This window comes from Peromyscus maniculatus, chromosome 2 (genome assembly GCF_049852395.1).
Source record: "Peromyscus maniculatus bairdii isolate BWxNUB_F1_BW_parent chromosome 2, HU_Pman_BW_mat_3.1, whole genome shotgun sequence".
In the NCBI taxonomy this organism is placed as follows: domain Eukaryota; kingdom Metazoa; phylum Chordata; class Mammalia; order Rodentia; family Cricetidae; genus Peromyscus; species Peromyscus maniculatus.
In genome coordinates this window covers 48,282,700-48,426,878 of record NC_134853.1, presented here as the reverse complement: position 1 = coordinate 48,426,878, position 144,179 = coordinate 48,282,700, and the positions used below count along the sequence as shown (strand labels likewise).

Below are 144,179 nucleotides of genomic sequence, written 5' to 3'. Positions count from 1 at the left end.
AGTTAAAAGATCTCAAAACTTTACTTTTTTATTGTTGGAAACGTCAAGAAGAGAGAGAATTGAGGTATCCCAGGCAGCAACTCAGTCTCAGCTAAGGGCACCAGCATACAGCCACATGAGCAAGAACAGAAGATCTCCCTAAATCCATGAACCCATGATAAGAGTAAGTCATCACTACTTTAAGGTGCACATTTGAGATAGATCCAGGAAGCAGTAAGTGTCTGAAAGTAATGTGTGAGTGAGTCTGTCTTGTAGATTTTGCATACCTGCACCACAGGCAAAGTCATAAGAAAGTGTTTCACATAAAGGAAGTTTTTACCAAAACTATGTCATAGTAAAGCTCATCATGTAAAAGTTCCTTTACCAACTCAGATCACAACAGTACATCAAATGTGATTGAATGACTTTGCATTAAAGTAACTTTTCAAACAGGAAATAACAGATTGACATCTATTGACAAATGTCTGGTAGACCCTGAACTACGGTCATTACCAAAAATTATTTGTAATTCCAAGAAGAACTTATTTATGTGTTTATTTATTTATTTTTTTCGAGATAGGGTTTCTCTGTGTAGTTTTGGTGCCTGCCCTGGATCTTGCTCTGTAGACCAGGCTGGCCTTGAACTCATAGAGATCTACCTGGCTCTGCTTCCTGAGTGCTGGGATTAAAGGCGTGTGCCGCTGCCGCCACTGCTGCTGCCGCCACTGCCACCACCACCACCACCCGGCAAAATTTATAATCCATGAACACAGATACTTGTCCATTTCCAGAAAAACCTAGGTAGATGGAGGTAAGTGTTAGTTAATTTGATTCACTTTCTTAGTTGTACGAGAATTTGAATCAAGCAAGAGGAATTTATGAAAATGATCTAGCAGTATGTGATAAAATAATAAAGGCAGAAGGAAGTGGGACAGCACTTTATACAAGGAACGGTTAGAAAAGACAACAGAACATACGCATCATAAGAAACAAGGTTGGGAAGAGTGGAAGTAGTAATATAGGAACCCTGCAAAAATCAGCACTTAGGAAGCAGAGGCAAGAGAATCTAGATTTTAAAACCAGCTTGACCTATATAAAAAGGACTTGTCTCAAATACATAGCATATGACTATTAGAATGCTTTTATGTGCAAACAACTATAACCAAAGCCAACTGGCTTGTAATTCACTGGATTGTAAAATAAATAAATTTTGTTTTGTGTGTATGCACTGTGTGTGGAACTCAGAACCCTATGTGTGCAAAGTGAACACTCTGCTACCTGAGCTGTATCCTCAGTCTAGAGGACAATGAGAGCATCAGGACTGATTCTGGTGCTCTTCACCTCCCAGCAGGGGACCTTCCTGTGGTGACCACAATGGTCAGTGTTTTGGAGGATTATATTCTGTACTACCAGCAGCCGCAAGATGAAGAGGTCTCTTTGGGACCCACGATTAATTTTTTTTTTTTAAATTAAGAAATGGTCTATTCATTTTACATACCAACCATGGATCCCCTTCTCCTCCCTCCTCCCACCCCCCCCCAGCCTTTTCCCCCAACCCACCCCCCATTCCCACTTCCTTCAAGGCAAGGTCTCCCATGGGGAGTCAGCAGATTCTGGTACATTCAGTTGAGGCAGGTCCAAGCCCCTCCTCCCTGCACCAAGGTTGCAAAAGGTGTCCCACCATAGGCACTGGGCTCTAAAAAGCTGGCTCTTGTACTAGGGATGGGTCCCAATCGCACTGCCTGCCTGGGGGTCCCTTATGTAGTTCAAGCTAAACAACTGTCTGGCCTATCCAGAGGGCCTAGTCCAGTACCATGGGGGCTCCACAGCTATTGGTCCACAGTTCATGCATTTCCACTAGTTTGGCTGGCTGTCTCTGTACGTTTTCCCATCATGATTTCAATGTCCCTTGCTTATAGAATCCCTCCTCTCTCTCATCGATTGGACTCCTGGAGCTTGGTCTGGCACCTGGCTGTGGATCTCTGCATCTGCTTCCATAGTTACTGGATGAAGGCTCTATTGATGACAGGGTATTCACCCATCTGATTACTGGGGTAAGCCAGTTCAGGCACCCTCTCGACTATGGCCAGTAGTCTAAGGTGGGGTCATTCTTGTGGATTTCTGGGAACTTCCCTAGCACTCTGTTTCTCCACATTCCCATGGTGTCTTCATTTATCATGGTGTCTCTTTCCTTGCTCTCTCACTCTGTCCTTGTGCCAACTAGAACCTCCCCTTCCCCTGTGTTCTCATGCCCCATCCCTTGCTCTCCATTACCCCCTTCACCTCTAGTTTGCTCATGTGGATCTTATCTGTTTCTCCTTCACTGGACAATCCATGTTTTCCTCCTAGGGTCCTCCCTGATAGCTAGCCTCCTTGGAGCTGTGGGTTGCAGTCTGGTTATCCTTCGCTTTACATCCAGTATCCACTTACGAGAAAGTACATACCATGTTTGCCCTTCTGAGTCTGTGTTACCTCACTCAGGATGATGTTTTCTAGTTCCATCAATTTGCCTGCAAATTTCATGATCCCATTGTTTTTACTGCTGAGTAGTACTCCATTGATTATATGTGCCACATTTTCTTTATCCATTCTTTGGTTGAAGGACATCTAGGTTGTTCTGGCTATTAAAAATAATGCTGCTATGAACATAGTTGAGCGTGTGTTCTTGTGGTATGATTGAGCATTCCTTGGGTATATGCCCAAGAGTGGTATAGCTGGGTCTTGAGGTAGATTGAATCCCAATTTTATGAGAAACCACCATACTGATTTCCAAAGTGGCTGTACAAGTTTGCACTCCTACCAACAGTGGAAGAGTGTTCCCCTTGCTTTGCATCCTCTTCAACATAAGCTGTCATCTGTGTTTTTGATCATAGCCATTCTGACAGGTGTAAGTTGGTATCTAAGAGTTGTTTTGATTTGCATTTCCCTGATGACCAAGGATATTGAGCAATTCCTTAAATGTCTTTCGGTCATTTGAGATTCTTCTGTTGAGAATTCTCTGTTTAGCTCTATAGCCCATTTTTTAATTGGATTATTCGATATTTTGATGTCTATAGTTTCTTGAATTCTTTATACACTTTGGAGATCAGACCTCTGTCAGATGTGGGGTTGGTGAAGATCTTTTCCCATTATGTAGGCTGTCATTTTGTCTTGTTGACCATGTCCTTTGCCCTACAAAAGCTTCTCAGTTTTAGAAGGGACCCACAATTAATCTTATTGCTACAATTTAAATCATTATATGTGGATTCAGAGAGATGCTGTGTAAATGCTCTGACAAGCCAGTCAATTCACAGGGAAATCCCTAAAGCCCAGAGTTCAACAAGCCATATATCCCGAGAGTCTGAGAGGAGTGCTTTCCTGGAGAAAGTCTGACTGATGAGTCAGAAAGTATTAAAATGTGGCTAAAGGGGAAAACATAAAAATTTAAAAGAAAAAACTCACTATAACTAATGAACTTTTATGCATAGTAATGCATATACCTGGAAGTGAAGGGACTTCTCTCTTGCCTTAGCAACTTAACGAAAGAAGTTGTACCTGTATGAACTATAGAAGCCAAAATTATTAGTATTGTCCCAATCTATAAGTTTCTGTTTCTTATTACAGAGGCAACAGACCTTCCTATCAAACTACTATTAGAACATTAAAAGATTTTATATAAAAGTGTACTTATTGGAAATTCCACAACATTCTTAATGAAAAAATATTATCTGCATAATTACATTAAATGACTTCTGGAACACATTACCACTAACGATGCTAATAGAGTTAGTCCAGATGCAAACTATAAAAACATCCATTATTTTTTGTCCTTGAAGGAACTTCAAAAATTGCTTTGTTTCTTGTAAGAAGCCAACTAATAATTCCTTTCATTTTGTAAACTGCTCTATAGAGCTTCAATAGCTCACAAAAGTTTCAGAAATGTCTCTGAAAATACATCTTATCATCCTGTACTTTTTCTTTGTGGCATAGTTTCAAATATGGTTGATTTAATGAATTATGATAGCTAAGACAGTTCCATGTGATCTTTAGTTTTCTTCCTAGCTAATAGCCAACCACAGATATCAGGAAGCACCCTGAATAACAAAACTATTTTTGAAAAGAAATAATATCTTCATTGTATTAGATAAAAATGAAAATAGGTCTTATTGCATGCCAGTGACATGTACCATATGGAATTAAAACAGCTCCAGTGATAAAATATTTATTTTAAGAATTCTGGGTCTCAGGTTAATAATAAAAATCCCTACAAAAGGGATGTTTATTGAAAAATAATTGTATGACAGAGAGGGGCAAGTTCATAGAAAACTATTAAATGAGATTAACATTCAAATCAAGTCCTACATGGTGACTCATGCCTGTAGTACCAGCTATTCAGGAGATGGGGATGGTTCCATCTCCATGATAAGAATATGAAATGTACACTCATTTGCCTGGTTGTAATATATATATATATATATATATATATATATATATATATATTAAAGACTTTGAATCCTGTTAGTTTCCTGTGTGTAATTTGTAGTCACCGGCTTTTTGTGGATTTGCTAGGATTTTCTACAGAAAGAGCCAGAGCCAGCAAGATATATGGCTGCATGAGTAAAAACACTTGTCCTACAAGCCTGATGGCCTGAGTTTGCTCCCCAGATCCCACAGTGGAAGAAGAGAACTAGTTTCCAAAAGTAATTTCCCTGACCACCCCCCACAATCACATAGGTGGTAATAAATTTGTAAAAATGTGAAAAGGGAGCCTGAATAGGTGTCCATAAAAGAAAGATCTGTTACGAAGTACTGACTCTCATGATTTCGGAGGCTGTCAGGTCCAAAATTTGCAGAGTGGGCTGTTAGGCTTAGATCCAGTAGAACCAGTGCTGTGTAGCCATAGAAAGCCTGTAGGCTACAGAGCCAGTGTTCCAAGCTGGGTTCTGAAGCTGTCTGCTGTAGAAGTAGGGAAAGGCAAGGCTAGAAATGAAGTTCAAAGGCAGTCTGTTGGAGAAGCGCATTGTTGCCAGTCCTTTATCCTCTAAGGGCTTTCAAATGATTGGATGAGGCCAAATCACATCGTGCAAAGCAATGCTTTATTTAAACAAAAACCAAGTCTGAGTCTTGCCATGTTGCTTAGGCTGGTAGACAATTTCTGGCTGATGTGATCCTCCATTGCCCACCTCCAGAGTAAGTGAGATTCCATCATGCAATACTTAGATTTAAATGTTGACCTCAATTAAACATATCCCACAGAAGCATCCAGAATAGTATTTATCCAAACATCTTCACCACATGGACAAATAAAATTCACCATCACAGAGTCCACCCACTGTCAAGCTCCCTGAACAGAAAGTAAAAGTTTTGTAGGATTGCTAAGGATAATTATTAATATAATGCTACTCTCATTGCTACCTGTGAATCCTGGCTATAATTTCCTATATTGGATGCTGATTCACATAATGCATAGCCTCCTAAGGAATTGTGCCCCCAGCCATACATAGGCATACATAGCATTGTTATCCTGCTGGACTGGAGCCTTCAAAGGACCATTCTATGTTTTGAAGGGCCTCACTTGGTCTGACGTTCACTATGTAAACCAGACTGACCTTGAGATTACAAAGATTTGCCTGCCTCTGCCTCCTCAATGTTGGGAATAAAGGGGTGCACTACCATGCCTAGCCCATTCTATCATGGCACCCATGACCAGAAAATTCCATGACTCTGACTCCATTTTCTATAGTTAGGTACTCAAGGTACAAAACACAATAGTAGTAGACAAGATTTTCTATAACTACAGATATTTGTTTGCAAGAACTATGAAAACTAAGTCTTTACATGATAAACTAAGTTATGCCCGCTTGCTATAAAATGTTGAGGTAATTAGATAAGGAAAGGGCTACTTTTCTATCTGCTACAATTAGGAGACTCTGTAAGATGGCCTAATTCAATTTTCAATAAGTTGTGTCTCCTCAGAATCTTTGGGGCCTGGTAGTGCTTGGTGTTGATCTTAAGTTCTCAGGACAGGTGTTAATCCAAACAGATCTGCTGGCCATCAGTGCTGGCACTCAGGGCACATTTAGGCAGAGAAGGCAGTAAGTAATTAGCAGAGAAGTACAGGTCAGCCAGGGGGAATGCCTAAGTAAATGAACTCCTTTAAAGTGGCTTAAATCTCTTGTCACTGAAGGAAATTTGCACATTTAAAGACCTACTTTTCTCAGTTTTAAAAAAAATGCTTTGGATACTGTCAACCCTCAGTTGTGTTCCAGGCAGGCAGATTTATAAGGCATAAAAGTCTCTGCCGCTACAAAGGGTTTCAGAGGGTGCGGAGAAGGAAATTGCACTCTTAGTTACTTAATCAAGAAGATTCCTGGTTTTCAGAGGAAATCCAGAGTGAGTGCCCATTTGTGTATCTAGCTCAGATGTATGGCCCAGGAGGGTAAGTACCAGTTTAATGGGAATGTAAATCTGGTGTCTTACACTAGCAGAGCATTCATAGCAGGAGTTTCATGTCTCAATTAGGTAATTAAAACTTGTTGAAATGAAATATCAACTTTCAATTGCCGTAATTCAAAATAAAGTAGCATGTGTAATTAAAAAAATTGACTAGGGAAAGATGGAAAGAATAAAGTTTGTAAACAGGATGATAAATCTAAAAGTAATAAAATGAATTTCAAAATGGATGGGAAATTAAGAGGAAATAAAGCTACCTTTGAAAACATTGCTCAATCTATAAAACTTGGATCTTAAGCATGGCACACTATTCTGGAGATAGGCCAAGCTCTAGATAATTTCCAATATTTGTTCATCAAATATTTATTGAGTATCTACTGTGTGCCAGGTAGCTATTTCAAGCCCTGGCAATATAGCAATGTACAAAATAATCGTTGTGCTTACACAGCCTAAAAATATAGAGTGGAGACAGTGAATATATGATGTGTCAAATATTGTAAGTACTACAAATAAAATGGAGCAGCTTCTAACTATTAAATACTAGTGATTGATAAAATAGACTAATCTGTTATTGCATTGTGCATGGTCAATATGGTATAGGATTATCTGCATCACTAATATATATAAAATTTTAAACTTTTGTTATTTTATATGAGGGGTGTTTTGCTGGCATATATGTAAGTGCATCAACGATGTCAGATCTCCTGTACTGGAGTCATAGACAGTTGTATGAGCTTCCATTTGGGTGCTGAGAATTGAACCCAGGTCCTGTGGAAGAAGGACTGGTACTCTTAACTGCTGGGCCATCTTTCAGGCCCAGGGTCTTTGTTAGGATTTTTATTACTGTGGTAAAACACCATGACCAAAAGCAACTTGAGGAAGAAGGAGTCTACTTCATCTTACAGCTTGTGGTCTATCATCCAGGGAAGTTGGGACAGGAATTCAAGGCAGGAACATGGAGGCGGGAACTAATGCAGAGACCATAGAATGAGCTGACTTGCTTGACCTGCTCTCATTTAGCACCCAGGACTACCTGCCCAGGGATGGCATTGTTCACAGTGACCTGGGTCACTCCCACATCAATCATCAGTCGAGGACATGCAGCACAGGCTTGCCCACAGACCAGTCTGGTTTGGGCATTTTCTCAGTTAAGGTTCCTTCTTCCCGAATGACTCCAGCTTGTGTTAGATTGATATAAAACTAGCCAGGATAATGGAGTTTCCTTAGTTCAGTCTTAAAAATTCACCAAGAGACCTGCCTGGACTGAGTCTACCAGGTTGATCTCAGTCCTTGGGGGAGGCTTTGCCCTGGAGGAGGTGGGAATGGGGGGTGGGCTGGGGAGAAGGGGAGGGGGGCGGGAGGGGGGAGAACAAGGGAATCTGTGGCTGATATGTAGAACTGAATTGTACTGTAAAATAAAATAAATTCTCCAAGAACAGATATTGAGATCTCTTTTCAGTTTAGTGACCATTGGACTTCAATTTAGAAAACTGTATTTATTTGTGTGTGTGTGTGTGTGTGTGTGTGTGCGTGCACGCGCGCATGCACGCGTGTGGGTATACAGATATGTGTGCACAGGCATGTAGGGACCAGAGGTTTATGTAGGGCTTCTTATTTAGTCACCCTCCATCTTAGGTCTTGAGGGAGGGTCTCTCCTCCTCAACCTAGAGCTCCCCAATTTTGCTAGACCACATGGGCAGCAAGCTCCAGGGATCCTTCTGTCTCTACCTCTCCCAAACTGGAATTTCAGGTGTGTGTTACTGTACTCCACTCAGATCCTCATGTGTGCGTAGCAAACTCTTTACTTGCTGAGCCTCCCCCCGCCCCCATGCCCCGCAGCTTCTAGTTCAGAGAAACATATCAAAAAATGAATAGCCCAGGTTAATGTAGTCCCTTGCTGTAGCGTGTCCTTTTGTGGGCTACGTTAGCTTAACAGCAATGGCTCTTTGAGCCGGGCTGACAAGGTATATTACATAACAGCAAGAGCTGCAACAAAGAGGAACACATTTAAGCAACAATATAGCTTGAATGTGTTTAAGCACTTGACCTCCTGCTTAGTGAGGCTGAACCTTTAAGAGATTAAGTCTAGCTAGAAGCTAGTCACCGGTGCCTGGCCCTGAAGGTGACAGCCTTCACTGCTTCCTGCTCCATCTTTGTTGACTGAATAGCTTTAGAGATATGGCCCCACTGCCTTTCCCTCAGGGTGGACTGTGTCTTTTAAACTGTGAACCAAAATAAACTCTTCCACTCTTGTCTTAGTAACTTTTATATTGCTGTGATAAAACGCCACGACTAAGGAACCCAGTAATATATATTTAAATATTTATTTTATCTTTAAGTGTGTTGTGTATGTGTCTACATTAGTGTATGCTACATGAATGCAGGTACCCATGAAGGCCAGAAAAATGGTGTTGAATCCCCTGGAAATGGAGTTACAGGTGCTTGTAAGCCACCTCCAATGGGTTCTGGGAACTGAACTGGGCTTCCTGGAAGAGTAGAAGGAATTCTTAACCATAAAATCAGCTCTCCAGCTCCAAAGATCTAATTTATTTTTAGCTTAGTGTATGAGTGGAAGGAATGTTCAAAATTGAGCACTTCAGCAGGTATCATGGGACAAAGCTAGAGTGTGTGTAGGGAGGATGAGTTAAAATGATAAGATTTTATAGGTAGTCAGAAGTAAAGATGTTAGCTTTTTTGTTTGTTTGTTTGTTTGTTTGTTTTTCAAGACAGGGTTTCTCAGTGTAGTTTTGATGCCTGTCTTGGATCTCTCTCTGTAGACCAGGCTGGTCTCGATCTCACAGAGATCCACCTGCAGATGTTAGCTTTTATTCTGAAATATTTTAAACACAAAAAGGTATGATTTGACTACATCTTAAGGGAGAGTTATGGTTTTGAAGATTAAGTTGTAAAGAAACTGAAGGAGAAGCAGAGAGATTGAATATATTAATTCAACAGTAGTTTTTTTTTAAAGATTTATTTATTTATTATATATACAGTATGTTTTACTGCATGCCAGAAGAAGGCACCAGATCTCATTATGGATGGTTGTGAACCACCATGTGGTTGCTGGGAATTGAACTCAGGACCTTTGGAAGAACAGCCATTGCTCTTAATCTCTGAGCCATCTCTCTAGCCCTCAACAGTAGTTCTTATTTTGTTGCATTTCATTCTGAGATGGATCTACTGTGAGACAATTAGAATAATGTTAATACTAATCACATGTTCTTTCTCATTTTTTTTCTGATTTTCCAATTTGAGTATATATCTTGAAGCAACTGTAGAAACCAGAACAGTGAAAAATGGACCATTGCTGGTGTGGGGGGTGGGAAAGCAGCAGAGAAGGGAATATCAGGGTACAGTGATCTGATGAGATAGTGGAAGGCTCTAATCATGTACAGGGAAGATAAATACAAAAGAAGGAGAGAGGAGGGCAAAATAACAGTAAAGATCTCTGAGAAAAGTCATGATGAAGCATACTATTAGCTATTTACCTACCTCCCTACAAATACCAATAAAATATGTGTATATATGTATATGTATATGTATATATATATGAAATTTAAAAATCAATATATGAAATAACTTAAATGAAAATTTCCTACCGAGGATGACAGTGTTCACTCCCTTCAAGAAGGTACCATGTGAGCTTCCGAATGAGGGAAGCAACCACCGTCCTCCCCAGCTATGACACCTGGGAAATGCAATGATTACCATGGCATGATAACCCTAAGGGAGCAGCAGTGGCATACATACCTTGGTGGTAACCAACAGCTCTCTAATTGGACTTAAGGCTTGCTCAACAAAAGGGAAATCATGCCTAGTGGTGGAAACCTAACCAACTATCCAGGGCTAATGATGTCATGGATCTTGGAGGAGAACCTACAACTACCACTTTACTAAACAAACTATATTCTAAATATTTGTTCTTATAAGCACAGATAAGTGTAGTCCTCATCCCTCATCAAGAAAGCCCCTCTTTGGAACAGAGTGAGACCATTACAGAAAAACCACAACCAATCAAAATGAAGAGTTGTGAAGCCCAGTCTAAATGAATCTACAACACAGTTCTTTCACCTAAGGCTCAGGGATCACTGAAGAAGAGGGAAGAGAAGGAGACTGTAGCCAGAGGAACAGGGAATTTGTTGTGGGGTTGTGTCTCTTAGAAATATCAGAAGCTACACCCATAACGTCTCACCAATATTATTTACTGTCTAAACATGAGCTGAACAAGGACAACATGCCTCAACCCTACATAAAGAACTACAGGCAACTAATGAATACAGAGAGAGAGGGAAAAATAGTCTTACCAAGAGAAGAGAACATTAGTTAGTTATCCAATACCAAATGATCATCCCTGAAAACATACATACAAGTAGCATGATACAGACTGAACTGGCTATACTTAGCAATAGGTATACATATATGTATGTAATAATAGTTAATGAAAAAACAGACCATGAATTTGAAAGAGAGCAAGGGGGATATATGGGAAGGTTTGGAAGGAGGAAAAGGAAAGAAGAAGTTATGATTAATATTATAATTTCAAAAATTAAGAGAAGTGATTTTTAAAATATAATGTTTTAATTCTTAGACTGAGCAATAGACAAAAAAGAAATGAAATGGATACAAACATTTAAGCAAGAAGACAAGTAGTCCTATTTGCAAACTATTTTAAATATAGGATATTTATATAAGACCCTAAAGACTCCATCAGAAATCCCTTAGAATGAATGAGCAACTTCAGCAAAGTTGTAGGACACCAAATCAACATATGATTTCAAGAGCTTTCTAAAAAATATATTTTATTTTATTTTATTTTATTTTATTTTATTTTATGTGTATGGGTATCTTGCCTGTATGCATATATATATATATATATATATATATATATATATATATATATATATATATATATACATACATATATGTACACCCACATGCTTGGTGCCATGGATCCCCTGTAACTGGAGTCACAGACAGTTGTGAGCAGCCATATGGGTGCTGGGAATTGAACCCTGTCCTCTACAGGAGCACCCAGTGCTCCTAACCACTGAGTCATTTCTACAGCCCCTCAAGAGCTTTTTTTTTTTAATGCACTAGTAACAAACATGCTGAGAAAGAAATCAGAAAGATAATGTTGCTCACAATAGCTCCAGAAACTAATAAAGTATCTAGAAATAAACTGAACCAAGGAAGCAAAGCACCTCCACCATGAAAACTTTAAAATACAGAAAAAAAAGAGAAACCAACAAAGACACTAGTCAATGGAAAGACTTCCCATACTCATGGTTTGGGGGAATTAATATCATAAAAATGATAATATCACCAAAATACAGGTATAGATTCAATTAAGCTAGCTTAAAATGCCAGGAATACCCCTTATAGAAACAGAAAGAGCAGTTCAAAAATCCATATGGATTCTCAAAGACCCCAAATTTCCAAAATGATTCTCAGTAAAAAGAGCAATGCCAGAGGTATTTCAGTAGCTGATTCAGATTGCATACAGAGTTGTATTACCAAGGCCAGCAGGGTACTGGCACAGAAAGAGAAGTACAGACCAACAGAATACAAGACCCAGTAATAATAAGCCATATGACTTCTGACCATGGTGCCAAAAACATATGTTGGAGGAAAGACAGCCTCTTCCAACAAGGGTGCTGGGGAAGTTTGAGAGCCATTTGTCAACAAAGGAAACTACATTCCTGTCTCTTACTATGTACAGAAAAGCTCAAAATGGATCACATTTTTTTGAATGAGTAAATATATTTTATTGAGGTGTACACCTCAACAATTTCAATTATTTCAAAATGTGTCAACAAAATAAATTACCAAAAAAAGTGACATAGCCCATAAAGTTACAATAGGAAAACCGATGGAATGTAGCAAACATTTCTAAAAATAAACCAACTAAAAACCTAGTAGGGTAGTAGGGTGTGCTGATGCACACTGTAATCCCTGTGTTTTGGGTGCTGAGTGAAGAGGATTACAAGTTTGAGGCTAGCTTGGACTACACAGCAGCACTCCTTGTTTAAAAAAAAAAAAAGGCAACAAAACAAAGATAAGCTGTAGCTTGATTTTTTCGCCTTGCCCACAGTCAGGACAAATCTTTGTCACCCGCCAGTCCCACAGCCGCTCAGACCCAACCAAATAAACACAGACACTTATATTGCTTGCAAACTGTATGGCCGTGGCAGGCCTCTTTCCAACTGTCCTTATCTTGCTAACTGTGCTTTTATCTTAAATTGATCCATTTCCATACATCTATACCTTGCCATGTGGCTGGTGGTTTACTGGCGTCTTCACATGCTGCTGGTCATGGCAGCGGCTGCAGTGTCTCTGGTCATGGCGGCGGCTGCAGCCTCTCTGGTCATTGCGGCGGCTGCAGCGTCTCCTTCTGCCTTTCTGTCCTTTTATATCTCCTCTCTGTTAGTCCCACCTACCTTTCCTGCCTAGCCACGGCTGATCAGGTTTTATTTATTAACCAATCAGAGCAACTTGACATACAGACCATCCCCCAGCACAGCCAAGTGCAGACCATCTCAAACACCTGCACTCAGGCCCATGGTCCTAATCATCCTCTATACGGACCTGCTGGGTAACGCCATAAGGAACCTGAGAATGGGCTCCCACAGGACATACAGAACATCCCACAGCACTTCCCCTTTCTTTTTTTTTTTAAAGGAAGGTTTTAACTTTTACACATCTCCAAAGTCAGCTTGGTATATTTGGGAATTTGGGCGTAGCTTCTCTTAACTACTTCCTGCTGGAGGGGGGCGCTGTATCTTATGGGGACGCAAAGAAAATTTTAGGATCATGGAGTAGTCCGTGAGACCGTATCGTCTGAGCCAGTTGCCTTGAAACGATTCTGGATGTTGGATCATCTGGGCCATGGTGTCATCGGAGACCTTTCAGGTGGTCTTGGCTGGTCAAACCTGATGTATCTTAATCTGGAACAAATCCATAGCCTCTGGCTTTCTGTAGAGACAAAAGCAGAGTCTCCTTTCCAAAGTAACACATCCTTATATCCAAATTTTAAAGTCAAGATATCTTTAATATATACATATTGGTTTAACTCAACATCTTTTACGATCAAATGTTTTTCTGCAGTTAAAAATCCCAAAGACAATATAATCCAAACTCTCTGTGTGATATCCATCTTTACATGGCTTATTTTTATATTACTTTTACTTTCTCTTTAATACCAACGTCACCGTTCCTGGAGAACTTACCGACGTCACCGCTCCGTGTGTTGAGTTCTGAATCCTCTTTACCACCACGCGAGGATTCTTCTCAGATCACACTTTATTGGAGCGCCTCTTGGTTAAGGGACTTTGTCTTTAGTATTTATTTTTTTTTTTTCATAACACCGGCCTTTATCCCTGTTCATTTGTCCTTTTTCTTTAGTCCCTTTTTTTTTTCTTCCCTTTTTTTTCTTTAGCCCTTTTTTTCTTTAGCCCCACGTTGGGCGCCAATAAGCCTTAATAATTCCTAACCTGTATACTGTATATATAGCATTGTTTTAAGTGCCTCATACTTATTAAACTATTTGCTCTTCACCCTGTTTCACAGACATGAAGAAGCTGCAGATTTGTCCAAGGTTAGGGACCTGAAATAACAGAACAGGGACTTTACCTTAGCATGCTAGGCACAGAATCTGTATGTCAAAGATCTTAATTCAGGACCTGACACTTGCTCGAGGGAAGCAGAGGTGACACTACAAGATACAGGCAGCTTAATACCTCCCTGAGAAGTGCTCCAGCAGCTCAGGAAACAATGGCAAAGTTGACAAATGGGATTGCATGAAATTATAAAGCTTCTTCAGGAGCTGGAGAGATGGCTCAGCAGTTAGGAGTGCTTGTTCTTGCAGAGGTCCTGGGTGCTGTTCCCAGCACCCATCTGGTAGCTTATGATGGCTGATAACTCTGTTTACAGGGGCTCCACCATCCTCGTCCTCTACCTGAATGAGGCACATGGGTGATGAACATATATACATGCAGGCAAAACACTCACACACATATAGCAAAATAAATGAATAAACAAACTATGATTAACTAAAAAGCTTCTTTACGGCAAAGGAAACAATCACCAGAGTAAAAAGTCAGAAGAGGAGAAAAAGTTACTAGCTGCATATTGGACTGGGGGCTTATAGCTGAGGCTGTTTTTTCATGCCTGTATTACTAGCATTTGTGAGGCTGAGAGAATTGCAATAAGTTTGAGGCCATCCTGGACAATATTGTGAAACCACATCTAAATTGAAAGAAAAAAATGGGAAGATGGAAGATTAAAGATAAACAGCACTGACCTCTGCCCCATTTCTCTGAAAGAAGTGAGACATGTAGACAGTGGATGGAGGAGAGCACTCATCAGCAGATTGTGAAATTAGATGCAATGCAGAAACACTAAATGCTAGGTTCATTAGAGGAGCGGCAGACTCTAACCCAAAGCACAGACCAGAACAGAAGCAAAGGGGGAGAGTTCCCCTCCCTCACTTTTGGCTAACAAAGAAAAGACAATGAAAATACTTAGAAACAAAATATTTCAAAACAGTCCCACAAGCTGCAAGAGGTAGCTAGCAAATTCCCAGGAAGGGTAATAAGTCGGCTCAACTGAGTCTAAAAAAAAAAAAGCCCCAAACTTCACTTCCACCTATAGGCAACACAAAATATGGAGAAGCACAAAATCACGTGCATACTGAGCACCAGTTGACCTGAACTGAAACCTAGTGGCTCAAATTCAAACTAAGTCTGCAGATGCTGACAAGTAACTAATCAGAGCCCTGATAAAACTGGCAGTTAAAACAAAAGATCCAAGAATGGGTGTGGCCACAAATTTGAAACCCATCAAAAAAAAAAGTGTGACTACCAGTCCATGTAGAAACAAAGACTGCACTCCACCCTAAGAACCAAGAACTCCTGAGGAGGAGAGGCTAACCCTGGCTGACACCTGGGCAGACATTTAACAGGCAGTATCTGTTGTTGGTTGCTTTTGCTCTTTGTCCTTTGGCTCTTTGGGGGACCTGCCACCCAGCTCCCAAATAAATCACACATGAAGCTTATTCTTAATTATAAATGATCAGCCTTAGCTTGGCTTGTTTCTTGCCAGCTTTTCTTACCTTTATATTTTCTTTTGCCTCTGGACTTATACCTTTCTCTTATGTGATTTTTTTTGTGCACCCCAATAAAGCTTATCTGAGGATCAGAGGAAAAAGCCAGACACTTAGTAAATATAGAAGTCAGGCAATGGTAGCACACACCTTTAATCTTAGTATTCCAGGGGCAGAGATCCATCCGTATCTCTGTGAGTTCAAAACCATATTGGGAACAGAGCCAGGCATGGTGGCACATGCCTTTATTCCCAGCACTAGTTAACCATAAAGGTCTGGAGGTCTCTACAGACAGACAGGAAGTGACAGAACTTGGCAGAAAGAGGAAGTGATGTAGCTGGATGGGAGGAAGTGAGATGGCATAAACAGAAAGTCATAAAGGCGTGAGTATACAGGAAGTAGGTCTCTTTGGAAAGCTGAGGAGTTGGTGAGGTGAGGTTGGCTGTGGCTTGTCCTATTCCTGATCTCTCGGCTTTCATCCCAATATCTGGCTTCAGGTTTTTACTAATAAGACTGTTTAGCAATTCATCTTATATTCTTACTTCTGTATTTCTTATTTTCATTTTTACTCATGGCTAGCATGTGGATGGCCCCTAGCATCCTCCTCTCCTTGTTCTCTTCTTCCTTCTTCCTTTCCTCCCAGATTTCTCTCCTTATTTATTCTCTCTGCCTGCTGGCCCCTCCTATCCCTTCTCCTGCCTTTCTATTGGCCAATCAGCTCTTTATTAGACGAATCAGGTTTTTTAGACAGGCAAAGTACCACAGCTTCACAGAGTTAAACAAATGTAACATAAAAGAATGCAACAGGGGCTGGAGAGATGGCTCAGAGGTTAAGAGCACTGGCTGTTCTTCCAGAGGTCCTGAGTTCAATTCCCAGCAACCACATGGTGGCTCACAACCATCTGTAATGAGATCTGGCGCCCTCTTCTGGTCTGCATGTATACATGCAGGCAGATCACTGTATACATAATGAATAAATAAATCTTAAAAAAAAAAAGAATGCAACACATCTTTGCATCATTAAAGCAAATGTTCCACAGTATAAACAAATGTAACACATCTTAAAATAATATTCTACAAGTATCCTGGACCAATCTGTTCTGAATACACAAACAGCACACTTCTTACAGTACAATTTGCTGCCTAAGACATTTCAGGGGGAGGAATGACCTGATACCTGTTCTTTAAGGAACACATATTGGTTAATGCTAAAGTTCTTTAAATTTTGCTTCTCTGTCCCTTTGGCTTTATGTTTATAAATCTTATCATTTCTCAATTGTTTTTGTTTTCACTTTTATATGCTCAATTACATTTTATGATCAGTCCATGTGTTTCTACATCTATTTCCCTATTTCTCTTTCTACAATACATATACTTTTCTTCTCATTCCCACCTCCATTTTATTTTGTTTTATCCATCATACTTCTTCTTTTTGCTTCTAAGCCATACATTTTTAAAATAACATTAATAATCTTTAAATCTCACTTATCCCAACATCTCAACTCTCTTTCCCTACTTTGACCTCCTCTGCCATTTCTCTGTGGCTCTAACACTAATTGCTAGTTTCACTAAGCTTAATTTTTCCCATTCCTACCTTTAACAATGAATATTATACTTCACACCAATGGCCTTTCTCTCTTCATTCCCCCAAATTTCTTGGAGTTGGTGGAATGATTATCTTTACTTGACTACTATGAACCTACTCATCAGTTGCAGTTGCTGCTGTGGTCTGTACTGTACTCTCACGGTGATGCTGGAGATTGTAATTGGGGCTTTGAGCACATAGGCTATGTTTTGAGTTACTGAGCTACACACCTAGGCCAGTGGGAAAGAATTACACCTCAACCCTATTACAACTTAGTCTCACTTGAATATTATAAAAGCTTCAACTGGAAACAAAATGAGATTTAAAAGAGTCTAGGACTGACCTAGCCTCAAATTCATAAGTCCTAATTCAGAAACATAAGAAGCCAAAGCATCATGATTCCTCCAAAAATTAACAGTTCTACAGTAATTAATCCAATAAGAGTGAGTTAATTGAAATTCTAGAAAAATGATTTTAAAGTTGTGTAAGAACATAGTACTAATCTTAAAAGGTCTTATTAAATAATAAAAAAAACATGGAAGCCAGATATTGTGGTGAATGCTGAAAGATCAGAACAAGCCACAGATAACCTCACCTTGCCAACTTCTCAGCTGATCCTGTTTCCATGAATCCTCAGACTGGAAGCCTCTGAGTCCTCTCCTCACCCAGATGGATTTCAGCTGAACGGCTGCTAAAAGCCTAAAAGCTTAAAAAGCTTCTAGTTCCTAGTCCTCACACCTTGTTTACCTTTCTATTTCCTGCTATCACTTCCTGGGCTTAAGGGCATGTGTCTTTCCCATGAGAGACATGAGATCTCAAGTGCTGGGATTAAAGGTGTGCATCACCATGCCTGGCTGTTTCCAGTGTGACCTTAAACTCACAGAGATCTGGATGGATCTCTGCCTGTGGAATGCTAGAATTAAAGGAGTGTGCTACCATTGCTTAACCTCTATGTTTAATATAGTGACTGTTCTGTTCTCTAACTCCCAGACAAGTTTATTGGGGTGCACAATATACCAACCACATAAGAACAATAAGAAAATCAAAGAGAGCATAAGCTCCTGAAGTAATTCATAGAAAATAAACAGCTGAATGAAATAGGGACACCAATATAGGAAATGAAAAAACAATTCAATGAGGAGAAAAAATACTGAAAAAGTTATGTTGAAATATTAGGACTGAAAAGCTCAAAAAAGTCAGATAAAATGCTCAGTGAAAAGCTAATACTAACAGAATAGATGAAATGAGACAGAATGTCAGGATTTGAAAACAAGGTAGATGAATTAGAACATTCAGATATTAGGAAAGATAAAGTAATAATAAAGTTTGAGCAGAACATATGAGATGCTACAAACACCAAAAGACCAGTGTTATGAATCATGAGTATAAAAGAAGAACTACAATGTAAAATAACAAAAACATAGCAGAAAAAACAAATGGAGAGATAGCCATTGGGAAAAAGAAGGCATTGTAATGTCAGACAGACAAAAAAAGTCAGCTCCAACTAATATAGTTAAAATACTAACTAAACAGAGCAAAAAGAATGAAGCTTCAAGAAAGGCACCAAGTCACATAGAAAGGCAAACCCATTCCAGGAGAATTCTCAATAGAAGTATCAATTCCAGGATACCATAAAGTGGTATATTCTGAGATCTCAAAGACAATGATTGCCAACCCAAATCACAGGACAGAGAAAGCTATCCTTCAAAAGTGACAAAGAAAGAACCTTTCCAAGATAAATGCAAACTGGAATAATTCATGACCACAGGAAAGAACAAACTGCATAAGAAGAGCAAGGAAGCAATAAGGATTAGGAAAATGCTACGTATTAACACACACACACACACACACACACACACACACACACACACACACACACACACACTAGCAAAATGGCAGAAACTAATACATACCTTTCAACAACTACTCAATGTTAATGTTCTTAATTTTCCAATTAAAAAAAAAAAACCATAAATGGGCAGGCTAGATTGGAAAACAGAAACGATCTATTTGTTTTCTGTAAGCGGCGCGCAGAGCAAATGGAATGAAGAAGCAAGCAGGGATTCTTACTTGAATATCGGAGAAAGCAAGGGGCGGAGCTGCACCTCCTGGGTAGAGGGCTAGTCTAGCATACATAGAACCCTTGGTCCAGTCTATAACACTGCCAAAAAAAAAAAAAAAAAAAAAAAAAGATAGGGGGAGGATGACTGGAGAGATGTCTCGGGGGATAAGACTACTTGATGCATAAGCATGAGCACCTGAGTTTGGATCTCAACATCCACATAAAAAGCTTGGCATGGCCACGTGAAAACCTGTAACCCCAGTCCTATGAGGCACAAGACACAGGAGGATTGTTTGGCTACCAGCCTAGCACCAGATACAGTGAAAGACTGTGTCTCAAAGAAATAGTGGAGACTGAAGGGTAAGATACCCAGTCTCCTTCTTTGACTTCAGTGAACATGTATAGGCATTCCCCCACGTGTCTCTACAACACACACACACACACACACACACACACACACACACACACACACACACACACACACATGCTTATGGTTACACATGCTTTTAATCTCAATACTGGAAAGGGAGAATTAGGTGGATGTTTGGGGGTCATTGGCCAGCCAAACTAGCTTAATCATTGAGTTCCAAGTTACATGAGAGATTGTCTCAAAATATTAGATGAACAGAACCTTACAAGCAACTCTCAAGATTGACCTTTAGCCTTCACATGCATGTGTCACACATGTGAAAGTGCACATTCAAACACACACACACATAAATAAACCTATTACTATGTACAACAAATAAACAATAATATAAATATATGAAAATGAATTATTGTAAATAATTTTAAAAATGAATTAATGTAAAAACATCAACATATATTATATATCCAAAATATATAACTCACAAGTTATATACCAAACAACGACATAATCCAAGCAATAAATAAGCAAATTAACTGAATACATATTTCTCAAAAGAAATATAAATGTCTAATAAGTACACAGAAAAAATTTCAATGTCCCAACCATCAAGAAAATGTACATCAAACCTATAAGATTCCAGCCCCCAATCAGAATGGCTATCATCAAGAAAATTAAGAAGTAAAAACAACAAATGCTTGCCTGCATGTGGGTGGGAAAAATAATTCTTACTCATTATTGATGCACCCAGACTAGCCATTTAACTGTTGTTTAGGTTCCCTATAGAGTTAAATACCATATGATCCAGGTATGCCATCCCTGGACATGGACCAGAAAGTCTCTCCATCAGCATGTAAAGTATTTACCCACATATACAATCCATATTTATTCCTGTACCATTCATAGTAGCCAAGTCTAGAGAATCAGTCTAGGTGCCCATTAATGGATGAATGCATTAAGAAAATGGCAGAACATATATACAATAGTGTATTTAGTCATTAAGAGGAATAAGACCAGATTATTTGGGGAAATGGGTGAAACTGCAGAAGTATCATGCTAAACCAAAGACAGATTCAGAAAGACAAATCTTGTCTGTCTACTTTCTCTCACATATGGAATCCTGATAGAAGGAAGACATGAGAGCCAAAGGCAGCTGTGAGGGAAGAGGAAGACACTAGAGGTTCCAGAGAGTGGGACCAAAAAATGTCTTGACTGTGAAAGGGAGGGAAGTACATTGTGTGCCTATATTACAGAGTCACAATGAAACACTGTTTTGAACAGTTAATGTATGCTAGGAAGGAAATTACCATCCCCCAGATCAGCTAGAGTCACGTGGTCTCTATCTGCCACCAGATTCTCAAAGTATTTGTGGACTAGAAATTTACCTTTTAGATACTCTTTCAGGTTTTTTTCCCCATAAATAATGATGTAAACAAACCTCCCAGTAACAACAGTATTTTAGTAATTTGCATATTTTAGAGCTAGTTAGGTTGAATTGAATATTAAAATCGAAAACAAGAGGAATATCACATTCTACTACTTAATCTCCCATCCATTTTAATAAGGTGGCATATGAATAAAGAAACGTTAAAATTCCATGGATCTGCCACAATTCTAAAAAAAAAAATAATGAGTCAAAACTCAATAAAAATGGGAGAACAATGTGCCTTGTTAACAAAACATCAATAAATCAGCCTTAGAATGAGGACTTTACAGTGACAGTGGCTTTCGTAAGCTTGGGGGCAACTTCCTTATGTAACAGATGAAGAGACTGTGACTCCAAGTTAAATGAAGGCCAAAAATCAATAGAGCACTGTCTGTACCACCATTTCTCCTGCTGCTTTACTGCTACATCATAATGACCCAGCAACATGTCTAGTGGTTTATCTGATTTATTATGTCCCTCAGAATTCAGTGACAACCGTATTTGGGAAAATGCTTTTAATTTTTTTTACAGCATGTAAGTAACAAAGGTCCTTCTAAACATTTTGAGCTTAAACCAATGTAATTAGTGGTACATTTCTTGGAAGAGCACATCAATTGGTTATTCAGTACCAAATGGTCATCCCTAAAAAGATACATACAAGTATCATTATACAGACTGAGCAAGTTGCAGCTATGGGTTCAGGAATACACACACACACACACACACACACACACACACACACACACACACATACACACACACATACACACACACACCACCACCACCACTAACAACAACAACAACAATTAATAAAAAACAGGGCCATGAATTTGAAAGAGAGAAAAGCAAAACAGAGTATATGGAAAGATTTGAAGGGATGAAAAGAAGGGAGGAAATAATATAATTATATTAATCTCAAACAATTTAAGACATTTTTAAAAATCAAAATATTATTTCCTTTCCTGTTGACATATTTTGAGTACTTGGAGTGAGATGCAGTATTCACAGTGCACCGTGCTGTGTGAATATGTGTCACTGTGATTGAGTTAAAAAAGAAGCTGACTGGCCAATAGCTGGACAGGGAGAGGTTAAGCAGGACTTGCAGAAAAAAAGAGTGCGAGGAAGAAGAGCAGGAGTCTGGGAGAATTGCAAGGAGAGGTGAGGAGAAGGTGATAATCTGCCGTACTGAGAAAAGGTATTGAGCCACATGGCAGAGCACAGATAAGAAATAAGGGTTAATTTAAAATCTGTTAGCTAGTAACAAGCCTGGGATATTGGCCAAGCATTTAGAATTAATAAGTCTCTGAATGGTTGAGAGTGGCTGCCAAGGTGCAGAGAAACTCCACCTACATTGTGTTACCTGCTTGTTCTTGTTCAGAAGTACAGGCTCCAAAAGGTTTTGAATGCCATTTATACTGATTCCCTACAGAAAGAGGAACTTACTATCTAATGACTGGTTTGACCACATTATCTTGGGCCAATAGAATGCAAAGAGACTTGATAACCAGTGTATCCATTTAGAGGCTTTTCTGATTCATTCCTGTTGTCCCCAGTGCTCTGCCACCTCAGGGCCAAATTTTCGGTAGAATCTTTGATTCAGGCTAGGTCCCAGGTGATATGAATGTGAACTTGGAGTCCTGTCTGCACAGTAGCTCCAGCAACACAGGACAGGCATGGTACACCCATGAAAAAGACATTCTGGTTAAGACCACTGGGATTTTAGATTTGCTACTCAATGTAGCAAATGTCTAATGAAACCTATGTGTAAATGGGCCTAAGTCTAACTCTGAACCAAAGACCTAGTGTCATTGTGGAAAGCTATCAAAGTAAAAACAATAAAATCCAAGACAAGGAATCTTTCTTATAAAAACGTGTAAATATCAATGTGCCTACAAATGCAGTAGTGATAGAATGTTTTTTTTTATGTAGCGTAGAACATGATACATATTTGAATTATCGTCATTTGTGTTTAGAAATAGGAGTAATGAATCTATATGACAATCCATAATGTAAAATTATACCAACATTTAGAAAGGAAATGTCACAATTTATCTCGGGATATAATTTTCAAAGTCAATGAAAATTTTCAAACAATGGAAATATGGGGGCTTTTACAAAAAGTTACAAGCCCACAAACATACACTGCTTTGCCAATTTACATGATTCATGTTAGGTTTACATCAGCAAAAATAATTTGCCTTTCCTTACAGTTTTCAAAGCATCTCTTCGAGAGTCTGCATTTGCTTCAGATAATTACTGAACATGTTTAAGAAAGTTTTCTTTTTCTTTTTTCTTCAATATATCCAATGGCAAAGGATTCCATAGGTTTTGAAGGGCCACTTGACTACCAATCATTCCACCACTTGAGCAAAGCTGTCTGTCTTATTATGACTTTTCCCAGAAATTATGAGATGAATGTTTAAGAACTTCATCAGCTGTGGTGACCTGGAGCCAGTTAACATCAGCTCAGGAGAGCAAAGGCTGTGATCTCATCATGCCTCAGCATTAAGTGACTTCATCAAAGACGGCTTCCAATCAGCCATGAGAGTGTTTGCATAACAAAAATTGGCAAGCCTACATGTCCGGGCTTCTTTTCTACTGTAAAGTGTTGGTTAACATTCATTGGTGAGAATCCTGGCTTGAGAAATTCGCTGTCTGTATTAGCTACTTTTCCTGTTGCTGTGATGAAATACACTGACAAAAGCAGTTAAAGAAAAGAGTTTCTTTTGGCTCAGATTTTGAAGGTACAGTTCATCATAATGGGGGTGTCATAGTGACAGGAATGGGAGGAAGATGGTCACAATACTTCTAGTCAGGAAGCAGAGGGGGATAGATGCTTGCAATCAGTCCACTTTCACTTTATCCGTCTCTTTCATTTGTTTGTTTGTTTAAGATATTGTCACACTATGTGGTCCAGGCTTGCCTCAAACTCACAAAGACCCATGTGCCTCTGCTTTCTAGATCCTGGGATTAAAAAACTGCACCACCAGAACCACTTTGCTTCCCCCTTTCTATGGAGCCTAGGTCCCCTGGATGTTGTACCTCTCCCATTCAGAATGAGTTTTCTCACTTCAATTAACCTAGTGACAAGCATGCCCAGAAGTATCCTGGGTGAGTTTAGAGTCCACCAAGCTAATTCTAATAACCACCACAACTCTAGCCTAGTTCTTCAATGAGCTCTGCTCACTTCTGAAACCTTATGAGCTGAGTCTTCGTGGTCCATCTTTCTCTAAGCACTCCTATCCTCCAAGCTCCCACCATGATGGTCCATTAAGCTCTGCTTGCAAGTCTCTAGTGCTTTTGTAGTTCACAGCTGTCCCACAAGCCAAAGGCCTAAAATCCACATAGTAAGACTTATTATGGCACTGGTCCCATGTCCAGAAGCACAATCTGTATTAGTCATGGTTCTCTAGAAGAACAGAACGAATAGAATTGCTGCAAAGGGAATATTAAACAGAGGATTTGTTAGGTTAGTTACAAGTTGTGGGCTGGGTATTCCAATAATAGCCATCTGCATGCTTGAGAGACAGAGAACCTGCTATCTGCTCAGCTCACAAGGCTGGATGCCTCAGTAGTTCCAATATGATGATGAAGGTTGTCCCTGCAAACATCAGCTTGCAGCAAAATTATCAGTGAAGAGACAAAAAGGAAAAATCAGTTCAGCCCAACTTAGTCAGCTAGGCTGGATCAAATGTCTGGAGTCTGATGCCAGGAAGCTTATTGTAAGCATAAGCACAGTACAATTTGAAGAATAGTTTCCTGGTGTAATACAATCAATCCCCTGTGTGCAAGAATGCATAATTACATTGAAATTCAACTCAAAGTGCATGTCATTTCTTCCAAGAAGATGGGTTTTAGAGACAGACTACACATATAAGTTTAAACACCTAGAGAAAGATCTGGCATGGTCTTGGTCATATAGATAGCATGGAGGTCATTTGGGCTATTAGCCACCTCTAGTTTTTGTGTGAGAGCTTGGGACAGCCCCTGGCTATACAAATAATGTAAAGGTCATCTAGATAATCGAGTATCTCTGGTTATGGTTGTGGGATCTTGATATAGCCTGGCCCTTTAGGTAATGTAGATGACCAGGCTCTTAATTACCTCCGATTCCTAGCTTTCTGGGTTATACATCTTTTCTATGTAAAGATAACTCCCCAGATCCTTAATATCTCTGGACTTCTGGTCCAGATAAGAGCTTCCATCCTGCCCCGGAGTTCCCATTTGGACAAGAGAGAGAGACTTCCTGAATCTGTCAGCTCTTTCTGAACAAAGTACACTGATAAGACCAAGAAGGAACCACAAGGAGATGGGCAGACGTCAAGGCAGAAGTACATAGAACAAAATAAAAAGCAACACAGCATCACCAGAACCTAGCCCACCTCCAACATCTAGACCTGAAAATCAAAAATTGGAAGAAGTAGAAGAAAATAGCCTTATGAGTAACATCATGAAGAAGGTAGAGGCTTGTGTAGAGGAAAAGACAAAAAAAAAATGGGAAGAACACTGTAAACAACTAGAGGAAAGGGCAAACAAATTAGAAGAAAACAATAAAGTCCTGCAAGGAAACAATAAAGTCCTGGAAAAAAAAACATTAAAGTCCTGGAAGAAAACAATAAAGTACTGGAAGAAAATCATGAAAAAGCAATGAAACAAATAAAGGAAACAGTCCAAGACCTGAAAAGGGAAATTGAAAAAATAAAGAAGACACAAACAGAGGGAATGCTGGAAATAGAAAACCTGAGTAAAACATCGGGAACTTCAGATGCAAGTATAACCAACAGAATGCAAGAGATGGAAGAGAGGATCTCTGGCATTGAAGATACAGTAGAAGAAATAGTTTCATCAGTCGAAGGAAACACTAAAGCCAACAAAGTCATGAACCAAAATGTCCAAGAAATTTGGGACACCATGAAAAGACCAAACCTATGAATTATAGGGATAGAAGAAGGTGAAGAATACCAACTCAAAGGCACAGAAAATATATTCAACAAAATTATAGAAGAAAACTTTCCCAACTTAAAGAAGGAAATGCCTATGAAGATACAAGAAGCTTATAGAACACCAAACAGATTAGACCCCCCCAAAAATTCCCCTCGACATATAATAATTAAACAACTAAATGTACAGAATAAAGAAAGAATATTAAGAGCAGCAAAGGAAAAAGGCCAAGTGACCTATAAAGGTAAACCCATCAGAATAACACCTGATTTCTCAATGGAGACTTTGAAAGCCAAAAGGAACTGGACAGATGTAATGCAGACACTAAGAGACCATGGATGTCAGCCCAGACTAACATACCCAGCAAAACTTTCAATCATCATAGATGGAAGGAACAAGACATTCAAATACAAAGCCAGATTTAAACAATACCTATCCACAAACCCAGCCCTACAGAAAGCACTAGAAGGAAAATTCCAACCGAAGGAAGTCACATACACACTTGAAAACAAGGGCAGTAGATAAAGCCACAACAGTAAACTCCAAAGAAGAGAAGTACACACACACTACCACCAAAAATAACAGGGATGAACAATCACTGGTCATTAATATCCCTTAATATCAACAGACTTAATTCACCTATAAAAAGTCATAGGCTTACAGAATGTATATGAAAGCAAGACCCATCTTTCTGCTGCATACAAGAAACACATCTCAAATTCAAAGACAGACACTACCTAAAAATAAAAGGCTGGAAAAAGACTTTCCAATCAAATGGTCTTAGAGAAACAAGCAGGTGTAGCCATCCTGATATCCAACAAAAAAACTTCAAACTAAAATCAATCAAAAGAGATCAAGAAGGGTATTACATCCTCATCACAGGAAAGATCCACCAAGATGAAGTTTCAATTCTGAACATTTATGCCCCAAACACAAGGGCACCCACATATGTAAAAGAAACATTACTAAAACTTAAACCACATATAAACCCCCACACATTAATAGTGGGAGATCTCAACATCCCACTTTCACCACTGGACAGATCCCCCAAATCGAAACTTAACAAAGAAATAAAGGACTTAACTGATGTCAGGACCCAATTGAACCTAATAGATATCTACAGAACATTCCATCCAAACAAGAAAGAATATACCTTCTTCTCAGCACCTCATGGAACTTTCTCTAAAATCTACCACATACTTGGCCACAAAGCAAATCTCAACAGATACAAAACAATTGGAATAACCTCCTGTGTTCTATCAGACCACCATGGTATAAAGTTAGATTTCAACAACAACAAAAAATACAGAAAACCTACAATCTCATGGAAACTGAATAATGCTCAACTGAATCACCAATGGGTTAAGGAAGAAATAAAGAAAGAAATTAAAGACTTCCTAGAGATCAACGAAAATGAAGACACCACATACCCAAACTTATGGGACACTATGAAAGTAGTGCAAAGAGGGAAATTCATAGCACTAAATGCCCACATAAAGAAGTTGGAGAAATCCCACACTAGTGACTTAACAGCACACCTGAAAGCTCTAGAACAAGAAGAAGCAAAGTCTCCCACGAAGAATAGACGCCAGGAAATTATCAAAGTAAGAGGTGAAATTAATAAATTAGAAACTAAGAGAATAATACAAAAAATTAATGAAACAAAGAGTTGGTTCTTTGAGAAAATCAACAAGATAGACAAGCCCTTATCCAAACTAACCAAAAGACAGAAAGAGAGAAACCAAATCAACAAAATCAGAACTGAAAAGGGGGATATAACAACAGACATTGAGGAAATCCAGAGAATTATAAGGTCATATTTCAAAAACATCTACTCCACAAAACTGGAAAACCTAAAACAAATGGACATTTTTCTGGATAGGTACCACATACCTAAGTTAAATCAAGACCAGATAAACTATTTAAACAGTCCAATAACCCCTAAGGAAATAGAAACAGTCATTAAAAGTCTCCCAACCAAAAAAAGCCCAGGACCAGATGGTTTCAGCGCAGAATTCTACCAGATCTTCAAAGAAGAGTTAATACCAATACTCTCTAAATTGTTCCACATAATAGAAACAGAAGGAACATTACCAAACTCCTTCCATGAGGCTACAATTACCCTGATTCCTAAACTGAACAAGGATGCAACAAAGAAAGAGAACTACAGACCGATCTCCCTCATGAACATTGATGAAAAAATACTCAATAAAATACTGGCAAACAGACTCCAAGAACACATCAGAACAATTATCCACCATGATCAAGTAGGCTTCATCCCAGGGATGCAAGGGTGGTTCAACATACAAAAGTCAGTCAATGTAATACACCATATAAACAAACTCAAAGAAAAAAACCACATGATCATCTCACTAGATGAGGAAAAGGCATTTGACAAAATCCAACATCCCTTCATGATAAAAGTCTTGGAGCGATCAGGAATACAGGGAACATACCTAAACATAATAAAGGCAATTTACAGCATGCCAACAGCCAACATCAAATTAAATGGAGAGAAACTCAAAGCAATTCCACTAAAATCAGGAACGAGGCAAGGCTGTCCACTCTCCCCATACTTATTCAATATAGTACGTGAAGTTCTAGCCAGAGCAATAAGACAACATAAGGAGATTAAGGGGATACAAATTGGAAAGGAAAAAGTCAAGCTTTCCCTATTTGCAGATGACATGATAGTATACTTGAGTGACCCCCAAAGATTCCACCCAGGAACTGATAAAGCTCATAAACACCTTCAGCAACATAGCAGGATACAAGATCAACTCAAAAAAATCAGTAGCCCTCCTATATACAATGGACAAAGAAGCTGAGAAGGCAATTAGAGATACATCACCCTTTACAATAGCCACAAATGACATAAAATACCTTGGGGTAACACAAACCAAGCAAGTGAAGGACCTATATGACAAGAACTTTAAGTCCCTGAAAAAAGAAATTGAAGAAGATGTCACAAAATGGAAAGATCTCCCATGCTCATGGATAGGCAGGGTTAACATAGTAAAAATGGCAATCTTACCAAAAGCAATCTACAGATTCAATGCAATCCCCATCAAAATACCAACACAATTCTTCACAGACCTGGAAAGAATAATACTCAACTTCATATGGAAAAACAAAAAACCCAGGATAGCCAAAAGAATCCTGTACAATAAAACAACCTCTGGAAGCATCACAACCCCTGACTTCAAGCTCTACTATAGAGCTACAGTCAAAAACAGCTTGGTATTGGCATAAAAACTGACATGTGGACCAATGGAATCGAATTGAAGACCCTGACATTAACCCACACACCTATGAACATATAATTTTTGACAAAGAAGCCAAAAGGGTACAATGGAAAAAAGAAAGCATCTTCAACAAATGGTGCTGGCATAACTGGATATCAACATGTAGAAGGCTGCAAATAGATCCATATCTGTCACCGTGCACAAAACCTAAGTCCAAGTGGATCAAGGACCTCAACATAAATCCAGCCACTCTGAACCTGCTAATAGAGAAAGTAGGAAGGAATCTTGAATGTATTGGCATAGGAGATCACTTCCTAAAAATAACACCAGTAGCACAGACACTGAGAGAAACAATCAATCAATGGGACCTCTTGAAACTGAGAAGCTTTTGTAGAGCAAAGGATACGGTCAACAAGGCAAAGCAACAGCCTACAGAATGGGAAAAGGTCTTCACCAACCCCACATCTGACAGAGGACTGATATCCAGAATATATAAGGAACTCAAGAAATTAGACATCAAAACGACCAACAGTCCAATTGAGAAATGGGCTTTAGAACTAAACAGAGAATTCTCAACAGAGGAAACTCAAATGGCTGAAAGACATTTAAGGAATTGCTCAACATCCCTAATCATCAGGGAAATGCAAATCAAAACAACTCTGAGATACCACTTTACGCCTGTCAGAGTGGCTAAGATCAAAAACACTGAAGACACCTTATGCTGGAGAGGATGTGGAGCTAGGGGAACTCTCTTCCACTGCTGGTGGGAATGCAAGCTTGTACAACCACTTTGGAAATCAATATGGCGCTTTCTTAGAAAATTGGGAATCAATCTCCCCCAAGATCCAGCTATACCACTCCTGGGCATATACCCAAGAAATGCTCAATCATACCACAAGAGCACTTGCTCAGCTATGTTCATATCAGCATTGTTTGTAATAGCCAAAACCTGGAAACAACCTAGATGCCCTTCAACTGAAGAATGGATAAATAAATTGTGGCACATATACACAATGGAATACTACTCAGCAGAGAAAAACAATGACATCATGAGGTTTGCAGGCAAATGGATGGATCTAGAAAAAATCATCCTGAGTGAGGTAACCCAGACTCAGAAAGACAAATATGGTATGTACTCACTCATAGGAGGATGCTAGATGTGGAACAAGGATGACTGGACTGCTACTCACATCACCAGTGAGGCTACCTGGAAAATGGGACCCCAAGAAAGACACAGAGAAATGGATGAGATCTACATGAACAGCCTGGACATGAGTGGAAGCAATGAAGGGCGAGGGTCAAGGGAAAGAGAGTGGAAGATCCTAGCTGGATCAAGAAAAGAGATGGAGAGCAAAGAATAGGAGACCATGGTAAATGAAGACCACATGAGAAAAGGGAGAAACAAAGAGCTAAAGAGGCCCACAGAAATCCACAAAGATACCCCCACAAAAGACTGCTGGCAATGGTCGAGAGACAGTCGGGACTGACCTACTCTGGTGATGGGATGGCCCAACACCCTAATAGTTGTGCCATAAACCCCATTCAAGGACTGAGGAATCTGGGTGCAGACATCTATGGCTAGACCCTGGGTGGAGCGCTGGGAGTCTAATTAGTGCGAAAGAGGAGGGTTTATATGAGCAAGAATTCTTGAAACCAATGTTGGATAAAGCACAGGGACAAATAACCAAATGAATGGAAACACATGAACTATGAACCAAAGGCTGAGGGGCCCCCAACTGGATCAGGCCCTCTGAATAGGTGAGGCAGTCGATTGGCTTGATCTGTTTGGAAGGCATCTAAGCAGTGGTACCAGGTCCTGGGCTCATTGCATGAGTTAGCTGTTTGAAACCTGGGACTTATACAGGGACGCTTGGCTCAATCTGGGAGGAGGGGACTGGACCTGCCTGGACTGAGTCTATCAGGTCGGTCTCAGTCCTCGGGGGAGACCTTGATCTGGAGGAGGTGAGAATGGGGGAGTGGGCTGGGGGGAAGGGGAGGGGGGCAGGAAGGGAGAGAACAAGGGAATCTGTGGCTATTATGTAGAACTGAATAGTATTGTAAAATAAAAATAAATAAATAAATAAATAAAATTTAAAAAAAAAGAATATTATGCCAGTTCTTGGGCCTGTGTTGCATGTAATTGGATCTGGGACTTGTAAGTATTCTAGAGAAAATGCCGCAGAAACAACCTCCCAGGCAAAAAGATCTAACAAAACAAACACTCGTTTACTAGAGAGACTTGAACTAGTTGCATACGCATAAACATTTGTGACTACACATAAATGTGTCTGTCTGAGAAGAAACTATTGACAGATAATACAGAAGTCCCTTTAGACATTCCCAACTATCATTTGGTCTAAGATATCAAAAGTAAAATCTAATACATGGATAAAAATTAAATTTAGTTATTGAGTCAAAGTAGAAAGCATCATACTGACTGGGCTGTTTTGTTTGTTTTTGCTGTAGACCCTGGAACCCACAGCCTAGAGATACATTGCAAGAATAATGTCACTATGGTTTTAATCTACTTTTAGGTCTTAAGTGATATGTAAAATATTTTCATTGGTGATAACAAAGCATAGTCTTTGGTAGATTTGTTTAAAAGTTACTGTAGTAAATACTTATTACTATTTAGTACTACTCAGTGACATTTTCCAAATTATGTTCTGAAACACTAAAGTCTCCAGATATTAGCAGATAGTCTACGGGATCCTGGGAAACATTAGAAACTTTACAGCAGCTCACCACCAGAGTCTCCACTGGCTTCTCAAGGCCCTGAAGCTCAGTTATCAAGACACCAACTTAACTTCAACCAATACTTATTTCCCTAGATCTTTGCCTTGGCACACACTGATTCTGAAAAATTCTCAGTGGACTGTTATCTATACCATGTTCTGCTCCCCCAAGCTGTGCCTGGCACAAAACCATCAATATGCAGACCAAACAGATGTACAATTGGTTTAGTTCATGACATTCATTTCATCCCAGCTCACCATAGTTTGCACATGAATAAGAATTTTGGAATAACAACATAACTAATTATGAGATTTGTTTCTACAAAAACCAAATTCATGATACTTAAAAAAATATTATTTTTTATTTTACGTGCGTAAATGTTCACCTACATGTATGTATGTTCACCACTGCTTGGTGCCCATGGAGGCCAAAAGAAGGCATCACATTCTCTGGAATTGGAGTTACAAATGTTTTTGAGCTGTTGTGTGAGTGCTGGGAACTGAACTCAATTCCTCTGTAGAAGCAGCAAGTACTCTTAACAGCTGCGCCATCTCTCCAAGCCCCATCATGATACATTTTTTAAAGGAAAAGAGGACAATATTGTATCAAACTTTAGTTAAGGTTAACAAACCACACAAAATTTTAGTCACAAAGAAGGTGCAAAGAAGTGCCCTGAAAACTAGTTTAAAGTTTACTTAATGGCAAACACAGATAATGAGAGTTTAAATTGCATCCATGCAAATGACGCCACTTCATGGTCTGAGGTTATCCTCTTCGAGATGAGCATTTCTAAAAAAATTTCCACCACTGACTCCTTTGTACCTCATAAATGTCCACATCAGGAGTTCCCAAACTGTGGGACACAACCCTTTTGCCAAACGTTTATCTCCAAAATATTTACATCATGATTCAAAACAGAAGCAAAATTACAGTTATGAAGTTGCAACAAAAATAATTTTATGTTTGGGGGTCACCACAGCACGAGGAACTGTATTAAGGATAACAGCATTAGGAAGGTTGAGAACCACTGTGCTACATGAATCTCAGTATATACTGGCATATAAAGTAGGTATACCAGTCAAGTGCTTATTGATAATATGTCATAAATAAACTTATTTTAAAATTATTCTGTAAACAAAAATTTTACTATTAAGATGGAAACAAATTCTGGGTATCAATAAGATGGGTATGACTTATTTTTCCACTAAGAATTAAAATTTATCTGAATATTTGATTCTGCAGCATCTTCCACATTTCTAAGAGATGATCGATGTTTTACTTTATAATTGTCAATACTGAGAACACTGCTTCATGTAAATGTGTAGTACAAAATAGCAGGGATATGTTTCAGGTCATTTCAGACATAGTTAGAAATTCTTTTCTACTCCCAGGCTAAAATTTGTTTAATGATTTTGAATGAAACTGGTCAGCAACTCAAACAACAACTGTTAAAGTCAAACACTCATTCTGACACAATACAATTCAAAGATTACTAGTTTGGTACTTATATACTAAGAAATGACAGGACAATATTGAAGATCCTTATTCTCCATAATTACATCATTGTTTCTTTAAAGGAAGAGAATACCTATGCACAGTAAAAACACTGTTGTTCACAATATACAAGAGTCTGGAATCTGAACCAAGGTGTTCCAGGCAGTTGTTGTTCACTATGGTTAATGGACGGCACCCACAGTGCAAAGTGCACATGTGTGTTCAGAAGTAAATCTTCAGAGAGCACACACTGCAGCATCATTAAGTATTGCTAGAAACACTGCAGATTCAAAGTACATTTGATTTTGAATGAATATTTGCCATTTGCACATTCGGAAATTTTTGACAGTAGCCTAATTATGCTACCTCCCATTCAGTTTCATCTCATGACCCATGGTTGAAGAAGCTGAGGTCTTGATTATAAGGGCTGTGATACAAATCAATTAGCCCAAATCTTCCATTATATTCTGCAGTGTCCTGAATTGATCAGTTTCAAAAGTGAGCCAGGGAGACATTGATACACATTATTCCAAAACACACCTCACAATTGGAGCCACCAGACATGAACATCTTATGCAAACAAAATCCAAGACGTCTTTTAGTTACCTGCACAGAGCCTTCCCTGCATCAGAAGAAATGGGTTTTGTATATTCTACAGTCTATCACATCATAAGATGATAATGCTGTAATAATTCTCATTGTTTTCATAGTGACGTCGTCAGTCTTTACATCACTTTACAGAACACTTTGAAAAACTCCCCTTGAAAGTGTCATTTCTGACAGAAACACCATTTTTGTTTAAAAAACCGTCAAATGCAAAAACCTTATGTCCAAAATTCACATTTATAAGCAAGTGTCTTGGATATACTCTCTACTGTTCCAAGGGAAAAACCTGGCCCTTCCAATTTTTATAAGATATATAGCCATTATGATTTGTGATTAAAATAATGACCTTTGCCAGAAGGCTAGCTCTCCCAACTGTGTCATATTTGAAGCCTAGGAATATAGCAATATATAGTCAGTATGCAAATAAGGCAGTGATTGGCATTTAAGGATCACTGACAAGATTTTCAGAGCAGTTACCAAGTTATGACATATCACATCAAATGTGCCAAAAGAAAAGAAACTAAATATAATGCTGATAAATGGCTTAACAGTTTTAAAAAGTCTGCTAGCAGTAACACTCTATAATTTCAAGTAAACTAAAAGACAAACATTCATTACTAATAGATTCAGCAGCCACATGTAATTTTTACTGACTCCACTTACTTTGTTTCATTATCTCACAAATACAAGACTTTAAAAAAAATTTGTTTGTTTTCCATACATCCTGACTTCAGCTTCTGCTCTCTTCCACCCCCCCTCCCTATTGCCCAGACCCAGTCCTCCTCCATTTCCCTTCAGAAAAGAGCAGACCTCAAGGGATATCCACCAAGTAGATGTAACAAGCTAGAACAAGACTAGGCACAAACCCTCATATTAAGGCTGGACAAGGCAACCCAGTAGGAAGAAAAGGGTCCCAGGTGTAGGCAAATAGAGACACTCCCACTCCCACTGTTAAGGTTCCCACAAAAACACCAAGCTAACAAACTTAACAAATTCAGAGGACCAAGCACAGACTCATGCAGGCTCCATGACTGTCATTTCAGTTTCTGCGAGCCCCTATGAGCACTGCTTAGTTGAAGTCTGTGCGCTGTGTTCTCCTGGTATCCTCAACCTCTCTGGCTCCTATATTTTTTCCTCCTCTCTTCCAGTATGTTCTCCAAGCTCCAAGGTGAGGGTCCCAATAGAGAGCCTCCAAATTGGGCTCTCTCTTTGCATAATATTTGGCTGTGGGTCTCTGCATCTGCTCCCATCAACTGCTGGTAGTAGCCTCTTTGGTGACAGTTGACTAGGCTCTGATATATGAGTATATAAGGATATCATCAGGAATCATTTTATTGATTTTTGTTTTCTATCATATATCTATGAGCTATCCAGCCTCCAATTCCTGGTCATCTAGGCAGTGTAGGGCATGGGCTCCCTCTCATGGTGTGGGCCTTAATTATACTGGTCATTGGTTGTCCATTTCCATAAATTATGCTTCTCCATTTTCCCCGTACACCTTGCAAGTGGGATAGATTATAGGTTGCAGGTTTTGTGACTGGGTTGGTGTTCCAGTCCTACCTCTGGAAGTCTTGCTTGGTTACAGAAGATGGCCGGTTCTCCATTAGTAGGAGTCCTTGTTAGACTCATCTTCATAGAATCCTGAGAGTTTCTACTGAACCAGGTCATCCCTGACCTGCCCAAATACCCTCCAATTCCAGTTGTTTCTCAGTATTCTCTCCTTCCATCCCCCTCAGCCCACCTGATCCCATCTGCTCCCATTCCCAACCACTCCAAGTCCACCCCCAAAATCTATTCTATTTCCACTTCCCAGGGAGATCCTTGTGTCCACCTTAGAGCCCTCCTTGTTACATAGTCTTTCTGGGTCTGTGGATTATAGCATAATTATCAATCTAACAACTAATGTCCACTTATAAGTGAATACATATCATGTTTGTTTTTCTGGGTCTGGGTTACATCACTCAGGATGATTTTTCCCAGTTTCATCCATTTGTCTGCAAATTTCATAATGTCATTTTTTAAACAGCTGAGTAACACTGTATTGTGTTACCACATCTTCTTTATCTATTCTTCAGTTGAGGGACATCAAGGTAGTTTCCAGTTTCTGGCTATTATGAATAAAGCTGCTATGACTAACATAGTTGAACAAGTATTTTTGTGGTAGTATGAAGTGTCCTTTGAGGTCCCAGTTATCTGAGGAACCACAATATTGATTTCCGTAGTGGTTGTACTAGTTTGCACTCCCATTAGCAATGAAGGTGTATTCCCTTTGCTCTACATCATTGCAAGCATGAGCTGTCATTTGTGTTATTGATCTTAGCCATTCTGACAGGTGTAAGATGGAATCTCAAAAAGTTTTGATTTGCATTTCCCTGGTGCCTAAGAATGTTGAACATAAGTGTTTCTCAACCATTTTGTTTTTCTGTATTGAGAACTTTCTTTTATGATCTGTACTTCAGTTTTAAAATTGGATTATTTGTTTCCTCAATATCTAGTTTCCTGAGCTCTTTATATATTTTGGATATTAGCCCTCTATCTGATGTGAAGCTGGTGAAGATCTTTTCCCATTCTGTAGTCTCTCTTTTTGTCCTATTGATGGTGCCCTTTGTCTTTCATAAGCTTTTCAGTTTCATGAGGTCCCATTTAATAATTGTTAATCTTAGTCTCTGTACTATTGGTGTTCCATTCAGGAAGTGTCTCTTGTGCCAGTGCATTCAAGGCCATTCCCCACTTTCTCTTCTATTGGGTTAAGTGTATCTGGTTTTATGTTAAAGTCTTTGATCCGCTTGGACTTGAGTGAAGTACAGGGTGGATCTGTTTTCTTCTACATTCTGATATCCAATTAAACCATCACCATTTTTTTGAAGACGTTTTCTTTCTCTATTTTGTATTTCTGGCTCCTTTATCAAAAATCAGGTGTACACAAGTGTGTGGATTTATGTTTGGGTATTCAATTTTATTTCATTGATCGATGTGTCTGTTTTAAGTCAATACCATTCAGTTTTTATTACTATATCTCTATAGCACAGCTTGAAACCAAGGATGATAATACCACTGGAAGTGCTTTTATTCTTTTAGCTATCCTGGGTTTTTTTGTTTTTCTATATGAAGTTGAGTGTTGTTCTTCCAAGATCTGTAAAGAACTGTGTTGGAATTTTTATGTGAATTGCATGCTTTTGTTAGGATAGTCATTTTTACTATATTAATTCTACCAATCAATGAGCATGGGAGATCTTTCCATTCTCTGATATCTTCTTCAATTTTTTTTTCTTCAAAGAACTTGAAGTTTTCATAATACAAGTCTTTAACTTGCTTGGTTAGAGCTACCTCAAGACATTTTATGTTATTTGTGGCTATTGTGAAGGGTGCTGTTTCCCTGATTTCTTTCTCAGTCTGTTTGTCATTTGTATATAGGAGTGCTACTGATTTTTTTTAGTTAATCTTATATCAAGCCACTTCACTGGTGTGTATAAGCTGTAGAAATTTCCTATTAGAATTTTTGGAGTCACTTATGTATACTATCATATCATTGGCAAATAACAATACTTTGACATTCTTTTCCAATTTTAACCTTTTGATCTCCTTCAGTTGTCTTATTGTTCTAGCTAGAACTTCAAGTACTATATTGAATAGATATGGGGAGAGTGGGCAGCCTTGTCTTGTTCCTGATTTTAGATGATTTGCTTTGAGTTTCTCTCCATTTAATTTGATGTTGTCATTAGGCTTGCTGCAAATTGCCTTTATTATGCCTAGGTATGCCCTTTGTGTCTCTGATCTCTTCAAGACTTTTATTTTTATTTTTTAACTTTCTTTTTATTTATTCATTGTATCTTTTATATCATGCATCTCAATCTCATTTATCTCCCCATCCCTTCATATCTACCCTCTGCCCTTGAATGCTCCCAACAAAATACAATGAAATAAAATTTAAGAGAAGAAAAAAGAGAAAAGAAAAAAAAAGAAAGAAAAATCTCATTATGGAAGCTGTAGTGTGACACAATGAGTCACACAGTAAATCCTTTTGTCCATACATCTTCACTTGCAAGTGTTCACTGCAAAGCATCATTGGTCTGGATCCAGGCCTCTGGTTTCTGCTACACTATTGATCCTGGGCCCTCACTGGGACTCCTCTTGGATATCCTATTGTTGCCCTGCGTCACAGAGATCCTGCAGCTCTGCATCTCATAAACCTTCTTCTGGGTCTGAGTAGTTGCAGGGTTAGTCAGCTCATCAGCTCTCCCCTATCCTCACCACCAGGTTGAGCTCTCTGGAATTGCCTGGCTTGTTCACCCCTTGCAGTGATGAGCAGAGAACAGGATTGGTTCTCCTGCTTTCCTGTAGAGGGGCAGGAACAGTTTTTCTGTTCTTATGACCTCAGGGCCAGCTCTCCTAACTGCTAAAGGCAAGGGGTAGGGGACTCCCTCACCTACATCACCATCTGGCAGATGAGGGGTGAGGCTAGATCTTCCAAGTTCATGTTCTCAGTGCCAGTTCACTCCCATCCTAGTCAACAGGGTCAGCTCTACTCTGCTGCTTGTGCGAGGTGCTGGGCCCCCTTTCCCGAATGCTGAAGCTGGTAAGGGGAAGGGCCAGCTCTCCCACCTGTCACAGGAAGCAGTGGGGGGTGGGATGAGGGGGAGGAGGGCATCTTTTCCTCACCCATGCCACTTCATGGCAGAAGCGGGGGAGGGGCAGGACCTGCTCTCCCATTCTCATGCCCTCAGGGCCAGCTCACCCATCCCTCTGCAAATAGGATCAGCTCTATTGTACTGCCCAGTTGAGGTGCAGAACCCGTTTTCCAGAGTACTGCATTTGGTGAGAGGCAGAACAGTTCACAGTTCTCTCCAGTGTTGAAGCCAGTGAGGGGCAGGACCAATTCTGTTCAGCACTTTCCTCTTGCCTTTGGCAGTATCAGGAGCAACAGACATCAACACAGATCATGGCTGCAACAGGGCCATGAGCCTAGTCATGGTCTCTGGTATCAGACTAGGCACAGACATCACCATGGCCCTGGGTGTCAATCAGTCCACCTCTACTCCTCACTGCTTCTACCTCTTCACATGTGCCTCTGTCCACTGAACATGAACCATTATGTCTCTCTCTTTCCCTCCCTTCCTTCCTCCCTCCCCCCTCCCTTTCCCATAACACATCATATATTTGTGTATCATCATAGTACCCGACTGCCTAGAGTTTCCTCCTTGGTGTCTGGGTGGAGTTCCCCAGATCTGCATGTGGATCTCCTTGTTCCACTCAGTGGAAGGTCTCTGCCTGTGGGTCTGCTTGAGACACTCAGTCTTTAATCTCCAAGGCTTTTATAATGAAAGGGAGGTGCGGCGAGCTCCTTGGCCAGCAAGGAAGAACAACCACTACTCGAGGATTCTTCTCAGATCACACTTTATTGGAGCGCCTCTTGATTAAGGGAGAGCTGGAGGTGAGGGGCCCTGAGGATTAAAGTGCAGCTGCTTATATGGGGATTCAAGCAAATGGGTCAGTCTGTGATTGGATCCCGCCAGAATGCAAGCACGAGGAGCCACGGGATAGGCTGAGGACATAAAGTCAATTACCATACTCACGCATGTGCGGACCTCAGGACACGTAGTCCTAAGAACATAGCCAAATATGGAGTTGTTTACAGCTAGGCTACCAGGAAGTTGGCGCCATCTTAGAATGGCGGCTCCCTACAGGGAGGATTGGATTTTGTCAAAGGCTTTTTCAGCATCTAATGAGAGGACCGTGTGTTGTGTGTGTGTGTGTGTGTGTGTGTGTGTGTGTGTGTGTGTGTGTGTGTGTGTGTTTTCTTTCAGTTTGTTTATATGGTGGATTACCTTGATTGACTTCCTGTTGGACCATCCCTGCATCTTTGGGATGAAGCCTACTTGGTCATGGTAGATAATCTTTTTGATGTATTCTTGGACTAGGTTTCCAAGTATTTTGTTGAGTATTTTTGCATCTATGTTCATAAGGGAAATTTGTCTGTAATTTCTTTCTTTGCTGAATCTCTGTGTGGTTTGGTTATCAGCATGACTATGGCTTGATAAAATGAATTTGGCAATGTTCCTATTGTTTCTATTTTGTGGAATTACTTGAGAATTAGTATTGGAATTAGTTCTTCTTTGAAATCGGTAGAATTCTGCACTACAGCCATCTGGCCCTGGGTTTTTTTTGGTTGGGAGACTTTTATTTATTTATTTATTTTTCTTTGTAAGCATGTATTTTATATTAACAAAGGTAAGCTATTATGTTACAAAGTAGATGTCTGTATAATGCTTATTTTTCATATAATGCAAAATTTTGAAATAGTATTTTGAAAGAATTTTTGTTTACATTTTGCTATAAACACTAAAAACTTTTTATTGATTATTTGTGGATTTCATATTATGTATCCTGATCCCACCCATCACCCTGTCTCTTCACATCCTTCATCTGCCCTTGCAACCTCCTCCACAAAACAAAACAAAATTTAAAAGAACAACCAAAACCCCACCAACCACACACACATGCACCAAAAAATGTCTTGATGTGGAAGCTGTAGTGTGGCCCAGCAAGTCACAGAGTACACCTTTCAGTCCATATATTTTTACTTGTAAGTGTTCATTACAATAAGTCATTGCTCTGGCTCAAGGCCTCTGGCTTCTGCTGCTCTAATGATAATGAGCTCTCACTGGGACTCCTTTTGGATATCCTTTTGTCATCCTGTGTCATAAAAATCCCGAGGTTTTGGATCTACAGGTCCAGCCCCTTCACATGCTCCTGCAGTTTATAGATGAGGTGGATGTTGGGTGGGCCAACTCATAGCTCTGGTTCTGGCCTGGGTAATAGCTGGATTGGTCAGCATCCCACCCAGATGAGCTCTCCAGTACTGCCCTGGCTAGCTCACACAATGCAGCAGGCAGTAAGGAGTGGGCCAGTTTTCCTGCTCTCATGCCTTTGGGTCTGGCTCACCCACATTCATCCCACCAGGCAAGGTGCAGGGCCCACTCCCCTAATTGTTGTAGGGGGACTGAAAGGGGTGGGGAAAAGGGTTAGCTCTCCTGTTCTCACACCTTCCAGGCAGGATCCCCTGCACTCCTGCCAACAAGGTCAGCTCTATTGTGCTGCCCAGGTGAGGTGCAGGGCCACTCTGCCATTTGCTGCAGCTGCTGAGGGACAGTGCCATCTCTCCCACTCTCATGATCTCAGGGCCCGCTCTCCCACCTGTCACAGGTACCAAGGGGCAAGGGAGGGAGGGAAGCCTTTTCTCCCTTGCCAAGGGCACTATGTGGCAGATGAGGGGTCCGGCCAAGTCTCCCACCCAGGTTCACAAGGCCAGTCCTCCCCTCCCCCCCCCCAAATCAACAGAGTCAGCTCTAATATGATGCCCGTGCAGGTGCAGGGCCTGCTCTGGTTGAGAGACTCCTATGCAGTACTTCTATTTCCTTAGGGGTTATAAATATATTTAAATTGTTTACCTAATCTTGATTTAACTTTGGTAAATTGTATCTACTGAGAAAATTAACCATTTCTTTTAAATTTTCCAATTTTTTGGAGTACAGGTTTTTAAAGCATGACCTAATAATTCTTTGAATTTCCTTGGTGTCTATTGTTTTATCCTTTTCATTTCTCATTTTGTTAATTTGGATATCTTTTCCTATGTATTGTAGTTAGTTTGGATAAGTGTTTGTCTTGATTGTCTCAAAGGGCGAACCCTGTTTCATTGACTCTTCGTATTGCTCTGTTTATTTCTATTTTATTGACTTCAGCCCTCAGTTTTATTATTTCCTGCCATCTACTCCTCTTGGATGTGTTTGTCTCATTTTGTTATAAAGCTTTCAGATGTGCTAAGTTGCTAGTATGAGATTTCTCCATTTTCTTTATGTAGGCACTTAGTGATATGAACTTTCCTCTTAGGCTGCTTTCATTGTATCCCATGAGTTTGGGTATGTTATGCATTTATTTTCATTGAATTCTAGGAAGTCTAATATTTTTTTTTTTATTTCTTCCTTGACCCGATAATCATTCAGTCAATAGTTGTTCAGTTTCCATGAGTTTGTAGGCTTTATGTTGTTTCTGTTGTTGAAATCCAGCTTTAATCTGTGGTGGCCTGATAAGATACGGGGGTTCATTTCAATTTTCTTGTACCTGTTGAGACTTGTTTTGTGATCAAGTATATGATCAATTTGGAGAATGTTCCATGAGGTACTAAGAAGAAGATATATTCTTTTGTGTTGGGTGAAATGATCTGTAGATATCTGTTAGGTCCATTTGTTTTATAATGTCTGTTAGCTCTAATATTTCTCTGTTAGTTTTTGCCTGGATGACCTGTTGGTGAGAATGTGATATTGAAGTTTCCCACTATCAATGTGTGATTTAAACTTTAGCAATATTTCTTTTACAATTGTGGGCACCCTTGCATTTGGGGCATAGACCTTAAGAACTGAAATATCATCTTGGTGGATTTTTCCTTTGATGAGTATATAGTATCCTTACCTCTCATTTGATTGCTTTTGGATTGAAGTCTATTTTGTTAAATATTAAAATGGTTATACCAGCTTGCTTCTTAGTTCCATTTACTTGAAAAAACTTTTTCTAGCCCTTTATTCTGAGGTAATATTTATCTTTAATATTGAGATTTTTTTTTTTGTAAGCAGCAGAACGGTAGATGTTTTCACATCCATTCTGTTGGTCTCTGTCTTTTTATTGGGGAATTGAGTTCATTGACATTGAGAGGTATCAATGACCAATGTTTGTTGATACGTGTTATTTTGTCGTTGTTGTTAGTGGTGGTAGTAATGGTGGAATGTGTATCTCTGTGTGTGAATATTTGTGTGTTCTTTCTTTCTTTTGGTTTTGCTGGTGTGAGATTATGTATTTATTATGACTTCTTGGGTGAAGTTAATCTCCTTTGATCTCCTTGGGTTGGAGTTTTCCTTAGGTAGCACTGACTTTTTAGGTAGATATTGTTTAAATTTGACTTTATCATAGACTATTTTGTTTTTTCTTCTATGCTGATTGAAAGTTTTGCTGGGTATAGTAGTCTGTGCTGGCATCTGGGGGTCTCTTGGAGTCTGCAAGACATCTATTCAGACCCTTTTGGCTTTTAGAGTCTCCATCAAGACATCAGGTGTAATCTAATAAGTCTGCCTTTATATGTTACTTGCTCTTTTTCTCTTGCAGCTTTTATATATGCTTTCTTTATTCTCTATGGTTAGTGTTTTGAATATTATGTGGTGAGAGGAATTTCTTTTATGGTCCAATCTATTTGGTGTTCTGTACACTTCTTGTACCTTTATAGGCACCTCCTTCTTTAGGTTAGGAAAATTTTCTTCTATAATTTTGTTGAAATATTTTCTGGATCTTTGAACTGGTAATGTTTTTCTATTCTTATTATTCTTAGGTTTGATCTTTTCGTAGTGTTCCAGATTTCCTAGATATTTTGTGTCAGGAATTTTTTAGATTTAATGTCTTCTTTGACCAATGAATCTATTTCTCCTATTATATCTTCAATGCCCGAGATTATCTCTTCCATTTCTTGTATTCTGCTGGTGATATTTGCATCTGTAGCTCCCGTTTGCTTACCCAGATTTTTCATTTCCAGAATCCCCTCTGTTTGTGTGTGTGTGTTTTTTTAATGGTTTCAATTTTCATTTTCAGATCTTGAACAGTTTTATTCATTTCCTCCAATTGTTTGTGTCTTCCTGGATTTCTTTAAGAGATTTATTTATTTCTTCTTTAAGCACCTCAACCATCTTCATAACTTGGTTTTAAGATCACTTCCTTGTGCTTCAGCTGTGTTGGAATTTTCAGGGCTTGCTGTAGTAGGATAGCTGGTTCTGGTGGTGACATATATTGCCCTGGCTATTGTTGATTGTGCTCTTATGCTGGCATCTAGGCTTCTGGGCTTGGGGTGATTTCAGGTCTAGATGCTTATTTCTATGTTTGTCTTTGTTAGGTGAGTGTTTTATTCCTTTGTTTCCGTTTCCTCTCTGGTCTTCTTGGTTGGTGTGTCTTGTGGTTGAGCAGGTGGACCGCACTTGAGTTGGAGGCTGGACTTCAAGTAGCCAGTGTGGTCTCTAGTAGAGTTTGAGGCTGGGATATGACAATTGGGAGGGTGCAGGAGTGAGTATAGCATGGTCAGGCACTGAGAGTATGAGAGATAGGAGAGTTCAGTGGGCCAGCAGCCTACCTGGACTTCTGGTAGTCAATGTGGTCTCTGGTAAAGCAGAGAGTCTCTGCCTTAGTTGGCAACTGGGGTATGGTGATTAGGAGGGCATGGGACTGGGCATAGGCTGGGCAGATATTGAAATAGTGATAAGAGTGGGGGGGTTGACATGAGGGAAACTTACGTGGACTTTTGACAGCCTGTAGGGTTTCTCAAAATTTTTATTTCTGAGATTATATAATTACATTTCTCCTTTGCCTGTCTCCCTTCATTGCTCTTTCAAACTCATGACCTCTTTCTTTTTCATTAATTTTTACATGTATATTTGAATACACACACACACACACATACACATACACACACACACACACACACACACACACACACACACACACACACACACACACAATGTATTCCTAAATACAACCTGCTCAGTCTGTATACTGTTAACTTTTATGTATGTTCTAAGGGCTTACTTTTTGGTATTGGACAGCTAGTTGGCATCCTCTTCCTTTTGGAAGACAATTTCTCCTGCTCTCAGCATTTCTTAGTTGTTCGTAATTCTTTGTGTAGGGTTGTGACCTTATGGGCTTTTCCCTATCCACTTTGGCATGTGTACTGGTGTCATCCTTATTCAGCTCGTGTTTAGAGTATCATTCAGTATCATAGTGAATGGCTTTTGATTTTAGCCTTTGCTGCAGACCTGATAGTGTTTTGTAATAAATTCAATCAAAAACTCTAGGGCAAATATATATGAAACACATTTAAACATCTAGTTTTCTTCATAGCTTCATGTACTATCAACAGGTAGACAAGACCTGTACTCTCACATAAAGCTGTAGTTCAAACTAGTTTGAGCAACATGTTAGGAGCCTTAATACAAATGCAAAGGCAAATTCCAATTTCCAAATCTACTCAAGTATGTGATAGAGGGGCTTCTATCCAACCTTCAATTGGAAGTGATTAAGCTATCACATACTAACCAAAAATTCCATCAATGCCTTCCTTCCAGGTGATGAATATGCTTCATAAAAACCATTTTTCACTTACCTGTGTAAATATTTGGCAATATCTATGTGTAAAAATTCTCTCTCTCCCCCTCTCTCTCTAGACATAATATATATATATATATATGTTTATATACACACATCTATATATACATAGATATATATACATATATATGCAAATTCTTATTTTAGACCAGTGTCAGCAGATAAACACGTAAGGGGTTTGTATGTGTGCTGGGGATTGAATATAGGAACTCACACTGCTAGGCAAGCTCTTTACCACTAACTACCATCCTTAGTTCCTGTAATTAATTTTGATGTTAGGAACATTTCAATTAAGTGAAATCTTCCTATAATGTATTTAATTCTTCTCATTAGTAAAGTCATGTGGCAAAAAGGTTTTCAATTTTGCCTCTTAGCTACCAAAGCCCCACAGTCACTGCGTAGCTCTGCAACAGGTTTCCTGGCCTCTGCTCTAGAACAGAAGCCACACTGAACACTTTCAAAGCACAGGTTAAATGCCCTGGGTTTCCATGCTGCCTTTGTCAGCCGCTGATCATCAGCACTCATCAAGCCCTTTCTACAGTGATTTCCTCATCTGTAGACATAGGTAAGCGATGGCAGCAATTTTACAGGTTAGTGAAAGGGTGACGTGAGTTAGCAAATACAAACCCAGTAACAGTGCTTGGCATGAAGTAAGTAAGTATTCAGGGAAGGTAAACTGCTAGCTCAAGACACAAGCTTGTAATCAATTCTACATTTCCTACTCATTGGGCAAAACATCAGAAATGTTTATGTCCATTCAGAGACGAAAATAAAGCCCCAGTGCATGAAGATGGGAGCTAAGCAGGACTTCCCACCATTCTTGTTTCCATCAAATAGGGGACCAGGCAAGGCACACTGCAGTCTCATCAGGATGGTAATTCTCATACCCCTCTTTTCAGAGTAGAGAGCATGAAGAGATCTCTTACTACTTTAAATTTCATATTACATTCTTTATAGTCTAAAAAAGAATAAACACAGTAATAATAATGTATGATATTCACATTTTTAAAACGTGACAACTCAAAACACATACATTACTCGTTAAATAAATATATGCTGAATGCCTGCCATTTGCTTATGTATAAGTTTACTAGCTTAACACCTTTGAAAGAAAAAGTGCCCTTATATATGTACTAGTGAGAGTTTTAAATGAATTACACTATGAGAAAATTTCGGCTATTGCTATCCAAAAGCTTTCTGCAATGATGAGACTGTTCTACACCCCCATGTCCAACATGGTAGCTATGAGCTGGTCACATTCACCTAATGAGCAACTGAGATGTAGGCCGTGCAAACTGAGAGACAGCATCTTAAGTTAACATACAATTAAACAGATCATGAGACAGCACAGACCTACAGGATTACTGCAGCACACATGCATGTTGGCATATCACGTTTTTTGCCTTGAGTAAAAAACTCTGTTATACTCTAGAGTTAATAGGGCTCCACTTCTGAATGCCACAAACGAAGCATTTTTGTCTACTTTCTAAAGAGGAAAATTCAACCAATTCATTATGTAACAAAGTTTTCCTCTCCTCCTGACCCTGAATGACAGCTATTACTAATTCTAATTACTAAGTTTTGAATCATAGAAAAAGTATAAATGAGATCCACACATATGTTGTTATACATGTAACTGAGCAGCCTTAAGTAAAGTCCATATATATGCTGTTATACATGTAACTGAGCAGCCTTAAGTGAAATCCACATATATGATATCATACATGTAACTGAGTAGCCTTAAGTGAAATCCATATATATGATGTCATAAATGTAACTAAGCAGCCTTACATAAAGTCACATATATGTTGTCATATATGTAACTGAGAAGCCTTAAGTGAAGTCACATATATGACGTCATACATGTAACTGAGCAGCCTTAAGTGAAGTCACACATATGCTGTTATACATGTAACTGAGCAGCCTTAAGTCTCCGAGGTAAGTCTGTAGGGCATCTCATCTGCTCGGCAGCTGGGGAATGACTTCAGTCAGCAGTTTACCACTTGTATTTGGATATACCTATGTTTGTATATATCTAGCAGTCAAAGAAAGATGCAGAGAGAAGTGGGAAAAGCAGTAATTTTCCAGCTGAACAATTAATATATCAGCTTAAAAAGATCTCATTTTGGGAGCTGAAGAAACCTGATGATGTTGGATTTGAGGCTAGCCTGGCTTACACAGCAAGCCTTGTCTCAAAATAAATAGCCAAACAACCAAAAAAAAAAAAAAAAAACAACCCAATTATATCTAAAAGCAATAGTCCTGGACAAAAAACAAGTCTCTCCAATTGAATTTTTTCACTTACTTTTTTGGTGCTTTGGTACTGGGTGAGCACTGTGGCTCTGAGCTATATTCTCGGTGCCTCTCCTTTCAGCTGGCTCTCCCAATTTTGTATACAGCAAACAAAATACTTGCCAGGTAAAAAAGCTTAATAAAGATTCTTTACAAAGAGGAGATGTGCAAAATCAACTTTATTTTTCATAAATATTATGATTATTTTATTGTCCAAAGTATTTCTTTAAAATAAATTAGAGCATTTCCATATTATTCCTTTAACATACAATTATTGATTAAAGCATATCACTGACCGACATAATGGGAAATAACATCAGCAATTCACACATTCCTAAAGAAAAGTGCCTGCAATATTTTAAAGAACATTCTTTTTTTCACTTGATTTAATGAGTAATTGTACATTTCCTTTAAATTCTACAAATGTCTTAATTCTCAATATTAAAAAATTAAGCAAAACAAAACCAAAGCCATCTCCCAAATCAAATCCCAGCAAAGCATGTTGATCTTAATGACAGAACAGGTGTGAAGTCACTGAGTAAAGCTCCTTTTTATGAATACTTTTGGAAAGCTGGCATTGAGTTCTAACACAGCCCTGTTATCAATCTGGGAACAGAAGGATACGTCAAGGAGGGAAAGATCTTTGCAAGATTCCAGGAGCTTTCTCAAGGATGCTGGACTTACCATTCTTGTTCCTGTTTAAGAAAACAAAGCACCTATAAAAATGTGCTAATAAGAAGTTCCTTTATTTTTAATTTTAAGCTTATATAAAGTAAGTAAACTTTTAAAGCCAAGCATTTTTAAAACAAAATACTTTATATTAAATGGTTTTGCTTAAAAAAAGAAAAGTTGAATATTCTCTAACAATTTGGCAATGGGAAGCTGAACCTTGTCAATTCTCTACCATCTGCCGCGTCCATTCCTACTTTAACGCCTTCTGATTGTCCCTCACCTCCCTCCATCATCACCCCAGTGCAAGGGGTTATTCCCACCTCACCTTACTTAACCCACGGGCTACCCATATGCTGCCCATTAGGCAGCAAAGCTGAAAATTCACCCTCCTTTACAGTTAAGCAACTATCCTAACAGTCTTGAGCATCTATTTTAGGCCTGGGAATGAAAAGATGAGTGTGCCACATCAGCCTTAGGGAGCTACTGACCAAGACCTACAATAAACAACACTACAAAACTCACTGTCTTAGAGTGGGGGGCTGGAGACAGATGAAGGATGACAACTGATTTCTGCCTGTGTTAAATTTGAAGTGATTATAGTATATCCAGTTGGAAGCTAAATTTTAATAAATTATGAAAAGCATCTAATACATGATAGGCACTTAATAAATATCAAATATTACATGAGTCTTAGAGATGCTCTTCTAAAACACACCCTGTTTTAATTACAGCTTTTCTGGGAGAAACAATCACTATCATAATACATATGCACATTTACTGACAGAAGTATTAGGATCTGGGTTATTTATTTGTTTGTTTGTTTTCAGTAATGCTGGTGATCAAACCCAGAGCCTTGTGTACACTAAGCAAGTGCTCTATACTAATCTGCAGTCCAGACCAGGATAACATAAACCTCATTCCATGTAACTCCTTTCCACACCCCTTACTCTCCTGGGCTCCCAAGATGTAATTATAAGGTACTTCCTGCCACCTGTTTGTACTTGGTCCCAAGCTAAACCTGCACAGATTCCTCCTGGAATTGGGATTCAGCAAAGCCTTTACTGTCCATAAATACCAATTCCCAAGGACACAGAAAGCTGGGCTGGCACTGTGATGTTTGGTTGTGTGCACAGAGAAGCAGGGATGGCTTTTATGAGACGAGAACAAGCACAACCAGGAGGGAAGCATACTGAAGCCTTTGTGGATACACACAGGTCTAGGGCAGTGCAGGGTCAGGGGTGGGAGGAGCATGGAGGGCAGGAATGGGAAAGACTGTGGCAGCACACACAAGACCTTCACAAGTTCAAGCTAGATGGGGTCTAGTGCTGAGAGGAAGAAGAGGACACAGGCTCCCACCCTCAACCATGAACTGATACCTACTGGCAAAGGGAAAACAGTTTTCTCTAATGCAGTGTCCATTGGGTATATCAACCACAGTCCAGAGCAGGCCCCATGCCCAGAAGCAGTTGGACAACACAAAACAGACTCCATGTTGTTTTTGTGGACTTTTTGTTTCATTTTATGTTTGTTTGTTTGTTTGTTTGTCTTATTGGTGTTTTGCTTATTTGTTTTGCTTTTTTTGTGGGGATTTTTTGTTTTGTTCTTTGGCTTTTGAAAGAGAAAGACAGACAGAGAGACAGAGAGAGACAGACAGTCCCAGGAAGCTAGGTCAGAAGGAAAGGGAACAAGAAAATGAGTGGGCATGAGCCTCCTGCACTGAAGCACAGAGTACTGAGTACAGAACCAACATCCCAGCCCGAGGCTTTGTTCTATGTCTTAGTTAAATGCTGGGCTTCAGCTATGGAAGACAATGACACAACTCCTGTAGCATTTTGTCCAAATAATGTATGACTCCCTGCTTAATACTTAGAATCAGTCATATCCAACAATATAAGCATCATCTATGAATGGACCATAAACATGGCCATGGAGAAATTTTAACCAAAACCAAATCCAGATGCTGAAAATCTTCAGGTTTTTTTCTTTTGAGGAATGTTAAGAAAAAGGAAAGAATACACAAGTACTTTTTATCAGTACTGACATATTGCCGACAGTTCAAGTGCTATGAGTTCATATAATCTGTGATGATGTATGGCCAATAATGGTGGAACTGCTGGCACCTCTGGCATGGGTTCCTTGCCAATGAATGCAGTGAAGACACTTGGAATTCCAGGATTCTGAAGAATTATCAACAGATCTATCTTGTGGTAGAATAATTCCTAAAAACTAGAATTGCCAGGGGCTGAGGTTTCAGACCCTTTTTTTTTTTCATTTTTCTTTAGTAAGAAATTTTCTACTCACTCCTCATGCTATCTACAGACCCCCCACTCCCCCCTCCTCCCACCCTCCCAGCCCTCTTTCCCAAGCCACCCTGCAACCCCACATCCCCCAAATCAAGATCTCCCATAGGGAGTCAGCAGAGCCCAGCACACTGAGCCTAGGCAGGTCCAAGCCCCTTCCCACTGCACCAAGGCTGTGCAAGGTGTCACACCACAGGCACAGGATTCCAGAAGCCTACCCATAGACCAGAGACAGATCTCGATCCCCCTGCCTGGGTGCCCCCAAAACAGTTCGAGCCAAACAACTGTCTTCTGTATCCAGAGGGCCTAGTCCAGTCCCATGGGGGCTCCACAGCCACCAGTCCACAGTCCATGGGCTTCCACTAGTGTGGCCGGTCAGACCCTTTTTTAAATTGAGAGTTTAACATTAAAAACTTTAAAAATCTAACCTGAATTCATTTTACAAATGGATTCATTTTCTGTCTTTAGTAAAAATGGAGAATATAACTCATGTAAATCTTACACTTCTGACTAGACCCAAACTTGCTAATAATTATTTAGAGCATGTAAAGCTTTTGGAAAGTTCAACTATAAGATTATGTTGCTCTACTCACCATATGATTCTCTCTTCATCTCTAGGCTAAAGTATCCATCTACCTTACACTTTCTACCAAGCAGTCTTATCAGGACAAATGTTTACTGCAAGTTGATTTGGCTTCCTTGCAAAAGGTCAACAATTAGGTTTTAGGTCAAAGAGGCAGGCTTTATAACAAATTTATGGAAGGAATTCAAGTCCAATAACAATAAAAATCTCTAATACTAATAGAGGAGAAAGAAAAGAACAGATAATAACCCAATCAACCAGAAGACAACCAATCAAATGACAGGAATTAGTAAGCACCTTCTGCTAATAACCTTAGAGGTAACTAGTCTTATCTCACCAATGAAGTGACACAGACTACTGGCTGACTAGACTAAAACACTAGATCTAACTATCTGTTGTGTTCAAGAAACACACCTCACTGGTAAAGATATCCACAGACTGAGAGTCCAAAGGACAGAAGTCAATCCATCAAGCAAACAAAAGCCAAGATCAAGCTGGTATAACTTCTGATATCTAATAAAGTAGACTTTAAACCAAAACTAGCCAGAGTAGATAAAGGCCACTGTATATTAATAACTACAAAAATATATCAATAATATATATATGCAAAAATATTTGCACCAAATGTTAGAATTCATGATTTCATAAAATAAGCACTAATGGGCATAAAAATATGGCAGGTACTCATATAATAATACTGTATGACTTCAATATCCCTCTCTCATCTTTAGTTAGGCCAAATTAAAAATCAACAAAGGAATTCCAGAGTTAAACTATCTAGCAGATTAATTAGATTTAGCAAATGTCTACAGACTCTTCCAACCAGAAACAATGGAATACACAGTCTTCTCATTAGTCCATGGAACCATCTAGAGGAAGTCACATTCTAGGCCACAAAGCAAGTGTCAACTAATACCCATGACTTGAAATAACTTCCCACCTCATCATAGTGGAATAAAACTGAAGTCAAAAGCAAGAGAAAGTAGAGAAATTCTTGGGGATTGTAAGTGATGAACAGAGTCACCAAAGAACTCAAGGAATATTTTTTTAAAAATTCCTATAACCAAACAAGAATTAAAGCACAACATACCAGAACGTTGGAAAACAGCTCAGGCAATTCTAAGAGGAAAGTTTAAATATTCCCCCTTTTTTTAACATTAAAAAAAAATAACCTATTGATACTTCAATGCCTTAGAAGAACAAGAATATGCTACACTCAAAAGCACAAGGTAGCAATAAATAGTAGAGATCAAGATAGAAATTAATGGAAACTAAAATAACAGTACATAGAATCAAGGACAGAAAGAGAGGTTAGAATAGATTCCAGTGAAAACCAGGAACACCAGAGAATGTTTAGAAAATGTATAAAAAAAGGAAGATCTAGAAGAAACTGACAAATTCCTAGACATGCATGATGAACCAAAATTAAATCAAGAACACATAAGCAACTTAAATCCATAACAAGAAGACTGAAACATTAATAAGAAAAAAGTCTTCCCCACAAAGGCAGGCCAAAGACCAGATGGATTCACACCAAATTCTACCAAACCTGAGGGAAGAGCTAAAGATGAACACTCCTTCAATCATTCTACAGCATGGAAAAGAAAGGAAAGCTACCAGATTCACTATATAGAGCCACTATTACCCTGCTATTAAAACTGGATAAGCCCACAACAACAAAACACTATAGAACCATTTTTTTCCTGATGAACATAGATGCAATAATTGCCAATAAGATACCTTCAAATCATGGGGCCAAAGAGATGGCTCAGTCAGTAAAGAGATTTCCACACAAGCATGAAGATCTAAATTTGGACTTCTCATAACCACAGAAAGCAGGCACAACAGTACCCATCTGTCACTCCAACACCAGGGAAGGGAGTGGATTGTGGTTACTGATAGTGATAGTAGTTGAGCTTGGGGTGCAGATAGGCAGATCCCTAGAGCTCACTGGCCAGCCAGTCTAACCAAATCAATTATCTCTGGGTTTAGACATCCTATCTCAAAAAGTAAGATGGAGAAGTGATTAAGGAAATTATTCAACAATGGCCTCTGGTCTCCACATGCAAGGGTGTGCAACTCTAAAACAAACCCTCCTTACATATACATTTATATGTATACTTTAAAATTACATTTAAAGGTATATGTAAAAGATCATACACCATACTTGTTGGTTTTATGTCAGGGATTCAAGGATAGTCCAAAATACAACAATCAACAAATATAAAAGATAAATGACTAAAGGAAAGGAATAACATGATCACCACAATAGACATAAAAAAATCTTTGATAAAGTTCAATATCCCTTCATGATCAGAGTCTTAAAGAAACTAGAAACAGAGAAACATGTCAACATAATAAAGGCTATATATAACAAACCAAAGGCCAAAACACAGTAAACAAGGAAAAACTCAACAACATAAATGAGGTAATGGTATTCACTCTCACTACTCTTATTCAATACAACATTTGAAGTCTCAGTAGAGCTAAGATAAGAAACCAAAGGAATACAAATAGGAAAGACATCAAAGTACCCTTATTTACAGAAGACAGTGTCCTAGACTTAAAAGACTCAATGATTCCACAAAAATTCTCTTAGATATGTCTGACAAACACATTCCAGAAAGTAGCAAGTTACATAGTCATATAAGGAAATCATAAGCCTTCAATATTGCAAAAATGGCTATACAATGCAATGCAATTCCCATCCAAATCCCAATCACATTCTTGAAAGAAATAGAAAAAAGTATCCTAAAGTTAATACAGAATTTAAAAAATGTGGGAGGCCAGGTCCTACCTTTGAAAAGATTTCCTATGAGGATGAGAGAGGGATAAAAAAACTTTTATTTTAGATAGAAAGATAGAGAAGAGGAGAAAGACAGAAACACAGGATAGCTTCGGGAGGACATGGATCAAAATGCAACAGCCCCTTCTGTCTTTTCAAAAGGACTTTTTACAACAAAGACCTCCCGCTTGCTAGATCAAAGCACACCACACAGCCAAGTGTAGACCCTTCCAAACACATGGTAACCACATCCGTGGTCAAATCATTCCCTTATGCAGCCCTGCTGGGTAAAGCAAGTTCAGATTCTCGGACCCTGAGTAAGTACTCACTGAGAAACCTCTGTGGGTCTCTACAAAAAAAGACCAAAAAACAATCCTAAGGAGAAGAGCAATGTTTTGGGTATCATAATACCTAATGTAAACTGTATACTACAGAACCACAGAAACCAACTGGCATGACACTACTACAAAAACAGATACCCAGACTGTTGTTGTTGGGTCTTGGCAATGTGACACAAACCTAGACATATCTGGAAGGCAGAAATGTCAACTAAGGGACTGCCTCCATCTGACTGACTTATAGGAAAGCCTCTGGGGGCACTTTCTGTATTAAAAGATAACTGATGTGGAAGGGCCCAGCCCACTGTGGGCAGTGCCACTTTCTGGGAAGGTGGTCTTTGGTTTTATAAGAAAACCACAAGGAAAGGGCAAGTAAGCATCGTGACTCAATAGTCTCTGCTCCAGTGTGGGCCTCCATGTTCCTGCTTGAATTCCTGTCCTGACTTCCCTCAGCAATGGACTGTGAACTAAGAGCCGTAAGATGAAATACACCCTTTCCTCCCAAGTTGCTTCTGGTTGTAGTGTTTATCACAGCAATAGAAAGCAATCGAAGACAATGACCAATGTGGTAGAATACTTATTAAATAAATCCCCATATTTTTAGCCACAGATGTCAAAAGCATACATTAGAAAGAACACTCTTCAATAAATAGTTCTGGGAAATCTAGCTCCCCACTTGTAGAAGAATGAAACTAGATCCCTATCTTTTATCCTCTGCAAAAATCAATTTAGAATGGCTCAAGAAAGACCTCTGAAAGTGCTAAGGGAAAATACAGAGAAAACACTCCAATATACAGGGATAGGCAAGGACTTTTGGAAAAAGATTTCAAACATAGAAAATTATTCCAAGATTGACAGGATTACATGAAATTTAAAACCTTCAGCACAACAGAGGAAATAATCACTAAGAGACTGCTTACAGAATGGGAACAAAATCCTTGTCCATGGTACACTGGAAAGGAGATTGGAACCTATATAAAGAAACACCCAAAGAACACCAAAAAAGGAAGCCATCTAATCAGTCAGTGTGCTAATGAAATGAGCAGCCAGTCTCAAAAGAAGAAATACAGTTATCCACTACATACCTGAAAAAGTGCTCAACATCTTCAACCATCAAGAAAATGCAGAGGAAACTTTGAGAGTCTATCCACCCCCATCCCCAACTCCTAAGAATGGCTAACATCAAGCAAACAAATGACAACACGTGACAGTAACTGTTAATGAAGATGTGGGGAAAGAGTAGTCCTTAGAGTCTGGGGGTGAGAATGTAACTGGTATAGCCACTATGGAAGTCAGTGCTGAGGTTCCTGAAAAAGCTAAAAACAGAACTAACATATGATCCAACTGTACTACTCCTATGTATATATCTGAAGGACTCAAGTCAACATACCACAGAGAAATACCTTCATAGCTATGTTTATTGCTGCACTGTTCACAGCAGTGACTCCAACCAGCCTAGATGTCCATCAGTGGATAAAGGAATGAAGAAATAATGGTAAATATAGGTAATATGAAGATAATAAAATCATGACATTTGCATGAAATGGAAGCCTTGGAAGATAATTATGTTAAGCAAAATAATAGATAAGTACCCCAGGTTCTCTCTCATATGTGTACACTGGATTACATTCATACATACTTGTCTATGTTTAAGTAGGAATTCTTATGACAGTAGAAAGGAGACTGCGAAAGGAGAATAAGAAATGTTAAGGGAGACAGGAAGGAAAATAAGAGTAGTGGAATACATTTGCTCTGAGGGCAAAAGCAGGTACTCCCTGGGGGAAGATGGGGACCAGGAAGGGGAGGGACTATGGTGTAATGAAGGGTTTGAGGGAGAGGGAAATGAGTAAGAATAAAGTAAACTAGTGTATAGGTATGAAAATTCCAGAACAAACCCCATCATTTTGTATGCAAACTTAAAAATATTTCTATATTGCATGTACCCTTACCTAATATGTCCAGTTGCTGTAGTCTGGTACAATTAGATGCCAGCTCTTCTATGTCTGCGTCACACACAGACCTATTAGCTGTAAGAAAGAGTTTCTGCAAGTTTGGGAGCTGGCGTGCCAGTCTGGCGAAGCACCCAGTGCTGCTTTGAAGGGTGGGGCACCAGCCGAGGTCCAGCTCCTCAAGAAGCACACACCCAGAAGCCAACTCCGCTATCCCATTCTCTGTAATATTCTTGCATCTCCACAGATCCAGGGTCCGGAGGTTTTTACACTTGGCTCCTATCATGCTGGCTATCACATCATAATCTTCAATCTGGAAGTCAAACAATTCCAATCTTTTACACATCATATGCAGGAATACAAACAGCTCACAACATTTTTCTTTTCTTCTGGTTTTTCCAGACAGAGTTTCTTGGTGTAGCCTTGACTGTCCTGGAACTTACTCTGTAGATCAGGCTGGCCTTGAACTCACAGAGATTTGCCTGCCTCGGCCTCAAAAGTCCTGAGATTAGAGGCATATGCCACCACTGCCCAGCTGTTTAGAACATTCTTAATCATCTCTTATTGTTGTTTTCAAGTAAACACACCCATGTCCTTGTTAATCCCCATTTGTTTACTCATCCCGCATCTCCCAGTGCATCAAAAAGTATGAGTAATGAGCTGGGCAGATGGCTCATTTGATAAAGTGCTTGTCATGTGAACATGAGGAATTGACTGTGATCTCTAGCACCCATGCAAAACCTAGGTGTGGTAGTATACACCTATAATCACAACACTGGAAAAAGAAGAAATAGGGGATACCTGGGGCTTGGTGGCCAGATAATTTAGCCAAATAGGTGAGCTCTAGGTTCAGTGAGAGACTGAGTCTCAAAAATAAAGTGGAGTGCTATTGAGTAAGATGCCCACATTAACCTGGTTAACAATGGCCTCTGATCTATACATACATGTATGTGCATGCACATCTTCACAGACACGTGTACACTCACATACACAAAGCAAAAATAATCACTTAAAAATCCATTTACCAGAACTAGATAGAATATTAATGAATTAAATTCCAAGGCAGTCCTCAGTCTCTCATAACCAATCCGAAGAGTATGTGGTATTCTTTGTGTCTACAATTTTAACACTGCCACAGCTTTCTGTTGACAGGGCCCAGTTTCTTCTACTCTATACATGATTAATGTACATAGGTACTTCATCTCTCCCTGACAAAAGTGCACACTTTGGTAGTCTCTAAACAGCGTGGAAACGCTGAAAGTACTAATTAGGATAACAGTTTGGGGTTAAGTAAGGATTTATAGACTGAGCATGCAATAGAAAAGAACTTCAGACTATAATATGCTAATCACTGTCAGGGACTAGAAGTCTCCAGTAGTTAACTCATGATTAAAGGATAAGCATCTACTATCCAAGGGTTAAACATTCCTACCCTTGTGATTTCTATGCTCTAATGTTTCTTTAAGGAGGTTCTCTTTAGGAGGTCATGTGATTTCATTACAATCAGGTATCAAAGTTACTACCAGAAGTCAGAAGGAAACAAACAGTATTTATAATGACTTTTTTCTTTTTGTTAATTTCTTTATTCATTTTAAAGAAATATATATGCAATCACTATCTAACAGACCACCCCAGATGCTAGGAACAAGAGTAACTACCCTGATCCCCAAGACATTTTGCTTAGTTTTAGGAAGACACAGAGACAAATAAATGAGGGAAAACAGTTCAGTGACAACAAGTGTGAAACAAGAAAGCAGAGTGATGTAGGAACCCTCAGAGTCGGCAGCTGGGGGTGTGAGGGTGGGGATGGGTCTCCAGGTATGGGTAGGTGCATTCAAGGACCAGCGACGAGATTGGTGCAGCTGAGAACAGTGGGAGAGATGTCAGGCTCTGAAACAGAGTTAAGCAGGGCCTGGGGATTTAGCTACGAAGGAGCTGAATTTTTATTTCACACACTGAGGAAGAAAAGGAGTATTTCAAGTAACAGAATGGCTATAAGTGACACTCAAGCAAATCCCTTTCTGGCCTTTGTTTGGAGGATGGATGGCCTGTGGTAGGTGGGAATGGAGGAGGAAAGGTACCTGAGTGGACTAAGAATGTTCAGGTGAGACTACAGGGTCCTCAATAAGGAAGACACTGACTAGATCTGGGGCTATTTCTGAGTAGGAACTAAAGCTTGACACAGCAGGTGACTTCTAAGTTCTGCGATAACAAAGCAAGTGTATCCAGTGAACTCATGCAAAGCCCACAACAAACAGGTCGGGGGAACAGAACCACCTCTACAAGAGAGTTCCCCTGGGTAACACACAGCTGGGAATTAGTACATCCAATCAGTATCTCTAAAAGGAGCAGCCGATCTTTCTGACAGCCACGGTTATGGGAGTACTGATTCTGCCTTTGGGAAACTCACTCACATGCAGAATGAGTCTCTGCCAGCACACCACAAACCTGAAATTCCTCCAACAGCCCTGGTGCTAAGTTTTTCACAGCATCATGAAACAAACAAGGACAACAAAATTCAAAGCTGAAAACTAATCTAACTGCCCATTTTTGCTAAATTGAAAGCAACCTATTTTTTCTTAATAATTACAGCTTATTCTAAATTACAGAAATAACTGAGAAGTGTTTAGCCACACCTATTTTTTTATTTAGTTATTTATTGAGATAGAGGGGCTCACTGTCTACCCCAGGCTGGCTTTGAACTCCCCATCATCTTATCTCAGTCTCTCAAGTGCTGGGATTATAAGCATGGATCACCATACCTGGCTTTCATTATCTAATTTTAAAAAATATGACTGATGTCTCCAAGGAACTACCAGAACGAAGACAGCTAACTTGACTAGGGGCAAACAATTAACAGGAAAGCTAAGGGAATGCAAGCCAGTTCCAGGCAATTTTAAATTACTTCAAGAAATACCAAATAATGCAAAGAGTACATAGACCGTTTTTAATCAATCTTTACATAGCAAAAAAATCAAAATTAATTTCAACAATACATTTTCTCTAGTCATAACATTACCATTTCAACATGTTATCAACATTAAGATATTGCAATGTTTTACATTTTTTTGATACTAAGCCTTCAAAATTTGGCATGTATCTTACATTTGCATCATACAAAAATCGAAACTAGTGTATTTACAACTGGCCATCAGCTACCAGCCTGGACAGCAGAGCAGCAGAAGCTACGGATGAATGTAGAGTACTCGCGGTATTACATGTGTTCTCTTCCTACACATTTGTTCCTCTTCCTAGGACCTACTGAGTAGAAAGTAGAGACAGAAACGCATCCACTGAAGTTTTTACTTTTCTTCTGAATTTTGCCTGCTCTCATGACTACTCAGGACACAGATTATATTTCTTAGCTTCTCCTGCTACAAAGTGTGCCATATGACTGAGTTCTGGATAGTATGAAGTTATCTCAAAAGGCAGGAAACTTCTAGAAAGACTCCTTACAGGAGAGTACTGTGCCTTTGTCCCTTCCTCACAGTTTGACATCGGAACGAGATGGACAGAGCTCCAGTCCCGACCTGGAGGTCAAATGTGTGAGCATATAGTCTTCAAGAGCAGAGTCTAGATCTCTCAGAGGAATGAGAAGTCAAGCTGGCAAATCAGCCTGGGTTGTTCACTTCCTACACTCCATTTATAGGTCAGAGAAATAACAGTCTTGTAGAAGCAGTCATTGATAGGTTTTACCCAATTTTAATCAGTATGCTTGCAAACTTGCCAAAAGATTTTGAAGATGAAAGACTGAAATGAATTATTAAAGCAAGCTTCAGATTACTATGAGGCTTTATTACCTCCATGGCCATTATTTTTTATTACGATAGATAATAAAAAGTTGGCTGTATATGGATGGTGTCCCAGAGCCTCTGGAGGTATGCTGGGAATGTGGCTTCTATGTTGTGCTGGCTATGAGTGCATTTCCAGAGGGAAAGGAGGCAGACAACTATTCCTACAGCTGATGCTGTTTATGCTTGAAATAGAGCTGAGCTTTCCTTGGGAATGAGTTGTGCTTGGACATATCAGACCAAAACAGCAGAAAAGCCTGGTGCCATCCAGAAAAATCAGAGTAATGTGGAAACAGAGGTACAGTCCTGCTAAACACGGAAACAACCTTCCTGACAAAGCTGCTGGACACAAGTTCATGTGATACTGTGCTCCCTGGGAATTTAACTAATGGAAAAGAAATAAAAAACTAGATTTGTACTCTAAAAATAAAACAAACCCCAAAACTTTAAAGAGCCAATTGTCTATTCAACATAATAGTTTTGCTCTCTTCACAAATTACAGGAAAACCTAGAGTTTCCAAAGAGTGCTAGCAACTAGAAGAGGATCTAGGCATGTTAGTAGATGGATCAGTATAGCAGCATCTCAGTGGTAACCACATACTTCATTTTAAAAACAGCCTGTTTACCAACAGGCTCCGTTTCCTACAGTGTGCTACATTTTAATATTTGTAATATGGGCAAGTGAGTTCAGTATTGAGGAAGGTTGGAAAGCAAGGGTTAAGCAAAGGCAAACTGTTTCTTTGTAGGGAATAATACTATGGTAATACCCCAAAGGAAAACACACCAGTGTCATTTCCTAATTTTGATTAGGAATCCCTGATCTGCTCTCACTTACATGTAAACTCTTTTATAATTGAATATTCTTCAGGGCTAATTTTCCACAGATCAATTCTGGGAAACACTGAATTAAAATACATGTAATTTTAACTATAAATATTTATGTACATACACACGCAAAAAAAAAAAAAATCTGACTCAAGCTGTGGCCAGAGGCCTGCTTTCCCAGAGAATGGTGCTCCAATTTAAGAAAGGGGTGAAAATAGCAAACAGAACAGAATACTTGGAATAAAATGAAATAGAGCCCTTACCAATATTAGTGGGGCAGGCTAGCAATATGTAGAGAGCAAAGAAGGTGATCTCTTGTCACAGAAACTGCCATCAAGGGCCACTGGGTTCCTCTGGATTAGCTACTACAGAGATCCAAAGAAGTCTATGAAATGGCTTACAAAAGTAAGAATTTGACTTGAAGTACGAAAATCCAGTGGGTTCTCAAGACTGTTTCCAGGAACTAAGACTGTTTGAGTCCACACTTGCACTTTAATAAGACCTAGGTACTGAGGTTACAGAATATGATATGTGAAATACATCATTATAAAAAGTTTGTTTAGACTACACTGTCAAATTTTTGGACATCTTTGAAGCAATTGCTAAACTACAAAGATGTCCAATTAGTATCCAAACCTAGGATACCAGATTTCCCTGACTGTCAGCTTAGTTAGGGCCTGCAACTAAGTGTATGCAGTGCTGGACAAGTCTGGGAATCCACGTCTGCTTTGGACAGGTACTGGAGCATATAGTAATGGGCTGCTACACAGGAAGACTCACCTCTTTGCATATGTAGGTGTGCACACACAGATCCCAATAGTTCAACTGTCCCTTAAGTCTCAGAATAACTTATAAGCCAGTTAACTATATAGTTTAGATTAATAAATTTTAAGTTTTCTCATTACCTCTTCCAGGACACACAAACGCTGAAGGCCTTTAGAAGTTTTCTACTCTAAGAATCAGGAATCTGAATTTCAGACTAGTAAAATTAAAAAACAAAACAAAACACAACTGAATCTTAATACAGGGCTTCAATCTTTTTATTGTGCTTGGTAAAGAAGAAAAAAAACCCACAGAAACAACACACTTATCTTCTATTATATTTCTAAGAACTTTAATCTCAGGATTCAAATTGAATTTTGTGAAAATCTAACTAAACCACTGACGTCTGGGTGTGATACCTGCCCAACACTTTTTGAAAAGGATCCAGACAGGTCAACAGCCTGAGACAGCACTCTTTCCACACACTGTACTCCTCTCTTTTTGTGGTAAAAGAAAGTGCTTCAAAGACATACCCTCCAATGTAAGGGGGAAAAATGTTTGAATGTGGGGTACACAGTATGTGGATATGTACACGGTGGGGCAGGTCAAGTAAACCCCACCCATGGGAACAAAACGAGAACAAGCCATCGAGTATAAGGCTTTTCAAGCACTTACCATCACACAGCTGCCCAGGTTGAGGTGCTGAAGCTCTGCACAGAAGTTCAAAATGCTCAGCAGTGCTGTTTGCTGCCATTGGGGACCACATCAGAGGCAAAGGCAGAAAGTGAATGAACGGGAAACAAAGAGAAGAGGTCAATTAGACATTAAAGGCTGTCACTGCTTTTCTTGAAACATAGCTGAAAACCTAGGTTACAGAGTCCACAGATGCCATTTAATGAGTCCCCAGGTGCTCCCACCATTGACTGGCCTGGTTTCGAGGTAATCATTAGCAGTCTCCATGTAAGTCATCACTTAGTATGGTTTTACATACTCTAAAGACATCTATATTCCCCGTGGCCTATCAGTTTATTTCTCAGGTAAGCATTTGGAGTCTGCTTAAGAACAATGAGAGACAGCTAGAGGCAGAGTGAGAAAGCAATAGAGCAAAGGCAAGAGAGTGACAGAGGTAGAGAGGGAGATGGGGAAGGAGGGAGGGAGAAAGGGAGGGAGGGAGGAAAGGAAGGAGGAAGAGAGGGAGGAGAAGGAGAGGAAGCAACCCCACAGGGGGCTGGTGACACTCATGAAGAGCAGCTGCAGCTCTGACATTCACTGATCAGCTGCAGTCTGATGGAACTGCCAATAGAGTCACCCCAAATCAAGACGGAGCTGGTGACGTTAATGTCAAAGGATTCTCTTTGCTGACAAGGATACCAACAACCATTGAGCACCTGTCAGTAGCAGATGCTGACGGAAACATATCTAACATGCACTTTCTAGTCATGTTTCTGCCATTTAATCCCATCTATCCTCTGCAATGAAAATGTCTGACCATTAAACCTCCACAGGTATGCTAGACTGCTGTACAGTCGTAAGTCAAATGTATTTTCAATTTTTAGTGAGTGTGTGTGTGTTGTGTGTCCTTGTGCCCACAAACGTACATTCTGTGGCCAGAGAAGGATGTCTGCTTTCTTCTTCTATCCCTGCTCTCTGCCTTATTCCTTTGAGACAGGATCTGTCACTGAATGGAAGCTCACCGTTTCAGCTAGACTGGCTGGCCAGGAGCTTTCATCTGCCTGGCTCTCCTTTCTCTACCCCATTGCTGGGTTCCAGGCACATACACTCATGCTGTACATTTCACATGGGTACAGAGGTTTGAACTTAAGTCCTCACACTTGCACGCCAAGTACTCTTACCCACTTAGCCATACTGCCAGTCCTAAAAATATATTTAAGGTGCCAACTCAATTCATAACACCTCTACCATGAAAAATTATAAAAAACAATAACAACAAAAGGCAAAAGACATTCTAGTTTCTCTTTTATTAGAAGAAAACTATTCAAATGTGCATGGCAAACTTTCTTTCTAAACATTTAAACTAAATTGTTTTGTGTGGCAAATTTAAGATATTAACAAATTGATGGGCGATATCATTCTGTATGCTGTGAAAATGTGGTCTGAATGGTTAAAAAAATGGTTAAAAGCTGTTTGGCCAATGGTGAGGCAGAATAAGGTTAGGTGGGACATTCTAAAGAGAGAGGAAGAAGACAGAGCAGGGGAGATCCTGCTAGGCGCTGCCAGAAAAAGCAAAATGTAAAGGTACCAGTAAGCCACAAGTCATGTGGCAAAGTATTAATTTATAGAAATGGGTTAATTTAAGATGTAAGAACTAGATAACAAGAAGCCTGCCATGGCCATAGTTTAAAAATAATATTAGCCTGTGTGTGTTTATTTGGATCTGAGCAGCTGTGGAACTGGCAGGTGAGAGAGATTTGTCCTGACTGTGGGCCAGACGGGACACAGGGAAAACTTCAGTTAGAAATGGTGTCCAACATGTGGCAAGAGAGCTTAAAAAGAGAGTATAAATGTAGCTAAGAGCACCTTCCTAGTTCATGCCACTCATGGCGGGCCTAGGTACGATGATGTGTCCCCTGGCTGTGACAGGTTCATGGCATTTGGGCTGGAACTACAGCATGGAGGATTCCCGCTGAGTTACATGGAGGTTTCTACAAGGCGCTCAATATGGTGTGTGATGGATACACCTTATGCTACTAAAAAAAAAAAAGTTTTTTCGGCTATACACTGCTAGATGGAAACATAGACCCACTGCTTCCCAGAGAAACTGTTCTTGCCTGGACTGCTTGACAAAATGTTCTATCAACTGGACATGAAGGACCCACAGGAAGTTGACCACTGAACTTTGCAAGGCAAAAATGGTCTTCAGGTTCCTGCTTTGCAGAAGAAACTGCCAGACATTCTACATGGCCATAATTTACAGTACTCTACTAGTGTTTGCAGTAGTTTACACATATGTCCACATGTTATCCAGACTCCTACCTTTCAGGTACAGGGCAAGCCTCCTCTCTTCAGAGGGACTCCCTTTTAACACATAGTGTGCAGCAGATATGACTGGTGACTGGACATGACTGCATAGAGTTCACAGATCTTTGATCAAATATGATGCTGGGTGTTTCTATGAGGGGCTTTTGGACAAGATTAACATTTAAACCAGTGGGCTGAGTAAAGCAGACTGTCCTCCCTAACATATCATCTAATCAATTTAAGCCTTAAACAGAACAAAAGAGCTAACCCTTCCACCAAACAGAGGAGAGAGCCAAGGTCTGAAGAAGGGTTCTGCCAGTTCCCAGGGAGTGAACCCAGAAGCCATAATCAGCTTTGAGATGTACAGAACCCCAGCAGGTAACCTAGCTGCAATCTCCCTTCCTTGAGTTTCCTTAGAGCCAAAACTACCAGCAGTGGGAACACTCCAGGTTCCCCAGTAATAGAACTGCATGAGATGATAAATGTAGGTTGTTTTGGAATAACTGATATATAATGAGGTAAATAATACAGTGATTGATACAGGGTGAGTATAACTTTTATTAAATGAATGAACAGGGTTCCCTTTGAGGATTAAAAATACATAAATTTATAGCAGTGCCTAATGTTCACTGTGTCTCTAAATGAACAGATTCCTCAAACTGTGCTAATTCAGCAATTTATTCTTTGCATCCAGTTTGGAATTCATCTCCTTTATTGACTTTAAAATTCCAATAAGCATCATTTATCTCCTTGACTTCAAATCAGTTCCTTCTTACAAATACATGTTTAGTCTACTTATATTCTGTTAATTTCTAGGTTTTGTTTGAGACAGGATCTCATTTCATAGCACTGGTTCTTCCTGCTATGCAGACCTGGCTGGCTTCAAAGAGAGATCTGCCTGCCTCTGCCTCCTGAGTGCTAGGACTGTGCACCACTACACACAGCTTTAGCTTGTTTTGAAGAACTATTTTCATTTACTTCTTGGAAACTCACTCCCAATCCCCACTTGGTATTTTTTAGTGCACCTTGATAACGCCTTTCTAGGACCAGGACTTCCTTCTAATGAGGTCCCACTCTGCAGGACACATGGGGACACTGCAGAACCAGCAAGAAGCTTAGCTCAGTTCTGACCATAACACATGATCAAGATGCAAGGTCCTTCTTGGTATATCTGCACAGGGGCAAATCCTTCCTTTCTCTAAGATTCTCAATCAACAGCCTAGCCCAGAGTAGCCTGGAAAGCCACATCACTCAGATCTGCTCTCCAGCCCCAGGCTGGAACAGTAATGTTCTCTTGGAATAGTTTGAGATAAAGCATTTTAACTTGTCTAGGCTATGCCTTAGAGGAAGCATATCCATCACTGGGTATCTACCTTAAAGACTATAATTTTTTTAAAGTATGGTTTTATTCTATGAAAACATGTATACAATATATCTCGATCATTCCTACCCCTTCTCCCCTTCCCTACTTCTCCCAGACCTCCCCCACTTCATCTTCCACTCCCAACCTTAGGTCATTTTTAATCTATTAAATCAAATTAGCTGCCTATATGATGTGCATGTGTGCAGGGACATCCACTGGACCATGGGCCATATATCAGGGCCAAATCCTCCAAGAAAACTGACCCTCTCACAGCAGCTATCAATTGCCAATAGCACCTCAGTTAGGGGTAAGACTTGGTGAATCCCTTCCCTGTCTACAATGATTAAGTGTTTTCTTGCTCTGTACATGTTTTGTGCAGGAACCATAATGACTGAGGTCATGAATACAAAGGTTCTGTCCTGACCAGGAGACACTGTTTCACAGCAGTCTTCCACAACTTCTGGCTCTTACCATCTTTCCACCCTCTGTTTAGTGGTCATGTTCCATGAAAAGACTGTAACTTCAAGGCATAGACCCAACAGTACATCTTCCCAACTCATTTAAAGAACAATTTAGCATTTGTTTTTATTTTATGTATGTGACATACTTGCATGTATTTATATTCATTACATGTGTGCCTTGTGTTTATGCAAGCCAGAAGAGGGCATTGGATCTCCTGGAACTGGCTTTATAGAGGATTGTAAGTCATCACATCTCAGGCCCTCTGCAGAGTAGCAAGTGCTCTTCTATCTCTTCTTCCTGCCCAACTCACTTTTGAACTAAGAGTCTAGTCTAGAAAACATCTTGATGCATTCTTTCCTCTGAACAAACTTTTTTCCTTTTTAATTGTATTTTTATTATTTAAAACAATTTTTAAATCTATATTTGATCATATTCTTTCCCTCCCCAAGTCCTTCTCTATTGTCTTCTACTTCTTACTCATACAATTTTAAGTTCTTTCTCAAAAAACAACAAAATATACAAACCACAACCCCTCAAAACAAAAACCAAAATAAAACCACACACCAAAACAAAACAAAATAAAAAACACCAAACTGTAACCAAATGAAAGCACACACACAAAAATCTGTGGAGTCCACTTTATGTTGGCCAACTACTCCTGAACATGAGGCCTACCCTGGAGTAACTGATATCCCCAGTGTCATTCTATTGAAGAAACCTAACTTTCCCTTTTCCAGCAGGTATAAATGACAGTTCAGCTGTTAACCTTTACCCCAGCAGCGAGGTTTTCATTCACTGATTCATTTAAAAAAATATAACAAAATATAAGAAAAAACAAAACAAAACAAAAAACTACCACATCGAAGATGGACAAGACAAAGCAACAGAAGGAAAAGAGCTCAAGAGAAGGCACACGAATTAGAGACATCCACACACTCAGGGATCCCCAAAACACACTAAACTGGAAGCCATAATACAGAGGACCTGAGGCAGACCCGTGCAGGCCCTGTGCATGCTGCCTCAGTCTCTGTGAGTTCATACGAGCTTTGCTCATGTTGATTTAGAGGGTCTTGTTTTCTTGGTGTCTTCCATTCCCTCTGGCCTTTACACTCTTTCCACCTCCTCTTTCTAGAGATTCCCTGAGCTCTGAGGGGAGGGATTTGATGGAGACATCCTATTTAGGCTGAGTGTCTGCACTAACTTTAACATACAGAAAAGGAAGTTTAGTCTGAATATTTTGGCAAATATTTTACACAAATTTAGTCAGTCTTCACATTAAATTGGAAATCACAAAAGTTATGAATAGTAAAGAAAACTATCATTTTTATTCTCACTTTACAAAGGAACTATCATAGAACAAAAGAAGTTTCCTGTTTAAGGATCTCATTCATCTTTGCTGAAAAAGAGATCAAAGGAAGACTGCAATGCAGAAGGATAAGAATAATGACAAAGGAAGGGCTGCTGTGAGAGACTTAAGAAGCTAAAGAAAGAGAATCTGAAGGCTGGGATGTAAGAGTGAAGTGGGCAAATATAAATGACCCTCCTTTCAAGGTTCTCTCCAGCAGGACTAAGGAGTGGTAAGCCAGGCCCAGGTTAAGAGACTATCTGTGGCATCAATTTGCAATCTCTCTCCATCTAGTAAACCTGCCTCCTCACAAAACAGTTACACAACAGTCTTTGTCTACGCATTCAGATTTAGAATTAAGGAAATGCTACTCATGTCAAAGCAAAGAGAAGAAACTAACTCTTCTGATAGAAGACGGTCAGATTCGGGAGTCTCAACTGTTTAGGGTAAGAGCCGGCAAGCTACAACTCAAAGGGGAAATACACTTTGCTACTTGTTCTCATAAATAAAGTTCTATAGGAATCATTTCAGCATTGTCTATAGCTGTTATCTCATTTAGCAATATAGTTTCTGTGATGAAAAACATAAGACCTACAGAATCTAAAATATCTACTCATTCAAAACAATTCTACCATAGTATTTGCAACATTTCTATACATCTACAGCATACCAACAGGTGAATCAAAACTGTATAAAGTGTACTATTAAAAAAAGACATTCGCCAGGTGATGGTGGTACACTCCTTTAATCCCACTACTTGGGAGGCAAAGGTAGGTAGATCTCTGTGAGTTTGAGGCCAGCCTGGTCTACAGAGTATGATCTAGGACAGTCAGAGCTATAGAGTGAAACCCTGTCTTCAAAAAACCAAACCAAAACAAAAACAAAAGATGTTCAACAGTTGAAGTAAAAAGTTTTAAAAGACTCTTTTTAAAGCTCTAAGTACCCTTTTAAGACTCTAAGTCCACAAATCCTACTGGCTACTTCTGCAAAAGTTACTCAATAGAAGCACATATAACTTTAAATAATTTAAATAGCAGCTTTAAGAATGCAAGGCAGCATATTCACTTTTAAACGAGTTTATAATTTTCAAGCTTTAGTCAAATTGCTACGAGAAGGAATATACTAAGGAGTGATTAGAACCATGTTTTCTGCATAATGATCAAACCATACTCTAGGAAAAGGATGTCATCTAGTAGAATATATGTTCAGAAAAGAAAGAATTCTTCTCCTCTAGAAAAAAAGTCTACATAACCTATTCAGCAGCTTTAGAATTCAATGGACCAGTATTTGTAATAAATCAAGTTTGTCGATAAAGCTTCATAACCCAGTACCATATTATAAGAATAAATATGTAATCAAAAAAGAATAAATATGTAATCAAATATTCAGGTAGATCACATAACTATTAGTAAGATACAAAGTAAAGGAGTAAATGACAATGTACTGTAAAAGGTTGTGAATAGAGAGAAAAGCAAAAAGCAATCAAGCAAAAAACAGAATGCATGCTCATAGGACTGAGGTGCCCGACCACATTCCAGTTATCACAATATGCTGAAGCCTCCTTCTCCGGCCTCTGTTCCCAGCTGCCCCTCTGTTTCTTTAGCAGTGTTACTAACAGTGTTCTCAGTGAGGCCTCCAAATAGTCAGATGCTGTAACAGACACTTATGAAACAGAACTTCACAGCTATTGGTCCACAGTTCATGAGTTCCCCATGGGACCAAACTAGGCCCTCTGCATAGGTGAGACAGTTGTTTAGCTTGAACTGTTTTTATTTTTTTATTTTTATTATTAAGAAATTTTCTATTCATACCAACCACAGATCGCCCCTCCCTCCCTCCTCCCGCTCCAGGCTTCCCCTCCAACCCATCCTCCATTCCCACCTCCTCCAAGGCAAGGTCTCCAATGGGGAGTCAGCAGAGCCTGGTACATTCAGTTGAGGCAGGTCCAAGCCCCTCCCCCCTGCACCAAGGCTGCTCAAGGTGTCCCACCATAGGCACTGGGCTCCAAAAAGACCGATCTCAAAGCAATTTCACTAAAATCAGGAATAAGACAAGACTGTCTACTCTCCACATATTTATTCAATACAGTACTTAGAGTTCTAGCTAGAGCAATAAGATAGCAAGAGGAGATCAAGGGAATAAAACTTGGAAAGGAAGAAGTCAAACTTTCACTATTTGCAGACAATATGATAGTATACATAAGTGACCTCAAAATTCTACCAGGGAACTCCTACAGCTGATAAACTTCTTGAGTAATGTGGCAGGATACAAGATTAACTAAAAAAAAAAAAATGTCAGTAGCCCTCATATATATGATAGTAACAAAAACAGCTTGGTACTGGTGTAAAAACTGACATGTGGACCAGTGGAATGGAATTGAAGACCCTGACATTAATCCCCAAACCTATGAACACCTTAGTTTTGACAAAGACACCAAAACTGTACAATGGAAAAAAAAGAAGGCATCTTCAACAAATGGTGCTGGCTTAACTGGATATCAACATGTAGAAGGCTGCAAATAGATCCATATCTGTAGCTATGAACAAAACTCAAGTCCAAGTAGCTTGAACTGTTTAGGGGGGCCTCTGGCAGTAGGATGGGGATCCATTCCTGGTGCATGAGAGGGCTTTTTGCAGCCCAGTGTCTATAGTGGGACACCTTGTGCAGCTTTGGTGCAGGGGGAGGGGCTTGGATCTGCCTCAACTGAGTGTACCAGGTTCTGCTGACTCCCCATGGGAGGCTTTGCCTTGGAGGAGGTGGGAATGGGGAGTAGATTAGGGGGAAGGCTAGGAGGTGGAAGGAAGGAGGAGTGGGGTATCTGTAGTTGGTATGTAAAATGAATAGAAAATTTCTATTTCTTAATAATAAACAAAACCCATACAACTTCAAGGAAAGCATTGACAAAGAACGGTTAATAGACAAGAAATTTTGGTTTAAGCTGATATGAAGTCTCATGTGGTTATACAGAGTTATTACTAATGCCTTTCTGTTACAAGGAAATTTATTAATAGGTAAAAGAAGGCATAAATTCAAATCTTCACTGACAGTTTTTTAGGAAATGCAACCTATAAGCTTCATCACTTCTCATCTTCTAGACTTCAAAAGTGCTAAGCAAAAACACTTAAAATGATGACATTTATACTTACATAACTTTTAGAAAGTCTAGATTTATGGCTTAGTAGAGTCACCTAAGACTATCATGCACATGTTTGGAAGACTTTGTTTCTTATTGTATGGTAATACAGGCTTATAATTGTCACAACTAGATGGTACCTTTTTTTAGCTTGGTGTTAAAAATTGTTACTTATTTATAATAAAAGAACGCAACCTCCAATTACACATTCAATATTGAAAGACAGGATTCTAAATCAGTATTCTCTACTCTAAAACATGATTCCTAGAAAGCATATTGATAAAGGGGCATTAACAAGTTTATATATTACAGACAGAGAACCTAAAATATGGACTAATGACATTCATGATCACAAAATAATGTCATTTCACCAATGATAATATCTTCCAAACACTTCAGGGCAATATCTCCAAGTAATAAATTTGGATTTTATTAAAGTATATTCACCAAATGAAAATTCATAAATGTACATGTAGATAACTTTGACGAAATTCAAAAAACACAGTCACTCAGCTTAAAATACATGCACACATGTGAATTTCTCTGAACATTTTTTATCTCTTGAGTGCCAAACTCAGTAAATTTGAAGAAGGGAAAACTTGAAGTCTCTTAAGAACTATTTTGAGTATTTCAAACTATCTATACACAGAAGGAATCATTATTCTAGATTATTTAAATTGAACAGATTTCCTATAAGCTATCTACTATAAATTATTCTCTTTATAGACTTCAAATATGTAACATAATTACAACTTGAAAATATTGAATTTTAAGATCACTAACACTGTGGTGGCAAAGTTAGACTTCTGCTTAAAAAGGTCAAAGATCATAAATGATATAACTAAATCTTACCCAGACATTTGATGGGGAAAAGGAATATTCTCTAAACCTAACTACAGACCAACACAGCTACTCAAAAGCAGAGCCTCAGAACTTTAGCTTTAAGTTCCAAGTTCAGTACAAAGTTCAGACACTTGCCACATTCCAATAATCTGCTTGTATAAAGGTATGCAATCTAGGACTACATATTTACACCTCAGTCTTGCATCAGAACTTCTTCTACCATGGTATCTTTATACCATATACACACCATAAATACTTGAGTTTATCTTTCCTTATAGATGAGTTAATTGATCAATTTCTTTTACAACTCACATGGATGAAATCAGAAAAGTTGCATTAAAAAAAGACATGGTCATTTACACAATGGATTTGTCAATATCCTTATTGAAAATGTAAGTCATGTTTCTATCAAAGGGCAAGGGGTTAAGCTGGCACAGGAGCTTAAAAGGAACACATGTTGTTGACACTATCCATCTAAATGATGCCCAGCTAAGACAGTTTTATGCACCTTATCTTCTTCCAAAAGTACTTCTTTCCTCTTTGTTAAGGTGTCACAAAATGGTATTGTGAACCTAGCCAACTACCTGTGGCTGGTGAGGTCATGGACTCTGGAGAAGAACCCAGTATTGCTACCTTCTTAAACCAGTATACCTTCTCACTACACTTAAAATACTTATCCTTATACTCACACAAAAAGGAACTCTCATCTCTCATCAAAGAAGTTTCTTTTTTGCAGCAGATGGAGACTATTACAGAAATCAACAACTGGTCAAAATTCAGAGAAAGACTGACTGTGGGTACCCAACTCCAACTAATACATCTATAACACAACTCCTACAATTAAGGCTTAGTGAATATCATGAAAGGGGGACAGAAAGATTGTAGAGCCAGAGACCCACAATGTCTGCTCTGACATAGTGCCTTCGATATATGGTAAGAAAGTTTCATCCATTAAATCTCAACAATGTGGTCACCTAAATAAGACCTACATAATGACACTACTCATTGACATGCCAACCAGGTTGGGGAGGAGTCTCATAAGGCCTCCACGTAGATGGAGAGCTCAAGTAAGGCAATTATTGGGTGCCAAGAGACAGATAATATGCCACAAGAGCCAGGTTATGAAATCAGCCAGGATAACCATCATAAGTGAAAGGAAAAAGGCAATGTGGTATATACTTAAAATACAGTATTATTCAGCCGTAAAGAAGAGTGGGATTAAGTCATTTGCAGGTAAATGGATGGAACTGGAAATCATGGTTATAAATTAGACCGACTCAGAAAGACCTGTTCTCTCATATCCACAAATCCAGATTTTTAAAAGTACACATTAAAGTAGAAGAAGAACTATGAGAAAGGGGACCAGTGGGGAGAGGGTAATGGAGCAATGGTGTTTATCAAAGTACATATCATGTAAGTATAAAAATGTTATAATCCACTGTTTTATACAACCAATATGCACCAATAAAAAAAGACACTAACCTCTTTAATGTTGATGTCTTAAGAACTTTAATTCACATAACTCTTAGTGTCCTTCCATCCTCATCAAACAAGTCTTATCATGCCCTTAAGATATACCAATGAGAGAATGGGTACCTTAATTCCTTTTTCTGTTACTGTGATAAAAGCAACTTAAGGGGAAAAGGGTTTATTTTTACTCTCAGTTCAAGGATGTAGTCTTTCATGGCAGGCATCCTGGTTAATTTTTTGTTAACTTGACACAAGTCAGAGTCATTTGAGAAGAGGGAATCACCATTGAGAAAATGCCCCCACTAGACTGGACTGTGAACAAAGTTGTGGGGCATTTTCTTGATTAATGATTGATGCAGGAGGGACCAGATCACTGGGGGTTGTGCCACCCCTGGGAAGGTGGTCCTGAGCTATATAAGAAAGCAGGCTTAGCAGCCACAAAGGGTAAGGCAGCAAGCAGAGTTCCTCTATGGTTTCTGCTGCAGTTCTTGTTTCCAGATGCCTGCCCTGCTTGAATTCAGGTCCTGACTTCCCTCAGTGATGGATTGTTACCTGAAAGTGTAAGCAGAAATAAACTCCTTCTCCCCAAGTGCTCTTGGTCATTGTGTTTTATCACAGCAGCAGAAACCCCAAGACAGCAGGTAGTCAAGGCAGCAGGAAGTGGAAACAGCTAGTCAAGAACAACAACAACAAATCCATAATCAGAAAGCAGAGAAGGATGAATGCTGCTCTGCTCAGTTATTTTTCTCTACTTATTTAGTGCAGGATCCCAGCCAGGGAATGGCACCACCCACAGTGGGTAGGTCTTCCCACCTCAATTAATGCCACCAAGATAATCCCCCACACCCTTGTCCAGAGTGCCATCTTCCAGTTCAATCTAGATTCTGCCAAGTTCACAATCAACCACCACAATGAGCTAATAAGTAGTGCCCTTTCTTGGCCAAACTTTTGGAAATTTCTTATACTTGGCTTTGGTCACTGTCATGACTATGGTCAATGAGTTTGTACTGGAGGGATAACCTCCTTTTTCACTGTAGTGACTAATCAGGTCCTGTTACCCTGACCACAACAACCTACTCCCTTAAGTAACACAAAAGTAATGCCACCAAAAGCCTCAGTGTTTCCTTCAAGACTTCTATATGGCCAATCAGGAGAGTAGAGCACAGATAGATTCTAGCCTGCAGACATGTATCAAGGACTACAAGAATGGCCATTAGCTTTATTATGCATTCATTAGGTTTTTGTCAATTTGACACCAACTAGAGTCACCTGGGAACAGGGACCTCAGTTGAGGAATTGCTCCTAAAAGACTGGCCTGTGGACAAGTCTCTGGGACATTTTCTTGACTGATGATTGATGTGGGAGGGCCAAGTCCAGTGTGTGTGGTCATGGGTTGTAAGAAAGCAAGCTGAGTGAGCTGGGGCAGTAAACCAGTAAGCAACTTTATTCCATGGCTTCTGTGTCAGCTCCTGCTTCTGGGTTTCTGATTGAGTTCCTGCCCTGACTCCTCTCAATGATGGGCTTGAATGGGATGTGTTTGCCAAACAAACCCTTTCCTACCCAAGTTGCTTTTGGTCATGGTGTTTTATCACAGCAACAGAGAGTAAACTAGAAGAGGGATGAGGATTTAAGTTCTCACATCCCACCCCTAATCTCCCCCAAAGAATGCCACCAAATGGGGTCAAATGTTTAAATACTGGAGCCTCATTTAAACTGTTACAATAATGTTATAGTTAATAAACTTGATTCTTTTAAAAACACATTACTAATATCCCGTTGTCTCATGTTCACTAGCTAAATCAACCTGTCTGAAATAGAATTTTAGATGAGAGCTAATGGCAGCCTGCATTAGATACCATGGGCAGCCAAAGTTGTTTCTTCCTACCAATTTCAACTCTTGATCTTAGCATCAGCATTGGCTCTGCTAAGCGAGAAGCCATTCCCTTACTGTGTCTGTTTGCTAGCTGCACTGTGCCTATCAGCATACAACATGTTTTTAAATCAGGTTTAAAAAAAAAAGCAGTAAAGAAACTATGGTATCTGCATGTCAGAAAGTGAATTCATGGTACCAAATCACATCATACTGCTTTTGATAGACAATTCATGCCTTTTGTGAAAAAAATCAAGGCACTTTCACCAATAGGTTGGTATGAGGCTTTACTTCGCAGATTAAAGTGGCATATGAGAAAGAAAAGAGGTACGTTGTTCCCCAATAGAAGTGAAGATCAACTACTTTTGTCGCACGCCGGTTCATCAAGATGTAAGCAAAGGGATCCTTGAAACTGTTGACACAGCCTACAAGGCCGGTAAACAGCTGCTGAACTATACTTGTGGATTAGTGACATATACCAGTCCCCCACAAAACCTATAATCAGTTTTTTCACTTCCTCAGATTCTTTCAATTTATGCTCTATCATTCTTGAAGTGAGGCAATCAAAACTGGATGCAGGTGTTCCATTTATAACTCCAACTTTTAAAAACACTCTTGGTTTTCTTGCCTGCTGCTAAGCAACAGGATGGCATCCTTACTGAGATATCTGTCATTCCATTCTCATTTCCCACTCCACATATTTTTTTTCCTCAAAAAAAAAAAAAAAGTGTAAACAGGTTCAAACTGTTAACAATAACCCAGACAGTTCTAGGAAATGCACAGGACTAATCTGCAAGACACAAATTGTAAAAGAAAGCCTGGTAACTGATAACTGTTTTGTCCTTTAAAACAATTATAGGAATGAATTATAAACTTAAGGAAGTCAGATAATAAAATCTGAGTATTATAAAAGCAGCATGGGAGCTCATAATAAATGAACTGTGTAGTAAAATAACACTATAACTATGTAATTAGTATTACTTATTGCTTTCCTTATATCATAAAGGTAGATAATCTTTCCAAGTTCAATGTGAATGAATTACAAAGTTTTTACACGCAAAAATTCTAAGTAAAAAGTTTTTTTAAAGCAATGCATTGAAAATATAAATAAATAAATGAGGCATTATCTTATTCAGAAGGTTTCAAACTATATAACACACTGACTAATAAAGTACAGATTTGCTTAAGTCTTAAAATAACTAGTTTATTAATCTAAATTATATAGTCACATAAATTATAACTATCAAGCACAATAGCATAAAGCATATACATTAACAAATTGTATGTGAATACTATATATAGTAAGTATAACAATAAAACCATGGCATTTCAGAATGGATGACCTGTTTAAGAAAATACAGTTGAAAAAATTTTGGACAGTTGAAATTTTACACCCACATAAATGATGGCTCACCTTTCCACAGACCACTGACACATGGGCTATCTTTAAAGTAGTACTCAGGAAATCTTCTCATTTTACAAATAAAAAAGTCTAAGAATGGGAGAATGACTTAGCCTAGATCACAAAGGTTACCACTGGCAGGATCATAACTGGAATACTCCTTTTCCTATGATCCCAGATCACCTCTTAAATTCCAATTCAACAATCTACACCAAACTGTTCCTAAGTGTATTTAATCAAAGCTCCCATACACAATTTCAAGCTTCTATAAATTACAGGGGGAAAACGATAGTTAGCATCCCCCATGAAACCAAGTGTCTACTCTGATCTACTGCTAAAAATGTTGTAAGCCTACATGTTTTTTAAAGTGTCCGTCTATTCACATTTATTCAAGTTACTTCCAATCAAAGAGACAATTTCCTAAATACTTTACTAAACTGTGATAGCCCAAGCCTGATTAAAAATGAAAAGATTACAACTAATCTCACCGAAGACAGCAGATGTAACCAACACGAATAAGCATAGACTTTACTGTGAATCAAGCTCTGTAGTAAATGCTTCCCATGCACTAAAACACTGAATCCTTACAGCCTTTCAACATGGTGTATGTCTCCAGTTTATAAAAGGGAAGTACAGGGAGATAATGACCTCAAGGTACACAATTAGGAAGTGATCATCAGCATCCATAACCAAGTAATATGGTTCCAAAATACTCGGAAACCAACCTAGCTAGGCAATAACTTTAAAACACATAGAGGCAGTATGGAGTACAGCTTTGTGGTAGAGGGTGTGTTTGCATATTCAAGGCTCTGGGTTCAATCCCCAGCTCCCAAACATCAACAACAAACCACAAAGGAATTACCCAGCAATATAAGGACTGTGTTAACTGAGGCCCCAAATTTTAATATACTTTATATAAATTCTTAATTAAAAATGTATATCAAAACCACTTATTAAAATGTAATACTAAAAAGTATAAAAACAGTAAGCTGTATGAGATGTTGTCTGTTTAATTCACTAAGAGTTCCAAGCACCTGAAACCTAATAGGTAGTCAAATATTTGTTATGTGACTAAAAAAAAGGAAATATTAGAGATTCCCACTGCATTAGAAAAAACACTAACAAATCTCTTAAAATTCTATGATTCTACATCATTTACAAAATTCTACCTAATGAGTAATACTTCAAGTCCTAGAAAAAATATTAATTTCCAGATTATGTAACTATAAGAAAATCCAAAAGTTGTAAGTGAAAAATGACTAGATTATAAGCATCAGTAAGGAGCACAGATAAGAGAAAAATACATTTAAAGATCCAAATTTCCCTATATATTAATAATAGCCAGTGAAAATTAAATGAAAGTGAAAAATAGCATCTGAAAGTGTAACATGCAACATTTAAGTGGAGCCAGAATTACTTAGTATCTAAGTGAAGAAAACTACAATGTATCTTTAGATGTAAAACAAGGCCTACATGAGCAGATGGGAAGCTTTATCACAGAAATGATATGTAATGACTTCTAAATGAAATCCCTGATGAAAGACACACCAGGTAGAATAAGTACATAGATACACTAAAAGTTTTTGAATAGAATAGTGAGGAAAGACTTTCCCTTCACAGTAAAACATTATACTACAAAACTCCTGTGATAATGCTATATGCCCTTTAATAGTTGCTTATACTCTCTAGGAACTGCCTAAAATACATTACATATAATTTAGTACTCATAATGACCCAATGAACTCTGTATTTTTATCTTACAGAGAGAAACTGAAATACCAAAGATGCCGAATAACTTGGACCCAGTAACATTCAAGACACATAAAGGTCCATTATAGTGGGTAATACCATTTCAAGAAATATAATTTTATTCATTCACTTAGTAAGTATTTGCTGATGGCCAATCTTGACCAAATTCTATTCTAGAATCTGGAAACAGCATGATGAAAAAGAAGGGCGTCATTCAACGCCATATATCAAATTACATGTCCTAATGTGAAGAGACAGAATACAAGAAGGAAAATAATGATCATGCCACAGCACTGTAGGGATGTTGAAAGGGAAGTAAAACTGGGTAATATAAGAGATGTGAACCAGAAAAGAGACTTCTTTCTAATCAGTATCCAAGAAGCCATCTTTTAAATATTTAAATGAGCTCAAACTTGGCTAATTTTTAAAAAATGTAATATGCTGGGAATACATTGCAGATAAAGAGAAGAACAAAGGCCTGAGTTGGGATTAAGTAAGAATGCTGAAAGAACCAAAAGCAGCCCTCCATGTCTGGAGGAGGAGGAGTAAGCAAACAGAAAGTCCCTGTTTATTATGGGACCTTTGCATCTCTCCTTCAATCCAGAAGTACCACTGTCCTGTAGGGATGATAGTAAGCAAATGGAAACCATATACAAAAGACTGCTACTAGTTAGACATTTTATAAAATGGACATACCTAGAAAAATAAAATGATCATTTAAAGAATGGTTAGCAAACTGTAGTGTAATACACAATATACAATTAATGAAAAGTCAGAAACTAGCACATACTGGCCTAGAAAGATGTCCTATAGACTTATGTGAAGAAAGCAAGCATCTATATGACATGATTCTGCTTTACTAACATGAGAATTTGGAACCACAGTGCCATTAATTTTACCACTATGGCTACTTCTAACACCATGCATTTTGCTTCCTCCCAACCAAGCACAAGTCCTCCTGCATGGCACCTGCCAGCCCCTTCCTCTAAGTCATTCCCTTGGCTCACTCCCCCACCCCTGCTCATTTCTTTCCCTGGGATCATGGGGACCATCCCATCAGTATCATTTAAAACCACAATATATTATAATTTTGCAGCAACTAACCAAGTTCTAATGATTCTAGAGTACACAGATGATATCATAACCTTAGCTTATAAATGAGAAATCACATGAATAATTGAAGGCAATTAAATATTCAGCCAGATGTTTCATTAAGAAAAACACAAATGAGTTACTCTTACCTCTACTTTCGTCCGATAGAGAATGAGCCGCTTAAGGCTGTATAATTTGGCAATGTGACCGAAAGCTTGAGGTGGCAGTTTATCACAGGACGAGAGATTTAAGTCTTGTAGATTTGGGCACATTTCAGAAATAACCTCCAAGCAAGTTTCATTAAGGAAATGGCTGCAAGATAACTCAAGGCGTACTAATTCAGATCCACACACCTTTAGAAACCTGTGAAAACAATATTCCATGGAAATTATATAAAATTTGTAAAATATTTTTGCAAGAACTTTGAAATTATATCACCCCTTAACAGACATGCTTAGGAGAATAGATTCAACTAAATAAAATACATAACTTGATTCACTGAAGTTCTTACTGCATGCTGAAATGTTCATGGCTAAGAAAAATCAAGTTGAGAAGGTAATGAATTCACATGGTACAAAGTCAGCTACTATTAAGTGCAAATTAAGATGGCAGAGAAGATAGCTCTACTTACCTGTAATTCCCATCTGAGTTGTAAAATCAAAAGTATAAAACCCTAGGCTCTTGGGATATATCACTCTCTTAACAATGCCCATTCAGAATGGGGTAATATATTTTGAATAAAGCATACAAAATGACAGGTTTAATTAAATGACTTTGAAATCAGTCAGACTGGCTTCCTTTTAATTCAGAAAATATCTAGATTGGCTTAACTATACTATGTTCCCCTAGTTGCTGCCATTTAGTAACTGAACTGCTTGGTTTCAGAATTAATATAAAATATCCAATTGTAACTTCCCACAAATACATAGAAATAAGAAAAGATAAAAGAATAGAAAATGTTTCATCAGAAATTGCATTATTTATCTTGACTGCATGAAAATTGGTGTTGAAATGTTTGTTCGGAGCTGTCACAGAAAACAATGTTAAGATTCAGCATGAATGTGAAAGTGTACAAATCTATGAAGATTATCAACTGGGCAAACTGCACCCTCACACCCGCACCCACTACCCCTGGCCAGCACTACTTCAGTGCCACACAAACAACATTAGCACTCTGAACTTCCATTACAACTTTTTTCTAGGTGATTTAAGAACCAGCGGAATGCACATTCAAAATAAAATCCAACTAAATCGGATAACTCACATTTTTAAAATATGACATGGGGCTAGATATCAAATATGGATAATTTTTCTTTTGTCCTGTTGTACTCTTTTTCTATCAACTACCGAGGTGTGAGGCAGGGGGATTCACCTACTGTCTTATTCTGGTTCTATTGCTGTGAAGTGACACCATGACCATGGCAACTCATACAGGAAAACATTGAGTTAGGGTGGCTTACGGTTTCAGAGGTTTAATCCATTACTGTCACGGTGGGAAGCATAGTGGCATGCTGGCATACATGGTGTTGAAAAGGAAACTGAGAGTTCTGCATCTGAACTGGCAGGCAACAGGAAGAGAAGAGAGCAAGCCATTGGCCTGACTTGGGCTTCTGAAACCCCAAAGCTCACCTGCTAATGACACACTTCCTCCAACATGGCCATATCTCATAATCCCTGTCAAGTAGGCCACTCCCTGATGACCAAGCATTCAAATACATGAGCCTATGGAAACATTTTTATTCAAACCACCACACCCACATCTCATCATTTTCTGTTATCAAAGGCAGGCCTGAAGAGTACTTACCATATTGCTTCATGGTTTTGAACATTAAATAGTATATGAAAGCAGTTCACAAAGTAAAGCACCCCACAAACATTAAAAATCTACGATAAACCTTGGCTAGCAAAGTTTTAACTTTGAAAACTGTGTGTGTACAGGAGTGTAGTCAGAAGATGACTTTGTGAAGTCAATTCTCTCTACCTTTCTGCTGGTGACTCAAGTCATCAGGCTTGTGCAGCAAGGACTTTTACCAGACTGAGCCATCTTGCCACTCCGGACCTCACTTTTAAACAAAAAAATGTGGTTGTCCCTGATTATCTTTAAATAGCATAAAAGCCCCAGTAGCCCACACATTTACATGTGAAATACCCACTCCTTGTTAATCTTCTGCAATCTGTATTCAGCTCTTCCCAATTCACCTTTTCCTTTCAAACTCTAAATTCCAACAGCCTGTCTTATTAGTGTGATTATCTGTGACATTTCACACAACTGCTCACCCTTCCTTAACACTCTGATGCTTCCCCTGTGACGCCGTTACCTGGATCTCCTACAGCTCGATTTCCTCTGCTAATTATATTACCTAAAGTGCAGTCTTCATCCAGCACTTTCATTCAATCAGTAAATATTTATTGAAGTTCCACTATGACATGCAGTGTATGCCGGGAGACATCATGGATAAAACATAGTTCCCACTTTCATGAAGCTGACTTACATTTTAGTGAGAGGAGACTAGAAACAAAGAAATAAGTAAAATAGACAATACATTAAAGAATGGAAAATGTCAAGGGGAAAATAAAAGCAAAAAAGTGCAATAGAGGCTTGGTCAGAGAAGTCTCAGCAAGTGGGCAAGGTAGGTTTGAAGCAAGAAGAGGTAACCAAAGCAGGCATCCAGAGAAGGAATATTCCAGGCAAAGGGAAGGGCATTTGTACTGGCTGGGGCAGAAACTGAGGCAGGAGGCATGGGGTGAGGAGCAATGAGGACATCAGAGGACATGAAACACTTTCCTGTGTCACTATAAAGGCCCTGGCATTCATTTGGGGAGAGAATCTTTGAGCAGAGAAGTGATGTCATGCCCGGGTTCTACCAAGATTGTACTGGTTTCTGTATAATTTAACTAAGAGGAACAAGGGCAAGAGCAGGGTGCCATGAGGACACTCTCCAACACTTACAGAAGAAAGGACAGCCCACTGGACCCACAAGGTAGTACCAAACATGGTGATAGCCAGGTTCTGAATCCACTTCCAAGGTGGCAGTGCTGAATGGTGACAGACTTCCATCACACCAGATCCAACTCCAGCACAGTCTGTTTTCCATTGCTTTTCTTTTTTTTTTTTTTTTTTTTTTTTTTTTTTTTTTTTTTTTTTTTGGTTTTTCGAGACAAGGTTTCTCTGTGTAGCTTTGCGCCTTTCCTGGAGCTCACTTGGTAGCCCAGGCTGGCCTCGAACTCACAGAGATCCGCCTGGCTCTGCCTCCCGAGTGCTGGGATTAAAGGCGTGCGCCACCAACGCCCGGCTTCCATTGCTTTTCTAAGTACAATTCACTTATTTACTAACATTTTACACTGAGTTCTACAAGCTTCTTCATGTCCTTCAGCAACTGAAACAGATCCTTGGTGCATATATGTAGCTGGAGTTTTCTCCAGTCCTGCCTGGCCCATGGTCAGGACAAATCTCTCTCACCCACCAGTCCCACAGCAGTTCAGACCCAACTAAATAAACACACAGAAACTTATATTGTTTACAAACTGTATGGCCATAGCAGGCTTCTTGTTATCTAGTTCTTATTTCTTAAATCCACCCATTTCTATTAATCTCTAAATTGCCACGTAGCTCGTGACTTACCGGTATCTTAACATGTTGCTTCTTATCAGGGTGGCTGGCAGCATCTCTCTGCCTTAGCCTTCTACTTCCCAGAATTCTCTTCTCTGCTTGTCCCTCCTATACTTCCTGCCAGGCTACTGGCCAGTCAGCATTTTATATATACAGAGCGATATCCACAGCACATACAGTCCTTAGCATTACTATAGGATGATGACTAGTACTGTGAACTTTACAGATGAGAAATCACTGAGAAGACAAGCCTCTGGGCATCTATGAGAGATTACGTAGATTCCATTAGCTTCTGGGAATCTGTGATGGATTACTGAGATTCTATCAGCCATTGGGAATCTGTGTTGGATTATTGAGTCTATCAGCCTTTGGGCAGGTCTGTGGAGGGTGATCTAGTGACATTGACTGAGGTGGGAAGAGCCAACTTTCCCTGAAGACAGCACTATTCCAAGGGCTGGGGTCCTGGTCCGAATAGAAAGGAGAAAATTGCTGCACACTAGCACTCTGCTCTGCGCTTCCTGACTGCAGGCACAACGGGACCACCTGCTCCCAGCGTCTGCTGCCATGACACCCTGCACCCAGAACTGTGAGCCAAACAAGCTCTTCCTTTAGATGCTTTTCTCAGGGGATTCTGTCACAGCATCAAGACAAGAGATACATGTGGCATTTAAAAAGCAGTCGAGTAAATCTTCAAACTATAAAGATTCACTTCATAAATTTATCTATTCTTTTTATTGAAAATAGATTTTTCATACAATATATTCTGATCACAGTTTCCCCTCCCCCAACTTCCCCCAGAGCCCCTTCCTCTCTATCCACCCAAATCCATGCCCTTTCTCTCTCCCTTTCTCTCCCTTCTCTCTCTCTCTCTCTCTTTCTCTCTCTCTCTCTCTCTCTCTCTCTCTCTCTCTCTCTCTCTCTCTCTCTCTCTCTCTCTTCTCTCTGGAAATGAAAGAGTAACAAAAAGAGCCAAAGAAAGAGCACAGCCACAGAGACACACACATTCACTCACATAGAAATCCCATAAAAACACAAAATCAGAAACCATAATATATAAGCAAAAGACACTTGTAAGGTTGAAAAAAATGTCTAGACAAAGCATTATAAGAAAAATAAACTTCCAAAAATACCCTTGAGTTCATTTTATGTTGGCTATCTCCTGCTGGACATGGAGCTTGCCCTTGGGTGGGGTTTGTATACCCAGTGGTACTCCACTAGAGAAAACGAATTTTTCCTTTGCCGGCAGCTGGCAGTTAGAGATAGTTTATGGGTTAGGAATGGGCACTCGTGTCTGCTTCCTCTCTCAGTGCTGGGGTCCTATCTGGCTTTGATCTGTGCAGACCTATATAAGTTTTAGTGACTAAAGGTACTTTTCTGTTCATGGGCTCAAATTACTTCCCCAAATTGGATAAATTAACATTGCTACTTCACTTTGTATACACATTAGTTATGGTGAGTGATTCACTTATAAATTAGCAATCTAAGAATGAATGTTGGCTTTCAAAAAATCAAAAAGTCTTATTTTTAATTTAATAATTTCTAAAATGATTTGCAGATTAGCAAAGTTAAACAGAAGTATGTGAACTCTGAGGACAAGATGCATTAGTTTTCTTATTTCTTTATGGTCTTTGCTACTGGGCAAAGCACTTTTATTTATATTTCTTTTTCAAACTTGGGTTAGAATGACTTGACATTTCTTTTCTTCCTTTGCTCTCATTATGGAAAACTTTTCCTCCAAAGAATGTATAGAGGAGTGTCAAGCTAATCACCGGAAACCTCATCATTAACAGACAGGAAAACTTCAGGCTGATGATAGACAATGATAGATGATAGACTTGGAAAGTACAAGGAAGACAATGGCCATTCTTTTTTTGACAAAGTTTTTCTGTGTAGCCCTGGCTGTCCTGGAACTCACTCTGTAAACCAAACTGGCCTTGAACTCACACAGATCCACCTGCCTCTGACTCCTGAGTGCTGGGATTAATGCACTACTACCAGATGACAATGGCCATTCTTATATTACTTTTACCTTTTCCTCCCTCCATCCAAGATTCAGATATGCATTATTTTTACTCTGAGTAGGTTATCTAATTAATATGTTCATATTCTTTCTTTCTGACTTTATATAATATATCAATCCCACAAAGGCAGCAGCAACAGACTCAACTAACCATACATGAATCATTTCTTAATGTGCTCTGTAGTGGGTAGCTATTCCAGCTTTGACCTGGAAGTACTACCCCATTGAGGCTTCAGCAACTGTCATGCCTAAAAGGCAGAGCCAAGAGAGGAGCCCTGAAGACCCGAGATCTGGATGTGCCGGCTCTCTTGGTTCCTGGATCCTGGAGGGAGACCGAACAGAGTTCTCCAGAGAACACCGCTGGACTGCGCTTCACCTTTCCCAGACCCGTAACCTATCCCTTCACTTGTAATTTACCCCACAAAATAAACCTCCCTTTTAACTACGTGGAGTTGCCTTAATATTTCAACCAATAGCACTCCATGGAAGTTTTATATTAATGAAGTTACACAGATATTTTTGCATTAACTAGTTATCAATTATGACATGGGTCTTATGACTTGGAAGAAAAATAACTTATTCCCCCAGCCTGCTTGTTCTACATTGTGAAGTCTCATCTAGTATTACTCGATGTTAAGTTTTATTTACTTTTTTTAGAACTTCCCTTTTTAATTTTTCTACTTTTATTAAAAATAGATTTTTGCTCAGCACTGGCACACGCCTTTAATCCCAGCACTCGGGAGGCAGAGCCAGGTGGAACTTTGTGAGTTCAAGACCAGCCTGGTCTACAGAGCGAGTTCCAGGATAGGAACCAAAACTACATGGAGAAACCCTGTCTCAAAAAACCAAAAAAAAAAAAACAAAAAAAAACAAAAAAAAACAAAACAAACAAACAAACAAACAAAAAAACAAAAAAAACTTTTCTCATATACTATATCCTGATTATAGTTTCCCCTCCCTCTACTCCTCCAAGTTCCTCCCCACCTTCCTTTCCATCTCATTAGAGAAAAACATGTTTCCACAAGATAACAACAAAACATAACAAAATACAATATAATAAGATAAAACAAAAACTATCACATCAAAGTTGGACAAAACAAACCACCAGAAGGAAGAGCCCAAGAAAAAGCACAAGAATCAGAGACCCTCTCTTATACACTAAACTGGAAGTCACAATATATACTCAGAGGACCTGGTGCAGACCCCTGTGAGTCCTGTGCATGCTGCCTGTCTCTGTGAGTTCATGAGTTTTCTCACACTGATTTAGAGGGCCTTGTTTCCTTGGTGTCCTCCATCCCCTCTGGCCCTTACACTCTTTCCACCTCCTCTTCCATGGGGCTCCCTGAGCTCTGGGGGTGGGATTTGATGGAGACATCCCATCTGTATGTTCCAAGGTTTCTCTCTTTAAGGGTTTTATGAGCCTACATTCTGAAAGACAATCCTGGATTAGGTCTGCTGCTATGAAAAAGGGGGGTCGCCGGGCGGTGGTGGCGCACGCCTTTAATCCCAGCACTCGGGAGGCAGAGGCAGGCGGATCTCTGTGAGTTCGAGGCCAGCCTGGGCTACCAAGTGAGTTCCAGGAAAGGCGCAAAGCTACACAGAGAAACCCTGTCTCGAAAAACCAAAAAAAAAAAAAAAAAAAAAAAAAAAAGAAAAAGGGGGGTCCCTGGAAAGAAATAAATTGCTTATTCTTACAAGCTGAATGAATAAGTCTAGAGCAGTGGTGTTCAACCTTCCTAATGCTGTGACCCTTTAATACAGTTCCTCTGGTTGTGGTGACCCCCCAACCATAAATTATTCCATTGCTACTTCATAAGTGTAATTTTGCTACAGTTATGAATCATATGTAAATATCTGATATGTGACTTCCAAAGGGGGTCACAACCCTCAGTTTGAGAACCATTACTCTAGAGGAATATATACACAAGGAGTACTTTACTAAATAACTTGTACCCTAAAATAATTAACATCACATGAATGAATATTTTAACATGAGTTTATTCATCATAAAGTGAAAGGTGGTGATGATCAAAATCTGCCTGATGCATAGAGATAAGGACAGAATTAGATATAAATGTCCCTGGTTTCTGATTTTTAATACTATGTTTTGCTAGCTGAGCCTATAACTGTTATAATACAGCAAACTTAAGATATTTTAATTCCAAATAATTCAGAACATTATTTAATATATATAGTTTTAAAAGAAAGCCATTAAGCCCAAAACTTCTTAGTTATTCTATATGGTACTACCCACCAATGGTAGCTGTCCTAGTTAGGGTAACTATTGCTGTGATGAACCACCACGATCAAAAGCAAGTTGAGGAGAAAGGATTTACTCAGCCTAAAATTCCAAATCACAGTCCATCACTGAAGGAAGTCAGGGCAAGAACCTGGAAGCAGGAGCTGATACAGAGGCCATGGAGGGGTGTTGCTTACTAGCTTGCTCCTCATGGATTGCTTAGCCTGCTTTCTTATAGAACCCAGGACCACCATCCCAGGGATGGGACACCCATAATGGGTTGGGCCTTCCCCAATCACTAGTTAAAACTTTCATTTGAGACTCTCTCCTCTCCAGTGACTCTAGCTTGAGCCAAGCGGACATAAAACTAGCCAGCACAGAGAGACAGGAGAGAAACAAGTTTCAAAACTGTGTTTACTAGAAGCCAACAAGCTAAGAGACAACCACTTACAACACAGGCAGGTAAAAGATCAGTACACAAAAGGTTTTAATATGCTCCTTAGGCTATAAGACTCACTCTGTCAAGACAGCCGTGGTGCTTTGAATGTGAGACGTCCCTCCTAGGCTCCTATGTGGGAATAGTTGATCCCTAGCTCTTTTGGAAGGTTGTAGAACCTTTAGCAGATGGAGCTTCACTGGAGGTAGTGGGCCACTGGCCATGGGTTGGGGGAGCAGGGAAAGGTGGCTTTATATATCTGATTCCTGTTCTTTCTGCCTCCTCAGTGTAATGTATAGTCAGCCTCCTCCTCTTGCTCCCATGCCTTCCCCATTTGCTCCCATACCTCCCTCACCATCATGGGCCATACCCCTCTAGAACTGTGAAACAAAATACCCCCTTCCCCCAAAGAGCATTTTATCTTAGCAATAAGATAGCAAATAAGACAATAACCAATAAAGCTCTTGAACCCAAAAAGCATCCAAAAAATGTTTCCTGGTGAAGTGAGTATGAATTATTTAGAACAGATATAGAGGCCAGGGATAAAATTCTCCATAGAAGGAGGGATATCAGAGACATTCGGCATCTATTGATTTAAATGGCACTGCTAAAGTGGACCCTAGGTTTTTAAGCAAAATATTATGATTAAGCTTTAAAGCACAACAGCAGAGAGACAAGTGAATACACAAGACCTTAGAGATGGGATGTATAGCAAGAGAATTAAAAAGTATTGATTTTCACTAGTAAAAATGATATGCATGGGCAGTACTCATAAATCTGGGGCTGGAAGCAGCTTTTAATAAATGATTAAAATTTTCTTTATTCCAATTTCACCATTTTCTCTGTTCTTCTGATGATAAAATGTCCTATAAGTTCTTTAAAATCTACCCAGTTATAACTTTCACAAATAAGATTTTTAGACCACAAATGACAGCTTTCCCAAAATACGCATCCAGAACAGCACCAGTGGTCTCTACCATAAAATGTGCTTTTTTTTCTTCGACATATTATATAAATAAATCTTCACAGTAATGCATATAAATAGAGCACTACTTATTCATAGATGATTCATTAATAATCAAGCCATGCATATTTATTGTTTATTCTGAGAAGGCTGCCTCCAAGTCATAATGACTGTCAATTCAGTCAAGTCGAAGAGCCAAAAGCAATCAGCGAAGTTGCAACATGCCCTACCCCTACCTTTCTCTCTTTGTGTTTAAATACATTTCTAAATGTGAACAGAAGCTGTGCTGAAAGAAATGCTAGCAAATGTATGCTTTGACTGGATGACATACTGCAGTAAGATATGGGTAACTTAAATGGATACGTAGTCTGTGATCATGCAGACAGCCCCAGAACAACACATTTAGGTGAACTGAAAACCAGAAGCAGAACTGCTGATAAGACAGCAGACTGGAGCTCTAACTGCAAACAAGACCCTATTCACTGCCAGTCTAAATAAACAGCACAGCTGAGATTCCTCCTCACGACTGAGACTTTTTCTCTTGCTTATTCAAACTACAGTTTCTAAAAACTTGTTTGATATAACTTTTACAGTGCACTCACTGTTGTTATGATCACACACATCACTGTGTCAAAGTCATACCTCAGTTTCTTACCACCATTTTCCTTAATGTCTATATACAGTCACTAGCTGCCACCCTGTTATTTATTTATTTATTTATTTATTTATTTATTTATTTATTTATTTATTTATTTGGTTTTTCAAGACAGGATTTCTCTGTATAGCCCTGGCTATTCTGTAGACCAGGGTGGCCTCTAACGCAAGAGATCCACGTGCCTCTGCCTCCCAAGTTCTGGTATTAAAGGCATGAGCTATCACCGTCCAGTACCCTGTCATTTTCTATGAAAGTATGCAAAGACTATGCTTACACGTTTATCTTCACAGCTTTTTCTTCATTTATAGAAGGAAGCTCTATATTAGATGTCGCAAATATCTTTTTACATGGTCAATAATACCTGCTACCATGCTTGACACATAGGGTGAAAACAGTTAAGGATCTACTTTAAATTGTTTTTATTACACTTATTTATCATAAGTGTCAATACGTTTGGGTGCATGCACACCTTAGTGTCTGTGAAAATCAGAGGACAATTTGAGGATTCCATTTTCCCCTTCTATCTTGTCGGTTCCAGAGATCCAACTCAAGTTTTTGGCTTAGGCAGCAAGAGCCCTTATCCACTAAGCCATCTTGTCAGCTCCTAAATTCCTAAGTAATTTTAAAAATAGAAAATTAATTTCCCCAGTAGAAATCACTGAGACAAGAGCTGGGCCTTTATAATGTAAACCAGTCTTTACTGATACCACTTGTTCCATCTCATATTGTTTGCTTAAGTTTATGATCAACAGTATATGCTCAAAACAGTCATAATTAATTTCCATTCTTATCCATCTTATTAGCAATAAGGAAAATTTGAAGATGGAATGTTTGAAACAGAGAGAACTAGCATTGGACTAAGACCCTGCTGGAATTCAAGGACCCAAAAGAGAAACTTGGCCTTCGAAGTACATTGGAAGGGCAGTGGAAGGTCTCAGAAGTGGCCTCAGAAGCAAAGTTTATCTAGCTTCTCCTGCCTGCTTGTCTCTTCCCCTTAGACTGAGTCACAGAAAGCAGCATTCCTCTTACCCAAGACAGGTTAGATAAATTTAACTTCATCCTCCCAACTCACCACAAAACCTAAACCTATTACTCTAACTTTTCCTTATCTCCCTGTCCATAGTGAAGTTCTTTGGCTGGCCCTACCAGCACAGCCCTGCAATCCCAGCTGCTTAGGGGGCTGAAGCAGGAAGATTCCAAGCCAGATATCTACTTGGATTACAAAGCAAGTTCAAAGCCACCTGGGTAACTTAGCGAGACACTGTCTCAAAATAGAAGGTAAAATAACAGTAACAAGAAGAGCTAGGGATATACAGATCAGTGCACAAGCAGTTGCTTGGCATGTGTGAGACCTTAGGTTTAGACCCAGCAACAGGATAAAGGAACATTGATTAATTTAAAATAACAGAGTGTCTCTAAAGTTTCTCCTCCATGTTTGACTTTATGGAAATGATGGGATCATATGGCACATACAAGAACAATCATCAAGGTTAAGAGAAAAGCACCTGTTTGGATCCTAGGAAAAATTACTATGGCATTACTAAATGAATATGCACTTCTGCAAGCTTTCGAATGTTTAACAGGTGACATTTAATAGTAAGGAAACTAAATGCTTAAATAGAAAGGAGCAGAAACACCTGGGCAGGTCTGCAAGCGCCGTCCTCTATTTAGCATGCAATTTCATTTTCAACATAATTAGCTTAAATGAGCTTCTAAATTTGGGTGATGTATTGCACATGTAATTAAGATTTAATTAAAAATGTTCTGTAATAAATTGTTTTCCATTTCTGACAAATCACATTAGAGAGGTAGATTTTGATTTGGAAATAGTTTTTTAAATGTGTTAATCATCTGTGCTGAAAATACGAGAAAGAAAAAAAGCAGTTCAGTTGAAAGTCACTTGAGATTTAAATAAGAAGTAAAGGATACAGTTGGCCCTTACATCATTATGAAGTTTAGCTGAAGAGGATAGTTCACACTCATTCGTTTTTATAAACATCAATATTCTAACCAAGCACTTGATATCTTTTGATTCTTATAAAATAGACAAATACAGTTTAAAAACTGTACCGTGAAAGCACTTACATACAAGTCTAGTCTCTTGATAAAAAGCTTCAGCAAGGTTTTGTAACTACCTGCTAAATCCCGACACGGAGATGAACCCCCTGTTGCCAGTCCAAGACAGATTAAGCCATTGGACGAGAGCACAGCGAGCCTGTAGGAACTCCAGTGAGGCGTCATCTAACTTCGCCCAGTACGGCTGCAAGTTGAGGTGGAGATACTGCAAAGGGTCGCAGCAATGCTGGTGGAGAAGTCTGCAGGTCTGTGCTAATCTGCACAGGTCTGGTAGTGAGAGATGATTCAGAATCAGTTGAATGAGCTATATAAAACAGAAAGCCAATGTCATCAAGAGTGAAGGACGGTGTCACTTTTTACAAACACAGACTGTGGTCTAACGAAGAGCAGTATCACAGTTTCAAACAGTATCTTCACAAAACAGATAAATCAACATTCACCAAAGTATCCAATAGAAACATACTACACATACATACTATACATACATAGACTTGACTGAATTTAAAAACCGCTCAAATTCTCAACTCATGTTGACAACTCATTTCATACTGTACAAAGATACATACACTGGTAATTGTTGAATAATAAAAATGTTCAGAGATTAAATTATCTACATGCAGGTCACTGGTGAAACAAAAGAAAAGAACTTCCACTCTGTACTGGTGGAATCAGTAAGCAGGATGTTTTCCTAACACTGACAAAGATAAGCACACAGTGTCATTGAAGCCCTACCAGGACCTGACTCCAGAGAGCAAGTATACTCCTGCCAGACAAGTACCATTTATAGGTGGGGGGGCAGGTGAAGAGAGTCCAGTGGTAAGAATGGGCTTACCCAGAGCTTCTCTGGATTTACCTGGAAGCAATGAGGACTGTGGAAAGGATCCAAACTACAGTGGCACAGTACATTTTATGAAAGAAAAAGAGTAACACAGGGGTGCTCCAGGAAGCTGGAAGGGGACAGCTGGGAGCCAACACAGAATTCCAGGTCAGGAGAAAAGAGGAATCCCACTGAAGGCAGCTAGCAGCAATGATGGGGCAACATACATTATTAACAAAATGGAAACAAAAGATAACTTTAATTACAATTATCTCTTTGAACTAGAATAAGATTTGTTTTCCAGTTGGGGCTTTCTAAACTAGTTTTCAAAGAACAATGTCTTAAGTGGCCTAAACTGAACCAAGAATCATAACGAAAATTGTGTATTTGCTTAATGATAAAAAAAAAATTAGATGAGAGAAGGTAAATTTTTTCATTTAACACAATCTGAATTTTCTCTGTAAGTAATTATACCCTTTAGCATAAATGATCTTCTTCAACTGATCATATAAATTCAGTATTAATGTCCGATCAGAATTTCATTGTTTGGTGCCAAATATTTTAACATTCAGATGAACAATATAGTCTTTGAAGTTTCAAGGGTATTATAAAACAAGAGCAGTTGTTGATTAACATATTGTATTTAATAAGGCTTGCTATTTATTTTTAGCATTGAACTTGGCTGTAAAAATTACTTGAGGATGTTGTACGTTTGCATACATACTTATTAGAAAAACGGAAATAAAAATTATTTGCATAAAAGCTGAAAAGATTCTCTCTTTGACCAATACTTAGTCCGTTTTCTAGACTCTCTCCTGGGCCTAATTTTTGCTGCTTTATAAAATCCAATTTTACCAAAACAAACAAAATACAAAATCATTAAGTTAGCAAGAATTCTCATCATCCTCCATGATGATGTAGGCATAGTTGGTCTACCTGTCTCTAAGTACAAATCCCATTAATTCAGGTCAGCTTAAATCGTCCCTTCTCCTGATAGTGCTTTTTAGCAATTTTCCATCCCCTGATTCTCTCAACCTGCTCACTAGCTTCAAGTGTCCGTGATGTATTCAATAACAGCCCAGTCTCCTTAAGTGAAAAGTACCACTGAAGAATCCCTATCATACCCAAACACCTTAACAAATTTCCATCATCCAGATAACCTTGTTGACATATACAAACAAAAGCATGCAGGTAAAAAAATCAGAAAAGTCAAATACAGAAGAAATGTGGAAAATGAGGTAACACTCCCCCAATACACAAACACCAGAGGAAAGCACTACTAATAGTTCTTTTCTGATCTCTTCCAGATAAATGACCGTCTATTCTTGGTTATGCACTAAAAGGATGAGACTGTATTCACTGCTTAGCATCTTGCTTTTCTTATTCAATGACATATCCTGTAGATCTTTATCTGTACAAACAGACCTACCTTATTCCATTTCACACATGTGACACAATAACAATAAAATAGTTGTATATTGATGTATTTTCTGCTGTTTTCTTATTGCAAATAATACTGCAATATCATTGTGTGTATGTGTTATGTATTCATGTTCATCTTGGCAAACTGGCAATATATCTTTAGAGTAAGTTACACACATTTAAAAGTTGCTCTTCTGAATGTTCACATCAATTTATATATTCATAGTGTATACAAGTATCCATTCACTTACGTACTTGACACTACTGGTATTAAACTTTACCATTCTGTAAGGCACAAGGGTGGGGGACACACTGAGTTGTCTTTATTCCTCCAGCCCTCTTCTTCATCCTCCACCACCTCTTCTTCATATTCCTTTTTATTTTTGCTACTGTTGTTAATTACAGAAATTTAATCCCAAATGTTTTCTTCTTTCTTCTTGGTCTATTCAAGGACTCAACTATTTATTTATCCACCATTTCTCTCATCTCAATAACCTTCAATGTGAACCAAGTTTTCTACAGTTTAACTGTATATGTTAGAATGAAGGTGAGAATCATGACCACTTTTCCAGAATTTTCTTCATTATTTTCATTTTCTTAGGTGAACTTTTCAAATAAAAAATCTGTTTATATTTCAGTTGGGACTTCATTAAGCACATTGTAACTTTAAGAAAAGCTGACACTATATTTGTAGGATCCATGTGTATGTGGATACATATGCATGGCACTTTTATCTTATTGTATCCTTCTACTAAAGGGCATTGTATGACTTAACATTTAATAATCTTTTATGTCCCAGGAGTTTCTAAAGCTATGGGTATTTATCTATAACTCTGACATATGTCAACCGATTTTTATTGCCTAATTCTCCTGAATATTCTAATATATAATCATTTTGTCTGTAAATGATTTTATAGCCTACTTTTCAAAAATTACACCTTTTATCTCTCTCATGTCTATAGTACTAACTAAAACTTTTAGAATGGTTTTAAATAACACTGTTTGTAATTCAATTTAATTCAATTCACTTAATATGAGCCATGAAGGTGAGATACATATGTAGTTTCAAAACTTGAATAAACATATTTTTTAAAGACATAGTCTCATTCTGTAGGCCTGGCTGGCCTGGAACTCACTTTGTAGACATCTCAATTCAGCTACATTTTTTTTTTTTTAATTTTTCGAGACAGGGTTTCTCTGTGTAGCTTTGTGCCTTTCCTGGATCTTGTTCTGTAGACCAGCCTGGCCTCTAACTCACAGAGATCCACCTGCCTCTGCCTCCCAAGTGCTGGGATTAAAGGTGTGCACCACCACCGCCCGGCTCAGCTACATTTTTCAAATGTCTCAAGAATACATATAGCTAGTGGCTACTATCCAGGACCCGGTATTTCTAGTGCTTCATAACTATATACTAGCTAGGTTAACAAATAACCAAGTACTTACTTTAAAAAATGGATAAAAATACAGATACCTCTCCAGCTTTGACTCCTAGTTTTGCTACCTACTAGAGCAGAGCCTGAGATTTTGTCCTTTTGACTTAGTACTGTAATATTATCATCCTGACTCTCTAATATAAAAATATGCTTAAATACCAGGAATAAATCTTTAATGATCTTTGTATTACTTTAAAATAATTCTATTTTGCATATTTTATTTATGTAGCAATAAATAAATATTAACAAAATGGTCTGAAATTATCTATTCTTGTTTAGTCTTATATAGTAATACACTGATTCATAAAAATTAATTCTTTATTATATGTAAGTTTAATATTCATAGACTGTTAAATGCTTGAAAGAAAATATGAATTGTCTGACCTTGGCAAATGAGGTACCTTAAAATTTACAGAATAATGTGTTTTTTAACAAAAATATTCAAATTGATTTTCATAGAATTCTTTTCTTTTTCTTTCTTTTCGGATACAGGGTCTCACTATATAGCACTGGCTGACCTAGAACTCATAGAGATCCATTTGCCTCTGTCTCCTGAGTGCTGGGTTAGGGTATGTACCACCATACTAGCTCCATAGAACTTTTAAACAGTTAGTGTAAAAAGACATTCTGGATCAGATGATGAATAGCTCATTTCTTCCTGGTGAGTCAATACTTAAACAAACTCTAGCATCTTCTGGCATAGTCCAAACCAAAGTCTCCATATTAAAAGGTATATACTATGTGAAGACATAAAATATTAATATATGACATTCTGATACTTAATATAACCTTTTGAGAAAATATCAAAATATAAAAAGAATGAAAAGTCACTAAAACTATGACACTAACATGTGAAGAAGCTCTTTTGGAGTTTGATTAAATAAAAGATGACAGATTTTAGACCAAATGGACACAGCTCCTAATCGTCACTAATACAGTATCTACTGTCTATTAAGCTGTGTTCATAAGGACATCTTACCTTGAAGCACCTTTAGAGGAACACAATGAACAGAGGATGTGATGTATTCAAAAGGATCTGAAACTCAGCTGATCAACTGGCTCTTGAACCTCAATCTAGTCCATGAGACTGTTCAGTCCATTTTACAACACTGATTCTTTACCTGACACCCTTTTTCATCACACCTAATCAGTGCCCCTTCCAGAATACTGGTTCTGTCTCCTGGCTGCTTCTACAAAGTATGTTGTATCATGTATTTGAAACTCTACAAGCTCTTACCTTTCACCATATAAAGAAGCCAAAATTTCACAATCCATTCCACAGAGACCTTCCTCCTCTACTGAAGCTCCCATTGCTTCCTTTCACTGAGGCAGATTACACCTACAATAAATTTATACACACCCCCTCTCTCATTTATACCTCTTTTTGTTTGTTTGTTTTTGTTTTTCGATACAGGGTTTCTCTGCATAGCCTTGGCTATCCTGGAACTCACTCTGTAGACTAGGCTGGCCTCCAACTCATAGAGATTCGCCTGACTCTTCCTCCCAACTGCTGGGATTAAAGGGATGCCTCACCACTGCCTGGCTCATTTAGATGCTCTTAATTGTGGAATAAAACACATATATAAAATTGCCTGAATATTATGGGCAATTTCTAGAATATTAGCTATTATTCTATATCCTTCTCTTCCATTCAAAAATGTAAAGCATGAAATTATAATCATTTATCTTCTCTAGATATTTAGCAAATTATTTACTAATTCAAAATATCCATAACCCCATCCCAACCAATTTTACTAAGCACTAGAGAATCACAGCACCCCACAGTCCACTGGCTAGCTGGAGAAAAGTGCAAAGCTCTTGGTAAACTCTGAGGATGCTCTTTGATGCAGTAGAGCAGGTGCTTCTGCAATGCAAGCAGTCCTGTAGTGCTGTCAGTGTGAATGTGGCCTCTCCTGCACTCTCCTTGTCAGATCTAACTGCAGACATGCAGAAATGCTGGTATTCCCATCAGGCTACAGCCGTTCTTCTCACCTCTGAATAGTCACTTCTCTCTGCCTCCATCACTCCTTTTAATGCTATAAGCTAGGTAGTATCAGGTTTGGATAAAACTCAAAATCATTTAAAATATATTAAATCTAAATTCCTATCTTAGCCATTTTTAGAAGTAGGTAAAAATGAAAAGTGATTCACTTTCTAGAGGTGAACTGCTTCTAAGCAGATCTCAGAGCCCCCAAGGAATAGCATATCACCATCTCAGCCCATCTCTCCCTACTCAATCTTCCCATGTAGCCTCTCTCTTCCCTGAAAGGTATGGATGACCTTCCATAATCTGTGATATTCCTGTCCAGAAAGGACTGGGTGAAACCCTGTGTCTGTGTCTACTGACTGACATTTTAGACCCTTAAATTTTATACCTAACAACTTTAGCCACTTTAGAGATTTACCACAGCATTTTAACTGTAAACTGTTCAACAGATGGAGTTACTATATACCTCCTTGGCATTCATGAGGCTGCCTAATCATTTCATGCAAGTTTAGCTACTTGTATCATTATAATCAAAAGTAAAATACTCATCCACTTATAAGAATGATATCTAGATGGGTTTTTGGATCTAAAATTTTCATATAAAAAAAGGATCACACTGTATTTTAGCAGCATACAGTTTTCAAAAAAAGACAAAATGCCTAGTCTACTTGACCCTAGGGCATTAGGAACAGGTGGGCAGATTTTGGCATCACACAGCTACAGAATATTCCTGGCATTTGATGTCTGGAGCTAGGGAGGTTAAATAACCACAGAAAGACTCCCAAAGAGACACACTGAAAACAAAATTTCAAACTAGATATCAAACAGGTATTTCTAATAAAAGGAACACTAGGCCAAACTAGGCCAAAATTCATAGTTCGAATATAGACTAGAGATGGTAAAGAAGATGACCCTCAGGGACAATAACTGTGCTATTAAGTGGGATAAGCATTCTCCTACTAATATTCAGTCTAATAGGTATAAAGTCAAGTATAGACTGCTTTACTATACAATTAAGAAAAGGGAAGTACAGTTTATTATGTTTATGTACTGGGTTCTTACCAAGTACTGACAGAACAATACGTTTAAGAGTTTAATCCAGAGTCTCTGAAGTCAAACCAAAAACAAAAGTAAAATTATTTAAAATAAGTTTCTTTAATTTTTTCCAAACCGCAACTCTCTAACACACAAGATTTTATGTGTCTCACCAATACTATTCCTCTGATAGCTAGCAAAGTGAGCATTAGTTTCAGCATTAAAACTTTGTAGTGCTATATTCAATATGGCAATTACTTTTGGCTTACCTCATATGGTAGTTTATCGAAATACCCATTATTTGGCCCATCCCCAAGGGCAGCACTGCTAAACTTTTTGTTAAGACCATCCATTCCACAGCCATCCTTTTCTTCATAGTCATCATCTTCTAGATCATTCATGTCAACAAGTGAAGTCTTGAGAGAGAGCAGTGGCTTGTCCTCCGTACCATGTAGCACAACTGCATCTAATTCGGTGTAATAATCCAGAAGAGAACTATTTACTTCCAGTCGTATAAGATTTGTGGGGAAATTTATCTGCTTAATACAAGGTTTAAACTGGCGAGCCTGGGAAGCATTCACCTTCGTAGGTCTCTCTGACCAAAGAATCTCCCATCTGCCAAAGAAAGAAACGTCCCTCCAGTTTAGAATGAGATCCACCAGTACTGTTAGGGTACAATTCCCCATCCAACCAATACAGTGTGAAATAAAGGAAACAAAAAGGGTGAAATCAAACACAAGAGTCACTGCAAGAATATTATTTTTAAAAACAAAAAGAACTAAATGTCAGACAGCTCTACTTAAAATACTTTTACAAGCCCTCCAAAACTTCTTTGTATTTCCCCCAAGATTTCACATTGGTTAAAGACTAGAATCAATAGTTAAAGGTATCTGAAGAATCAAATTCAGTTTTACAGAATAATAAACACTGAGAAAGAAGACACACAGAGGACAAAGACACCCAGTGTGCGGATTCTCAGCCAAGTCAGAAGCAAAGCTGATCCTTTTACTTCACAAAGGTCTCCTTTCCAGCATTTCTATTTTCGTTACTAGCCTCGTACAAACTCAAAATTCCATACTCTTTCTGGATATGGGAGTGTAGATGTGTGCAGGTGTCTGTATGTGGAGAAGAGAGGATAACCATGAGCATCATTCCTCAAATACCACCCACCCTCTCTTGTTTTGTTTTTAAAGACTGCCTCCATCTCTGCCCACACTGAGCTTACAACTGTACACCACCATGCTCAGCAGTTTTCACATGGGCTCTGGGAATGAAACTCAGGTCCTCAGGCATTTTATTGACTGAGCCATCTCCCTAACCTTCAAGCAATGTTTTCCTGGTTTTGAAATTCAGTCATTAAATTTTGTCTAGATTTTATGTGTCCTCATCCTGAATTGTCATTTCATTATCATTTAAGTCACACTTATATCCCTAACACATAACAAAAGAATATCTAACAAATAACAAAAGAATAACATTCTCTCCTTTTCTTACAATAGGACTCCTACTTCTCAGCCAAATTATCCTTACTTTTTTCACAGGATATTTAGAACTAATTTGAGTCTAAGCTCATGATGTCTTCTCCAACAGAATGTCCAATGTACTTCTATTACTCTCCCATGTCCATGTGAGTCTTCCAATAAAACTATTCTTCAAAATCCACAAATCTCATCCCCAGTTCTGTAGCACAACACCTGTAGCAGCCCCTCCTCCCTCTCTGCCCTATTCCCAGATAACTAAGCAGACCCCATCATCTCCTTCTCCTAGCCCATACCTATTCCTATGTGTCAGCTCCCAAAACCTAAAAAAAAAAAAGAATGACACCAATTTCTCAATGGAGACTCTAAAAGCCAAAAGGGCCTGGGGCAGATGTGCTGCAGATTCGAAGAAACCATAGTTGCCAGCACAGACTACTATACCCAGCAAAACTTTCAATCATCATAGATGGAGAAAATAAGACATTAATGATAAAACCACATTTAAGCAGTATCTATATACAAATCCAGCCATGCTAGAAGAAAATTCTACCCCAAAGAGGTTAACTACATAAAAGAAAACAGAGGAAATAAATAATAGGAAAACATAAGGGAATAAATAATCCCAGACCAGCAATGTAAAACAAAAGGGGGGGGGGGACAAACACATACATACACCATATACACACACACACAAACACCACCACCACCTACTACAACAACAACAATAAATAACAGGAATCAACAGTCATTGGTCACTGATATGTTTCAACATCAATGGTCTCAATTCCCTATTGCTGGTGGGAGTACAAACTTGTACAGTTGCTATGAATATCAGTGTGGTGGTTCCTCAGGAAGATGGGAATCTATGACTCTTGGGCATATACCCAAAGAATGTTGCATCCTACCCACAGAGATACTTGTTCAACTATATTTCATTGCTGCTCTATTGATAACAGCCAGAAAGTGGAAACAACCTAGATGTCCCTCAACAGAAGAGCTGATCAAGAAAATATGGTACAATTACAAAATGGATTATTCTACCATTTTAAAAAAATGAAATCATGAATTTTGCAGGCAAATGGATGAAACTAGAAAAAAAAATCCTGAGTGAGTTATCCCAGACCCAGAAAAACAAAATGTTATGTATTTATTTATATGTGGTGCCTTGGTCAATGTTCTATTGCTGTGAAGAAACACCATTCCCATGGAAACTCTTATGAAGGAAGGCATTTATTTTTTTATTTTTTATTTTACAATACTATTCAGTTCTACATAACAGCCACAGATTCCCTTGTTCTCTCCCTTCCTGCTCCCTTCTCCTTCCCCCCAGCCCATCCCCCATTCCCACCTCCTCCAGATCAAGCCAACTTGATCTGAGGACTGGGATCGACCTGATAGACTCAGTCTAGGCAGGTCCAGTCCCCTCCTCCCAGATTGAGCCAAGCGTCCCTGTCCCTGTATAAACCCCAGGTTTCAAACAGCTAATTCATGCAACGAGCCCAGGACCTGGTACCACTGCCTAGATTCCTCCCAAACAGATCAAACCAACCGACTGTCTCACCTATTTAGAGGGCCTGATCCAGTTGGGGGCCCCTCAGCCTTTGGCTCATAGTTCATGTGTTTCCATTCGTTTGGTTATTTGTCCCTGTGCTTTATCCAACCTTGGTTTCAACAATTCTCGCTCAAATAAACCCTCTTCTTTCTCACTAATTAGACTCCCAGAGCTCCACCCGGGGCCTAGCCGTGGATGTCTGCATCCAGATTCCTCAGTCCTTGGATGGGGTTTCTGGCACAACTATTAGGGTGTTTGGCCATCCCATCACCAGAGTAGGTCAGTCCCAGCTGTCTCTCGACCATTGCCAGCAGTCTTTTGTGGGGGTATCTTTGTGGATTTCTGTGGGCCTCTTTAGCTCTTTGTTTCTTCCTTTTTCTCATGTGGTCTTCATTTACCACGGTCTCCTATTCCTTGTTCTCCCTCTCTTTTCTTGATCCAGCTAGGATCTCCCACTCTCTTTCCCTCGACCTTCACCCTTCATTGCTCCCACTCATGTCCAGGCTGTTCATGTAGATCTCATCCAAATGGCTGAAAGACATTTAAGGAATTGCTCAACATCCCTAATCATCAGGGAAATGTAAATCAAAACAACTCTGAGATACCACCTTACACCTGTCAGAATGGCTAAGATCAAAAAAACTGAAGACACTTTATGCTGAAGAGGATGTGGAACTAGGGGAACTCTCCTCCACTGCTGGTGGGAATGCAAGCTTGTACAACCACTTTGGAAATCAATATGGCGCTTTCTTAGAAAATTGGGAATCAATCTCCCCCAAGATCCAGCTATACCACTCTTGGGCATATACCCAAGAAATGCTCAATCATACCACAAGAGCACTTGCTCAGCTATGTTCATATCAGCATTGTTTGTAATAGCCAAAACCTGGAAACAACCTAGATGCCCTTCAACTGAAGAAGGAAAGCATTTAACTAGGGCTTGCTTACAGTTCAGAGATTTAGTCCATTATCAGCACGGTGGGAAGCATGGTAGCATGTAGGCAGACATGGTGCTGGAGAAGGAGCTGAGAGTTCTACATCCGGACTGGCAGGGAGCACAGAGAGTGCCACTGGACCTGGCTTGGGATTCTGAAACACCAAAGCCTACCCCTAGTGACACACTTCCTCCAACAATGCCACACCTACTCCAACATGGCCATACCTCCTAATCCCCCTCAAATAGTGCCAATCCATAATGACCAAGCATTCAAATATATGAACCTATGGGGGCCATTCCTATTCATACTATCACATTTCATTCCCTGGTCCCCATAGGGTTGTAGCCCTATCACAATGTATGCATGCATTCAGACCAACCTCAAAAGCTCCTACAGTCCATAACAGTCTCAACACTGTCTAACAGTTCAAAGTTCAAAGTCTCTTCTGAGACTCACAACTATTTTTTAACTATAATCCCTACAAGATAAAAATAAAAAAGCTAGTCACATACTTAGAACATTCATGGCACAGAATATACATTATCATTCCAAAAGGGAGGCAAGGGAACATAGTGAGGTGGACCAAAGCAAGACTGAAAACCAGCAGGGCTGAAGCTGCCAAGTTCTTCTCTTGCTGGAGCTAGAACTTAGCCCCCTGGTTCAATTACATCTGTATCAGCTTTCTTTTGTTGATGATTTCCTTCTCTGCTTAAGCTTTTCTTTAATTCCTTTTTACAAGTTGGAGGCTTAGCTAGGTAGGGTCTTGCCTGAGGCTACCATTCCCTTTATTTCATTCAGGATCAGGCTTTTCTTTAAACTTTTTATCTCCTTGAACTCAGGACTCTGTTCCATTCCATTTCCTGCTGCCCCTTTTCTCCTCAAACTGTACATTTTGTATTTCTCCTTGTTCCTTTTCATTATAAATCTGCATAAGAGTAGCCACTAACAACCACAGGACACAGTCAAAATTGGCTGTCTTGAAATCTCCTCTGCCAAAGCCATTAATTCACAACTCGTCAATTTAGCTTCAGGCAGACTTTTAGGACAAGTGCAGAAAGTAGCCTCATTCTTCACCAAATTATCACAAGAAATGATCTCCAGGCCACTTATTATTATTCTTACCCTCTGCCATCTCTTGAGCCAGGCTGCCATAATCTACATTGCTTTTAGCACCACTGTCTTCCATGCTTCTACTTGTATGGCCCATTAAGATGACATTTAAAATGTCCAAATGCTTTCCTAATCCAAAGTCCCAAAGTCCACATTCCAACAACAAGAAGCAGGATCAAGTCTGTCATAGCAAATACCCTGCTCCCTGATACCAACTTCTGACTTCGTCAGTATTCTATTTCTGTGAAGAGACACCATGCCCATGGCAACTCTTATAAAGGAAAACATTTAATTGGGGCTTGCTTACAGTTTCAGAAGTCTAGTTTATTAGCATCATGGTGGGGAGCATGACAGCAGGCAGGAAGACATGGTGCTGAAAAAGTAGGTGAGAGCTACTACACACCTGATCCACAGACAGCAAGCAGAGGAGGGGCAGCATGGCTGGCTTGGGCTTCTGAAACCCTAAAGCCTATCTCCAGTGATATACATATAAGGTCATACCTACTCTAACATGGCCACACTTCCTAACCCCTTCAAGTGCTACTCTCTAATGAGTAAGTATTCGAATACATGAGCCTATGGGGGCCATTACTGTTCACATCATCACATGTGGATATTAATGTCAAGTCATTGATAACCAAGCTACAATCCATAGAACCACAGAGAGTAGGTATAGTATTTGGGACTAGAGTATACAGATCTCATTAGGAAAGGGAAATAGAATAGCTAATTATGAGTAGATGGGAGGGCTTGAAGGAGCAGATTAAGGGGGGAGGGTGAAAGAAGAGGGAGACAAAGGAGAGAATACAGGAAAAGATAGCTAAAATTAAGTGCCATTTGAGGAGTTGTAAGGAGACCTAACATAGTTGAAACTTCCTAAAATATGTACATATATAAAAGTAATCTAAATGATATCATTAAATAGGGGAGACAGAATACCAACTGTCCACCTTTTCTCACCAAAGGAAGTAGGATTCAATTACATATAATTGAGTTGTTAGCCAAAAGAGGTCCCATGGGAATCCTCAAACAACCCAAACTATTGCCAAGACAATACACCGCTCTCCACAAACTGACATTTGTGCATGCATTGCTGAAGACAACACCTACACAACTCAATGAACATAGAGAAGGCACCTACAGATGTAGCTGGTGTCTTCATCAATACATTCTAACATCTTTGGTAGAGGAAGGTACTCTGCACATTACTAAAAGAGGAAGGTAAACACCAAGCCTACCACAACCCCTTTGATCTAAAATGGTGTCCTGACTGAAAGATATGTTAGGGCACTGGTGGAATAAAGCTTGTTGGAAGAAACAACCAATAAATGATTTGACTTCAGGCCCACTCCACGGAATGGAAGCCATACCCAACACTGCTTGGGTGATCAAGAACTTAAGCCAAGACAGCCCAGGGACCTAGGTTAGAACCATATACTATAGGTCAAAAAAATCAGTGATAACATGACTCTAATGACATTCTGCTATTCTCATAGATCAGTGCCTTGTTCAGCTCTTATCAGGGAAGCTTCCTCCTGTAGCAGGTGTGAACAAATGCAGAGACACATGGCCACACATTACGGGGAGAAGGGGAAGAAAGGGAGGGAGAGAGGAAGAAAGAGAAAAAGAAGGAAGTAGAGTGAGAGAGACATCTTGGAACACTCAGAAATAAATGGATGTCTCCATCAAATCCCTGACCTCAGAGCTCAGGGATCCCTGTAGAAGAGGAGGTAGAAAGAGTGTAAGAGCCAGCGGAGATGGAGGATACCCACGAAATAAGGCCTCTAAATTTACATGAGCAAAGCACATATGAACTCACATATGAGCTCATATGTTCTGCCGTGCTTGGCTGTTTTCTCCTAGAAGTCTGTTCTTTTCTAATGAGAGACAGAAGGAGAGTAGATCCTGATTAGAAGGAAGGTGGAGAGGAACTGGGAGGAGTAGAGGGAGGGGAAACTGTAATCAGAATATATTATGTGAGAAAAGAATCTATGTTTCAATAATAAAAAAAGGAATACTTTAACTCTCTATGTACACTATTAAAAGAAACTGCTTTCTCTGGGCAGTGGTGACGCACACCTTAATCCCAGCACTCGGGGAGACAGAGCCAGGTAGACCTCTGTGAGTTGGAGGCCAGCCTGGGCTACAGAGTGAGTTCCAGGACAGGCACCAAAACTACACAGAGAAACCCTGTCTCAAAAAAACCAAAAATCAGTCAATCAATCAATCAATAAAAATTATTTTCCAAAGAGCTTATGGTAGGCAGTATAAAAGAATGACCACTGCAAGCATCATACATTGTTTATAGTAATCTCTAATATCATCATGAGTCATTTCTCCTTATGATGGAATCTGTAATTAATAATACTTATTAATTTTTAATATATTATCTACTAATACTGTTTGTATTATATAACAAACTGTTTATTTCCTTGACCCAGAAGGAAAAATAAACTAGAATAAGGTATGTAGAATCTGAAATAGACACAGGTTTATAAAACTCAAGAAGGAATCTATACAAGGGAAGCCTTATTGATGTGTAAGTATCCTGATAGTTTTTTGTTGATCAAAATGGAACTAAGAACATATGGCCCCAACCCTGAAAGAACAGAGATGGGAAAGATGGTCATTTCTACTTCAAGAATCGAAGCATAAGTTCAAATGAGAATTACTTTTTAAAAAATTTTCTCTAGCATGCATTTATGGGAGCTAATATGACATTTCAAATACCCATGCAATATACAGTGATCAAACTTAGGTTCCTCAGTTTACCCCAGACCCCCATACTACTACTCTCAATCTCTAAGTCACTATTGTCCTTTTACACTGACTTTATTTATATGGCTTCCATATCTGAGGAAGAGCACAGAGCACTGGTCTTTCTGCGTCAGGCTTACTCCACTTAACTGGAGAACACATAACGTCCTCCAGTTCCACCCATTTTGCTGCAAATGACAAAATTTTATTCTTCTTTATTGTTAGCTAATATCCTAATACTTTATTGTTAGCTAATACTGAGCATGTATGCCATATTTACTTATCACTGCATCTGTTAATGAGCACTTAGACTGATTCTATAGGTGAGCTATTATGAACAGTGCTGCAGTGGACATGGGAGTACAGCTGCCTTTGGTAAGATGATTCTGGATATATTCAGAAGTGGAATGTTCCACGGGGAATTCTAGGAAACTTATACCCAAGGGGATCATGAATCACAAAACAAAGAACAGTAACAGGAACTTTTATAGTCTATAAATAATAACAATAATCACCCCTCTGTTTATCTTTTGAGGTTTTTCTTCTGAATATTTAAAAACAAAACACATCAAACAAAAGACCTTGCATGTGTACTTAGAGACAACAGTCCAGCTCATCGCTAACTGGAAAGTAACACACTGCCATTCCCTGTGACAGGCCTGGCCAATTCTGACTTCGGGCCTTGGGCTACAAGGACAAGGAAACTGGGATTTGGCAGTTCATGAAACTGCTGCTTAAGCAACTTCCTTTGGCAGCAAATTCTCCCATGGCAGCTCCGCTCTCCTGTCTTCCCTGTATTAGAAAAGTGTTTGAGGCACTCAAATCCAAACACACGAATCTTTAAACTTTATCCTCCGAATAACACAATCCCAGTTTCTGTGGTATGACATCAACTTGTCATTTTCTGCCTTCTTCCCCATCCTCCTTCTCTTCCTTCTAAACTGTAGCCCTGAATGTGGTAGAATATTATTGTAAGGTGTGTTACTTTTGTTTATGTTGCATTTGTTTAACTCTGTGAAGCTGTGTTACTGTGCCTGTGTAAAACACCTCATGGTCTAATAAAGAGCTGAACAGCCAATAGCAAGGCAGGAGAAAGGATAGGTGGGGCTGGCAGGAGAGAGAATATATAGGAGAAATCTGAAAGGAGGAAAAAAGGAGATTGAGTAAAAAAAAAAAAGAAGGAGCCAGAGAAGGAGGAGGACTCCAGGGGCCAGCCACCCAGCTACACAGCAAGCCACGGAGTAAGAGTAGGATTGACAGAAGTAAGAGAATGGGAAAAGCCCAGAAGCAAAAAAGGTAGTCAGAAAAGTTAAAAAAGCTGGCTAGGAAGAAGCCAAGCTAAGGCATTCGTAAGTAAGAAAAAACCTCTGTGTCTTTATGTGGGAGCTGGTTGATGGACCCCCAAAAGGAGCAAAAACAACAAATAACACCTGCCTGAGCTAGCCTATTTTCTGATCCTCAGCCACACGTAACTCTGTACAATCTCTTTTCTTTTCCTTTTAAGAAGGCACTAGGCAAAAAGCCAAAAAGACACCGAAATCCAGCAGAACTGCCTATAACTTCCTATGCTGCTGGCTAGCGATGAAAATCACAAGAAACAGGAAAGGGTGGCTTTTAAATTTTTGAATGTTTGAAGCTATATGAAGTTCATTTCCTGCATACAATTCCTGGACTACTCCAACACACTCTAACCCAGGAGTTGGTTTCAATTCCTAATGTTATGAAACTGGTCAATTAAAACAAGAGGCAACAGTCCAGCACATGACAGAGCTCTCTTGAAAACAAGAGAAAGGGAATTACCTTGTTATGTGCATACAAAGATACACAAATTATTGTAAAACTGTTCTTTATTCAAGAGTCATACTAATTTGATATAAGTGGTAGCAATTTGATAATGAATGGTATTGTTATTTCACTTGTCTTCTAATGCCTGCATATTTAGCAAAGTTGGTGATCTGACAATTACCTAGTTGGCAGTAGCTGACTCCTTTCTCCCACTCAGCCTCTGGTCTCTTCTTGCATCCATCCTCCAGACAGTCTTGCTTTGCTCTTTGGGACTTGCATCTGTGACCCTGTTCACAAAACTATCATGTGCTCCTGAGCAGCAACAACCCAGTGTTTTTCAGTCCTTCGTCCATCCCTACAGCCCCTCCCTACACAGAATTGTACCTGAGCTTCCCCCACCCTTGCTGATATCTCCCAGAATACCTCCACAGCAAATAACTGCACAGGAGTAGGAATCTTCCTGTAGCTTTCCAGAAAGCTACAGCCAAGACAGCTCTAAGATCTCAAATTCCAGAAAACCCAGTTTAGATTTTAAACTGTTCTCCCGACGTCTGCAGTCCCCAATAGCTTGGGCTTTTCTCACTTCTTCAAATGCTGATCTCACACCACTGAAGGTGCTGTCCACTTTTCTTAGCCCTGCTGGAGCCACCCTCAACCCTGAGTGAATTCACTTCCTTGAGGAAACTACTAGATTAGACTTTCTAGAGCCCCACACACATTAGGTGTTCCCCTGGCCGGTACATATCCCCTAAAATGTCACAGTCCTCTTCCAGGATGGCCTGTGAGCTCAGAACAAAAGCCATCTTTGTGTGGCTCCGTTTTGTTCCCAGCAGAGAAAGGACGTTCAATGTTTCCCACAGTCCTAGGAAACTCACCAAAATAGTAACAGTCATGAACCTGAGCAGAACTGTAGGTACCTTTCTTCTCATTCTGTTTTTAGACAATGAGGCATCTATTGAGCTCACAACCAGAGGAACTGAAGGATGCTGCTTTTGAGCTAAGTTGGAGGTTCATGTCTGTAAGCTCAGCACTAGGAAGATGGAGGAAGGAGGACTGCTCTAAGTCCCAGGCCAGCTCGGGGTTAAAATGAAACTCTGTCTCTAAAAACCAAAACAAAACACAATTTTTTATGCTGCAGGAATACAAATTGATCTGACCCCTTTTCTCTTAATATTTATTCAAGTTTTCTGAAGAATAAAGCTAATAATCAGCAAAGCAAATCAGAGGCATCTACAAATTAAATTTTAAAATTACACAGTCAAATCGGTTATGCAGCAATGTTTGGGATCAGAGAAAAGGCTGTGCATGTTTCATAGATCTCAAATCTGTTCACATTTTTTAAAAATGCATATAACTTAATGTGTATAACTTTATAAGAAAAGAAAAGAATGACAGAATATTATAAATAATTCTCACGAGAAGATCTTGTCCAAATTCCTGCTTTTTTTTTCTTTCAGGAAACGGCCTATATATAAAGGATGATCGTTTTGTGTTTTCACTAACACTGTGCACAATAAATTATCAACGCAGTTTCCAGCAATAGTTGAGCTGACCTCTGGATTTATTTCCTGGCAAGATGGGAATATATTCCCTTAGAACTGAGGACAGAGATACAAGCCAGCAGTGTGTCTCGGGAGCTGCTCTCTGCTCTACTTCTCCTACACTAGCATCTGGGATCCCACAGTTCATTGGTCCTGTTCAAAGGTACCTACAAACCACTGTCAGCTGGAATGAGCTCACAGGGCGAAGGCTTTTATTCTGTGCATTATTGTTGATGTGTCCTCGATACTCAGAATAACATAGAACATGACAGACACTGTAGTCAATGAATGAATAATTTAAGATTGATATAAAGATCTAAAAACCAAAGGTTGATAAGTACCAAAGAATAGGCAAATAAAATGATCAGATAATCCAAGGAAAAGGTTATATAAATTGTTCTTAGATATAGGAAAGGATATTCAACCTCAGAGACAATGAAATAATTTTAACAAAGAAATAAAACATAACATTTTCACCTAATAATTACACAAGTATTAAACTTACTAACACTGTGAGTCTTTTGGCAAAGCATGTCCATATTTACACTTCTTGTGGAAATATAAACAGGTACAGGCCCTTTATAGGGAAATTTGGCTCTATGTATCAAAATTACAAATATGTATCTCCTTGGCCAAGCAATTCTTCTGAGACGCTTACCCCACACAAAGACTTACAGAAGAGTGAAGTGATATGTGGTTACTTTATTCTCTGCATTAGTGTTTATAATAGCAGAAGACTGGCAAAAGGTAAGTACCTATCAGTTAAAGAGTAGTTCATAAGCAGGGCACACAGGTGGCCACATTACATGCAGCTATAGGAAAGAAACAAAGGAGCATTAAACTTCACTGCTACTGCTCAGTAGTGAAACAAATCAGATACAAAATGACCTGAGTAGTAATTATTGTATAGACAGAGAAAATGCAAAATACATTTGATTCCCTTATATCTGCACAGAGAAATGAAATGATACAAAGAAAACTTTCCAAGTGGTTTCTTTAGGGGATAAGGTGGGTTGCAGGCACAAGGAGAGCATATGTATTAATGGCTACATTGTGTACATTTAGACAACTGGCCTATGTGAGCATATCACCTCCTCAAGGAATTATACAAAAACAAGTAATAGGGGCTGCTCGACAGGTTAATGTTGTAAACAGACTTCCAGGGGAAACACAGCAATTCCTTAAAACTTAGCATTTATTTTTAAATGGATGTGCTGACTATGGAAGCATTCACCGAACATCAAGGCTAATCTCCTGAGGACCCTTCTATGGCATCACCCTACAGGCCCATCTTGAGTTGTACGTAAAAACAATCAGCATGATGCTGGCTTGAAAATGAGTTTAGAAGTCCTGCTACCTAATGACACTGCAGACTGTACCATTACCTTAAACTGCCTTCTCATTCATGGTAAATTCTGTGATAAGCAAATAACACAATCTATAACTATCACATGTGGTGTTTTAGGTAGAAAACATGCATTAAATTTTCATGTGAGTGATCACTCTTCTTCATCAGGATCTTAAGAAAATAAATCTCAAAATCATAGGTGTTTAGTTGATTTAAGAGGATGTTGCCAAAAAGAAAACAGAAAAAAACACTTCAGTGCTGATACAACCCCAGCCTTCCATCCACATGACTTGGCTCATTAACAACGAGAAAATGAGTCTCACCTTACTTCAGCCGGGGGGTTTGGGGAGTAGGGATTTGCTGAACAAGCCAGAATTCTGATGACTGCTCCAGGATGGTAGGTCTCCAGCACATGAACAGCTGTAGGATATACTTGTTGCTCAAATGTAAGTTCCACATAGTCCTGGCTCTGAAAATTGGATGGTGTTCTTCTGAATGGCAAGGAAGCACTAGGACACTGGTCCCACCAGGTTCCGTAAGTTCGAAACACAGCTGTCTGAGTAAAGTCACCAGAACTTGGGAAGACATTTGGTACACCTGCCAAATTCCACATAGTGTAGGATATGCTATTCTCACTGCCATAATGGGAACTGAAATCCACCACTTCTTTGGCATACTGGACCACCTCTGCATTGAGAGGGGAAGTCCGGCTGTTGGATACTATAGTCCTATGGCTGTTCATCATGTCTCCTCTTGTAGCTGTCCTGGCTCGGCGCCGAAGGCACATATAATAAAACATGGTCAGAACTGTTAACATGGGAAACACTGGTGACATCTAGTCGTGAGTTATGAAGCTTCAAAAGGTCAGGTGTCCTCAGTGAGATGCATGAACTCTGAGGGATGGTCTACAAAATGAATGGGTTGGTGAAGTAAAATCATTTAAATAAGCAAACAAAACAAAACAAAAACAAAAAACAAATGCATGGATACAGCAACAAAGAGGCTTATCCCAGTGTCACTTCCCAAAATGAGATCTGAAAATGCAAGTTTCCAACTATAAATATGATCTCTGGCATAAACAATTTACCAAAAGTAATTTGTAAGAAACTTATATACTTTATGCTAAAGGGGGAACAAACTGCTGATATAAGGCATTGGAAGACATATGAATCCCAAAGCCATATTTTATATAAAATAATCACCACTCAAGAAATACCAAATCCATGAACTTTTAAAATTAAAATTATTTAAAATGTATGGTGAACTATTAAAATACCACTTTTACCCCAAATAATCTTCGGCCCTGCTATTCTTTGACATTTTAATGAACAATCCCCTATTGTTAGGCACAGCGAGCACCTTCACCTGCTGGGTCAGCTGCCTGCTGCTATGTCCCTGTTCTTAATTATTCGTCATTCCCAGACACACTATGTTCAGATTCTACATTATGGGAGTAGTTTTTTGAGATGACAGTTATTTCTGACCAACTAAATCAACTGCAATACGTATCAAAGACCAGTAGACAGTATTTCCTTTCTACCCACATCGGTACTTGTTAGGGCAGTTCTCAGCTGCCGGGCATCTCGTTTGTTACCAGCTACTCTTAGGCATCACTCACCCTAGCCAGAATGGTCACAGAACACACACAGGAAGTGCAGGAGCTGGCACCCATCCACGGATCTGAAACACACATGCCGCCTTCAGGTACAGATGCTGAAATGAGACAGCCTGAAACAGAGTTTAAACAAACATTTTCATTTCTGTGTTACAAAGTATTCTTAGAGAAGTATGTTTACAAAATATTGACATGTTGACAGAAAAGTGATATGGGGAAAAAGCATAAAATAATTAAAAAACAAAACCTTCCAACTAAACTATATTTTTTAATAATTTGTTTATCAGAATTTGCTGAAAGTATAACAAACCATACCTAACTGGAGGTTTTTAAACTATGGTTTTGTTCCAAACTATGCCTGAAGAAATATCTTAGGAGAACTGAACAGTGTTTTTAAATTTCGAGACTCGTCAAGAAGACGCCAGGAGGCCACAAGTGTTTCAAGCCATCTCTACTCACTTGCAAAGCATCCTCACCAAGGAGCCAACACCCTGTCAATACGAACAAGGAAATATAACACTGGTTTTGTACTTGTTAAATCCCGGCTCCAGCTTCCTCTAAACAGAACTAAACAGAAGGAGAATACACATACTTTTTTTTTAGTATGGCAATGCTCTAGCCTCCAAAACTTGAGCACTAGCAATAAGATCACATTATATGACCTGTATTAATTCATTCACCCCTCCAATGACTCTTTCTGATATGCAAGATATAATCTACATTCCTTCTATTAAGGCTTTTCTCAAGGCAGATGACACTTCTTTGCTAACCTAGAAAATCCAGTATTTTGTTGTTGTTTTTTCTTTTCCTTTTTCTTTCTTTTTTTTCTGAGGCAGGGTTTCTCTGTGTTATCTGTCTGTCCTGGTGGTACTCACTCTGTAGACCAGGCTATCCTCAAACTCACAGAGATCCACCCTCCTCTGCCTCCCAAGAGCAGGAATAAAAGGTGTGTGCCATTCTGCCAAGTAGAAAACCCAGTTCTAACCCTATTTTACTGCGTATCTCAATACTTGCGTCTTTTCCACCCACGGGGCCTGGTGATAGAAAGCTTACTCTCTGGTACCAAATAGTCCTGCATTTTTCTCAGAAGACTTTTAGCAGGTTTATATTTAGGAATACTTTTTTTTTTTTTTGAAGCAGTGAACCCAGGCAATGATCTTTATTTCTTTCCATTTCTTAAAATTAATTAATTTTTTGGTTGTGAGCCTAGCTTTTAACGGCTGAGCCACTCTCCAGCATGGATCTCTGTGAGTTCAAGGCCAGCCTGGGCTACCAAGTGAGTTCCAGGAAAGGCGCAAGCTACACAGAGAAACCCTGTCTTGAAAAAAAAAAAAAAATTTTTTTTCATTTATTTTATGTCCCGAAAGCCATTTTCCCTCCCCACTACTCCCACCTCCCTTTTGCACTCCCCAAATCTACCTCCTTCACCTCTGTTCAGAAAGAGTAGGACAGGCCTCCCATGGGTGCCAACAAAGCATGGCATATCAACTTGAGGTAGAGCTAAGCTCCTCTCCTTGTGCTAAGGCTGGGCAAGGCAACCCAGCAGTTCTTCATTTCTTAATATATAGCTTGGTGCGTACTCTGTATTTCAACATGTGGATAGAAAAGTGATGTGGAACAGAACCAAAAGAGCATAAACTAGTCTAAAAATACACAGCAGTATCTTCTGCATCTCAGTGCCATCCTGGTCTAAACACACTGAGATGCTATATAAAATGATAACTAGTGCAATAGTAAAGGGTTAAGCTTAAAACACATAGTAAAGGGTTAAGCTTAAAACTGGAAAATGCAGTTGTGAGAAACAGAGCAGAAGACTGACTTGGGCTAACCTGACTCAGGTTGTTTTATCAGCCAGAATGGTTACAACAGAACACACTAACCAGAGAGAAAATTACTAATGTCTACAAACCCAGGTCATGTTTGGAAGGACCTTCACGAAGCCCAACTCAGGGGAAATCCTGTCCATGGAACCAGGATCAAAACCGGCTCACTTGCCAAAAGTCCACAGGCACAGTATCAACTCAATCAGGTATGTGCCATGCACAGAGCCTGAACTTGCACCACCTTCATAATTTGGAATTCCTCCCAACAGAGTGAAAAAAACTGGAAAAACAAAACTAGCTCCAAACTGGGGACATTTTTGGACATGGAAGGCACAAATATGAAGCTTCTTTGTAAGGTCGTTTTCACACTTGAAAAAAATGGAACCCTTACTGAAGATGCATGCCAGTGAAAAGTCAGTCACTATAAAAAGAATTACAAAGGGGTCGGTCAGCTGGTGAAGCCAGCAAAGATTTGCACCCTCAGGGACAAGGAAATTTTGGACAAGCAGAGCAAGACTTTGTGGGGAAAGGCAGTGAGGCATTCAGGGAAGGAGAGCCATGTGCCACATGATAGCACTCTGGTCAAGTGGACAGAGTCAGCACAGCCTACAGCCATCGCCTCTCACTCCAAACTAAGCTCCTTTTCCTTCATTTCTCCAAACTGTCACTCAGAAAGCAGTCAGTTTAATGAAACCTAGGAAGCGTCTACAGAACAAGGTATCTTCATTTATGTCAATCCTCACAACCACTCTTGGCAAACAAAACAGTAAAAGTTAAATTTTGGTTGATGTACCATGGCACAAACTTTACGACAGTTTCTCAACTAGTTTTTACCATTGCAGATTACAGGATAATATAAAAATCAACAAGACTGTCATATGGGCAATATTATTTTTAAGCTGTGTAAAAGTTAAGTAAAATTTGCATTGAAGCAACATATGTAAAACCTGAGTTATAAATTGTAAATATATGTTATACTGTCAAGTTTCATCAGATTAGAAATGTAAAATGGAAATTTTGTTTTCTTCAATTCTGGATAAAAAGAATCTTTAGTTAATTTTTGTAAAATAAAGCTAAAATTGATATGGAATACTGGAATACTACAAAAAAGTGATTATAAAGTGTACCTTTAGGGAGAAATTTTCAAGTTCATACAAAAAGCTAGTCTAAAGACTCTCATAGCATATAAAAATATGACTTTGTAGTTAATAAGCCAAAATTAGCAACAGAGTGGCCTTCATTTTATTGTTGCTTAATCCAGTTTCTTATCAATAGTGATTATAAGGTGAGAAACTGTGGGGTTCTCCACAAATGGCCAGCACAGGAACAATTCTTATAAGGCAAGAAGGAAATCAGACTCAGCAGGACTTAGCTGCTTCTACAGCTGACACCAGGCAGTTTATTTTAGACATATTTAAGTACAATACAGTTTTGGAAAAAGGTTTCCTGGTAACAATTATCCCAATCCCATGTGCACAATAAAGCTATGGCATGACTACATCAAAACTCTGCACAAAGTACATGCAACCTCTACCTGAGTTCTATAGCTGAAGAGCCTAGGATCTGGTGTGGTCTTGGTCATACCTAGAGGTCACCAGGCTGTAAAGTACATGTGATGTCTCCCCTAAAGATGGGTTCTACTGACTGAGAAACAAAGCTAAAGATAAAGGTCTAGGGAGGAAGGGTCTGGAGTAAACGATAGTCTGGGGAATTCAGGTTTGGCCTGGCCCTACAGACAGCACAGATCACCAGGCGATTAACTACATCTACTCCCAGCCTTGTGTTGAAGAGACAAGCCTTCATGCTTAACATTACTGGTTTCCCTAGAGCTTACCCTCTACAAGAGACTCCCCAGGACACAGCAAATGTCCCACAAGTACAATCAAGAAACACAAAGCAATTGCCATTTTAAGTTGTATCTTGAGACTCTCATATCCCTTGGGAAACAACCTGTGTTATACAACATGGTTCTAATAAAATGCAACTTTATTTTCTATCACATCTTCCACATTATAAAGTGCTTAACCAAGTTAAATAATACAATTACATAGAAAACATTAACAGTGGAAAAGAGGTATAGGCTGTTAATATTCGATCTGTCCCTTGAAATCCCACCCGTTGGCGCTGCCCTGTGTCCTGACATAAAAGCCTCATTCTAAGGAAAAACTCCTCCCCTTCTCTCTCTCTCTCTTCTGCTTTTCCTCCCATGAGGTGCACACCGACCTCTCTCTCACTTCTCTCTCTTTCTCTCTTTTCTATCTTTCTCTTCATCTCCTTATTATAATACTCTCCACGTGTGTGTATCCTTGGGTCCCCCAGGCAATAATTCATAACATTCACCCAAAGTTGCCAGGCAATCCCACTGCTTTCTCCTGCCCGCTGGCAGTCGGAGGAATTCTGGGATCCTGTACCACCGCCATTTTCCAGGCTGGAGCACCACTAGGGACTCTTCATCCTACTGGATCAGATCAGGAGGATTCCTCCCTTCCCTTCTGGCCATTTTCCTACACGTGAGGATTCATCTTGTTTCATTTGCTGGTACCACGTATCTTTCAGGCTCATAGCCCTTTGGCCCCCATCCCTATGAGACGGCATGTGGAGATGACCTGTGCCCTGTAGCACGAATCTTAACAATTCTTATTCATAAAATCAAACCCGGAGCCAGGTATTGGCGTGAATGCTGGAAGATCAGAAAAGCAGAACAAGCCACAGCTTCCTCACCTCAACAGTTCCTCAGCTGATCCTGTTTCCTCAGACTGGAAGCTTCTGCGTCCTCATCCCAATGGCTCTCAGCTGAACTGCTGCTCCAAAGCCTGAAAGCTTAACCAGCCAAATGTTTCTAGTTCCTGGTCCTCACACCTTATATAACTTTCTGCTATCTGTCATCACTCCCTGGGATTAAAGGCTCACTTCTTGGGATTAAAGGCGTGTGTCACCCTGCCTGGCTGTTTCCAATGTGGCCTTGAACACACAGAGATCCAGAGGGATTTCTACCTCTGGAATGCTAGGATTAAAGGTGTGAGTGCCACCATTTTCTAGCCTTTGTATCTAGTAGCTGTTCTGTCTCTGACCCCAGATAAGTTTATTAGGGTGCACAATATTTTGGGGAACATGATACCACAACAGTGTCCCCTCAATTCCACAGTCTGTGCCCTCTCAATTCCACGGCCCATAGCTTTGTGATGATGGTCCACTGGCTATCTTGTGCTGTTATCACTGGCTCTCGATGACCCTCTAGGATGCCGGAGGTCAGTCCACTGGGCCTTATACCTCACTGTGGAAAAATGTGCCTATGGCCTCCTGCCTCCACCACTGCCATAGACCCATGACTTGGGTTTGTTCCCCTGCAGCTGCTAGCAAGATGCCACAGCTGGGGATGCTGGGGGGGGGGGGGTGTTGGTGTCTCCCACCTGGCTGCAACCTGGCTGCACTGCTACTTCTCTATATTTCTTTCACAAAGTCTATTTCCTATGTGCGAATGGAAATGCATGATTGATATGGCCATCTGTATTTCTTTCTGACTTACTTTCAAATGCTTCAATTTATCTGTTCCTTATCTGCTCAGTTTATTGGGGAGGGGGGTAAAAAAACCCACATGAACATGGGGTCAGGTGCCATATCTAGTAGGAGCAATCATGTGATCAGGTGGTGCCATCTTAAATAAGGGCAACCACATGGGCTAGCCACCATCTTGGCTAAGGTCAAAACAGGTCATATGACCTCATTGCCATCTTAACTAAGGGCAGCATGGGCGGGGCACCTGTCACTCCAGCTGATGTTTTAGAGGGAGGTTAGGGAATCGCCTCTCACCATGAATTGTTTCACCATTGTTTTAAGGGCCAAGGGAAAGTCCTCTGGCCTTGGCCTAGTGTTCCCCAGCTGCCTCTCTCAGGCACCAGGCATCCGGGCGGGGTGGAAGTCCAGTCTCAACCTGCCATTCATTCCTCTAGTGTGGGCGAGGCCCAGAGGCATATGTGCTCCCCTCCAAGGCATCAGAGGAACCACATGCAGGCAGTATCATTATACGAAGATTTTAAATTTCATATTTTAACATTAATACAATTCTGATACACTTTGGGCCACAAGCTCAGGATTTTAAATTTTCCTTGGCTACTCATTACCTGTTTTTCATGATTTGGATTTCAGTACTGGTTGATAATACTAATTTATCTAAAACTTTTATTTTTTTCTTCACTTATCTATTTCTAAGGATGGTAATTTTTTCTCTCTCCTTGTCTTGGGACTCCTGCTCTTCTCAATTACTAAGACCATGGGCCAAAAGGCTCCAAATAAATTCATAAATTTTAACTTCCATCTCTAGTCTATATTTAAGCCCGCTGGCAGAAACATCAGAGCAGCAGTGTGGACCACAACCTGCAGCACTTTCCCTGCTCTACGGATGTCAGCAGAGACTCTTGTCTATGTGATGTGGACCAGCCCAGCCAAACGTAATTGTTCGCTGCCTCTACAGCCAGGTCAGATGACCACATGCCTGGGTTCCCTCCTTACCTTTAACTAACCAGAGTCCTGACCAACTGTGCCCTGTTTCAGATTGAAGTAGCTATGGAGAATATGTCATCCTGTGCTCCCTGTTCCCAGGACAGGCTGGAGGGCTAGGTTAGTGATGGAAACCCTGGCAAAGAGTCCACCAAGAGGGTCCTTTTCCTTTTCTCAGAGTTGGGCTGCACCCTGACTCACAGGCCCCTTTTCTCTTGTTCTCATTCAGTCTTGGGATCTTTCCCCTGTCACTCTTCTTTGCCTTCTCAGAAGACAGCTTAAGAAATAATTATTTCTATATAAGTCATTCAGAATTATAATCTGACTATACTCAAAAAATCAAAAATATAGATACAGGGCCTTAAAAATGGTAATAGATTCAGCTATCACTGCCAACAGCTTAAAGAATGTCTCTCCTTACTCAAGGTCTATTTGGGCTTAAGAATGTGAACCTCCATGTCCTTGCTAACGTCATTAAGCTGTAACTAACTGGGAAACCTGTATACTCAGATTTAAGTCATATATATGCTCTCAAAGTTATAAATACATCTAACAGATTTTGTTCCCCCAGTCCTCAAACACATGTAGAGATCTGAGAATATGGCATTTAATATAAATGCTTTTAATGATAGAGAGACATGTCAGCTCCTGGCAGCATCCTATATCTCCTCCAAGTAGATAGATGGCTGCAGAAGAACTTCTGCCCGAAAGTTCATGGCCAGGGTGGCCATACAGCCAAAAGCTGAGATCCTGTCCAGACTGTGAATGAGTGGAACAATGGAGGACCGAGTGCCCCATACTGCAAAGTCAAGGTGGGTCAGTCTCCCCAAATTTTTACTCCACAGAAAAAAATATCAGATCTTCTGGGTCTAGCAGTTGAACAAGTGCTGCCTTTGGGGCTTCTGTCTCCCCCAACACCCACAGAGAGACTTGAGATTGCTGCCTAGGTAGCTGAAATTTTTTTAAAAAATTTTAAAATTAAAATTAATTCTTAAATTTATCCTTCTCAGATCTGACAATGTTTGATGAATAGGGTATCAGTTTAACAGCCCCAATCCTAAGATATTTTACACACACACACACACACACACACACACACACACACACACTCACAATCCAATTACAGACAGGTATGCCTCATTCACAGACTTCATGGTACAGGATAGACCAGTTTCAGCTATAACTCCAGACGTTCAAAGTTTTAATATTGATAAATGCAGCTTTGATAAACTGATAGAACACTGACTACAAAGAGTTCTTAAGAGTCCTTAAATGAATTTTTAGCCCTTTTACCATGATGTAAATCCATTCCAGCTGTCTTACAGACAGCTCCTGGGAAAAGTTTTGCTACTGCATCAAGAAATCTGGTCTGATGAAAACTAACAATCTCCAGAGCCCATTTCTGACCCCATCTATTTTTTGAGCACATTTTGCAGATTCATTGTTCCTGCCTGACCTCCAGAGAAGCAGCAGATGCCATGGCTTCTATACTCCTGATGTGGCATGCCATTTCCCCTCAAGCTCCTGGAACACCACTGCTGTAACCTGCCTTCTCAGCTCCCTCAAGGAATATTCCTGAGATCTTTTGTCGTGCATGACTCCCGGATCCCCCCTCCCTACTTCACCCCTTGTCAGCCTGAAGTAGCCTCGAGAATTCAGTGCCCTTGTTCCCCTACTTGCTCCTATAACTCACCTCTTTTTATAATAATCAAAATGGAGGAATGTTAATATTCTGATCTGCCCCTTGAAATTTTACCCCTTGGCTCCATCCTGCATCCTGACATAAAAGCCTCATTCTAAGCAAAAATTCCCCTTTGTCTCCCTCTCTCCCTCTTTCTCTCTCTCTCTCTCTTCTTTCTTTTTCCTATCTTTCTCTTCATCTCTCTACTATAATAAACTCTCCATGTGGATGCAGTATCTGGGTTGTGAATTACTGGCTGCCACCGCTGCTGCTGCATCTGCCCAGCCCACCACTGCATCTGCCCAACATGTTTCCCTGCACCCATGGGAATACCCTCAGCCCCCCGCCCCCAATGCCACGCAATAATTCATAACATAGGCAAGGGAGGACACATGTTTCCTAGTGAGACCTGAAGTGAGATGAAATCGATAAAGCAGAGAGAAGCAGGATGGCAGGAGCCACTAGAAGCTGGATCAGACAGTCATGCTCTGGCACAGGAGAGAGAAAGAAGGGACTTTACAGAAATAAACAGTGGCGGCAGAATGACCCACGCTAGAACAATGCAGGAACCTGGAAAACAAGTTTAAAACTCAAAAGTCGATTCTCAACTTACAAGAAAGTGAAAAGATCCAGGAAAAGAGAGGATGCAGGCAGTAAATCACAGGTAGGTCACAAAAATCCTTAAAATGCCGCCCAGAGATGTGCCCGTAAGTGACAGGAGAAAGGACGGAGAGCAGCCCAGTACCACAGCAGCAGCATGAAGAGCGCAATGACAGATGAAGGAAAGGTGCCACCATTTCTGAATCCGATTGGAACTTGTCAAGAAGTGCTATTCAAGGAAAGGACTCTGGGGTTCAATCTAGAAATCCATATGCGGATGAAAGGTCCCAAGAGTGGGATTATATTTGAGTGTGGCTCGCACAGCACTCAACTAGCTGTATTTGAATCAGTTCCAACACGCAAGATTGTCCCCTCTAGACAATAACACACATGTTAATGTACAGTAACACACATCCTTATATCCTCTCTGCTTTTCTAGGAACTTCTTTTCAGTCTCCCCCCAGGTGCTCTTCTGCCTTCTCAACTGTACAGAAAGGAGAAATGTTCAAGGAAGGGTTTAGAATATGACAGGTACCCCAAAGTTCAACTCCCTTGCCATCTGTCTTCCCTGACCCTTCTCTTCCCCTGGGCCCCCATTCTTCCTGCAGACCCATCATCCCCCTCTCTTCCACAGGCCCCCACTCTTCCTGCAGACCCATCCCCCCCCTCTTCCACACCCCCACTCTTCCTGCAGACCCATCATCCCTCTCTCTTCCACAGGCCCCCACTCTTCCTGCAGACCCATCCCCCTCTCTTCCACACCCCCCACTCTTCCTGAGACCCATCATCCCCCTCTCTTCCACAGGCCCCCACTCTTCCTGCAGACCCATCATCCCCCTCTCTTCCACAGGCCCCCACTCTTCCTGAGACCCATCATCCCCCCCTCTTCCATACCCCCCACTCTTCCTGCAGACCATCCCCCTCTCTTCCACACCCCCCACTCTTCCTGCAGACCCATCATCCCCCTCTCTTCCACAGGCCCCCACTCTTCCTGCAGACCCATCATCCCCCTCTCTTCCACATCCCCCACTCTTCCTGCAGACCCATGGTCCTGCCCACACTGCACTGAGTGTCCATGCCTGCTATCTTCAAGTCTTCAGCTGAGGTGAGGCTGCCATGCCTCCCACCTCTCACCAAGGTCAGGTTGAGAATGTATGTACCATTCATGTTTCCTTCACCTTCTCTTAGCCCTGTCTCTCATCTGCAAAGATGTTTCCTTTTCAACAGATTATAAGTTCCTCAAATTCAGAGAATGTATCCTACTTTTAACCATGCCTGATCTAGAATATGCCAATATGAGCTCAATAAACATTTCCTGTTTTACATAGATTTACTACAAGAAGAAGAATAAACAACTTTAAAATAAACAAAAAAAAAAACAAAATTGGTGATTCTTCAAGACAAGATTCATATGAAAAAAATTTCCCTATCTTGATATGAAGAAAAAGGAGGAAAATGGATAATAAAAACTGAAACACAATAGGAAAGAATCAAATGCATGAACTTCCCTGAAGCCATCTGAGAAGGAACAGTATACATATTGAAATTTTACTGTTCAAAGAGAATGTAAAAAATCGGCAACTTCTGTTAGTACAAAAGCAGCCTCTGAATTCATAAAAGAGACTTGACTCGGGCCACAAAGGAACTCTGATTGAAATTAAAGAAAGATTCATGAAAGAGATGATTGCAGAAGTAAAAGAAAGCTATTTCCTCAAATATGAGGTGGAGTTAGCACTCCAAATCTGTGATAAGGTCTTGACGTAGTTATGGAGAACTAGAAAAAAAAAAATACAATAAAAAAGTTCTCAAAAAAAAAAAAAGTAAGAGAGAGAGAGAGAGTGGGCAATAACCTAGGAGCAATAGCCTAAGATGAGAGACAACCCAAGAGGCCAGACTAGAGGGGAAGGAGCAAAAGGCAAGGTTAACGCTGTTCTGGAATTAGATTTGCTATTCAGTAGCAAAGCTCAAGAGTTGGCCTCTCTTTTCTTTCATCACAATTATTTACATTCCAATCCTACATGTTTAAAACATATGGAAAAAACAGCACAGTAAAAAGATATGAAGATGGCATCTTAACCCTTTCAGTGCTTCTCTTCCTCTAAGTAAATGCTCCAATTAAGCATTTTATTAATGTTTGTTAGCTTGCTTATTTATAAAGGGAATTGGTGGAGATGGCCCAGCCATTGGGAGTGCATACCACTCTTGTACTGGACTGGCGTTTAGTTCCCAGCACCCATCTCAGGTGGCTTACAACCACCTGTAACTTCAGCTCCAAGGAATCCAACACCCTCTTGTGACCTCCAAGAATACTGCACTTGTGTACACAAATCCACATACTGAAAAACACATACCGACATAATTTAAAATAGGATTTTTTTTTAAATGTCTTAAAAATAAAAAGATTTTCTTAAAAAAATCCACCAAGGCCTGCTATGGTTTGGCCCAGGGTCCCCTGCCCCTGCCCCAACAAGGCTGATGTGTTGAAGGATTAGCTGCCTGCCTCTAAGTACCATAGAAGATATTCAATCCTTTAAGAGGTGAGGTAAATTGAAAAGTGGTCCTCGGAGCCAAGGCCCTGAAGAGAATACGGGGACCCTAGACCCTTCTAAGCTTTCCAACTTCCATGAGATCAACAGGCCGTCTCTACCACATGCTCTGCCATGATGTTCTATGCCACCACTGGCCTAGAATAACAGGGACAAGTGACCATGACTAGAACCTCTAAAATCCTGACTCAAAATCAATCCTTCCTCTTCTTAAATCGATTATCTCAGGTATTTTGTTATAGTGACAAAAAACTGACAATCACAAAGCTCCAATATAGAACACACAAGAGAAGTTCTTAAATGGACAGATGGAGAAAAACGACTCCTGGCCAGTTTGGAAGCCTCTAGAAAATCCAGGCAAATGAAGTAAGGGGAAAAGGCAGGAAATCTACATGATGCGAAACTTAAGAGGAGTGGGGGGACTCTCTTCCAGTTTTCAAAGTATCCCTAAAAAAGTAAGGAGGGGATACAAAGAGTCTGGACTCCAGTAGGCTCTTTGTATCACTGCTGTCTACAAGCCCTGCCTCCTGAGAAAGTGAAGCATGAGCTTGGACTCACACTCAACTAAAATGAAGGATTAATAACGGCTAGTTCTGCAGAATCTGCTATCGTTCCCTGACTCTCCAGGCTTCTTTAACAAGCAAATCTAAACTTCCAAAACATCTCACCATCACACATTTGTTTACTTTAGTTACATGAATAGAAAACAAGATTTAAAAAAAAAAAAAGCAGATCTGAAGGATGAGTTGAGTGATGCTTTTCTGGGGAATGGATGTGGAAAGCCTCTTCCTGCCTGCCACGCTGTCTGGCACAGTGAAGGTGTTTGTAGACACAGGCTACGAGACAAAGTATCTTACAGTATCTTACTAACATACAGTATCTGCATTTGACCTTTTTCTTCATTGTCTCATCATGGATAAAAAAGAGTAAATAGTGCTATGAGCAAGAGATATGGAGACTATGATTGGAAAAAGTACAGAGACAACTAGCGAAACTAGTGGAAACACATGAACTGTGGACCAACAGCCTAGGAACCCCCATGGTACTGGACTAGGCCCTCTGGATAAGTGAGACAGTTGCTTAACTTGAACTGTTTAGGGGGCCCCCAGGCAGTGGGATCAGGACCTGTCCTCAGTGCATGAGCTGGCTTTTTGGAGCCTAGTGCCTATGGTGAGACACTTTGAGCAGCTTTGATGCAAGGAGGTAGGTCCAACTACCTCAAGTCACCTATGCTGACTCCCCCTGGGAGACCTTGCTTGGAGGGGGTGGGAATGGGGAGTGGGTTGGGGAAGAAGGCTGGGGGATGGGAGGAAGAAGGACAGGGGAATCTGTGGTTGGATTGTAAAATGAATAGAAAATCTCTTAAGAAAAAAAAAAAAAGGAAAAAAAGTAGGAAAGACAGGATTTAGAAGAACCCTTAATTTTTAACACACACACACTTAATTAAAATAGTAAAAACTAGGCATGTGAGGTTGAAAAAACCAAAATTAAAAATCCAGCATCCCCAATTGTTAACGCCATACTAAGTCGATGAATTTAGTTTAACCAAATATTAGCTATCTATTTTTGTATTGCAAAATAGAGTATATTTACTTCATTAACAAAAAGAAAGAAAGGAAGGGCTGGAGAGATGGCTCAGAAGTTAAGAGCACCAAATGCTCTTCCAGGGGACCTGGGTTCAATCCCCAGCACCGACATGGCAGCTCACAACTGTCTGTAACTCCAGTTCCAAGGGATCTGGCACCCTCACACAGACATACATATGGGCAAAACACAAAAATAACAATAAATAAATTACTTTTTTAAAAAAAAGGAATATTTACAGATATCCTGCCTAGCAAAAAAATTCAAGTTCAATACCATAGGTCTCTACTAACTAAAATGATACAACTCTTTTAAATTAACTTTGACTCTTAATTTGCATTCCAAGAAATATATAATTCCAAGAAAATAGACAAGAAATCATATTAAAGTGCAATATGAGTTGAAAAAAATACAAGCAAGATATTTATTTATATAGCAAAAGCTCTCACTCAGAAACAATTAAAGGGAGCAATAAGGACCGACGAGATGACTCAGTGGCTAAGATGCTTAGCGCTCTTCCAAAGGATCTGAGTTCAGTTCCCAGCACCCACAGGAGGCAGCTCTCAACGGCCTGTAACTCTGGCTCCAAAGGAAGAATATGACATCCTCTTCTTACTTCTGCAAATACTCACACACAGGTAACACACACAGAGCAACACACATACACATAAATAAAAATGAAAGTTAAAGGAAACAAGACTGAGAAAAATATATATGAATGGTCTGTCAAGTCTTAATGGCCCAATATATAAAGAGGTATAACATGTCAATAAAAGAGGAGCACGTTAGCATAAAATAAACAGAGTATGATACATTACAAAAATGTAAATGACCAGTAAACAAATACAGATTATTCAATCTCATCAATAAGCAAAGAAATGTAATATTAAAACAATAATAAGATAGCATTTTTCATCCCCAAACTAGCAAATACAAAAAGTGACCATATTATCTCAGCAGTAACTGTTCAGGTATAGAAGTTTCTGCATGTCTCAAACACAACTGCACTGGTTTTTATAGCCAGCAGCCTTGACAGATGAAGAAGTCTCCCTAGGAAGTAACAGCATACAGGTTTGTTAACTATCCAGGAAAATTACCATCATGTCTCCATCTTCAGGCCGGTTTACTTGCAGCTCACTATGAAAGACTCAGGATTCCCCCCTTTTAATCCAGTTGACAACTAGTGTCATACAGCCCTGTGGACAGTGCTTTCTTTGTCTCTGATCCAGGAGCCCCATGCCTTCCAAAATCATCCACAGACGCCTGACTTCCAAGTAGGACATAACCACAAACTTGTAACCATTCTCAGCAATGATATGACAACAGCAGCATTATACACTGTATACATTTGGTCTTAGTAATCTTTTTTTTAAAATTGATTTTTTAGATTCATAGATCTTATTTATGTGCATGAGTATTTTGGCTGCATGTATGCATGTATACCATGCGCGTGTCTGGTGACTATTGAGGCAGAAGAAGGCATCCTATCTCCTGGAACTGGAGTTACAGGTGGGTGTAGGTACTGGGAACCAAATCCCAGCTCTCCTGCAAAAGCAACAGACACTCTTAAGCACTGACCCACCTCCCTAGTCTCCTTATCAACAATCTGTTTAAAGAACACCATGGCAAAATCTCTGCAAATTTAAGAGCTACAGATAGCCTTTAACCCAGCAATTTAATCATTTGCACCAAGAAAAAAAAAATACGCAAATATATACAGTAATGTCTCTCAACCTCTAGGAGATGCTTTAAGATTCCACTGTGACCAGGTGGGTAGCAGAGAATCTAATACATACAACACTTCCTATACATACATAATCATCTAAGGAAGCACTTACTGGCTAGCTTCCCTTTGACATACTTGAATTTTGAACATTAGTACTCTTGAGTCAAACTGGGCAACATGAAATAAAAAAGGGTTACTTGAACACAGCTGATCTGATAGTCAGGTATGTCACTGAATACAGCAAAGGCACACGGTTTGCAGATGGACTAGATAATGATATGGTTCACAGATCAGGAAGGCATACAATTTAATTGCACTACTCAGAATAGTGCATGATTTCAAACTGTTTACCCTTAGAATTTTCCACTTAATGTTTTCAAACTAAGACTAACTGAAACCAAGTAAAGAGAAACAGGAAACAAGGAAGGGCTACTCACACATGGAAACCATCCTGTAATTTCACTTGTAACAGAAATAAATCTGTAGGATTCTAAATATCGAAAGAAGATTGAAAATGTTAGGTTGCTCCTACAATAATGAAACAAAAAGACTTTTAAAAGGTAAGAATACCAGCACTCGGGATTCAGGGGCAGGCGAATCTCTGTGAGTTCAAGGCCAGCCTATAGTGTAAGGTCCAGGACAGGCTCCAAAGCTACACAGAGAAACCTTGTCTCAAAAAAACAAAAAAACAAAAAACAAAAAAGTGTGTAATGGCTTAAGTCCTGTGCTGTTTTCTGTGAATACCTCACATTGGCAATTTTTTACTCTATATATTCTGGCACATATTTCTCATGAAAAAAAAAAAGGTAAGATGTCTTACATATCTATATAAAGTCTCCCTCATCAGTGATTATTACTAACTAGAAACTGCAGAACACTACACCACAAACTATATGAAACACACTTATACACGTATTTTTTATGTCTGGAAAGAAAAAAATACTAAGCAGTGTTTCTTATTTATACATCTACTATAGCAGCACAGGAAATTGATTCCATTTGGGATACCCTATTGGAATGATGACACTCAAGGGGACATGTGAGAGGAGCATTGAGCTTGCAGAGAACACAGAACGTTGTATGTTAGTACTCACAAAGATAGATGCCCAAGTCAACAGACGTGCAGACTGTGAATCAGCTTTCGTGTACAACTGTGGGAAAGCAACTCTACAGGGTGAACTGAGTCAGCAATGGAGGGTTGATTTAAAAATGGCCCTTAATTCACCTGACCAAGGGGAAGGCAAACTTAAAAAAAATATAAATTCAAATACCGGCAAGGCAATTTAGGGGAAGGAGCAAGGCACAAAGGAATTCAACCTTTCGCCCCTGCACTCAGGAGCCAGAAGCAACCAGACCTGTAGGAGAGCCAGCCAAGACTACAGAGTGAGCTCCATCTCAACAAACAAACACAAAAGAAAGGAATCCAACTTGCTCCCAACTAAGTTCACTACAAAAATATTCAGTAATGTTCACAACATGCCAGGCAAGGTTCAAATCACTAGACTTTAGAACACATTTTAAAGCTGGAGTAACACGAGCAGCATGGCATGACCACAGGAAGTAGGTCACTGCTTGTAACAGTTCAGAAAGTCTCATGAATACAAAGAAACAAGTGTTACCATATGTAGGCACTGGTCAGGAAGAAGAAAAAAAAACAGAATTCAACAAATGACGATGAAGTCATTGGCTAGTAATAACCAAAAAGGCACAGCATTTTTTTTTTTTTTAAATCTCACACCAAAACTGAGCAAGACTTCGAATCATGGGGGTGTGGGACTTTACATGCAATTCATATGATGAAAGACCAAAAAGGACTCCAGAGTTAGATCCGTGAAGATGGCAAATATTAACTCCACCAAAACCGAGAGGACTGGGCAATGAGACTGGCTTGCTAAAGAAGGACAGGGACACTTCTGTTCAAGGACCGAATTTGGAAGCAAAACATCAGCTGTAAACAACACTGTAAAATAGTGAGCGAGGAACGCAACCAGCATCAAGGTAATTGTTCCTCGTGTAACACGAATTAACTATCTTATGCACTCAACTCTCCGACTTTCAAATCAAAAATAGAACAGGGCTCAAAAGAGCCAAAACGTGGGTCAGAAGTTTCAAAAAATTGGTGCTCGGGTGTGGAAATAATGCAATTCAATGCATACTAAGACTAATAGGGTGGCTCTCAACGCCACTAGTTAGACTGCGCTCCCACCCAACTTACTCCAGGATAAGGGGCTTTGAGGGGCAGGCCCTCTAAGCAACATCGTGTAGGAAAAGAGCATGCAAGATAAGCAATGTGCCTGTCTTCCGATCTTAGACCTGGGAGTGTTGCGGGAAGCAGAGGGAGCAGGTGGCTCCCAACAGAGCAGACTAGTGAGCCACAGCGTGCAACGAGCACGTGACCCTAGGCTTCACCCATCTAACTTCCCAATCCTCTGCAGATTACAGGTAGGACAGCTTCCCCAAAGCTCTGCGGCTAAAGGCACTTGGAAAACCCAGGGAAATGCAGAACCAGCCCCACGGCCAAGTACAGTGGCAGGTGGCTGGGCCCACCCCTGACGGTGGCAAGAAGGCTGCAGCCTGGCATCTCGCGGCGTGGGCCTGAGTGCACAGAAACCATCCTGCGAGAGAGGGACAGTCAGGACGGCTCGGCCCGCGGGCCCCGCGTCCGCAGGTGCGCGCGCCAGGCCCAGGAGAGCCGCGAGGAGAGGCCGCCGCACTCCCGTCCCGTCCCAGCCAGCGCAGCCGCGCAGCACCGCGGACGTGCGTGGGCCCAGGGCCTCCGCCTCGCGCGCCCCCCGGGGTGGCGCGCGCCCGGCCCCGCCCACGGCCGCGGAGACGTCAAGACCTTGAGGAGGGAGGAAGGAAGGAAGGGCCGTACCCTGCAGGGTCCGGGACGGGCGCGCGCAGGGCTTCGCCCCAAGCCGGCGGCGTGGGCAGCCGGAGGCCGCTCCCAGGATCCCGCGCTGCTGCCGCCGCCGCGAGCCCGGCCCAGCGCGACCCGGAAGGAAGACCGAGGCCGCGGGACGGGGCGGGGCCGAGCCTTGCGGAGGGGCGGGGCCTGGTGAAGGGCGGGGCCTTCTGCTAGGTCCCGGGTGGCAGCTACTGAAAGGCTCTGGTGGCCTGAGCTGCTTAGCAAAGCCAAGGTGGTGGTCTATAAAGGGCCTGTTTGCTCCGGGGCTAGCGGTAGTTGCAGAACCTTCACAGTACTCGTCCCTCCAAGGACAGCCCTCCATGTATAGTGTAGTTCTTCTGGGGCTTCTTCGGAGTTGATGACTCAACTCTGGTATTATGCAAAGGGCACTTCTGCACAGGAGCAGTGGGATGTGTGCTTTAAGTGCTCTGCAGGCACAATCCACCAATTGATTAACAAACTCTTTGGCCCCAGAAACAAATCTTCCATGCAGGCTCATATTCACCCTAACATCCACAAGCCAATGACTGCTACCTCTGATGAAGATGCGGTTAAGGGTCTTCCTTAGTCGTTTCATTTCTTTTCAGATGAGCTTTTCAATTACTTGGCGTTGTATTTGTCTTTCCACAAGGTTTCCATTACTGAAAAACTTTTTAAAAGATTTATTTTCATTTTTTTTTTTTTTTTTTTTTTTTTTTTTTTTTTTTTTTTGGTTTTTCGAGACAGGGTTTCTCTGTGTAGCTTTGCGCCTTTCCTGGAACTCACTTGGTAGTCCAGGCTGGCCTCGAACTCACAGAGATCCTCCTGGCTCTGCCTCCCAAGTGCTGGGATTAAAGGCGTGCGCCACCACCGCCCAGCTTATTTTCATTTTTTATTAGCTTGTGAGTGCTTGTCCCTGGGCACTCAAGTACCAATGGAGGCCAGAAGAGGACAGGTACCCCGGAACTGAAATGACATGCAGTTGTGAGCTGCCAGATGTGGGTGCTCGGAACCGAACAGGTTCTGAAAGAGCCATCTCCCGAGCCCCATTAGTGGGAAACTTTCAATAATATGCTCATCCTTTCCAAATTTCTCTTGAGGAAGCAAAATAGAAAGGATGCTTGTTAATTTTATACACATAGTATATTACTTACTTGTGTATTGCCGTGACGAAGCATCATGACCAAAGCAATTCATGAAAGGAAGGGTTGTTTGGGATTTGGGGTTCCAGAGAGTTAAGAACCCAACACAATTATAGGCAGGGAACATTGGAGCAGGCACCAGCACGGTGGCGTGAACAATTGAGAGCTCACATCTCCAAATGCAGACAAGAAGAACAAACTGGGGGTGTTGTGAGTCTCTGAACTCTCAGGGCCAGGTCCCAGTGACTTACTTCCTCTAGCAAAGCCATACCGCCTAAACCTCCCCAAAAAGAGCAACTAGGAACCAGGTATCCAAATGCCCTGAAATACAGGAGGTATATCATTCAAACCAGGACATGAAGTGAAACCATTTATAGTATACAGTGTAAACGATACAAAAGTGAGATTTTTATCAAGAAATTCAAACTAAATTTCCATCTTCCACACTTACCTGTGGTTTTAGTAGTTGCTGAACTGCTTCCTCAGAAGAGAGAACTGGAGCCAGGGGTCGTGGAACACGCCTTTAATCCCAACTATTGGAAGTCATAGGCAGGCAGATCTCAGTGAGTTCGAGGCCAGCAGGAAGGGCTATTCATCTTGTTAGCATTAAGATGGGACCAAACAGTCAACTTTTCTGTACCTCTCAATCTACTCACCACAAGGTTTTTGTAAATCTGAATTTATTCTAAAATAAAACGGGTTAAAATTACGTTCATGTATTAAAAAGTAAAAATAAAAATAAAAACCTGCTCCTTTTGTACAGTACATCCTGATAAGACCTCAATTAATGCCTATAAAGAACTCAAACCCTATTTAAACTACCAAAGTTTCTCATTCTGAAATGAAGTATGATTTCTAATTGAAAGATAAAATACTGTGGTGGTTTGAAGAAAAAAAAAATGGCCCCCAAAAGGAGTTACACTATTAGGAGGTGTGGCTTTGTTGGAGTAGGTGTGGCCTTGTTGGTGGAAGTGTGTTCCTGTGGGGATGGGTTTTGATGCCTCCTGTGCTTAAGTTACTCCCAGTGTCAGAGACCATTTCCAGTTGCCTGCAAGTTGTAGGACTCTCAGCTACTTCTATAGTACCATGTCTGCCTGCACGCTGCCATGCACCCCACCATGGACTGAACCTCTGAAACTATAAGTGAGCCACCCCAGTTAAATGTTTTTCTTTATAAGAGTTGCCGTGATCATGGTGTCTCTTCACGGCAATAGAAGCCCTAATTATGAAAAATAGATTCAGAAAAGGGCACAAAAGCAGGATGTAGTGGTTGTACGCCTGTGTACACCTGTAATCCCAGCATGTGGGAAGCAAAGGTAGAAGAATCCTGAGTTCAAGGTACGTCTCAACTACATAGCAAATTCAATGCCTTCAATGCCTTCCTGGGATAAGTGAATGAGACCCTGTCTTCAAAGAAGGGAAAGATAGAGAGGAAAGAGAAAATGAAAAAGAAAGTGTGTGGAAGGAGTCTGGTGGAAGATCCACCTCAACTCCCCTCCCCTATCTCTTTCCCTAAACCTGCCTTTTCAAAGCCCACCAAACACAGTTCCTCCCCCAGAGAGGCTCCAGACCCCTCCCACAGGGTATATAAGCTGCATCCCAGAAAACAGACACACGGTTCTTCCAGTCTCTCCTCCCGGCCCCAGAATCACCCATTAAACCTGGGCTTTTCCCAATTCTGTCTGACTTGGTTTGCTGTGTCTGCAGAGAAGCCTGCAGGGTGCAAAGACTTATCAGAAAGTGACACCAAAAGTGACTGTATAGATGGATAAAAATGGGAACATGGTCATTTAATTAGCACTCAGATCAAAACCAGATAATTACTAGCAAGAAGCCCCCCTATGTCCTTCTGAGTCTTCCCATTACCCCTCCTCCAAAGTAACCATTATCCTGACTTTTTTGGGGGGTTTTTTGCACTTTGTTTTGTTTTATTTTGTTTTGTTTTGAAGACAAGATTTCTCTGTGTAATAGCCCTGGCTGTCCTGGAACTCACTCTGAAGATCAGACTGGCCTTGAACTCAGCAAGATCCACCTGCCTCTACCTCCTGAGTTGCTGGGATTAAATGCATGCACCACCACCACCAGGCTCTCCTGATGTTTTTTAAAAAAGAGAGTTTTGCCTGAATGAATGTGTGCGCATCACATGCATTCCTGGTGCCAATGGAAGTCGTCAGAGGTGGTCAAATTCTAGAACTGGAGTTAGAGATGGTGGTTAGCCACCGTGTGTGCTAGAAACTGACCCTGGGTCCTCAGCAAGAGCAGCAAGTGCCCTTAATTGCTGAGCCATCTCTCCAGCCTTATCCTGACTTCTAACACAAGAGATTAATGTTGCCAACTTTTGACCTTGAGATAGATGGAAGCATATACATTATCCACTATGTTTGATCTGATTTCTTTCAGCATCAAGTTAGTGGGAATAGTTCACGTTGTTGAGTGTAGTGGTAGTTTCTTGAGTTACTCTTATGTAAATAAACCACTGTTTATTCTTCATGGACATCAAGCGATTTTACTTTTTAATTATTACAAACTTCTGCTTTTAGCATTTGTGTTTATGTATTCTGGTGCATGTCCTTCTATATACATCTTAATTTCTTCACTTTCTACTGTTTCAAAGATGTAGTTGATGCTATTGTGTACTTTCTTTTGGACTACGTGTAGGGGTCAGGGTGACAGGGAATGAAACGAAGTTTTGTTTTCAATGTCCCTTAAAATACTGCTTGCAAAGTAGACAGGTTCATATTTAAGGAGAAGAAACACTCAGAGCAAAGTTTCATCTCTGCAACTAAGTGGAATTAGCATTTCTCAGGCAAATCTCCCTTCCCAAGGGCCATCCTTTGTTTTCTGGGCAGGGGCACAAGGGAGACCAAAGGAAAAGAGTGATGCCTATCAGTTAGTGGTGGCCTGATTTAGTGGGTGAACTGATGCCTAGTTATTAAATGGAATGCTTTTCAGAGCTGAAAAGCATCCCACGCTGTAACGGCACTATTAAAAATAAAGTCCCAACAAGGCTTAATTGTGCATAAAGTCACCAGCTCAGCAAGTTGGTTATGATCCATCTATGTTAGTTTCAAAAGTTACAATGTTCTACTGCAGGGGGGAGGCGGGGACAGAAGCAGCAGGTTCAAAACTCCTCTTTGTCCTGACCTCTTGAAGTACCATCCTACCCACCACTATTCTCAAGTGGCTTTTCTTCATCTTAAAATGAAATGTCTATCAGTCAGATACCTTTAGGGATCATGAGGGTGCATGACCATAAAATCCTATATCAAGAAGGCAAAGACATCATTCGAAATGAAAATGTCCCCACAATGAGCTCCTCTTAGTTTTCTGTCGCTAGTTTTATGTAGTTGTTCTCTCTAACCAAGATTTCTTAGAAAATGCAACTCCATGCATTTTCTCCTCTCTCTCTCTCTCTCTCTCTCTCTCTCTCTCTCTCTCTCTCTCTCTCTCTCGCTTTCTCGCTCTCTCGTGTCTGTGTGCCCCTGTATGTGCTTGTGTGTGCCCATGTGTGTGCCTGCATGTGCCCATGTGTGTGCCTGTGTGTACCTGCGTGTGCCCATGTGTGTGCCTGCGTGTGCCCATGTGTGTGCCTGTGTGTGCTTGCATGTGCCCATGTGTGTGCCTGTGTGTGTGCTCATGTGTGTGCCTGTGTGTGTGCCTGTGTGCCTGTGTGTGTGCCTGTGTGCCTGTGTTGCTGAGATTGAGCCATTGAACCCATGTCATCATACATGTTAGACAAGTCCTCTTAAAACTAAGATACCAAATCTTCTTTTTGCTTTTTATTTTGAGACAAGGTTTCCCTAAGTTTCCCAAACTACCCTTGAACTCACTCTGTAACCTACCTAGTCAGGCCTTGAATTTGCACCCTTCCTGCCTCCCCCTCACACTCCTGAGGAGTCTGGATTACAGGCCTGCACTACCTCCAAGGTTGGCACTGTGAAATCTCAAGTGAACTAATCTGTTGAAAAGCAGAATTCAGGCAGTAGTGGTAATTTATGATTTTCAATATGCTAATGGCCAAAGCACATGAATCACAGCCACTGGGAGTAATCTTTTAGTCTATGTTTTCAACATCATACTGCTGATAAAATTTTTTCATTTTAATATTTCATGATGTTATCTAAAATCGTCATAGTAATTAATAAGAAAATCAGAATTTTAAACAAGAAGAAAGCCATTAAGAAAAAGTCTCAAGCTCCTATAGTCCAAATCCTCTTTTTACAGGCCTGGAAGCAGACTCTGAAATTAGAAGAATTGCCCACATCATAGTGTCAAAGCTGGAGCTATCAATGATACCTGGTTCTCCAACTCTAAATCAAAAAGGCTCTCTGAAAACGATAATGAATTACTTTACAATTCAATAACAACTAATCATGTTTCCATATTACCATAACCTTGAAGTTACTGTGTGCAATAGGGAGAAAAATGAAATGTGCTCGGGAGCAGGAAGACCTGTCTTTCCAGCATTGTCATGTTCAGGAACCTGTGATCCTAGATAAGTTATAACTTCCCCGAGCTTGTTGGCACTTCTGTGAAATGTGCCTAATTCACAGACACTAGAGAAATTTAAAAGAGATCATATACGTGAAAGCACTTTGTGAGTGATAAAGTAGAATGCAAATGGATGAATATTATTAATATTTATTAAAACATGTTGAAGATCAGTAATTGAGACTCTCCAATGCAAAATGTCACTGTAGAGCCTTCGAGATCATTCTAGTTTAACTTTTTAAATTGTCATCAGGCACGAGAAAACCTTAAATCGACTCAGTGATTTACCCAGACTTAGAGTCGCAGCAGGTGCCTATAAAGGTGAGACCTAAATGCAGCCTCCTTGCACCTTCCAGTGAACAATTTTAAATATATTTAATATGTGAACTTAAACTCAAGTCACTAATACATGTTAAAACAACCTCATAAAGCTGTAAGCCAAATTGGCAGAGGCCTAAAAGAAATGTGTTAAAATACATTAAAGAAATAAAAACCTACTCTGATTGTACAGTTTTCATTTCTGCCTTTCTTTTCATGCCTTTCTTTCCTCCATTTGTTTAAAAACAGCATTTATAACTGTTGTGAGTACTGGAGAATACTATGAGAGAAGTAGCATGGAGATGGGAGATGAGACTTCCTATATCTTTTTTTTTCCAAGGTAACTTCACTTCTGCGGTTCCAGGAGGGGTAAAACCCAAAGCCAGGAAACTCACGGCAGATTCTCATGTCCCCAGGCTCTGTTGCTCTCTCCAACTTTCTCTTTTCTTTATGTGGTGCCACTTTGGAAAGAGTTGTGTCTGCTTTCGGTATGTCATTTATTCAGAATGACAAGGTAATCGGTAGAAAGACAAAGACTTTCTGCTCCTTTAAAGCGGATTGGTGGTCCGTGCACACTTTCAGCTTAGACATCGATCCAGATGAAGGTCTTCAGTTTCTCACCACTGGTATGTACCTCATTGGCAGATCCTTTTCGTCACTGAGGCTCAAACCCAAGGTCTCACACATGACTGACAAGAGTCCTACCTAGACTTTCAGTAGAAGATTTGAAGAGAGCAGATTATTCTGATGAACTTTCAATATTTACCTATCTATTTGTACCTTTGCACAATGATGAGTAGTATCCCTTCCCCGTGTTAACATAACCTATACATTCAAATACAAAAAATCTAAAGACCCTGATTTTCTGGGTTACCCATCTGAGTTACCCTTGACATATGAGACACATATCCTATTTCTGTTATTGAATCATGAATATGTCTTCATATTCTTAAAATAAATAATACAGTTTATATTCTTAACACAAATGATTCAAAATGGGCTATGTGTAACTTAAAATTAATCTTTACAATAGCGGTTGAGCTTTTATTACAATGTTTTCTATAGTGGATATCTGTTTTACCTATGACCTTGAGGTACAATCCCTTGAGATACAGCAGGTAATGTTCTACCTATAACCTTGAAGTACCTGCCCCTGGGCCATGACCTCAGGGCTACCCTTATGACCTGAGATGCACATAAGCCACTCTCTTCTCTCCCACCTGGGCTTGGATGGTGGGGACTGACACAGGAGGCAGAACACCATGGGACGTACCCCAGCCTTCCAGGACTATCCAGAAGATTCTCCTATTCTGTTTTAGTGAATTTTCTCTCCTAATAAATTCCTTTTACCCATTAAGCAGGCTCCAGTGGATTTCTGGAATTAGTTTCCCCTGAGCCCAGTACCTTTTGACAGTACAGTCTTTATCATAAATGCTTGACTTTGATGTCTCTCATGAATACTTTGTTAGAAGAAAATGATAATCTCACAAGAATCTCCTTCAAAAGTGCTTCTTTAGGGGCTGGAGATGGCTCAGTGGATAAGACCACTTATTGCTCTTACAGAGAATCTGAGTTCAGCACCCACATGACAGCTCACAACCATCTATAACTCTGGTTCCAGTGGATCTGACACCCTCTTCTGACCTCCATGGTCACCAAGAATGTATGTGGTGCACATATATCCATCCAAGCAAAACATTCATACACAAAAAAGATAAAACATCTAGGAAACCTATTAAATACAGTTTTAAATATCAACGTTTGTGGTACAATTGCTGAGCAGAGTTTCTTTTCTTTCTGTTAGACAAGGTCTTGCTGTTTGGCTCAGTCTGGTCTTGAACTCAAAGAAAATAAGTGATAAACTTTCAATACTTACCTATTTATTTGTACCTCTGAACAACTATTAATATCCCTACCCCATGGTAACACAACCTGTAGTAGTTTGAATGTAATTGGTCCCCATAAGCTCACAGACAGTAGCACTATTAGGAGGTGTGGCCTTGTTGGAGGAAGTGTGTCACTGTGGGGACAGGCTTTGAGGTCTCCTATGCGCAAGCTCCGCCTAGTTCAGTTCACTTCCTGCTGCCTGTGGATCAAGTAGCAGAATCCTCAGCTCCTTCCCCAGCGCCATGTCTGCCTGCATGCCACCATGCCCTGCCATGATGATAATAGACTAAACCTCTGAACTGTAAGCCAGCCCCATTTAAATGTTTTCCATTATAAGAGTTGCCATCCTCTTCACAGCAAGAGAAACCCTAAGTACAACCTATACATTTAAGCAAAAACTCTGGTGACTTCACTTCTGTAGTTCTAGGATGGGTGGAACCCAAAACCAGGAAACTCAAGCTAGAAACTCAAATATCCAGACTACAGTCCTCACTCCAACATTCTCTTTTCTTTATGTAGTGGCACTTTTGAAAGAGTTGTAGCTGCATTAGTTAGTTGTGTCATCTAATGGAGTGCTCAGACATAAGTGGACATCTACATAACCCTATCCCCCCAAAGATTCAGGGACTGTTGTGAAGAGGTGGCAGAAAGCAGGGGTCAGAGGTCAGGGGGACTGCCACAACTCAGTGTCTTGTGGGCAGTACAGGGCCATTGCACCCACAAACCTACAGCAACTGTGGTTATATGCATAAGAGTTGCCTAAGATCAAAATGGTCAACATCCAGTGTTGAAGCAGAGGAACACAGGAGGCCCCACCCCCTAACTGGGGGGGCTACTGCATTTGATGGCTATCGGAGGAGGGAGAGTCACTCTTTTTTAGGGGTGTAGCTCCTGGTAGGTTGACCACGCTCCAGCGGACGGCCCCACTCCTGAGCACATGTGGGGGCAGCACTGAAGGGACTCAGTGGATTAAAAAGGGAGGCATGAACTTGGGAGGAGGAAGTTGTGGAGGAGTAGAGAGGAGAAGTGCAGGGAGTAGAGTGGATAAATTCAAAATACATTGCATACACCTACAGATTTCTTCAAGAATAAATAAAAAACATTATTTCAAAAAATTCCTCACACTTCAGCTTCACAGGTGCCGGGACTTACAGTCTACACCACCACGTCCAGCTTTATCCTCACACCCCAGCTTAACAGATGCGGGGACTTACATTCTACACCACCATGTCCAGCTTTATCCTCACACCTCAACTTCACAGGTGCTGGACTTAACAGCCTGTGCTACCATGTCCAGCTTGGAGTTTCTTTGTTAAGTGCTTTGGTACCTTTTTGGGAAAAAAAAAAATCTCCTTTTCAAAATCATTTAAAAAAAATGTCAAAAACTATTTTTAATAATTTAAATAAACTTTCATTTTCTCTTCTGGCTAAAAATGGGCAGAAAATTATCAGAATTTTAAGGAAGAAGTAACCTTGCTTCTTTAATAAATATCAAAATATCATCAAGAATAAGCTTCCTTAAAACCCAGTATTCTCTTACTATTTCTTTCCTTGCTTATTATTTCAGTCTTAATGCTAAAAGATTTGGTTGCTCCAGAGTAGGAGAGTTTTTTTTCCTCCAAATTAAATGACTCACAGAGGCCACTGAGCAAAAAAGGGCAAGGGGCCAGGATCTGCTACATGTAGGCTGCATTCCTCCTTCCGCCTGCTCATGGCCTCCTGCCCACCCCCACCCCCCAAAGCTTGTAGCAGCCAGGACAGCACAGACAGCTTGGAGATGGGCCAGATAAAAATTAATGACGGTCAGTTGGGATCAGTCTGCTAGTGAACCCAGCACTCTATTTACTAGGTACTAAGCACATTGCCATTCGTACAGTGTTGGGCTACTGCATAAGAGGAGAGATTGTGAGCTAATTTCATATGTATATACCCTCTCTCCCTAACGATGACTATTTTTCTATAGCTTTTGGTGCAGATGAAAGAAAACCTCAAAGCAGCCACTGTAAAGTATCTTCCTGGAGGACCAACACAAACATTTAAGGGCAGAGCTTCGAGCTACTTTCTTTGAAGTCAGATCTTGATGATGGGAATTTTACTAGTTACTGCTCTTGTTCCTGTGACTCAAAATGTGACAAGTAACTTAAAGGACTATAGTGTTTTAAATGTGAAATGTCCCCCAGAGTCTCATGGACTTGACCACTTGATAGCCAGTTGGCAACACTACTGGAGATGACTGTGAGACCATTAGCTAGCAGAGCCTTGGCCCAGGAGGACCACATTATGGGAGGGCTTTGAACGGTTCCCACCTCCCCTCACTTCCTGTTCCCTTTATTTACTTCCTGTGTAGACAAAAATGTCCTCAATCCATTTCCTGCTCCTGCTGCCGTCTGTCCTTGCCTGTGGACTTCCCACCAGGACAGGTGCCATCTCTCTAGAATCACAAGCCAAAAGAAGCTCTTCCCAAAGTTGTCTTTTGTCAGGGTGTTCTATTACACAACAATAGTAATTTAACCGATAAAAAGGAAACCGTTTGGTGTTGGCCACCCTTTGAGGAAACACACAGTACATCATGTTGGAGAAGGAATGTAGGCTGGAGTAGAAGGTCCTTGACTACATTGCACATACAATCAGAAAGCGGGTGCAGCTGTAAAGTTCAAGGTCCACTCCCAGACTCACTTCAAAGGTTCCACAGCCTTCCCAAACAACACCGCCAACTAGAGACTTAGTGCTCAAGCCTGTGGGGACATTTCGCAATCAAACAGAGTTGTTTGGGGGAATCACAATATCAATAGTCTACTCATTCACTAATAAAAACTTACATTCAACCCAAGTTATGGCACAATAACAAAAACCCACAGGTCAATAGCCCTGATGAGAATAGATGCAAAAGTCCTCAATAAAACAGATACCTGCAAACTGAGTACAGTCATACATCCAAATGATCACCCACAACGATCAAGAGCTGGCTTTATTTGGGAGATGCAGCGATGATTCAACATGTAAGTCAATAAATGTAATAAATCATATAATGAGCTTAATTCATTTCAATAGATAACAGAAAAATCCAATATAACTACATAATAAAGAGAGAGTAGGGAACATACCTCAACATAATAAAGGTTATATATGACAAACCCATAGCCAGCATCATCTGAAATGGAGAAAAACTCAAAGCAACCCTATTAAAATCAGAAGCAAAACAGGTCTATCCACCTTCATCACTCCTTTCAATATAGTGCTGGAAGCGCTAGCTGAAGCAATAAGGCAAGAGAAGGAAATTAAAGGGATACAAACAGGAAAAGAAAAAAGTCAAATTATCCCTATTTGCAGAAAATACTGTACATAAGATACCACCCCCTCAATCCACCAAATGTGAGTGCTTTTAAATACAGGTGTCTGATATGACAAAAATGCCAAGAACATACATCAGAGAAAAGAGAGCCTCTTTAGCAAATGGTGCTGGAAAAACTGGATGTTCGGATGTAGAAGAATAAAATTTGGCAGGGTGGTGGTGGCACATGCCTTTAATCTCAGCGCTGGGGAAGCAGAGCCAGGCAAATCTCTGTGAGTTCAAGGCCAGCCTGGTCTACAGAGCGAGATCCAGGACAGGCACCAATAACTGCACAAAGATACCCTATCTCAGAAAAAAAAAAAGAATAAAATTTGAGCTGTATCTATCACTCTGCATAAACATTAACTACAAATGGATCAAACACATAAGCAAGAAACCTGAAACACTGGAACTTCTAGAACACACAGTCAGTAAGTATCCTACATGATAGAGGTGTAGGAAAGGGTTTTCTGAAAAGGACTCCAACTGCCCAATAATTGAAAAATGGAATCTAAAAATAAACAGAAAAGCTTCTGTCCAGCTAAGGAAACAATCATTCAAGTGAAGAGGACATCCCCAGAATGAATGAGCATCCTTGCCAGCCATGCATCTAACAGAGGAATAATATCCAGAATGAATAGAGAACTTAAAATCAATAAAACAAACAACCCAAATTAAAAATGGGCCATAGGTCTGAACAGAGAGATCTAAAAAATATAGAAAGAAAGAAAGAGAAAATAAATGGCTCAGATATACATCAAAGAATGTTTACCACCCTTAGCAATTAGAGAAATGGAAATAAAAACACCTTGAGGTTTCCTCTTACCCCATCAGAGTGACTAAGATCAACAAAATGACAGACAACAAACGCTGGAGAGTGAGGAATCCTCATTCATTGTTGGTGGAAGTACAAACTGGTGCGGGCACTCTGGAAATACGTGTAGAGAAAAGCTAAATGGAAGACTGGAGAGATGTTCCAGCAGTTTTGACCACCTGTTGCGCTTGCAGAGGACTCAGGTTCCCAGCACATATATAGTGGCTCACAACCATCTGTAACTCCACTTCCAAGGAGATGATACCCTCTTATGGCCTCCTCAAGTGTAAGGGATGAATGTGGTATACATACATACATGCAGAAAAAACATTTATACATATAAAATAAAATGAATAAATCTAAGATAATAATGATAATGATAAACTAAAAATAAATCCACCATATGGGCCTGCTGTATATGCTGAAAGGTCTTGAAATTCTATTCCATAGATAGTTGCCAAGTAAAGCTCATTGCCTCTCTATTCACAATAGCTAGGAAATGCCAACAGACAACATGTCCTTCAAGTGATGAATGAGTAAAGAAAATGTAATACATAGGGAATCGGGTAGGCTGACTGCAGATCATCACATATTCCTCAGATCTTCCAAGTCCAATCTGACAGTCTTATCTGACGCCTGAAGAAGACTACCTACTATAGCATCCCTTACCCTCTGCCCCCATCTCCAGAGGGTCACACAGGCCTTCCCCTCCTAACTTCCCTCCCCCTTCTAATTGCTTTATCCTGTACCTCTACCCCAGCAGGCACTCCCTAGGAATCCCCAGGGAACACTGACCAGGGAAGACCAGGGAAGCAGGTAGGCTAACTGCCTCTTTCTGCTCTCCTCCAAGTCCAACCCTTAAGTGTCATTCCCCAGCTCTGCAGCAGAATAAGTGGTATAGCCTTTCTGCTGCCATTCCCAAAGGACTAAGCAGATCCAGGTGGAACAGCCTGTTTTCTTCCCTCCTGTGAACCCTATCAGGCCCTTCCTGCCATCTCATCCCCATTCCTAAGCATCAGCTAACAATACTCAGAAACATGTTTTACCTGGAACTCCCAGTGGCCATACCTATCAGGATCCTAGAATAATTTCCTACCAGGCAATACACAGCCACTATATTCTCCTAAAAACAAGAAAAGACAATAGAAACCAAGGTAAAAAACAACCACCCAACAAAGACAAATTCATATATCAGCCCCTAGAATCACAATCTTTCCAAACCCAGAGGTCTACAGCCAGAACAATATGTCTCTACTTGAGTCCAACAACCCTGATATAACAGGACCTGAATAGCTGAAGCCCAGGAAAAATATCTTAAAATAGTTTTTATGAATACAATAGAGGTGCCCAAAAAGGAAACGAATAAATCCCTTAAAAATCTATGAAAATACAAACAAACAGTGGAAGGAAATGAAAAGCAGAAACAGAATTAATTTTTTAAAAAAAGCCAAACTGAGGGAAACCTGGAAATGAAAAATTTAAGAATTTGAACAGGAACCTTAGAGGGAGGCAATTCTCACCAACAAAACATAAAAGACAGAAGAAATAGATAACTTGGTCAAAGAAAATGTTAAATCTAAAATATCCAGGAAATCTGGAACACTATGAAAAGACCAAATCTAAGAATAATCAGAAAAGGAAGGAGAAGAAACCCAAAGACACAGAAAATATTTTCAACAGAATCACAGACGAAAATTTCCCTAGCCTAAAAACAGAGATGCCTACCAAGGTACAAGAAGCATACAGAACAAAGTAGATTGGAACATAAATGAAAGTTCCCCTCACACATAATAACCAAAACACTAAATGTACAAGAACAAAAATAATAATAAAAGCTATAAGGGAAAAAGACAAAGTAACATATAAATCCAGACCTAGTAGAATAACATTTCTCAATGCAGACTCTGAAAGCCAAAAGGGCCTAAATAGATGTGTTGCAACCTCAAACAGACCACAGATGCCAGCCAAGACTATTATACCCAACAAAACTTTCAGTCACCATAGATAGAAAAAATAAGACATTATATGATTAAAATCAAATATCTACCTATAAATTTGAAGGCACTAGAAGGTAAAGTCCAACCTAAAGAGGTTAAACACTCCCAAGAAAATGTAGGGAATAACAAATCCCAGACCAGCAAATCCACATATGGAAAACATACACACACCACCACTACCACCACCACAACAACAACAACAAAAAGAACCAACAAACACTGCTCCTTGATATCTCTCAACATCATTAGTTTCAATTCTCCAATAAAATGGCACAAACTAGCAGAATGGATGTGAAAATAGGATCCATCCTTCTGCTGCATCCAAAAATCATACCTTAACATCAAGGATGAATATAACCTCCTGGTAAAGGGATGGGAAAGATATTCCAAGCAAATGTACTTAAGAAGCAAGTTGGTGTAGATATTTTAATTTCTGACATAACAGACTTCAAACCAAAGCTAATCAGAGGAGATAGGGAAGGACACTACATACTCATCAAAGGAAAAAGTCCAAGAGGACAAGTTTGTATAAGAAACACTACCGCAGTGTTTCTGTTTCAAATCACACATTGACTCTCACATACTGATAGTGGAAGACTTCAATATACCACTCTCATCAATGGACAGGTCATCCAGATAAAAACCAAATAGAAAAATAATGGAGCTAACTGACATTATAAACCAAAATGGCCTAACAGATAATCACTGAATATTTCACCCAAACACAAAAAGATATATTTTATTCTCAGCACCTCATGGAACTTCCTCAAAAATTGACCTCACATACTAAGGACACAAAGTAAGTATTAACAGATACAAGAAAATTGAAATAACTCCCTGCATCCTACCTGACCATCACAGACTCA

General features: G+C 39.8%; 1 protein-coding gene across 2 annotated transcripts; it reads right to left on the bottom strand.

The window, feature by feature from the left end:
• Nucleotides 1-47,620: 47,620 nt before the first annotated feature.
• Nucleotides 47,621-129,454, bottom strand: Fbxl4 (F-box and leucine rich repeat protein 4). 2 transcript variants are annotated; one of them, XM_076564010.1, is made up of 9 exons: nucleotides 129,322-129,454; nucleotides 111,993-112,102; nucleotides 110,698-111,279; nucleotides 98,135-98,480; nucleotides 91,231-91,475; nucleotides 79,321-79,534; nucleotides 62,139-62,210; nucleotides 56,086-56,398; nucleotides 47,621-48,153 (listed from the first exon to the last, which is right to left on the bottom strand). In XM_076564010.1, the coding sequence occupies exons 3-9, from the start codon at nucleotides 111,207-111,209 to the stop codon at nucleotides 47,990-47,992; spliced, it is 1,866 nt and encodes a 621-aa protein (XP_076420125.1). In that variant the 5' UTR covers nucleotides 111,210-111,279; nucleotides 111,993-112,102; nucleotides 129,322-129,454; the 3' UTR covers nucleotides 47,621-47,989. The 2 variants fall into 2 exon arrangements, with proteins under 2 accessions (XP_076420125.1, XP_006979315.1); XM_006979253.4 differs by lacking the exon at nucleotides 129,322-129,454 and adding an exon at nucleotides 127,541-129,236.
• Nucleotides 129,455-144,179: the final 14,725 nt, after the last annotated feature.

Bases quoted from the DNA above. Each gene is read 5' to 3' on its own strand.
- Fbxl4 (XM_076564010.1), bottom strand. From the start codon at position 111,209: ATGTCACCAGTGTTTCCCATGTTAACAGTTCTGACCATGTTTTATTAT. The intron at 79,535-91,230 runs GTAGTTACAAAA...TTGTTTTCACAG, and splicing joins TCCGTGTCGGGATTTAGCAG to GTTTCTAAAGGTGTGTGGAT. The intron at 48,154-56,085 runs GTAAGGGTACAT...TTTCTTAAACAG, and splicing joins ACAGCAACTGGACATATTAG to GAACAAGAATGGTAAGTCCA.